The 123,521-nt window shown below is 44.6% G+C and overlaps 3 protein-coding genes across 4 annotated transcripts; 2 read left to right on the top strand and 1 right to left on the bottom strand.

Annotated features, from left to right (window-relative positions):
- Positions 1-30,411: 30,411 nt before the first annotated feature.
- Positions 30,412-64,672, top strand: Rarres1 (retinoic acid receptor responder 1). The gene is made up of 6 exons (NM_001014790.2): positions 30,412-30,706; positions 47,833-47,898; positions 52,447-52,630; positions 58,483-58,619; positions 63,942-64,004; positions 64,086-64,672. The coding sequence occupies exons 1-6, from the start codon at positions 30,452-30,454 to the stop codon at positions 64,233-64,235; spliced, it is 855 nt and encodes a 284-aa protein (NP_001014790.1). The 5' UTR covers positions 30,412-30,451; the 3' UTR covers positions 64,236-64,672.
- A 4,237-nt stretch (positions 64,673-68,909) lies between these two features.
- On the bottom strand, positions 68,910-113,832 carry Gfm1 (G elongation factor, mitochondrial 1). Of its 2 annotated transcripts, none has more exons than XM_063281134.1 (18): positions 113,599-113,832; positions 112,076-112,228; positions 110,381-110,513; positions 107,934-108,138; positions 104,962-105,078; positions 103,807-103,961; positions 100,486-100,636; positions 99,322-99,406; positions 94,503-94,640; positions 92,931-93,032; positions 90,695-90,751; positions 88,068-88,205; positions 86,855-86,937; positions 76,875-77,037; positions 75,141-75,285; positions 70,406-70,566; positions 69,416-69,469; positions 68,910-69,264 (listed from the first exon to the last, which is right to left on the bottom strand). In XM_063281134.1, exons 1-18 carry the CDS (start codon positions 113,680-113,682, stop codon positions 69,133-69,135), a joined length of 2,256 nt encoding a protein of 751 aa, XP_063137204.1. In that variant the 5' UTR covers positions 113,683-113,832; the 3' UTR covers positions 68,910-69,132. The 2 variants fall into 2 exon arrangements, with proteins under 2 accessions (XP_063137204.1, NP_446077.2); NM_053625.2 differs by having other exon boundaries at positions 100,486-100,640; positions 103,811-103,961; positions 113,599-113,810.
- Positions 80,960-86,829, top strand: Lxn (latexin). Its single transcript, NM_031655.1, is given in 6 exon segments — positions 80,960-81,260; positions 82,565-82,627; positions 83,457-83,634; positions 83,920-84,056; positions 86,181-86,243; positions 86,499-86,829. Coding segments are annotated over 6 exon segments (672 nt in total). The 5' UTR covers positions 80,960-81,128; the 3' UTR covers positions 86,598-86,829.
- Positions 113,833-123,521: the final 9,689 nt, after the last annotated feature.

The following is a 123,521-nucleotide window of genomic DNA, read 5'->3' as shown; positions in this document are numbered from 1 at the left end:
CAAGGGTTGTGTGTAAATTAAATCATAGCCTTAATTTTTAGCTCCAGTGAGAAAAAGAAAATGTTAGATGACAAAGAAACTATCAGCTTTCACTTCAGGACTTGGCTAGGGAAATATTTATAGTAACCCCAATCGTGTCAATTTGGAAGGTTCATTTAAGAAACAAAGGACAAATACTGGAAGAAAGGAGAGAACCAAAGTGTTAAATCTCACCTTTCAGATGAGGAAGCAAAGAGTTCATACTAAATCTGAAGAATCAACACGAGGGTTGGGGAGTTGGGTGGAAGGAGGGGTGAACCCATGGAGCTGCCAAAAGCCAGAGCTGTTGAAACTGGGTTTTGTTTCTCTGAAGTCGATGAAAAGTGGTCATCTTTCAGCCCAGGGGAGTTGTGTTTTTTGTTTTGTTTTGTTTTGTTTTGTTTTTTGTTCAACAAACCCCACACATCTGATTCTTTCCCTCAGATTCACCTTCATCAGTCAAAGTCCTCCCTTAAGGATCTCCATGTGCAAACTCTGGGGATTTCACAACACAGCACAGTAAACTCCAGATGAACTCTGGTGATCCTTTTTTCCTAATCCAACAGTCAAGACAGACAGGAAGGAGACACTGCAGTGGGGAAGGAGTACAAAGTTCTCTTCCATGAGGCCTTTGTTACCAATCTGATGAACTGTGAGCAGCTTCCCTGCTGACAGAGGACTCCCTAAATTGGAGTAAGTGTAATGAGGATGGATGGACAACCACCTGATCATCTTCCCCGCTCTATGAGTGCTTAGCTGCTGGGAAGCACCACACTCTGGCTCCAGCCATTCTTTCTGAATCTCTCTGAAAAGCTCTAACCAATTGACGGCTCTAGTAGGCCAAGCACAGCAAACATTGTTCTGACAGGCCCCACCCTTCCCCCTTCCCTTTGTCCTGCTAAACTGTTAGATTACATTCCAATAGCCACCAGGATCTATTCCCTCCTTTGGCCACTTCCTCTGTCTGAGGCTGGCCACCAAGGTCCAGCTCTCAAAGTATGAAGCCCAGTCAGAAGCCCCCTATTGGCTCACCTATTTACCATACCCAATCAAAACAAACCAACTTGTCCTTACACAGGGGTTTCCTTTCTCCCTTTATAAACCACAACTCTCTTCTCTTTATCCAGAACAGTCCTTTGTCCCTACAGGGCAAATATTCCTCCCCTACCCTGTCTCCCTTTTTCCTCCCTTATCTTCTAACTCCTGTCTTTGTCTCTTGTTCTCTGCCCTTAGATCTTCTGGGGCAAATGAATCTCCTTGGTGCTGAGAACTTGGTCTTGGTGTCTTGTGCCAATGTAGGGCCTTTTGCCTATTATACAACATGAGATATATATATATCATCCCTAATGCTCACTCCTGCTTTCAAAGATGTGAAAACCCAATGACATGTACTGTATAAAATATAAATGAAGTACAATATAAACTTATGACCAAGCAGTTGTGGGTCAACTGTGGGCCTTGACCTTACCCCCTCAGTGAGGATTGGAAAAGGTGTGGATTTCCCACAACCAGCTTCAGAAATCTGTCATCTTTCTCCTGGGTTATGTTCATGCTGAGGGTGGGAACATGGTGTTCCACTAAGGGACACTGTTGTTGACAAGTCAACAAAGCACAAATTTAGTTGGCATCCCGGAAGTTTTCTCATGTTTACTTTTGTGCTTGGATTAAGGCAGAGAAATGACTGTTCTTTCCTTCCCAGCATAAGGACAGCAGGGGAAGCCCCTGCTTGGTACCTGTGTCCTGTCCACTCCTTATTGGCTGCTGATGTTGATTATTTTTGTCCCCACGAAGATAATGCCTACACTCAACTTTCATTTTGTATAGCTCCATTTGGTGATTTCTAGCTTTGGAATGTTGTACATCCATTCTCCCAATCCCTACACACACCCAAGTACCCCACCACCAACAACCCACAAACACCAACATCCCTTTCCCCTGTCTCCAGAAATCTCCAAGACTCCGTACTGGGCCCATCAGGTCATGTTTGTCCAGCTCTTCAGGAGAACTCTTGGTCTTGAAGGCCACTTGTTTGGCCTCTCACGTGTGGACCCTTCACCTCACCCATTTCTTTGCTCTGGTACTTTGCTTTTCGTTTACATTTGTAAGAAGTCAGGAGCAATGACATTCTCACTGTTCTATAAATATTTCTCTTTAGCAAGTATGACCCCAGTAATGAACTCTGGGAAATAATACAATTGCAAGAACAGCACAGTCTCTCCAATGCTCTTAAAGTCTAGAACATGATTCCTTAGGAGTGCGTGTGTGTGTGTGTGTGTGTGTGTGTGTGTGTGTGTGTGTGTGTGTGTGTGTGCTGGCACTTGCACAAGTATATTCTGAAATGCATTGTTCTTTACTACATGCATTCTAAACAAAGATCTTGGCATGCATCAGACTCACCAGTAGACTCACCAGAGGCAATTTAGAATGAAGAAACTTTTTAAAATTTCCCTCTGGTCATCAATAGTTTATCCTATCCCAGTCAGAGAGTGTAGGAATCTTCACATCGAGTTCTGTTCTAAGTGGGTTTGTCCTTTGCTTGCACCTGCCCTGAGAACTGCTAGTGTAGTGTCTCTGAGTCTCAGGTCTGGGGGGTTGTGAAGCTTGTTCTTTCTGATCTCCTTTAGGAGATACCCAACAAGAGGGTGAGGCTCCAGCTTCGATTTTTCACAGTTCTCCCACACTCTATAGTATGATTTGATGTGTAGAAATGTTTTTACGTGGTCTCAACTCACAGCAAAATGGTCTCCATTACCCCTGCTCCAATCAGCCTCCGTATTGAAGCAACTGACATACAGAATTCCTGCATTCAGGAAGAATAGTCCTGTGGAGAAGCTGGGCGTTGCAGGGTTCTATAGAGACACAAAGAGAGGCCAATGGTCCAGACTGCCACAAAGTAACCCATGAGAGCTGAAACCTTAGAGGAGGAGTGTGGTGGTTTGTATATGCTTGGCCTAGGGAGTGGCATTATTAAGAGGTGTGGCCTTGTTGTAGTAGGTATGGCCTTGGAGGAAGTTGTGTCACTAAGGGGGTGGGCTTTGAGACCCTCCTTCTAGCTGTCTGGAAGACAATCTGCTCCTGGTTTCCTTTGGATGAAGACACAGAACTTTCAGCTCCCCCAGCCCCAGGCCTTCCTGGACACTGCCATGCTTCCACCTTGATGATAATGGACTGAACCTCTGAACCTGTAAACCAGTCGCAATTAAATGTTGTCCTTATAAGAGTTGCCTTGGTCATGGCGTCTGGTCATGGCTGTTAGAGTTCTAACTAAGACAAGGAGTCATAGAGCCACAGTGAGCAGAATGCAGCAGGCATCAAGGACCCTCACGGACATAACTGAAGTGAAACTGGAAGAGAGAGCACAAGGGGAGGAAGCTGCTGCCGTTAGTGTAAGGCACAAAGACTGAGGGCAGATCACTGCAGGTCGTGTTAAGAGGCTTTGCATCATGCGAGGCAATAAAGCAATCTAAACATAGGAAGCAAGCAAAACAGATTCTCTGAACCCCCTGAGCTGTGCCGACTCAGTGTGGCAGTGCTGAAGAGAAGCATCAGCAGAAGGAGCATTTTTCAGGAGATGGTGGGAAAGGCTATGGGAGGTGACAGCAGGCTCCAGTCGAACCAGACACTTGGAGAAGGAGCAGTCGGAGCACGTGGGTGCTGTTCCCTGAGCAAGAGCTCCCAGAAGAGCAGCTCCAGAGAAAGCTGTGAAGAGGGCTGTAGACTGATCCTGTTGTCTTCACGTTACCTGAGGAGACCCAGTTCTGTTAATGATTATTGAAAACAAAATGAATAAACAAAAAACACCAACTGGGCATTCACTTCACTGCCATGGCCTCAAGCAGCTAGTGACTTAGCATTTTCACCTGATAAATTTCCATTCTGAAGATGGGTCTCACCTCTTCTAGAACCATCGGCTTAAAGAGATCTGATGAAGGACCACTTAGATCAAAGAAGCTCATAGGCGACCCACTGGGGAGGCGAGCAGGTGACCTGGGGACAGACCGTTCCCAGGATCTGAAGAACAGACCAGAAGGAGGAGCTTAGTGTCACGCCCTGACCTTACAGGTCCACTGTCCCTGTTTGTTCTTTTCAACACAGATATCGGATACCTTCCTAGGAAAACAGGGAGTTTACACGTTTGTTTGTTTTTACCATGAATTTGAGGCCTCCATGTGTACAGGACGCATGGGTTCTGTGCCCAGTGGCCTTGGCAGGAAGGCAGCGTAGGGGTTTAGCATGAGTCTGTTGTTCTTTCCATCTGTACTCAGAATCTTCTCCACTCACTCTGGTTCAGTTGCCACTGGGAGTCCATGTTTTTTTTTTTTTTTTGTTGTTGTTGTTGTTGTTTTTTTGTTTTGTTTTTTGTTTTGTTTTTTGTGACTACACATTTATGTTTTCCCAAGACAGAATTTACTTTCATCTCCATCCCAAAAAGAGACACTTGCTCATGTTTTCCCTCTATTCCCTGCCCTCTCTGTTTCCAGAGCCCCCACTAAAAGCAGAAATAGCCTCAGACTATGGCCTTCAAGATATATTTGCCGTTTCCAAGTCCTACTCCAGGAAGTCTCCATTAGTTGCAAGATGGTGGAAAGAGTAAAAGAGACGTACGTCTTCAATTAGCGAGCAGCAAAGTGCTTTTCAGTATAATTTGTCTCCATGTAAGATGCTTGGTCGCTGAATCCAACACATAGTCATCATAATTTCTTTACATTTAAAAACAAGTTCCTGGGGCTGGAGTAGAGAGATGGCTCTGTGGTTGAGAGCACTGACTGCTCTTCCAGAGGTCCTGAGTTCAAATCCCAGCAACCACATGGTGGCTCACAACCATCTGTAATGGGATACGATGCCCTCTTCTGGTGTGTCTGAAGACAGCTACAGTGTACTTATATATAATAAATATTAAATCTTAAAAAAAACAAAACAATTTCCAAGAACAAGCTTTACTGTTGTAGAAGGTTGATACCATACCAATAGTGATTAAAAGATAACACTACAAAAATAATAACTCGACCACTCCATTAGGTAAAATAACTGCATTTTCCACCATTAAAATGTCAAAGACAGATAGAAGTTTTCTTGGAAGTCTCCAGAAAATTCATAATTAATTTCCAAAGATGTAAGAAGTCCTGGAGGTCAACGAGAGAGACATAGGAATGGACTTCATGGGAAGCACTAAGGTTTTTGGACATGTGGTCTTAGGTCAGGCACCTTTAGGCTATAGGTGGAATTCAAGCAAAGTAGAATTAGAGATGCAGAAATCTCAAACAAGCCCCTTCCACAAAAGCACTTGGGCTCTAGCACTTGGTTTTGGAAGGCTCATTTCCACATGTCATTAACAATACTTAGGACTTCTTGGAGCTTTTGAAACCTTGGAAGACCCTCAAAACCTTTCTACAAACCCACAACAAGTTGCTGAGGAAGATGACTTCTCCAAACATCCCGTAGCTTGATGCCATCTACACTGGTGAGCATACGAAGGAGGAAGCCCCCTAGCCCCCCACCCTCCCACCCATGCAACTGAGTGTCCTAAGTGTCACATTCTTACTGAGCCTCAAGCAGCCTCTGCCTTTGGGAGCGTGCTCACTGCAGGCCAACCCACGTGATGCCTTCAAGATATGGGTTGATCTTAGCCCATGTCACATCCTAACAGGATCCTCCAAGCTTCATGTCTGGCCATCCATTCATTCTGCTCTAACAGCATTAGATCACTTACCCATACCGGGCACTTTTACATGCAGCTGTGGATGCTAGAAAGCCCAGTATGGACTGCCAGCAGAACCGCTGTCTGATGAAGGCTTCCTTCTAGATAGAAGCATCTTCATTAATCTCATACAGGCAAATAAGCTCCCTTAGGTCTCTTTCATAGACCACTAATTGCATTCATGAAAGTCCCAGCCTAATCACCCAACTCTATGGAGCAGAGGGAAAAGAGATGTGGTTGACGAACATTCAGCCTGCAGTCAGATGTGACTCTTTTTTTTTTTTTTGGTTCTTTTTTTCAGAGCTGGGGACCGAACCCAGGGCCTTGCGCTTCCTAGGTAAGTGCTCTACCACTGAGCTAAATCCCCAGCCCCCAGATGTGACTCTTACTCATTCAATTTACTGGGTCCTTCCATGTCCGGTCCCTGCTACATCAGCCTTCTGTGAGCTCTTCTAGTATTCCAATGGCCACTTGATGTGAAGCCAGACTGCTCCTCTACCTGTAACACTCTCCCTTCCCCACCCCCTTGGCCTAGTCTCAGAAGCACACTTCACTTCTCTTCAGTAAACTCCTTGCCCTAGGTTAGTTTGTCTTTCCTAGAACCAATGGCCTTTCCTTCATGGATTTATCATAGCATAGAATTGTATGTGACTGTTAACATCATCCTCCCCAACTAAGCTGTGATTTCTACCTTATCTGTTTTGACTACTGTCTTATTTCCTAATGCCTGGCCCAAGTACATCAGAATCTCTCAGTAAATGCTTGTTGTGTGGATAAATATTTCTGTGATGAACCACCCTTTATAAATAGAATATCTGAGTTCACTCTCTACCACTCCAGACACGATAGAATCATACAAATCTCTGTCCTAAATACAGTTGGGCTTTTCTCTTGCATCATATTCTCTAAAATATATTAATAAATTTTAATCATCTTAACCCATGCAGACTTACATACAAAAGGGTTATCTCATCTATATAGTTTGCGTATTGGCTAAATGTTAAGCGATCCAGTTAGTGTGGCTGAGCTTTCTCAAGTTTTCTCCTGTTAGAGCCTTGATCGTTGTCTTTACTCAGAGGATGAAATGTCCATCGCCGTCTAGCTGGGAGTAAAAGACAAAAAGGAAGCTTGCTTGAGCTGTGAGCTAGGAAGATTTATATCAACGTGACACAAGCTAGTGTCCCTGGAGAGAATGAAGCCTCAATTGAGAAAATGACTCATTAAGATCGGGCTGTAGCAAGCTTGTAGAGAATTTTCTTAACTAGTGATTGATGTGGGAGGGCTCAGACCATTGTAGGTGAGGTCACCCCTGAGCATAGGTCCTGGGTTCTATAAGGGCGCAGGCTAAGCAATCCACGGAGAGCAAGCCGGTAAGCAGCACTCCCCATGGTCTTTGCATCAACTCCTGCCTCCAGGTTTCTGCCCTGTCTGAGTTCCTATCCTGATCTCCTTCAGTGATGAAAAGTGATGTGAAAGTGTAAGCCAAATAAACCTTTTCCTCCCCAACCTGCTTTTTGGTCATGGTGTTTCATCTCGGCGATAGAAAATGGGTTGTCTCTATGTCAGACCAGCATTGATTTAGAGGGAACAGAAGTCTATGGTTTCCCTGTGATAGAGGCTGGGAGTTCACCATGTTCACATCTGATGAGATGCTGTGGTGGGTATTCTTTGTTGTCGACTACATATGGAATTAACTAAAATCCTAGGGGTCTGCTTGCCCTCATGCTTGCTGGCAAGTCCATTCCTTCACTAGCATTAGAGTGTACTTCTTCAGAATTCTGACATTACTGAACAAGGGCTGGCTGCATCATGGACTGAACAACTACTAGATTCTTGGATTTCTGTTGGTAGACAGCCATTGTTGGGATATAAGCCATATATATATATATATATATATATATATGTGTGTGTATATATATATATATATATATATATGTATGAATGATAGCAGAATACCGGCTTTCAGGAAGCTAGGATGAGAGTCTTAAAGCCCCCACCCACAGTGACACACCTACTCCAACAAGGCCACACCTACTCCAACAAGGCCACACCTACTCCAACAAGGCCACACCTACTCCAACAAGGCCACACCTACTCCAACAAGGCCACACCTACTCCAACAAGGCCACACCTACTCCAACAAGGCCACACCTACTCCAACAGGACCACACCTTCTGATAGTGCCACTCCCTGGGCTGAGCACATACAAACCATAACAAGAACCCTGTCTAATATAGGGTTTTATTTATTTGGTCCTGTTGTTGCTGCTGCTGCTGCTGCTGAAGGCGCCATATGGATGAGAGAGAACAAGAGTGGAGAAGACCGATTACTCAACTGTATACCAAATTCACTTCCTAGTTTATTCATGAAGAGAGTCTTCAGGATGTAACATCTCCCACTAGAATCAACTTTTAACACTGTTGCATTTGAGAATTAAATAATTCTCAATGAGTCTCCCAAACTACAAAACATTCTCAGGTCAAGGTTGTGGAACAGAGCATGATGAGTATGTGAGGAAACTGTTTGTATTGGGTGAACAAGCAAAACAGTTCACAGGATCTTGGGCCTTGCCAAGCTCCAAATGTAGGCTAAAATGCCCTGCTCCCAGCTCACACAGAAGGCACGAGGAGAACATAGACTCTAGCTGAAAGTTCTTAGTCTGGTGTCTGGCACAGATGCTTGGAAAATGTTAGCTCTCTCTGGTGAGGTGTCTTCTCTCTGCTCCAGCTGTTGGGGTACTCGCCTCGTGAAGAATATTGTCTGAAGCTACAGGTCAGGATAAGCAAACAATCTTGCCAATCAAGCAGAAAAATTCATTCATTTAAGGATTAATTTGATTGACGGGAATAATGTTGACAAAAATAACAAGGTGCAGTTGCAAGTTAGGGGGAGGAGGAAGAGCTGGCAGCAATAGGAGTGAGGCAGATTAGAGACGGAACACCCTTGACCTACCTTGGGGAGAGCTTCCACCCATCTTTAGAAGGATAAGTGAGTCAACAGGCAAGTGGAGTTCAGGGCTACGGTAGATTTAACTAAAGCAAGTGTAAGGATGAATCAAATGCTTTCGGCTCTCAAAACGATTGTTTTCATCAAGAAGTCAAAGGGAAATCCTGTGTTTCTGTGTTTTCAAAAGAATCACCTAGCTCATCTCCTCTTCCCCCAAATGCAGCACATCATGGCTACTTTGTTTCTTTGTTCAAAGTGATTAGAATCCTGAACTGGGACCTGCGACTGTTCCCATCCACCTAGGAGGATGCCAGGAGGTCAACTAAACTGCGATCTGCTCAGTAGGTTGTAATGTGTAATGGCACCGTAGAGAAAATTGTACAACCCTGTTTCATAGATTATATTGTTTGTGTTGTTTTGTTTGTTTGTTTGTTTGAATCAGGAGGAAGACCTTCAGTCTGCCTAATTCACAACCAGTCTGTCTTAATTAAAGCCGGTATCTGTTTCTGTGACTACAAATCAATGATAAACAGTTCCTTTCAGTTCCTCAAGGACAGAATAAGTTTTCCAGGATAGGGTAGCTCTGGGTGAGTAAGTTAATGACAGAAGCCAATTGGGAGAAGTTTTAAAATATATCATGAATGATTCTGTCAAGTTCAAAAGGAGAAATTGAAATGGACTAGTCGTGCGCTACAGAGAGAACTGAAGCCTGTGGTTGGGTGGAGCGTGATTCTTAGGTCTCCATGACCCAACCAGGTATCCACGGGACATCGGCCAGTCTGATCATCTAATAAATGCAGCATAAGCCCTAGGAACGATACACACGTCTCACACGTCCCTGATGGTGTCAGGGAGTTTGTCACATGTCTGTGGGTCTTGAATAAAGCAGAGTAAATCCTGTGCTTCTTGGCGTTTGTTTTGCAGCACTGGAAAAGAAAGATGGTTTTCTAGGGTTTGATGGTGAACTCAAACCCCAAGCCTATCCTGCTTATGAGGACAGAGCTCACGCTTACAATTTTGCTGGAGCATAGGAATCTTGATCCAAAAATATAAAAGAAGTGCTGGTTTGGGAAAATGGGAGGATATCATGAAGGAATTAAGACTTTTAGACAAGCGAACCATGTAACTAACATTATAGATTATTTTCTGTCACACCTAAAACTTTTAAAAAATGTGCTTCCCAAATCAACCACGAACTAAGCAACAAAAGTTACCTCCTAAACACCTAAATAGAAGGCCAGATGCAGTGGAGTACAGCTAAAATTAGAGCACCTAGGAGGGCAGCAGGAAAGTCATGAGTTCAAGACTGTCCTCAGCTACATGAGAGGTTTAAAGCCATCTGAGTTATATGAGACCCAGTCTCACAAAAAAAACAAATTTCAGTATTATTCAGGCCACGGTCTCTAACTGTAACAAAATAAAAAATAAACAAGAAGATCCAATGTACTTGACAATTTTCTAAATATTCATGAGTTAGGGAATAAATAAATTAAAGTTTATAAATATACAAAAAAAACACTGTCATGATTGTGGCTAACGACGATCACAGATGAAAACGGACATTCTCAAAGGGGAAAAAAAACAATTAATGACAGCTTTCAGTTCAAGAAATTATAATGCTAATAAAAAAATCAGAATGAACTAATAAATGGAAAAATGGAGTAAAGGAAGCAAGACAAAACCAAAGAACTAAAAAGAGACTTAATGAAACCCAAGGCTAATAAACCCAAGTTTCTTTTCTGATTGCTGAGATAAAATAGTAGGGCAAAGGCAACCTAGAGGAGAAAGGGTTTGTTCTGGATTCAAGTTCCAGCAAACAGCCCATCTGTGGGCGAGTCACAGAGGCAGGAGCTCCAGACAGACGCTGGTCACAATGCACCGTGAGCAAGAAGCATACAGCAACAAAAGCCTGTGGTCAGCTAGTGTTCTCCTTTACATTCAGTCCAGGACCCAACCCGTGAAAGAGTCTCACCACAATTAAGGTGTTTCATCCCACTGGGGTTGAGGGATGGCTCAGCAGTGAAGAGTAGCCCGCTACCCTGTCAGAGAATCCAGGTTCCATTCCAAGCACCACCTCACAACCTGACTGCAACTCCAATTTCATGGGATCCATTGCCCTCTTCTGGCTGCTACAGGAACTGCAGGAATGTGTTGCACAGACATACACACTGGCAAAACACCCATACGCACGAAATAAAAATAAAATAAATTTGGTTAAATTCATTTCCAATCCTCTGATGCACATATGTTACCAATGAGCCCGACCTCTGGTTCACTTGGTCCAATCAGGTCTATGTTGTCAATATAGTGAACAAATGTGATGTTTCAGGAAAGAGATAGATTCTCAAAATCCCTTTGAACTAGATTATGACACAGGGCTGGGTAATTAATATATCTTTGAGGTAAAACTGTAAAGGTATACTTCTGGCCTTGCCAACTGAACGCAAATTCCTTACAGACAGGTACCAAGAAAAAGGCATTTGTTAGATCAAGAGTTGTCAGAGGTTGTGAGAGATGCGTGACTTTGCTCAAGTAACGTCACTCCATCTGTCACAGCACCTGCAATTGGAGCTGCTACCTGGTTTAGTTTTCGATAGTCAACTGTCGTTCTCCAGGGTCCACATGGCTTCTGCACTGTCCAGATGGGAGGGTTAAATGGAGATGTGGTGGAAGCACAGTCCCTGCGTCTTCCAAGCCCTCGATGGTGGAACTAATTCCTGCGGTCCCTCCGGGGTGTGGCACTGCTAGTGAGTCACTGTCCTTCTTGGCAGAGACAACTCCAAGGGCTTCCAATTAGCCTTTCCAACCATAATAGCCTTCACTCCACAGTTCGAGAATCCTGACAACTTCCAAGTATAACTATCCCAATTATACATTCTGGGACTGGGGGAAACCAAGGATGTGTTTGGGGAGCTACTGGACCTCCTGTGAGTTTGACCTCAGCTAGAACTCCATTAAGCACCCTGCCTCTATAAGCCCCTACTTTAAGTGGAGAACCACAATGGTTCCTGCAACTTCCTCAGTGTCTCCCATCCTAAGGTTTGGCAAAAGGAGCACAAAGCTCTTCAAAAGTGCTGGTGCCCATCTCACCATTTTGTGTCTTATAGCATTAGTGAAAGTAAGTGTTCTGGGCCTTCTTACTGTGCAGGATTAGGTCTTCCACAGGGGAGCCACTCTAGCAATTTCCATTAGCCTTAAAATCCCTTCACCGACACTAAGCCAAGGGATATCAGGCATCTCTGATTCTTTTCCAATAGGCCACCCTTTGACAAATGTTTCAACTAAGCATTTAAGCAAAAATGTAATGCCTTTTTAACTGTGTTAGCTTTCATATTAAATCAAGAGCCTCTATTCAGTGGCCCATATCCATAAACTCAGCCTGATCCTTTTCGTATTTCTTACACCGTGACCCCACAACCGTGAAATTCATCCCCACACATACTCCCCAGACCTGTGCTTGAATGAATTAGCAAACTCAGTATGCTCTTGGGTATGCACCTCTGCATGGACTACACTTTGTATCTCCCCTCTGGAAGTGTCTTGGACTTAAATCTAATTATAGGTTTAGAGGCAACTGTTACTGGGCCTGGAGGGACATCCTGGCCTTCAGAAAACGTCAGTTCTGGTTTAGCAGACAATGAAGGATTGTGGAAAAGTCAGTATTTCAGGGGTTGGGGTGGGAGTACACCTTCTGCTGAGGGTAGAGCGATGACTTCCTCAGGTGAGAGAAAGCCTTGAAAATCTGTGGGTTCTCAACTCCTCCCACACATCTCCATCTCAAGATACAGGATCCCATTCTTTACCAACTCATGCCCTTACTTTAAGCACCAACATCTTTGGAGGCTGGGACTTGAATTTTTTATATAATCCTGCCATATAAAATGAGTACTTTAGTTTGATTTTCTGAAACTTGAGTTCTGTGGAGAGCACTCTTAGGAACCTTGAGACTGTCCATGCATATCTGAAGCAGGTCGGTGCTACCACTGAGCTCACCGTCCTTCACTGTGCTCTGGGGTTCTAGAAGCTCTTAATTTTGTCAAGGCCCTCATTCTTCTCCTTTGTCAATTTATCCAGAGATGCTAAAGGCAACCAATTTATACCATCATTTTCCTTATTTTTCAACAAATTTTTAAAAATGTTATTATATACAGTCACCAAATCTTGCCTTCTTTCACATATTTTATTCGTGAATTAGAGTTTTCAATGCATTTATGTAGGTTGATGTCTTTATGCAGGAAGGACAGAATGAGGTCTGTTACTGGACAGAAAGGAAGGATGGGCGGGACAAAAGTTTTAAAAAGAGAAGGCCAGAGCAAGAGGAAGAGGAGCTTGGAGAACACAGCAGCAGAAGATTCTTCTCTGCACATAGACACAGGTCGTTATGACTATTCTTAAGGGATGGGTGTGTACAGGATTTTGTGGTGTCTAGATGGGCAAATTATATCTTACCAGTTGGGTCAGAAGTTATTGTGTGCTGTGTTGTTTCATGTGGCGACTTAACTGAGTCCACAGTAAGAGAGCCTCGAGATAGGGGGTCTCTGTATGAAACTGGCGTGGCAGCAGCCCGCCTTGGGAGCTAGATGGGTAGAGAGATGGCTGCCAGGCTCAGAGAGTAGCTGTCAGCAGTGTGAGATAGGATGGAGCTCAGCGGGTGAAACGCTTTGCTGACTGAGATGAAAATATCCCACAGATGCCACGTGGCTCTACAGTGCTGGCATTAGCGCAGGATAAAAGAAACTGTTATTTTTATATTTACCACAACACATATATCTCACATTTGTAAAATAGCTCACACCATGAGCTCTCTCCAGGCTTCCAGTAGAGGCATCAGTCACTACAGAGGCTTCAGTACCTACAGTTTTTGGCAAATGGAAAACCTACTCTGGATACTTAAAAATTCATCCTTACACTCCTGTTGCTCTAGGCTTACTCCTGGTACCAAATCTGTATTAGTCAAAGACCTTATAGAATCAATCTATGTACACATAGGATATTTATTAGAATTCCTTATAGGCTGTTGTCTAGCTAGTCCAACAATGGTTGACTACCAACAAAATGTTCAAGAATGCAGTAGTTGTTAAGTCCACAAGGTTAGATCTCTCAGCTGGTCTTTAGTATATGCCAGAATCCTGAAGAAATAGGCTCTAATGCCCATGGAGGGGGGGGGAGAAGATGGGAGAGAGAGAATATAGGGGGGGAAGGGGGAGAGAGAGAGAGAGAGAGAGAGAGAGAGAGAGAGAGAGAGAGAGAGGGAGAGGGAGAGGGAGAGGGAGAGGGAGAGGGAGAGGGAGAGAGAGAGAGATCTTTCTCACTTCTCTTCCTGGGGCTGGAGAGATGGCTCAGTGGTTAAGGGCACTGACTGCTCTTCCAGAGGTCCTGAGTTCAATTCCCAGCAACCACATGGTGGCTCACAACCATCTGTAATGAGATCCAATAGCCTCTTCTGATGTGTCTGAAGACAGCTACAGAGTTCTCATATTTCATTTTATAAATAAATAGTTTAAAAATTATATGATCTTATTTAAAAATGGGTCTTCCTGCTTCATGTGACTAATTAAGCAAAACTTCCTCACAGGCATACTCAGTCATTTGTGTTTTAGTTCATTCCAGATGTGGCAAAGTGACATCCGAGAATAGCCATCGCAGAAAGGAATATTATCTCCAGATCAGCAGTCTCTATTGCAAATATTAACCCTGCTAGAGTTCTTGCTTTTTCGCAGGTGAGAGGATCCAATAAGGCTTGGGCGAGCAGCTGCTTTTCTTGCTCATTCCCCAAATTTGCCTGTCTTCCTATCTTGTCTCATTCCCAGAGTTTTCTTCGCATTACCAGCAGAGTGGTAAACATGGAATGGACATGGAATGGTCCTTACAAGGTGACAGTATGTAGCCTTGTCTTCTGCACACCTGAATGGGCCTGTCCATTTCATTCCCCTCCCCAAGAGCAGCCACACCTATCTGCAAGGCCAGGCCTCAGCAATTTCTCTTATTCCACAAACACAACAGGTGTAGCAGCTATGGCATAGTCAGAGATGTGCTAGCAATGTGGTCTCCCTTAACCGTGGCCAAGACAACCAATCCAACAGGAGGACTCCACAATGTGGTCTCCACGAACTGTGGCCAACACAGCCAATTCAACAGGCGGACTCCACAATGTGGTCTCCACAATCCGTGGACAAGACAGCCAATTCAACAGGCGGACTCCACTCTCGCATCTCTGAAGGCTTCTGTGGCTGGAGGCCTCGTGGAACAAGTTTGCCAGCCCAAGGTTGTGAGCATTGGTTCTACCCACCCAATGGCATCCATGTCCAGGCAGAATGGTCCATTGCAGGCCTATGTTAGTTTTACGATAGTACATGTACAGAATGAGTGTTTCTTCGTGTATGACTGAATAATTCATAGTATCTGCCTTGGGAAGTGTGGGGAAACCAGGTAGTAGTACCGGGTCACCTGTGCCATGTACAAAAGCAGGACAGTTACAATTTTTATTTATTTTTATCTTATGTGTTTTTGCCTGCACACATGCCTGTGCACCATGTGCACACCAGCTGTTCACAGAGGTTGTAAGAGGGTATTGCATCCTTTGGAACTGAAGCTACATATGACTGTGCCAGGCCACGTGGGTGCTGGGAACTAAACTCAGGTCCTCTGCAAATGCAGGAAGTGCTGCTCATAACTGCTGAGCCATCTGGCCAACCCCTCAGTGTTGTTCCTGAAATAGCACCAGAGGCCAGTGAAGGACACACAGCTACAGCCAACAGTGTGTGAACACACGTGATAATTTGAATAGTCACAAAAGTTCTGTGTAATGCCATTCTGGGTTTTCCCTTTAGTTGCAGATGATACATGCTAAGAATAACTGACAATACAGACCCTGAGAGGGGCATCCAAATGGTAGATGCAGACACCTTGACTATCTACAAACATTCAGGAGGTCGCATTATTTAGCATGAAAACAAAACGAAAACAAACTGTGATGGTTCATCTATACTTGGCCCAGGGAGTGGCACTATTTGGAGGTGTGGCCTTTATGGAGTATGCTTGGCTTTGTTGGAGTAGGTGTGTCACTGTGGGTGTGGGCTTTAAGACTCTACTCCTAGCTGCCTGGAAGCCAGTCTTCTGTTAGCAGCCTTCAGATGAAGACGTAGAACTCTCAGCATCTCCAGTGCCATGCCTGCCTTGTTCCCGCCTTGATGACAATGGACTGAACCTCTGAACCTGTAGGCTAGCCTCAATTAAATGTCCTTTATAAGACCTGCATTGGTCATGGTGTCTGTTCACAGCAGTAAAACCCTAACTAGGACACAAACCAAAGCAACCAACCAAACAAACAAACAAAAAACTAAACCAGAAAAACAGGTCTCTAACCAATCTTCCTGGTTTGGACTGAGTTTCTGGACTCACTCAGAACTTTCCGTTTAAAACCTAGCCTAGACTCTGGCAAGCCAAGGTGAGCTGCTGTCTGAGGTCAGAGTGAAAGCAGGGTACCGGCTAGCAGGGTCCAAGGCTCCAGGGGCTTTCCTGATCAAGGTGCAGGAAAATGTCTGTGTGAGCATGAGCTCCGGACTCCCTCCATGAGGCCTGTAAATACATTCACCTACTAGAAAACTCAATGTGGTCAAAACCTACAAGTTCATTAATGCCTTATAAAAAAAGCCACATGATACTGATCATGGTGTTACAGTCCAGAGGTCTCTTCTTTTCTCTGCCAACTAAAGGATTGGAATGTGGGAAGAATCTAGAGTTCAACAGGCATCAGCAGAGAAATCTCAAACATGGCTAACAGAAGCACGCAGAATCATCAGTTGAAGAAAGGGTTTTATTGTGCATGAGGAAACATAGACACGCAGCAGGCACATAGAACGACCCTCCACAAAGCAGAGGGAACACTTGGGAAGGCAAACATCCTGTCTCTTCTCAAGAGATGTTTGTTTATTTGTTTATTTGTTTAAGTCTCTGAAGGATCTTCTTCCCCTAACTTAGTTTGAAGTTAGTTAGCTGGTCAGTTTGAAGAAACAGGGTGGTTGATCAGCCCACAACTGTTCCATAAATGTGCCCTGATTCCACCTGGCCTTGAACTTGTACAGTCCCTCAGAAGAGGACCTACTGGCAGGGCTTCGTGTCTCTGGCCAGGAGGATGAGGAAGCTCCCCACCTTTGTTACCTAGCTATGGCCCCTTTCCCTATCTTTTTACCTACTGAGAATCTAACTCCTAGTCCCTCAGTGGTTGTGTCTTGATACATTGATGCATTCGGAACATACCTGAGCATGTATGTGTAAGGCATGATTTAGTGCAGGCCCCTTCCCTCACAGCCCTCCTTTAATGCGCAGTTATCAGGGCACAGAGTGACCCTGAGTGTTGTCCAATACCTTTCAACTCCATGGATCTATACTTTATAGATGACACACCTATCTTCCTTTGTAACACACACAGCCTCCATTTGCTGCTTCATTTGACATAACACTCTTGAGAGTTCTGGAAGGTGACATTAAACAGAACAGGGACGGAACGAGTTAAAGATCAAGCATGCTGGTAACACCAAAGAATTACAATTCTAAGGGACTCAGATCTTACCAGGCACTCAGGTCCACAGTACAACGGTCATTTCCCTGAATCCCCAAAGCTACAAGGAAACAGAAATTGGTAAAGAAAGCAGATTTATTTACACTTTAGCCAAACAGAGAGAAAAATCTATTTCCTCTCCAATGTGCAGGTGGCTGTTTTAAAATTGATGGAAAACCATGAGACAAAAGCCAGAAAACTAGTAGCTTTAACTGTGAGGTGGTTGAACCCATCCTGTCCTCTCAGAAGGAGACGGGTCTCCATTGTCTCCTGTCCGGAGCAACCCGGCCTGCTTACGCCTTTCTTTCCCTGAGCTGGGTGCTTTCCACTGCATGGGCCCTTGTTTCCAAGTAGCATACGTGGGGGTTACCACCAGCAAGAATACTGGAGACTTCCTGGTAGCTTGCTTCTATACAAGAATGAGTTTCACTCTATTGTTAGGTAGAGACCAGGAAATTGAAACTTATTGTAGGTAAGAAGTTTTTGGGAAATCAAAACTTATGCCATTGGTTTCTGATGTGACGTATGTTTATTGTTACCCTGACAACCAGTTTATGTTGTGTGATTTTTCTGCTTATAAGCAAGTACTTTTTGCTTGATTAAATGAGACTTGATCAGAATACTGTCTTCTTTTTTTTTTTTTTTAAGATTTATTTTATATACCCGAGTACACTGTAGCTATCCTCAGACACACCAGAAGAGGGCATCGGATCCCATTACAGATGATTGTGAGTCACCATGTGGTTGCTGGGAATTGAACTCAGGACCTCTGGAAGAGCAGTCAGGACTCTTAACTGCTGCGCCATCTCTCCAGCCCCCCAGAATACTGTCTTGTCTTCATTTCTCGTGCCTCTTGTCCCATCCATCCCACTCCCCTCTTCAGGGTCTCCGTTGACGTTCCCGAGGGCCGGGACAGTCTCCCTTTTGAGGGGACTACTTCCGGTCTCTGAAGCACAGCATCTCCTTTTAGAATTTAGAATATCTTGGTGTCTTGGCTGGGTTCCATGACGTTCTCAGCATGGGAGCTTGGTCCTGAGCTTTACTTGTTCTCGGTCCTAATGGGGAGGTAGGGAAGCAGACAAGGGAAGAGATGGTGAATAGGATCCTCCAGGAATACTCGAAGCGAAAGGGGGACATCATGGACAGACAAACAGATCGCAGGAGCATGGTGGGGCTCTAAGGAGAGTTCAGGCCCCAGAACCTGAGGCAAACAGCATATCCAGGGCTCTGAAGAGAGAAAATCAGGGCCCATGGGGCAGAAGTGGGAGTCTCCTCTCATAGGTTCTGAGATGAGATGGAGATGAGATGGAGATGGTTCTACAGCAAGCCTCTCGGGTACTCAGGAGACAAGCAGGGAAGGAGTGGGTAATGGGATTGCATGGTCACCAATACCCACTTGGGTGTAAATTCACTTCCTCAGTTAAGAACCCTGGCCCCTGGAAGTCTACCAGCTTGAGATTCACAGACAATGTCTTGGAAGACTGCTTGTCAGTACCTGTGAGAGAGAACAGCTGATGCTTGTTGATACTGTGGCTTGAACAGAGCTGGATTCTAACATTACATTCTCAAAGAGAGTATACCCCAGCCCAGCCCTGGAGGAGAGCTGTTATGCTAATGAAGGGGATCAGGAGAGTGTACTGTTATCTGGATGGGGTACACACAATGTGAAAGGCACAGCTGGGCGTCTATGACATAATAGACACCAAAGACAGAGCCCAGGGATTGAACCTGCAAAGTCTGGAGTGCTGATGTATGGGTTAGAGGGATGTCAGAGGGATGCCTACCTTAGCAGCTGTGAGACTCAGAGATCAAAACTCTCAGCCTTAGAATCCCTCTTTGGAGGCTGGCCTGTCAAGGGCTGGGCATCCAGCTCGACCAGAAAGTGTTGGTTAGCATTGCTGTGGCTCTGGTGTTTATCATAGTCATCAGAGGTAGGGACACTTACCTGATACTCCAACCCCTTCTCTTCCTTCTCAGACGTCATGCTGCCAACAGAGCCTGCAAGCAACTTTCTGTGGCCCCTGTAGGAAAGACATTCTAGAGAGAAGTGCTTGGGCTCTTCTCTCTCACTCGCTCACTATTAGAAAAACAATGGACCCTAAAGACTTAAAATCCCCTCTAGGATTCCATGCTGGATTAAAAGAAAGGCTGAGGCCTTCATGCTGAAAAGAGGGGAGACTTATCTCCCAGGGAGGGGTTTCACATTTATGATAAACTAATGTATGAATATTTCCTAGCTTTGGTTCGTTTTTAGTCTACAAAATTAAGCTATAACTAACACACAAGAAGACAGAAAGAACCTAGGGTCCCTCCCTCTGCTTTGGGAAAACTACAAATAAATCTATTTTCCCTTATTAATTCTCCTCCTAGTTCCTTTTAAGATGTGCAGGATTTGTGGCTCTTGAGAACATTTTTGTAATACCACAGTGTTGTGCTTCACAAAAAACTCCAAAACTTCCAAAGAAGGGAGGCCAGCTAACCCTTACCCTGAGGCCCAATTATGAGAAGCTCTGGAACTTCTCATAAAAAAAGAATTAAGTCTTTTTTTTCCCTCAAGACTTTGGTGGAATCTGCATAATGTTTAAAAAGAATGTTCTACCAAAACCCTCTGTCCTGTGTGAAGAACAAAGCAACTGGAGGGAGAGCCGAGAGGAAGCGGCCTTGTGAGGAGGGGTATCACCTGGTCTGTGAAGAGACCAGGGCCCTTTCTAGCTCACAGCTCTGACTCCCTGCTTGCTTTTGTCCCTTTGCCTGTGACATCTCCCATGCACCGAAACACCCAGAGTTGGGGAAACATAGGAAGATGGCTTTCCAGAATTTCCTGCATGTCACTCCTGTAATACTTGTGGCCAGATGGGGACCAACAGCACTACTATGTCCTGACGCCTCACCAGAAATGCAGTATTTTAGCCCATTAGAGACCCACTGACCTGGAGGGCCCAGGAACAGGTCCACCAATTCATATTTTGCTCAACAGAGGATTCTGGTACACACTCACAGAAATTATAATATATTTAATTATAAATATTTAACGAAAATAACCAGACTATGATTTTCTAATATACAACACAAAATAAATATTAAATTCAGTTAAAAAAAAAACTATTGTTGGGTATCCACCCAGTGTAAAATCACCCTGCCACCGGCCTACCCGGTGCTCCAAGACTTGAACATCCCTGTCCCTGTATCTCAGTGTTAAAGGCCAGACACTGTTCCAATTGCCAACCAAGCAATATTTCAGTCCTGCTTTACTTTTCCACAAGTTCACTGCACATGCTCAATAAAAGACAAGAGTACAGCTCCTGACAGGTCTCCTAGAGCATTAGAAAGAGCTCAATGCCTCTGGCCACTGGATCGTTGACAGTCCAGTATGGAATTGGACTTTCTTAACTCCCTTCTCCTTCTCTTCCTAATCCTATGAATTGCACCCTGTCTCCTAAACTTCTTGTCTCTTCAACAGCTGAGCCAAGAGACTTCTAACCAGACATTTAATCTATTGTTATTACAAGATTATCAGCCCCGAACTATAGGACCAGCGGCCTTCAACCCCTGACTGTACCCTGAGGGTGAAGATCAAACATGCCCCAAGGACTTCATTGTCCCATATAACAGAAGTAATCTGACGATGACATTGCCCTCTTTTCTGACCTGATGAGTTATCGACAGTAAACAAAAAGGGAAGGACCATAAGGGAACTCACCAGTGTAAAACCCCCTGTCCCTGGCCTGCCCCCAAGTGTCTTAATGACCAAACTGTTTGAGTTAATGGCCAAGCAATACTTCTGCCCACACTGTACTTTTCTACTATCTCACTGCACATGTTCCAAAAGCCCTATAAAGCCTGCCCCTCTGCCCAGCCCACTGCCATCTCTGTTCCTGGTCAGAAGCAGCTACCATTCTGGTCTTCTCTCAATAAATCTCTTGTGTGAGGTTTGTTGCATGGTGTAACCTAGTGGTATTCCTAGGTTCCCAGCAGCCAGGATGCTCTTGCACTGGAAAAACCTTTATTAGCATACAAGCAATTCCACACCTGCCCCCAGAGACCTAGCTATTGTTTACGTCATCACTAACCGCCATTTGGGCGTGTCAAGTACTTTCAGCTGGACAAAAGGACCCACTGAGCACTCAGAAGCTCTTTCTGTCCTGCCCCCCGCCCCCTCTGCCCCCTTTTCTGGTCCTTCATGGCTCTCCTGTCTGTCTGCCTCTACCCCTTCTCCAGGTCCTCACTCTTCTCCCTGCCCCCAATAAATCTCTTTCACACCAGGTCTGCTGCATGGCATCATTACTAGGGGCACACCTTGGCATGGGCTCGCCAAAAGTATTCACTCTCACAACGTTATATTTAATAATAATTACAGCAATCTTTTGAATTTCTTTTGTGTCTGCTATATTTAGAGATAGTTTCGGGTGTGAGACAATTAGAGAAATCTTCATACCTGCAATTAGATTATGTTTTTTCATTTCAATCATAGCATGTCTTCACAACCACCATGAAGGATGTTGTGGAAAATTGTACAACTCCACCTTACTGTGTTCTGCTCCGTAGATAGCACTGCACACGTGAGAGCCAGGCAGAGGCCCCTGGAGAGTCTGCAGAGCCCCCATGGGGTACGCGGTGTGTCCACATGTATGTGTAACTTGTGCGAGAGGAATCTAAGACTATTTCTGTTCCGTTCTCACAGTTTCTGAAATCTCTGTAAAGAAAAGAAGTGCTCAGAAAGAAGAAAGGCCACGCCAAGTAGAGAAAAGGAAGTTTGAAGACATCATAAGGAGATGTGAAAACCAGTATCTCTTCTAAAGGGTTCCTGGAAGTCAACAATCCCTGTGTACCCAGCAGGCCTCTGTTGACCCCCTTCTTGCTCTATTCTCTTTAGGATTTCTTCCAGGATGCTTATGACAATGTCTAAGTTCTCCCAGAAACCGTTATGTTTTCCAGAGATGAAAAACTAATAGTATTTCGAATAACACAAATGTTTACCTGTGGTGACTGGAGGTGTGGCCAGCCATCTCAAGAGCTGAGCTTTTCCTCACATCAGCCATAGCAACCTATATCTTTGGCATGGGACTATTGATTCAACTGTGTCTGAGAAATCAGAAAGCCCCTTGGAATCTTATGCTGGAGAAGGAAAGGCCAAAGTCTGCTGCCTGCCAGAAAAAAAAAGGTTGTGTCTGGGAAGAGATTTCCCATAGTCTGACAAGTTGTTGGACCCCTCACGGGAGAGACTGGGTATGATATGATGTTAGGTCAGTGATGGGCAGGAGATATATATATATATCTTACCCCTATCTTATGTCTGGACTCCCACAACTGGACATAGGTCGTCATTAGATGTCCTTGTTTGTTCCTCTTCCCAATGTATCTACATTTACTGATTGATTCTGCTTTCCAATATTACTTCTCTATTTAATTGGCTCACTGGAGGCAGGTGACTGTTAGGACTGTGTAAGCCCAGGATCTGACTCCAACAACTTCTGTAACGTGACATGCTTTAAAAAGAAAACTTATTTTTTGTGTTCATGTTGGCAACATGTATACTAAAACATGAGCGATACAGAGGACAGCATGGGGCCTGTGAGAGTGACGTGAAGATTCTTATTCCCTTTTTTCTTTAGAAAGGTCTCAGTAATTAAGATCACTTTCTGCTTTTCCAGAGGACTTGGGTTCAGTTTCCAGCTCCACAATTCCAGTTCCAGGGGATCTAACACCCTCTTCTGGCCTCCTCGGGCACTACATGAATGTCACACACTTCACATATGTGTAGGCAAAGCTCATACATGTAAAATAAAGATAACTTTTAAAATCTTAAACATTTTGCATTATCTGCCAGTCATTTTTTTAAACCTGGTTTTGTACTGTATTTATATTTATTTCGATGTGTTTATGTGCACACATTCATGTGACACAGGACACAGGTGGAAGTCAGAAGACAAGGGAGTTGATTCTCTGCTTCCACCTTGTCGGTCTTGTGGAGTGAACTCAGACTATCACGCTTGGCCGCAAGCACCTTTGCCCACTGAGCCTTATTGCTGACCCTGTGTAATAAAAGGTGAGCTGGAGCGACATTGTCACTACTAGTCAGGAGCACTACGAACCTAACCACGCTTTACTCTGCTTTCCTTGGCATTTGTCAGCGATGCTTGATGCTGCTCCACCAGCCTGGCTCATAAAATTAAAACAATGAAGTCACAGCGAGCCTTAGTAACTAAGCCTTCACATAAGGTGCCATGTTACCGAGGCATAGCCTAGCTTGTCTGGACTGCATGGTCACCATTCCCACAACTTAAAATGAGTTGTATAATTTATCAAATTTCCAACAGTCAATAGCTGTATTTGATTTAAACAACAGATGTTTCAAAACGATTCATCTTTTGGGGTTTGAATTTCTAAAACCTTAAAATGTCTTACACTAAGGCACTTGCATGGTGGACAGAGGATTCTTGCAGAAGGTAGGACATGTTACTTAGTCCAAAGACAAGACAATTTAACTAAGTTCTCTCTCTCTCTCTTTTTTTTTTTTTTTTTTTTTTTTTTTTTTTTTTTTTGGAGCTGGGGACCGAACCCAGGGCCTTGTGCTTCCTAGTTAAGCGCTCTACCACTGAGCTAAATCCCCAGCCCCTAACTAAGTTCTCTTTAGAGAGTAGGTGCAGTTCAACAAAGATGCTTACAGTAGACATTCGCTCCGAATTCACATAATCCACTCTGCCTCCCTTTTGCACAGGAGAGGCCGAGCAGCCCCTCGGGTCAACTGTGTTGGAGCCCAGACCTCACTCTGCTGTGCTATGCTTCTCAGTACTTTCTTTTCCAAAGAACGTGTTGTCTTGTTGTTCATGTAGGGTAGGTGAGGTGCACATGAGTGCAAGGGGCCTTAGAGGCAAAAAGAGGACATCAGATGCCCTGGAACTGGAGGTCACAGTACCCAGAATCAGACTCACTTTGTGTAAGCCCTTTGCAGCCCAGAAGGTTCTAAGATGTGTGCCAGACAGGCGCTCTCCGTTTCCTCTCCCTCAGGAAGTTACTGGCCCTGTTCCAGCCGAGCTCACTGTTACCCTTCCCGATGTCCCTACAACTAGTTCTCTCGGGCACCTCCCTCATGTCTGGAACAGCTGCCCTGAGCAATTCTGAAAACCTACAAATCCAGATTTTCTCGATTAGCTTCTTAACATGAAGATCCACCCACGGTATCATTGCATTCAAAGGAACTCAGGCAACTGGAGTCTTTGCATCCTAAGTCACCAAGGTGATTGTGTCACATCCCCATTAGCCAGATGGTTTCCTTATCAATTCACACGTGTTCATCTTCACCGTCACCAGCATGCCCTGCAATGCACGCTGTGGAAAGAATGCCAGGGAGGAGAAACACTCACCACACACACTCACCCACTGCTGTTATCTAGGCCATGGCGCGTGCGCAGTTCACGTCCTCAGTGCTATGAAGGACTGGCTCTGGTTTGCCTTAATGACATACTCCATGCAAACTTAGCTTATAAGCATTAATGTCTTGCATACAAATACTCATCAAAGGGAACAAAGGGAAGGGTCCTTTGTATTTATGTGTTTCTCTCTGTGATGAATACATCAGCTTCTTAACCAGGAAATAGTACAATTTACTATTTCAAACTTTATTTCAATGTTCTTTGCTTGGAAAAAAAAAAGTAGTTCCAATGTGTACCATATTTGATATCTCAGTTTATAGATGACAGATATGGTGTCAATTCATTCTTAAAGTGGCAAAATGTCCCTGCCTTAAGTGACTGATGGAAAATAAAACCATGCCAAATTCAGCAGAACCATAGGACTTAGCTTTACAGACACCATCTTCTTAACTAGCACGACACGCCAAAATTGATGGCTCGCTTTGGAAAATTGCAAAATCTAACAGAGGTTAGTAATTGTTTCCATTTCGTTATATTAAAAAACAAAACAAAACCATCTGTTGGCAATTTCATGTCAGAATGGATCTATAAAGTCTCTGCGAGAGAAGCAATTTTCCCGAAATCCGTCTAAATTACCCTTAGCTTCTAACATGAATGCATGAGGCTTTTAAAAGAATTGTCTCCTGACCAGTTAAGTGGAGTTCAACACTGAATAGCAAGTCTATTTATTAATGACCAGAGCAGAGACACATACAGTTTCTTCCACTATAAACTTCCATGGACAGGCAATAGCGAGATCACCAAATAATTTGAGGACAGGAAACTTGATACTTAACCTTCAATAGGAACTGTACGAGTTTCTATAAAGTTTCTGGTTAGCCTAGCTGCTACTCATGGGTCCTAAGCTAGGCTGTGAGCTTCTCCTAGACTGTGTATTAGACTTAAGAAGACCTGATTCCAGGCAGACTTCTTACGAGACACCTGGGTGCATAAACCACCACCTCGGTTTCCCTGTATTTTAAGCAAAACCAGGAAAGATTTTTTTTTAAGTCAAAATAAAGTAAGAAATGGGAATTGGTAAAATGAAATTAATTTATTCATGGTTTTGCCAGAACTGGGGGAGCTCTTCACTTGCACCTCTGCTGTAGCAGTGTATAAGTGTGTGTGTGTGTGTGTGTGTGTGTGTGTGTGTGTCTGTCTGTCTGTCTGTCTGTCTGTGTGTCTGTCTATCTGTCTGCCTGCCTATCTGCCTTTATATATCTTTATATATGCATATTTATATATATATATGTATATCTACAAAACAAATATATATGTGAAACATATATATGAAACACACACACAGGACATGTGCATTTATGAGACCTGCCAGGACTCTAGGGCTCTCCCCAGCCTGCCACACTAGATAGATGAGATTCTTGGGGAAACTTAATTTATGTCCCTTGTAGGACACTTCTTATACCATGTCAAGTGACCCCACATAATGCTTTTCAGCAGTTGGAGACAGGCAGAAAGACATTCTCTTAAAAAACAAAAAACAAAGCCCTGCCTTTCAGTTGAAGGTCTCCACGAGAATTCTTCTTTTGAAATAATATTATCCCAACTTGCCTCAGTTCATTTTGCTTCCACAGTCCAAACACTCCAGCCCTCCCTTGGTCTCCTTCCTGTTTGGGCAAGAGTAAGATGCTCTAAGGAGAGACGCTGTGCCCTACTTTTGTTTTTGAAGGAAAGGCTGGCACCTGGTACCAACTCAAGGAGTTTACCTCTTGAAAATATATGTCACCCAGTTGTGACACTCCAAGACCACCCTTCAGGACAGACTGAGCAGATGGCCTGATGGGAAGTCATGGGCATCGGCATGAAGACAGCTTGGTTGCACACATCTCTTGCCCTCCCTCTCTCAAGCCTAACTCTTGCATCAGGACCGTGAAAGCTCTCTGTCCTCTGCCCAGTGAAACTCTCTGCTTTTCACTATTAACTCTCTGTCAGTGGCCACATCAGCTCAGCAGGACTGTCAGAGCCCAAATTTTGACCCAAACAACCCTGGTAACACTTGAGGCCGTGGAAGAGACAAGAAGCACCTGGAGTGAACCTGGCCTCACTCCCTGTCTTTAGGATGATGGAACCTGAGAGAGCAACTTAACCTCTTTAGTTCCCAGTGCCCTCCACTAGATTGTGGAGACTCAGAAGCTCATCCCGTGAGAAGAAACATCTAGCACCACGTCTAAAGTATGGCTTCCCAAAATATCACCTGCTGTTTCATAAAATGAGTGTCACAGACAAGAGTCAGTCCAAGTATGCTCTCAAATATGTCCCCAGCCACAAATAGCTAAGATAAAGTTAGTTTAAATTAGGCTTTCAGGTCTTCATCTACATGTGGCCTATCTGATGAATACCTGCAGTTACATATGCCTAGGGCAGATAAGACATTTTCATCAGAAAGTTCTACTGGACAGCCCTGTCCACTTGGGTTCTGAAGTGCAAACATCAAGTATTAGTTTCTTTGAAATCTGTCCTTGGCGGCAGAAGAAAAACGAGGACCCTGTTTCCTACAGCATCTCTTTGGGAAGGATTTGCTTCTTCAGGGAAGCCTCAGCTCTTAACCTCCTGGATTTAGAAAATTCTAGCTAGTGGCTCGATAGCAGCCATTCTCCCTTTGCCCTGCAGCCTTTGACTGCCTTGTAGCGTGTGAGATAATGTGGTTAGGTGCTGGAGTCCCTAAACTCGGGGTCTTGCTCCTAAGCAAGGACCCCTAGGGTCTTACTACAGCCACCGTGAGCCTCAGGTGGGACAGTGACACCATGAAGTCTCCTGTGAACCCGAAGCAAGTCCCTGGCAGAAACCAGAGAGGCCGTGTCTACTAGGAAAGCAGTTGGCACTATCAAGTGGGGCTCCTGCTTTTCTGTAGACAGCCAAGAGCCCTGCTCCAGGGGTTTTGAGAGATATTACAGGTTAGGGGCACAATATAGCGAATGTGTAAGTTCACAAGGTCCAACCTTAACAAAAGCCAAGGCCTCCCAGAACATAAAATGAAGGCCGAAGGGATCAGATGAGCTACATTTTCTCCCCTAGTGTCACTGATTCCATGGCTCAGGATTAAACATCTTTCCCAGCCTGTCTGGACTTCACTGGACCTCAGCAATATGCCATCAAGGTGGAGTTAGCCCTGTCCATCGGCCAAACCCGTGTAACTTTATCTTTGCCAGGGAGAAGAAATGAACAAAGGAATGTAGATTTATAGACAGCCTGACTGTAATAGTACTTATGAAAATGAGGTTGCAGTGGTTGGAGGAGATATCTAAGCCTTTATTGAAAAGCCCAGCAGGTTGTTGTTTTTTAAGATTTATTATTTATTTATGTATGTGAGTACACTGTCGCTGTCTTCAGACACACCAGAAAAGGGCATTGGATCCCATTACACATGGCTGTGAGCCACCATGTGGTTGCTGGGGATTGAACTCAGAACCTCTGGAAGAGCAGTCAGTGCTCTTAACCTCTGAGCCACCTCTCCAGCCCCAGTTTTATTGTTTTTTTAATCACAACCCCTTTTTCATCTATAAAAAGGAAGTTACAGCTGGATTTATTCTTTGTCAGGATTCTATCCTCCTTTTAATTTGTCATCAAGATTTGTTTTGATTTGTTAGCAGCAACAGCGATGGTGGCTTTACATAGCCATTACTCTGCTCAGCACATACGTGTGGATATTCGCGCACGTGAACCTCACAGTCACCCAGTAAGGCAGGAGGTGCCACCCAAGCACAAACGGGGAACTCAGCTGAACCCAAGCATCCTGGCTGCAAGTGGGGACTCAGCCTCTGGATAACCTGGGAGTGATAGCACAGGTCAAAGGTCAACATTGTAAGCCCACCCACCTCCATTATCCAAAAGCGACCACTGTAGCTGTTTCTGGTTGGTTCTTCCAGAGGTATTCTGTACATACATGACTACCATGCAGGCACTGGGAAGTCTTGGCAGGGGATAGAAGTGAATTTTGAATGTCGAAAAGAATCTGCATGTATATGTTAACAGCTTAGCACATACATAGTGTGAATGAGCGTCCTTGTTCTGAGTTGAGCCCTGGACAAAGGCAGGGTAAGACATCAACTAGATTTCACATCCCAGGATACCTCCTGAGCCCAGATGTTTAAAGAATGAAGGAAGCTTTCAGAGAAGATGCTGAGAGGGACACACCATCTCCAATTGCCCGTCTTTCTGCATGAAGTGCAACATCAGACTCAATCCATATCTGCGCATTGGCATTTGTAGTAGGAGGAGCAACAGGTGTCCTGGCCACTCACATACACTGGGAGATACATGTTCTCTGACAGGGGATGTCCACTTTACTCTCCAAGTGACTATGTGGGTAGTGACCATGGTTAGTCTAGGGACAGGCTGTGAGAGAGGAAAAGAAAAGGGAAACTAACAGGCCCAAGCCACAAGCCCATGGGCCTTTTTGCAACACTCCATCAACCCCAATAATTCTGCTGTCCCCTCTGGATTTGCCCACCAGCTCCGAGCTGGGTTAAGTAACTATCTTACGGCTTCCTGCTCCCTCCTCAATTGTCTGCAGAGCATGCTATTGCAAACAGCACAGGACACATTCCCTGGCCTCGTCGACTGTAGGTGTGCTCCAGATGTTTAGCTGGTTGCTCATCCCCATCTCTCCATGAGCCCGGTGTTTGATAAACCCACAGAAGGAGCAGCAGTCCGCAGATGAGCAAAGGGCACAGCATTGTTTGGACAGGTGCCCTCTATCCACGGGCTGGTGGCTTGGCGATCACAGGATGGCTCCTTCCAGAATCCCATCTTCCAGTGCTGGAGTCTAAAGCAATGGCAGGCAGTGGGCTGCAGGTTGGAATGACAGGGAAGATACCCAACCGACTGCTCCCTTTCTTCTTCAGGCATCTCCCAGCATCACAGACAGTATTTAACAAACTGGGTCTCAACCATTCTTTGGTCCTTCAGTATGGTGACGGCTGATGATGAGGTGGGCTAGACCCCTGAGTAACTCCGGTTGTTCTGTGGATTCTCATTTTCTGACTCTCTTACATTTCATTTCGTTTCGTTTCGTTTACTATTTAATTTTTGTGTCGTAGGTGGGTGGGTGGTGGTCAAGGGATTTGGTAGCAAGCACCTTTATTCGCTGAGCCATCTCGCAGGTCTCCCAAGGGTTTTCTCTCTTACCAGTGGTTTAAAAAACAGCAGCCACCTACTGCCTTCAAGGACGCCTTGATTCCACACCTCACTCCGCTGGAATCTGGCTTCAACCCAAGTCCCCTCTCTAGTATTAATTAATTTACTTGATTCTCAAAACTTCTGTCCTGTCGCCCACCGCCCTTCCTCCCTGCCTCACCCGCAGGTGCTCACTCCCTGCTCCCGCACACTTTCCCTGTTCCCAGCGTCTCTTCTGAAATTACCCATCAAGGCCCGAGGCCGCCGGTCCCTTTCACCACCTGCCTCCTCTCTCACCCGCAGGTAACCTTTGGAGTGGGTTCACTCTAAAACTCGAGGGTTGCGAAATCGGCCCAGCCGCAGGCGACAAGGCAAGTTCCCAGAGCGGGAGTCGGGGTGTGCCCTCAAGGAGGCGCCCCACTGTCCCAAGTCCCCCTCTCACTGCGTCATCGGGGACTCGCTCTCTGACCAGCTCTCCCTGAGGCGCCTTCTGGTCCTTCTGCTTGGACAGGGGAGGCGAGGAAGGGCGGCGACCCGGGGAGGCAACGAAGGGCGGCGACCCGGGGGGCGGAGAGGAGTGGCCGCCGTGGCCTATTTCCGCGAGCATCGCGAACCGGGTTCAGGGAGCTCCGCGTCAGCTTTCCGCATCCACGCAGCCCCGTGGGCCCCCGGTCGCCCGCGTCCATGCCGCCCAGTCGACCCCCGCCGCCGGCGCTGCTACTGAGCCTCTGGCTACTGCCGAGCCTCGCACTGGCCGCTGCTGCCGCAGCGCCGGTGAAGCCGGAGTACACCGTCGTCTCCGGGCAGCCCCCGGCCGTGGGGCTGCCACGCGGGATCCTGCAGCTGGCGGCGCGCGCTGCGCTGCACTTCCTCAACTTCCGCGCCGGCTCGCCCAGCGCGCTACGGGTGCTGGCCGCCGTGCAGGAGGGCCGCGCGTGGGTGAGTGAGTAAGCCGCGATGCGACGGGACACGCTCGGGGATCACAGCGCTCCTGGCCCGAGCTTGTGTTGCCCGAGAGGCACGGAGTCCTCCAACGCTGCCTCAGCCTTTCTGGTATTGCGGAGGCCAGAAATACTTAGCATGTTTGGGAACATGAGGAAAGAAAGGGTCCCACGAATAACAGCTCGTGGTCCGGGTACCCAGCGTGGGTTGCCGTTGGCATGAGCACTGTGTAACCCAATCGACCCATGGCTTAGACTCTATGGCTCCTACCAAAGTAGGGGAGGTGTGTCCAAGAGCTAAGCCAGCTCTCTGCTTCGCAGACAAGTTTCAGAGTTAGGTCTGTTCCGTTGTTCATGACAGGCCACTGTCATGAACAAGGCAAGGCTTCGGGAAAAAGTGGTAAAGGTTACTCAGGGGTCTGTGGCGGGACCATTTAGCTTTGGCGTTCTCCTGATCTAACCAGGGAGTGACAGGACAGCAGTCTTCTGCACAACTGAAAGCGTGATCGAAAACTTGAAAACTTTTCAGCTCATGGATTGCTTGCTGGTTTCCAGGCAGTGGCTGTAGATGTCGAGTTGTAAGAATGAAGTCACGTTGTTCTCTTCATCAAACATTTTTAAAGTTACACAACAGAGTCCCGGAGCAACGAGGCTCCCCAGATGTTCCACAAAGCCACAGCCCCACAGCCTAGGTGGAGTCAAGCACAGGCTTTAAATCATCGGTAGGATGATAAAGACTATCCTCCGTCTAGCATCAGATGATGGGAATCACCTTTTCGACTCTTAGCCTTCTTTCCTTATTTCTAGAAAAAGGCAAACTATCTGATTGTTAAAAAAACAAACAGCAACAACAAAACAATCTTTACTGCCTCGGGGACATTCCCCATTCCAAGCTCCAGTCTTCATTAGTTCACCAGAGAAATGAAGTCACAACTTAAGAACGTGTCTTCTTAGAGGAAAGAGGAGCCCTGAAGACAGCTCGATATTTGGGGGAGAATTACCCTATCAGAACAAAAACAAAGAAACAGAAGGCCCAGACTGACCAAGTATACCAATTTTCAAATGCCAGAGATTATTTTCCTTCAATCCAATATGATTTTTAAGAATTATAAAATAGGACTAGTGAGACAGTCATTGGGTAAAGGTGCCTGCTGGCGAGCCTGAAGGTGGAAGAACCCAGGTTGTCCCCTGACTCCCCAGGCCTGCTATGGCATGCATATACACACGTGATAAATAAGTATAATTTAAAAACCCTCCCTATAATACCTTGTATTTCTGTGCCTTTTAGCTGCCCCTTGCAAAAGGAGTCCTTGGCATCCTTACAAAAGAAGCTGGCTCTCAAATCCTGTTCATCATCTGTAGGGTGTGATGCTCCTGAACTCCAAGGTGGCGCTACCTCATCCTAAGGGGTGTGTGCGTGAACGCAGATAAACTTGGGATTCAAGGCCCTGAGAAACAATGTTACACTTCCCCTTAACCTCCCTGACAATTGAACACTTATGTGATTGTGGGGCCAAGGAAAAGAGGCCAGCGTGCCGGGAATCAGTTTCTTCCACAAATCGAGTGAAATTGTTTTCCTTCAAAGGTTACTAAAGGCCTACCCTTAAAGATGATGAAGCAGGCAGGTGACAGTCATCTGGCAAGGGCATGCAAGGCTCTGTGAGAGTGGCAGAAACCAGGAGGACTGACTTCCTAGGATCTGTAGCAGGTGCTGTTTACTTTGGGGGTGGGGAGGATGGCAGCCTTAGGAACGGCTTTTGGTTTTGTTTGTTTGTTTTGTATTCTTGTGGTTTTGAGGTGTTTAGCCAGCCGAGTGAGAACACAAACTCAGCCTGGTGGGGACAGGTTCCAGAAAGATGGTTGTAGGAACTTCTGCTCCAATGACAAGAGCAGCCACACAGCATTCGCTACAAAAAGGAAGGGTTGGTAGACCGCCACCCTTCGTTTTCAGTCTTTATCCCATGGGCACTTTGGTAGAACAAAGTACTAGGTTGCCACACTGCATCTGTCCTTCACCTGGGCCTGGGCCAGGGGGAGCAAGTGGATGCCTGAGAGAGAAAAGTACAAGGGGTAGGGGGTGAGTACTTCTTATCAGCATGAGGGGCTGGGATTAGCTGAGGTTTTTCAGCAGCAACTTATTAAATCAATTTAAGTGAGTTCAGTTGTTTTAATTTTGGGTTCTATGAATTAAGTCTACAGCCCCATACAGGCCAGGCATATGTTCTACCACTGAGCTATACATATCCCAAGTTCTATGTAATGAAATGATGTGGGCTACAGACCATGAGAAAACACGATAAAACCAAGAGTGGTGTTTCAAATACATGTGAATAAACTAGGTCCTGATGAGGGATGCAATTCTTGCTGTATAGCGTATCCCGTCTTAAAACAAAACAAAAGCATCAAAGCCAGGTCCCCAAATAATTCCAGCTCTAAGATTTTCTCCATTCTCCTTTTAGTATTTCGAGTCCTCATTCTAGAAACACTGTTGCCCTCTGCTGGTCAGATGGAGTAGTCACTGCAGATTATGGTTTTAAAAAGACCAAGGAAGCGTCTCCAGTTTCCTAACTGCAGAGTAGACCTTACAGCGGCCTGTGTTGTTCCTGGTCCTACACTACCTTTTCATGACCAAATTTTCCAACCTTCCTGCTACTGAATGGTATAGCCTCAGGAGCACAGATTCCAGGCGGTAGTGGAAGTTCTTAGGTACTGGTGGTCCTGAATCAGGCCCAGGGGGTTTCTCTGTTACTGGCTACATTGCTTTCACTGAGTTTTTGGGATTTGAGGACAGTTTCCTAGGCATATACTTCCTAAAAAAAAAAAGCCAACTCATTCTGGAATCAGCTGTTGTCTGGGAATTGATAAACGTCCCATTTCTTATCCCAGACCAGACACAATGCAAACAGCCAGGCAAGGTGCAGTGGGAGAAGGGGATGGCCCATGCTCTATTCCAATGAAATAGTAAGTATGCATAGATCCCTCTAAGTGGAACTCCACGGGTTTTCTCTAGCAAGAAAACATGCCCATAACACATCATTTCAGTTCCTGTTTGGGTCACTGCCAGCAGGGTGTGTGCTTGCACAGTCCTCCAGTGTGTAAAGTGAATAGCGCACAGTCCTCCAGTGTGTAAAGTGCATAATGCACAGTCCTCCAGTGTGTAAAGTGAATAGCGCAGTCCTCCAGTGTGTAAAGTGCATAATGCACAGTCCTCCAGTGTGTAAAGTGAATAGCGCACAGTCCTCCAGTGTGTAAAGTGAATAGCGCACAGTCCTCCAGTGTGTAAAGTGAATAGCGCACAGTCCTCCAGTGTGTAAAGTGAATAGCGCACGGTCCTCCAGTGTGTAAAGCGAATAGCGCACGGTCCTCCAGTGTGTAAAGCGAATAGCGCACGGTCCTCCAGTGTGTAAAGCGAATAGCGCACGGTCCTCCAGTGTGTAAAGCGAATAGCGCACGGTCCTCCAGTGTGTAAAGCGAATAGCGCACGGTCCTCCAGTGTGTAAAGTGAATAGCGCACGGTCCTCCAGTGTGTAAAGTGAATAGCGCACGGTCCTCCAGTGTGTAAAGTGTATAGTGCACAGTCCTCCAGTGTGTAAAGTGAATAGCGCACAGTCCTCCAGTGTGTAAAGTGAATAGCGCACAGTCCTCCAGTGTGTAAAGTGTATAGTGCACAGTCCTCCAGTGTATAAAGTGAATAGTGCACAGTCCTCCAGTGTGTAAAGTGTACTCCAACCTTACTTCCCTTTCTTCCACAATCCTGGCTCACTCAAAACAGCAAGAGTTGAAGAGACAACCGCATGGATTCTTTCTGGAGCATTTAACTTGGATTTTGTGAGTGTGCTTGCTGGTTTGTTGGTGGTGGTGGTGATGGTGGTTTTGGTTTGTTTGTTTGCTATTCTTGTCATCTTGACAAAAACAAAGTAAGAAGTAACCTCAACTGAGAAAAATGTCTTCATCAGATTGGCCTAGCTAAGTCTATGGGGTGTTTTGTTGGTTAATGATGGATGTGAAAAGGTCCGGCCCACTGTGAGCAGCACCACCTTGGCCTTACCTTGGTCTCAGGTTAGAGTCCTTTTTTAGAGCAACCCATAGGAAGACAGTGAAGCTGCGTGGCCTTGGCTGGAGTTCCTGCCTCAGCTTCCCTCAATGATAGACTGTGCTGGGGAAGTGTAAACCGAAGAAACCCTTTCCTCCCCAAGTTGCGTCTGGCCATGGTCTCTATCGTAGGAAGCAAATACGGTCAGTGGCCTTGACACAACTTTAAGCCTATTCCTCACCCAACATAAGTGAATCTCCAGTAGCCAGCCCATAGGCAAATCCTCTGGTTCTCAGTAAGCATCAGGCCACCCTGGTCAGGCCAGAAGGTAGAGAGAGCAGTGGCTTTTCTTCCAGGATTCAAATACCGTGGGTCTGAAGCAAGAGCAAAAGTTGTCCCCTGGGCCATACAGATCCAAGTGCACATACTCCACTAAGAAAGAACCTCATCTCTTCCGATCTACGGAGCACTTTAGTCCAACATTAGACACCTAATTACGGCTCGTCTTGAAGGCGTGCCTCCATTAATGTCAATAATTCAGAGTCTGTCTTGAGAGTAGGGAAGCAGTGCATTATGCAGCCCACATTGCACGGAAGCGAACAGTGGCGACCTCAAGAGGCTGCAGTGCAGATGCAGGAGGAAAGACAATAAAAGAGGAAAGTGAAGGCGTGTTTTCTTTCACGGAAAGAAAGCTCTTAACTGTTTTGGGGGCCTTCGCAAGACAACAGCCTAATCAGAGACACCCCTCTGTGGACCATGCTATCTCTAGACCAGCACCCTGCCTAATGGGGGAGACACCACAGCACAAAGCAGAGAGGTGGAGCGCTCCTGCCTGGCATGAAACTGCCCAGGCACACTTCAGGCTTCGCCCCATCATTCCAGCTCCCAGAGGGCAGAGTCTGGGTCTGCATCTTGGCAACTTGCACCAGATCGCCTAAGCTAACTGTACCCTGATGAGCTAGTAAGCAGGCACCCCCTCCACCATTCTGCAGCAAATTGGCTTTGTCATATTCCCCACTCCCAAACCCTGTTCAAAACACTTTAATTTGGTTTTCTACATGTAAGACCAGGACGTTTGCAACCACGGGGTATTGGATGTGCTCCAAATCAAGACTACTGGTGGTGGGGTAATTGCTCTGCGCAGGATTCTGCCCTAGAGTCTTCCTTTAAGGTTCACCATGGTGCTCCTGGAAACCGAATGCAAATGCTCAATACCCCAAAGAGTAATTGTTAATATTAAATAACACACAGTTCCAATGACTGCTAAGCAGTGAGTCACTCCGTGCTTAGCTATGCACACGTGCCGCCAGGGCAGTGGTAACTCATCTGCAGGATGTTTTATTAAGTGAGAGAGCCAAGGGCACGCTGGTTAAGGATAGTAGGCAGAACAAGTGTCCAGCTCGGGTTACTTGTTGTGACTGTTCAAGGTATCACCTGCCCCTAAAATCCAGGTATAAAAGAGAAGCTGCGTGCACTTGCAAAGAAGATGTGTGTGAATCCACAGGCTTACCCAAGGCACGCGCCCACAGCAGAGATCACACTGGGGATTACAGCTGGTTCTCTCTATCCCTTCTTATCACCATATAGCAAGTGCAATAATGCTAGTGGGTTCAAAACATGGCATATATTTGCTTGCAGTTCTGGAAGTCAGAGGTTGGACTGAAAGCAAAGTGTCCCGGGGCCTCATTACCCCGGGGGCCTAGGGGATGCCCCTTGCCTTGCCTCTTCTGGGTGCCAGCTGTGCTCTTGGTTCATGGTTCTGTCTCTTATCCTCAAAGTCAACTGTGTCACATCTTGTGTCTTGAAAATAAACTAGGATAGTCCGATAGGTCCATATGATTAATGAGTGACCCTGGGGAGATCCCATTTTGTAACACAACATCTGTAGAGTCACCGTTTGCCCAACCACACCAGTCCTGAGGCCCTTGAAAATACTTCCCACATTATCAGGCATATGGAAATGGCTACCCTTGCTCCTGTTGCTTCACTCTTGAAACCGTGGCTGTATTTTATTGGAACCGTCTGTCATCTGCCCTACTTCCTGGGAGGGACCAGGTGCCGCTCTGACCAGACTTTTGAACAGTCAGCCTTGTTTGCTCTTTGTGGTCCTGTCTCCCTCTTGGATTATACTGTAAGCTTCTACAGGTCAGGAGGTGTCACATGACTTGTCCTGCCCTATACTCGAACCTGGCCTTGCTGGAAACAAGATTCAGATAACTGTTAAATGACATCACAATAACAGCGAGGGTGCTGGGACCACTGGGAAACTTCCGGTCCCTCCTCACTGGAGAGAGGAGACTTGGAATCTGTGCACCTCTTATACCTAGTCTTTCTTTCCACCATGGGCCCAGAGATGAACCAAGCTGCGGACAGGTCCTGGCAATTCCCTTCTAGTTTTCTACCCCAGGTCAAGAACTCATGTCCAGATTTTGACAAATGGAAGTGACAAACCTTCTATCTTGGCTGGCTGAGCTGGGCTGCTAATGCATGGTGTCCACAGGAAAAGCTTTCCTTGTGCTCCACTGGCTACGGCTGACAGTAACCGACCTTTGTAATATAAACTCAGTTTGTTTTATCAACCCTTGCCTGGAAGGAGAAAATGAAATAATATAATTCCGGGGTATAATGTAATATGCAGTCTGTCCAGAACCTAAGAATGGTACAGCAATTTTTTGTCACAAATGAGTTATTTTCCTCCAACTGAGCCTGACTCATATAAGCAACCTTATAAGGTGGGGAGGTTTGCCTTTCTTGGAACAGCGTGGCATTTGTGTTTTCTCACCAAAGATGAAGCCAGGGGGGACATTTAGAAGCAGAATGTGGGTCCCAGTGTGTTGCGGGGGAAGACTAGAAGCCTCTGAGCTCTTGACAGTGCAACCGGTTTCTTCCCATTTGCCCACATTCCCATCTCGAAAACACAGAAAGTCCCCAGATGTGGCCCTAAGGTAAAAGGAGCAGTGGATAGATAGTAGTGGCAGGGAGGAGAACGGGCACAGGAATTCCTTTCATGTGAGCTTCAGGTGTCTCATTACTCAAGTCCTTGTGTTGTAAATGAGCTTAAAGGGTTAAATTTGTGACTGCTCCTAAGATGGGTACACACCTTCAGTCTATCTTTCGGTCCCTCGGTTTCTAGACTCTCTTACTTTTATACTCACTCCTCACATACCAATGATTTATAAATAGAAACATAGCAAAAATGGAGAAGCCAGTACCATTGGTTAGAGCCTAGAAGATTCTCTCCAGATTCAGACAGAACCATCTTTGATCCATTAGTATGGAAAAAAACTTTGTGGTTGATGATGAACAGCTTTTACTGAAAATAAGACCTGAATCAGTAGAACCTTAGAGCCCGTGCTCTTTGCTTCTTGGAGCCTACACAAACGCCATATATAGCAGCTGACACTGCCATAATGGTTTTTGCTTTCTGTGGTTTGTTACTGATGGTCAATAGCAGAAATACTAAGTGGGAGTTTTCAGAAATAAATAATTGCTAAGTTTTAAATTCCTTTTCACCCTGACAGTGTGAAATCTCATGCTAGCCCACTCTGTCCCACCCTGTATGTGAATCACCCAATTTTCTACTGTGCCCACACTGTAAATGCTACCCACCTGCCAGTCACTGGGTGGCTACCCTAGTTATTACATCACCTGGCACAGCATCATGGCGCTTCATTTGTTGAAGCAATTTTATCTGCTAAGGACCCTAGAGCTAACATTAACAAAATGTTAAATGTTATTATTGACTATTATAATGTTCTATTTTATTATTGTTTATCTCGCTGTATTAGTCAGGTTTCTCTCATGGAACAGAACCAATACAATGTACATATAATTTAAGTATGGATTTACTAGCTTGGCTTACAGAGTGAGAGGCAGATAGTCCCAAGGCAGCCATCTGCAGAATGGAAAGCCAGTGAAACCAGTGGCTGCTCATTTCCAGAACTTGTAATTCTAAGAAGAAAGCAAGCCAATGACTCGGTCCTAATGTGAGGCCCAGAGAGTAACTGTGCAGTGTATATCAAAGGCTGACCAATCTCGAGTCCTCAGATAATGGCCACAGTAAGAATGCCTGCCCGGGATGTCGAATGCACCAGAACACAGTGTGCACGTGTGGAATTATGAGAGAATACAATTTACTCTTAACAGTAGTCACTCAGCTTCTTTCAATTTTTAAAATAAATTCTGAAGTGCTGCAGAGGTCGGAGGAAGAGAAGTCCTGAGTGTGTAAGCTTCCTCCTCCTTCCATCTCTCTGCTCCGTCTGCACCCCAGCTTGTGTGTCCGCCCTTCTCCGTCCCACTCAGCATCTGGCAATCATCTCAGGAACTCTCAGACACACCCAGAAGTGTGCTCTACTAATTTTCTAGGCATTTCTCAATCCAGTAAAAGTTAACAACTGGGATTAACCTGCTAATCCCTTACTGTGCCTAAGTTATTGACGGCGTCATACACGTGCATTTATAGGACAAACACCACATATTGGGCTAGTTATTGCCTGTGTTTCCGGCTATCCACTGTGTCTTAGGACACAGCCCTGCTGTGAGGTCCAATATCGGTTGTCAACTTGACTGCATCTGGAATTAACTAAAACCCAAGCAGCTGGGTACCCCTGTGAGAGACTTTTCTTGATTGACTCATTGAGGTGGGAAGTCAGAAGACTCCCCTTAAATCTGGGCCACACCTTCTGGTGGCAGCTCACCTGAAAGGACATGGGTGGACAGAGCTTTATCTGCCTGTTTCCCTCACTCTCACTGACAAGGTTATCTACCCCGATGCCGAGGTATCTCTTCACTGGTGTTAGAACGAGTCCTTTGGGACTCTAACACAGATGGAAGACTGGCCAAGATATCCAGCCCCAAGGACTGAATATCCACTGGACTTTTGGCCTTTCTGTTAGGAGACAGCCATTGTTGGACTAGCTGGACCACAGCCTGTAAGCCATTCTAAGAACCCCAAACTTCTTTTGGAGACAGTGTGTCCTCATAGTCCAGTTTCCCTGGAACTAGCCTGTGTACACCAGGCTGGCTTCAAGCTCACAGGGATCACCTGCCTCTGTCACTGAAACCGTACACCACCATGTCTGACCTAAATCTCATTCTTAAGGATCTGGTACAGGCTGATGTCTACAGTTCTTGAAGCCTTTCTGGAAAGCATGGAAAACACCAAGAACCCAGGTGTGAATCGTTTAACAAACTGTGATAAATGTATTTGATTATCTGGATCCGCTTATTGTGAGAAGCAAAGAATTTAGTGACTCCATACAAAAAACTTGAAAACTGAAGAAAATGATGGTTCTGGCTCGTTGCTCCTAGTATCTCTGGATAAACTAACAAAGGAAAAAGAATGAACTCAGTAATACAATTGCCCTGCCCCAGATGTGTGTAAACAGTCTAAAGTTTTTCTCAGTGTCCTGTGGAAAAGTATTTCCAGCAACCACAGAGTTGTAGAAAACCAAACCAAAGCCCTAACTATGAGATTGGCTGAATTATAACAAAAATGCAAATCCCAGCCTCAGAGGGTGGTCAGAGTTTAACTACTAATTAGTAAGGCATGGGAAAATGTAACTTGGGATAGAGATGGGTGGGAGGACCCTACTGAGCAGGGAACTTTGACCCCTAAGATTCTTAAGGGTTTATGAATGTGGATCAGATGGAAGTTGCTCAGCACCATGCCTGCCTGCCCACTCGCTTGCCTGCTTACCTGCCTGCTACCTGCCTGCTGCCTGCTGCCTGCTGCCTGTTGCCTGCTGCCTGCCTGCTTACCTGCCTGCTACCTGCCTGCTGCCTGCCTGCTGCCTGCTGCCTGCTGCCTGCTGCCTGCTGACTGCTGACTGCTGACTGCTGCCTGCTGACTGCTGACTGCTGCCTGCCTGCTTACCTGCCTGCTGCCTGCTGCCTGCTGACTGCTGACTGCTGACTGCTGCCTGCTGCCTGCTGACTGCTGACTGCTGCCTGCCTGCTTACCTGCCTGCTGCCTGCTGCCTGCTGCCTGCTGACTGCTGACTGCTGACTGCTGACTGCTGCCTGCCTGCTTACCTGCCTGCTGCCTGCTGCCTGCTGCCTGCTGCCTGCTGCCTGCCTGCTTACCTGCCTGCTGCCTGCTGCCTGCCTGCTTACCTGCCTGCTGCCTGCTGCCTGCTGCCTGCTGCCTGCTGCCTGCTGCCTGCTGCCTGCTGCCTGCTGCCTGCTGCCTGCTGCCTGCTGACTGCTGACTGCTGACTGCTGCCTGCTGCCTGCCTGCTTACCTGCCTGCTGCCTGCTGCCTGCTGCCTGCTGCCTGCTGCCTGCCTGCTTACCTGCCTGCTGCCTGCTGCCTGCCTGCCTGCTGACTGCTGACTGCTGACTGCTGACTGCTGACTGCTGACTGCCTGCTTCAATGCTCCCCAACATGATGGCCATGGACTCTAACCCTCTGGAACCATGAGCCTGAAATAAAATGCTTTCCTTTATAAACTGCCTTGGTCGCACTGTTTAAGACACCTGCCCTTGAGAGGGAATACTATACAGCAAAGTACTTATTCATGTAACAGGAGGTGATGAGTGAATTTTCTTCAAAAATTGGAAATCTGCCCAGACTGGATTGATAGTGTGTCAGTTGCTGCAGAAGCAGGTGGACTTGCCACCTCGATTTCTGAAGTGTCATAGCTTGATTCTCCAGAGACTCCAGGTGTTCACACTGACCACGCTTTGAAGGAACTCCCCTATTTCCCTGACTCTAATGATGTCATCACTTTACTACTGAATGTGAACACTGCTTGCTGGACTTACTGGTCACTCCCTGTCCCTCAGAACTTCAGCAGTCCCACCCCACAACTAGAAAGAACTTCTCCTAGTGTGGTCCTGAGATCTGTGATTTGTTGAAATGCAAATTCTCAGACTCCACCCCAGACTAACTGAATTAATCCTTGGTGGGTGGGCCCATTATGCAGGGTTTAGCAGGCCCCCTGGGGCATTTTGGTGAACACCCACAACAAAAGGATAAAGTCACTAGAAGAGACCTCCTCTAACCTGGCCCCAGCTCCGTACTGTCCTCAACCCCAAGTCTACCCCATGTCAATGTGTTAACTCCCCAGCTGGGCTGCTCCCGAGTACTGGGTCACACTCCTGTCTGGAGCAGTCTTTCTTTCACTTGCTTCTGTTGGTCCTAATCTTCTCTAGTACTTTCCACAGCTATCCTGAGCCAGGATTCCATTCACAATTTGTCCAAAAGGGTCTATCCTTAGGGCTCCTACAATCTTGGATCATCTTTATTGTCCAAGCTGTTAAGGGTTGTATCACATCTTCCCAAAGGGATCTGTGGAAGTCCAAACCCAGCTGGTGAGCGCTCCCTTACTGTAAAGAGTCTCCTGAGATGTAAACAAGGGACAGTGAGGTCATACTGTGTTACTGAGCCTTAAATCCGGTGACTTCTGTCCTTATAAAAGGGCCACGAGAGGATACAGACAGGCAGAGGGAAGAAGAGTCTGGATGATGCAGTTGTGAGCCAGGGATGCCAGGGAGTGGAGCCCACTCCCTAGAGCCAGGAAGAGGGAAGGTGGATTCCACCCGCAGTCTCAGATGGAGCTAGTCCTGCTGACGCCTTGACACTGGACTTCTAGTCTTCAGAACTGTGAGAGGAAACTGTTGTTTTTAGCCACCCAGTGTGTGGTCCTTTGCTATGAAACTCTAGCAGTCAAGCACACAGACCCTTCCTGGCCACGCCCTCCCAGAGAAAGGTTCTCATCTACAGGAGGTGCTTTGCAGGCACAACACAAGGTCCACCTCCATCCAGCCAAGCCTTCATCCCAGCACTTCCTCACGCACACACAGCAGCAGCCAGCTTGCAGGCTCCCTTTCCTTAGAAGGGACTGCTGAGACCTGCTTCTGTAACCTCTGTGCTTGCAGTCTGGGGATAGGCCACATGTGACAACTGACAGCTCTTGAACTAGGCAATGCCTTGTTCCTGGGACAAGCTGCCTTGTCTGTTCATGTATACAATGGCAATAGTGAGAATACCCTACCTCAAGGCATGATGATGTGAGTTCCTGCCCAGGAGCCATGTGAAGTCGGGGAGGGCAGACAGTGAGAGTGGCAGATGTACATGGATGGATGGGTGGCAAGATAGACTGATGGATGGATGGACGGACGGACAGACAGACAGACCAATGGATGGGCTTGACTGATGGTAATAGGTACAGACACAGAAATAAACCATCCATTCCCTGTAACTTGCAGGGCAGTTTTATATATAAACACTAAATAAAGACATGATATGGATTTGATAAGGATCTGAGGAGCGTTTCTCTTAACAAAAAAGAAAGGTCGATGGACAGTGAATCTAGGTCTTTGAAGGCACCTCATCATATGCTTCTCAAACAGGACTTTGAGAGTAGCCTCCACGCTGCCAAACAACTACAAGTCAAGCACAAGAAGCCAGAAGGACAGTACAGCCAGGAGAGGCAGACACAGCTCTTCCCATGGCCATGGGAGCAGGCACTAAGGAACCCGCAAACAAGAGCACAAAGCCCAGGTTCAGAGCTAACCTACACACCGCTGATGGGCGAGGTTGTGAGGCGCTATGTTCTAGGCTGGAGCACAGAAGCTTTGTGCCCACCCAGAATTAAAAAGCAGTCTGCAGTAAGGAACTGCTAATCCCACTGTGGTAGTCACGTGGGCAGTTGCTTTGTTTGCTTTTTCTTAGCAAAGAACCTTCCTTATTCTGGAAAACATGACAATGGTGCACTCTGCCTCTGGCTAGGTTTAAGAAAAGTGGGGTGGCCTCATCTGTTTTGCAGATGGTCAGTTTGGGTGGCATGAGATGCCGGGCATTGGAGACTCTGATCTTCAGTGCAGCCTGCTCCCTGTGGTGGAAAAGCTAGGGCTGGCTCCCCTCTGCAGTGTGGATTCAGCTCCTTTAAAACGAACTGCATGGTCCCGCTTTTCACAGCACAGACTGCTCGAGATGCAGACAGAGATCGTGTGGTGGGCAAGAGGAGCTCACTGATCATGAGTCGCTGTCACAGGAACTAGATTTAAAACTTTGCATTGTGTTTCCCACATCCTTGGACCTAATCGCTCTAACAGTGAGAAAGCTATGAAAACATTAGGCTAAGCTATGAGGTGGGGCACCTAAGCCAAGTCACTTTGGGTTGGACTAGTGCTTTTAAGTGCTTTGTGGTGTTTTTGTTTTAAGATTTATTTATTAATCTTATGTATATGAGTATGCTGTCTTGATGCACACCAGAAGAGGGCATCAGATCCTATTACAGATGGCTGTGAACCACCATATAATTACTGGGATTTGAACTCAAACCTCTTGAAGAGCAGTCAGTGCTCTTAACTGCTGAGCCATCTCTCCAGCCTAGCTTTTATTTTTGTTTTTTTTTTTTAAAGGCCTGTTTGTTAATTTGATTTTAGAAAGGTACAGGGCTGGGGTGGGGGTCTGGGGTGCTGAGGAAGCAACTTCCGGTTCAAGGTCCGTACTTAACTTTCCTTAGTGGCGAGGGGAGCGGGGAGATCATTTTTATGCTTGTCCCCACACCCAGCACCCTCCCAGTGACAAACATTTCCAAATGTCAGCTGCATATTTTATTTGCAACCATTTTACGAAAGATATGATGAAATCAAGGTTTTTAGGATTTGTCCTTGTTGCTGGACACAAGCCTGCTTTGTTCCCTAGGTTTGCTGTATACTCTTCCATGCAGGTACTGCCGTGTTAGCTCTAGAAGTCAGCCTCTAACAGTGGCATACCTCAGTGAACACCAGTGTGAATCAGCCCATCACCAGTCTGCTCACAGCTTCTCTGAAGCAGGCTCTCCAGGTTGGAGAATGCTCATACAGATTTGTTTGGTCACTTATGAAGATTGCTGACCACCAGGCTGTACCAGGCTAACCTCCCAGCAACCAGGGAAGGCATTTGCAACCCCAAGGCACGACCTACAGCAGATCCCATGGCTAGTGTCTAGGAGCTGCACAGTGACAACCCAGTTTCTTTACTTTGACTTTCCTTCTGGTGAGCTCAGAGCCTTCAGTGCTTGCTGTCTTAGAATTCATAGCTCATGGAGAGGTTCGGGAAGAACCCAGCGCTGGCCCCGTCTGATATCTGCTGTTGTTTTGCAAACAGGGGCATTTCAAATGACCCTTGATGCTAGCATGTTGTCTCAACATAAAATGTGTTTCAGGCATTGAATCATGGTCACTTGTCACTAAACAGTGGGGATAGAACTGAGAATTGCAGTTAGGCCGTTTGTCCTTGTATGACCATCATAGTGTGTCATCACCCGAAGGTAGACGGAGTAGGTCACTCAGAGAGGCTCATTAAGGTGACCAAGAGACAGATAAAGACAAACTGTGTGCAGCTGCTGCCAACGTAGCACGTCACAAACTTTTCTTTTGTATGTAGGTTCTATCCCAAATGTTAAAAGCACACCACAGTAAGCACGTGACCAAGTGTTGTACATTATATGTAATTCGAGAGGCCACACTTTTAAGATTATTTTAGTGTGTCTGTGTGTTACTTGTGCGTATGTCTATGCACATTGCCTGAGGCACACGCATCATAAGAGATCAGAGCCCCTGGAACTAGAGTTAAGGATGAACCACCCACTTCTCCAGCCTCTCCCTTGTACCTCTGGAAGGGCAGTCAGTGCTCTTAACCACTGAGCCATCTCTCCAGCCCTCTTTTGTACCGTCTAAGGGACTTGTGTCAGCACACCATGCACTTCTGACCACATGCACTTCATAGTCCCCACCTTGGCTCAAGCCCCTCTGTACTGCTTCCTGTTCCTACCTGCTCGCTGTGGGTATCCCTTTTCTGCTCTCACTCTTTTCTTAAAGCCCCACTCTGTAAGTTGTGCTCACTATAACCTGCTAGGCAACCCTTGCCCACCTAGTCAGCTGCTTCCTGCACTGATTTTAGCCTGTTTGTCCTTCAGTTCCCCAGGCTGCTCCTCGGGCCCTTCAACACTCCCTTCTCCTTGTGTGAGATGACTCACCTGCTCCCCTCACCCCTTTCCCCAAGCCAGCTCCTCCCTAGTCTTCAGAGTTGAACTCAAATGTCACCTCTAGACCCTTAGATTGGATCAGTCATCTTTTCAAAGCTCATAAGTCAACTCTAATCAGATCACCATTGTCCACAGTGGCAGCATATAAATGAGTCCTTTCTGCTCTAGGCTGCCCAGGGGCAGGCAATGGTATTGTTTTGCCTCCTTTCCCCTCACTTAGCCTAGGGTTGGGTAAGGCAGACACTCTGTCATCCTAAAGTGAGTACTGCTGGATGAGAAGGCTGCCAATCAAGGAGAGTGAGAGTCAAAGCTCGGGCCCCACCCCAGATGAAGGGGGACCCCCACCTTGTGCTGACTGCAGTGACTTATCTCAACAGACCAGCTAAGTAACTTGTGACTCCATAAGGAAGAGGGGAGAGGGAGGCTTTGGGGAGATTAGATAAAGAATGAGTCTTGATGCACGATAAAGGACAACTGAAAATACTAAAATCCTATTAAGGATCCTGTGTCAAAGCTTTCAAGGGTGTCCAGTTAAAATAAGCAAATCAAATAGCAAAGAAAGTAACACTTCAGAGAGGCTGACTCAGCTGGGAGCCTTGATGAACATGGCCCCATTCTCTGCTTCCCCCTCCTACCAAAGAATAGTCTATTGGGACCTCACTTAGCTTCATGTGTTTCTAAAAACCTGGTCATCAAAATACTCTTAAGCTCCCTACTTCCTTTAATTCCAGTGCTCCAAGGCAGAAACAGGTGAATCTCTCTGAGTTTTAAACAGTGATTTTCAGACTAGCCAAGGCTACAAGGGAGACCCTATCTCAAACAAACAACAACAAGAGTAAATAAATATGCGGAATTATTTTAAGAATAAGGAAGCGCCCCTACCCTGGGGAGTGCGAATCAGCACTGTCTGGCAAATCAGCAGCCCTGATCTATTATTGTCATGGAGGTTGATGCTCCTCTTGACTCTTCTTTCTCTCTTATCCCTGGAGGATCATGTCCACTTCTCTGCTTTGGCCACCTCTGCTAATTCCTTCTGCACACCTCAGATGCTTCCCATCTGGCTTGGCTCCTTCCTCCCTCTCTTCTCTTACAGTGCTCCCCTCCACCCCTGCCCTTCTCATCTGAAAATCTGAGGGCCGGTCTGGCTCCTACAGAGAAGACAGCACTTGGGGGTTATGACACCCTAGAGAACGTGCCAGCCAGGTCCTCAGAGTCACATGTAGAGGACTGGGGTCCAGAGCCAGGGTAGCAAACCTTTAAAAGCCTAGAACCTGTGGGCAAGGAAAGTTGCCTTCTTTGGGCTCTGACCATTGCCCCTGATATGCCAACTTCTACCCTTCATTTCTTCATTTTTGTCGTGCTAACAATGGCTTAAGAGTTAGTGCAGGGGGTTGGGGATTTAGCTCAGTGGTAGAGCGCTTGCCTAACAAGCGCAAGGCCCTGGGTTCGGTGCTCAGCTCCGAAAAATAAATAAATAAATAAATAAATAAATAAATAAATAAATAGTTAGTGCAGGAACCGGTAAGATGGTTTAGTGGGGATAAATGCTTGCACTGTTAATCCCACCAGGCAAGAATGCGATCACTACCACAATTTTTTTGAGCCAAATTCAAGAATCTCCAGATTTACTGAGGTATACAGATGGCAACCGCACTGACACACCACAGTGCCCGTGAACATAATGCTTTTACTATTTTTATAAAGTGTATATGTATGAGTATGTATCTACATGTATGTAAGTGCATTATATGTATGTCTGGTGTCCTTGATGTCCAGAAGAGGACACTGACTCCCTTGGTCCTGGAGTTACACACAGCTGTGAGACACGATTCGGGTGCTGGGAATTGAACCTGGGTTGCCTGGAAGGGGAGAAAGTGCTCTTAACCACCACCGAGTCACCTCTCCAACCCCAAGGACATGATTTGCTTTATTTGTGCCCCTAGATGTCCTAGAACTCACTATGTAGAGTGGGTTGGCCTCAAACTCACAGAAATCTGCCAGCTTCCCACGTGTTAGGGTTAAAGGCACCAGCATAACCCATCAGGAATACTCTTGATAGTGAAAACACTTGTATTGCTCCCACTGTGTTAAGACGAAGTTTCTGTATTCCAGGTTGACCCTCAGGAGGGCTGCGAGGTGGACCTGGTGTTTAGCACAGAGCACTACAACCCCGAGCAGGTAAGCCTCCCCACCTAGCGGTGCAGTCTGTTGGCAACTGTCTTGTCTTTAGAGGAAGAGGTGAGAATCTGAACAAAGAAAGCCTGGAGATTCTCTCTTTTCATCCTATTTGTTCTCAAGAATGAAAGAACACAGCATAGGAGACTGCGTGCTCACCGCAGCAGTGGGGCGGACTGGCAGGTGGCAAGTGTACTTACCCTTCACAGTGACAGGGAGATAGCGTATTGAGCGTGCGCAAGAGGGCAGCGGGATGGGCAGTAACTAGAAAGGAGACTGCAGGCAAGGTAGGACTTCTGGGGAGACTCCACTGAGTTTTACAATTATTTAAGTAAATTCTTAAATCCATATGCTCAATTTTCATTTAAAAATATTTTAATTTATTCTTTGAAAAGTTCATACACATATACAATGTATTTGAACTTCTCCACCTCCTGGTGCCCTTCTCCAATCCCCTGCCATACCCACCAACCTACCTTCTTCCTTCAAGCCAATTATTATTGTGATTATTAGGAGTTGAGGCTAATTAGTATTGACCACATTCGGATGTATTGGGGTCTATCCACTGAGGCACAGGCAACCTATGAGTGGCCACATCACCAAGGAAAAGCAAGCCTTCCTTCCCCAGCAGTCATCAATTGCCAATAGTTCCTCTTTCTGCACACTTTTCGTTGACGTTCCCCGAGCCTTGGATGGGTGAAGTCGCTGTAGATATTCCGTCTGCTCATCTATGGCTGAGAACTCATTTATCCTCAGCATTGACCAGTCATGAGTCTTAGCATTGACTGCTACTCACTGCGAAAAGAAACTTCTCTGACCAAGGTCCAAACGTAAACCTATGGGAATAAACATAAATACTTACGGCAGAGTAACAATGTGACCATTTATTGAAACAGCACCTCTGGGACATATGATTTCCCAAGATCAGGCTTTTGCAGTACCAGACGTGAAGTCGCTCCTTCACGTTCAGAGACTGACTGGTTACCTCCATAAGCCTCTTGTCAATGGCGCTTCCCTGGCAGGCCGTGCTGAGCTGAGACAGACTCTAGATCACCTCTCTCCTCCAGCGGCCTGCAAAGCACTAACCAGCTCTAGGAGAACCAGTCAGCAGGGAGCCTTTCTTGGTCAGTTTGAGACTGCAAACATGGTTACTGGTAACTCTTTAGTTGTGATGTTCTGAGCACCTCCAGGGCTCCCCTGACCAAATGACTTGTAGCGAGGTCTCCTGTGCCCAGCACTTGTATTTCTTTGAGTGTCATCTCATGATGTACAAGTCCTGTCCCATGAAAGCAGACTGTTGTGATTGGCGGGTGCGCTGTTCTAGAAGTTAGCACGAGTCACTTCCCACATAATTTCCAGGTGTGCAGTCTCAGCCACGAAAGCAGGGGCCATGCAAATGAGAGGCATTCCGGACGATCACATATCTGTCCTGGCCAAAGGCTCGGATTCCAGACGTTAGGCTGCAGTTCTGTGGGTAGAGCACTCTGTGGCCGCAGCACGAATTCCTGGACTAGCTCCTTTTCTGATCTTTTCTGATCTCTTATGATGCTTCAATACATACATCTTCATACATCTGCATTTAAAATGTCCACATACCTGTCGTTTACCCCTTCCTTGCCGCCCCTGGGAGAGGATTTCACAGCTTTCCTGGGTGTCCCTCCTCACACTTCATAGTCCTTAAAAGTGACTCACTCTGAAATGCCCATATGTTCTTTTTCCTGTCAGATGGTGACATTTCTAGTTGGCAGGCTGGCATAGCACGAGGCCAATCCAATCTCGGGTTAAAGAATCACATACGTAGAAGCTTGCGTAGGACACCAAGCAGGGCCCATGCTGCAGGCATTACCTGCCTCACTGCGGTCCCCACCACACAGCCCATGATTTGCTAAGTTGCTGTCACCCCATTCTCAGGAGAGAGAAAGCGGAAAACCGGTGTGGAAATCGGAGGCCGATGAACATCCCTGGGAGGATCTGAGAGGCCAGCCCAGATTGTCACAGCGGTGGTCTGAGTCTAGGCCCGGGAATTGCAGGCCGTGCCGCACATCAAAGGATCACAGGGAGGCAGAGCGTCAGGGGGATGGGGCGCACCACCCCTAACCCGGTGGCTCTGGAAGGAGGCTCACCAGAATCCACAAACAATAAACCCAGACTTGGCGCATTAACCTTAGAGTTATTTTTTTCCCCTAAGGATTAGGAAGATGGCTTTGATTTCTAGTTTTGCAAACTGAAAGCATGAGAGTAAAGCTAAAGGGATAATAATTTCAGGCGTTTTTCTGATCAACCATGGGTTCCTCTGGACTTGGAACAGAGTAAGTACACTAAGAGTGCTATAATGCCTGGCAGGAGTGGAGGTCACAGCACTGCTTCAGTGGAGATGTCTGTGGATTAGACAGAGGACACATTGTACTCCTTTCCTCATCCTTGGGGATGGCAGACACCAAAGGAGCAGAAAGACTGCTCGGATGGGAGCCTTTCAGTTCTACGCTGCACCAGCGATTAGCATGCTAATGTGCCCCAGAAGCCCCTCCTTCCACCCAGAGCAGGCACTGTAAGAGAAAAAGAAGCAAGCTTATTTCGTCCTTTGAACTAGTTCTAGAAGCAGGCTTATGTTGAAGACCCAACTTGATTATAATTTCCTTCACTGTGGGCCTTTCAAGTTTATTTCTGGTTCTTGCCTTAACCGCGATGCTGTTTGAATAACACAGAAAAGAAATGAAGGTTGCTGCTTCGGCTGTTCCAGCAGTCACATTTGGATAGGACACCCAGACACCCAGACGCCCAAAGCGTGGCTTGGCCGGGGTGGGGCCGAGGCTAGTGACAGTGAACCCCTCATCCCAAGGCTAATGTTGATGGCATGAACACGTACATTTTCCCGGGGATAGGTCCTCGGCTTTAATGGTCAAGTTAAAGAACCTTGACCAAAATGAGCAGACAGCCTAGGAGAATCTCAGATGTTTTTGGATTTGAAATAAGAGAAGGTGTTTGTTGCAGTAATTATTTTAAAAAATGGAATCTTTTATCCCACCCGAACTGGAGGGCCACATGGCATCTGCCGGATATTTCCATCTCAGTCAGCAAAGCGTCTCACCTATGCTCTATCCCATGTCGCACTGCTCTCTGAGCCCGGCAGAGATCTCTCTCTATCCATCTAGTTCCCAAGGCTGGTCGCTGCCATGGCAGTTACTCGCAGAGACGGCCTATCGCGTGGCTCCCCTACTGTGGACTCTGCTCACATTCCCAGCATCCACCCCCTAATAGTTATGGTATAAAATCCCGGCAACCCAGTAAAATCAAGACTCAATAAGCTATAATTTAGTAATCAGATTTATATGTTAAATTCTCAATCCACAAAACTCCACACAATAAACTTATAACCAATTGATAATGATATAAACCGCTCACCAAGATAAGATAAATTGACCTATAGCGATCCATCCCTTAAGAAATATTCTTAATTACCTATGGCCATTTAAGGCCACATGGATCTGGGTCGTCTTTCTCTGCCTCCGTCTTGTTTCTCCTTTCATCTTTTCCTCTTCCCTCCCACCTTACAAAAACTTTGCCTTGTCTTACTTTTACTGTCCAATCATGAGCCTTGACCTCACTTGTGCCAGCCCTCACCTGCACATAGTCAGCAACCTACGGGTGCTCACAGAACCCACAGTGTGAGGATGGTTGGGGTGCCTGACTTGGACTAGATGTCAGATGAGGTAGGCAGACAGCAGGGGTTAGCAGCTGAGCTCAGATAGGAACCAATTCAAGTACCGAGAGCTTAAGATACAGAGTGGGTTCCTTTTTAAACTTTAGCAATTTGGTCTTTAAACATGGAGTGAAAGCAGTAAATCCATGCAAAGTAATGCTGGTGTCTTCATTAGTAACCAGCTTTGTCTTCCAATTCAAGTTAGCACACTTAATACCCAAGGACCCAAGGCACCAACCAATGGTTGGTTCTAGATAGCACAAAGGAGCCCCTATCCTAGACATTTGAGCCAAGAAGGGTTATTTCTCTCCAAGATGCCGGGCACTGTTATGTCCAAAGCAATCAGTAAGTGAATGCTAAAAGGACAGCAAACATCAAAGAGTACCATTCTGCCACTGGTGTCTCGGTGCCCTTTCTGTTGCTGTGATAAAATCCTAAGAAAGCAGCAGAGAAAGAGGATTTGTCTGGCTCTTAGTCCACCACAGCAGGGAAGCGACTGCACCTCCCACGGGAGAGCAGGAAGTCATGGATCTAAGGTGGCTCAGCCTATTGTCTCCATGTAAGAATCCAGGATCACAGACACCCACAGCGGACAGGCTGATTAACACAACCAACATAATCCCTCAGCCATTCCTATAGGCCCATCTCCCAGGTGATTCTGGTTCAAGCCAGTTTACAGCTCACATTAACCACAAGCCACGAGCATGAAAAGCCACCTTCCATAAAGTGAAGCTCCACTTGTTGCCCAAGGCCTGCCAAATTCACTGACTCCTTGGTCTGTGTTTGCATGAATTGCAGTGAGCACAGTTGGTAAGGAACCATCCCGGGTAACTTTGAAACCTTTCTTTCAGGAAGGAGAGGAACGTTTGGGCAAATGTTCTGCGAGGGTGTTTTTCAAGAATGAAAAGCCCAGACCGGCCGTTAACGTAACCTGCACACGGCTCTTTGAGAAATCGAAGAGACAAGAAAAGGATTATCTGCTTTACAAGCAGATGAAGCAACTGAAGACCCGTCTGGACGTCGTCAGCATACCTGGTACGAACCATTAACTGGGTTTCCTGTATCGGGGAATACATATATATCACTGAATCTTAAAGAGAATGATTATTTACATTTGCACGTCCAGAGACATGCTCACTTTCAGCTATAGATTGCGACATGTCTCATTATTTAAGCAAGGCACATGTTCTGTTCATCTCTACAATATCCTAAAGCTACCCAAAGCTGAGTGAGTCCCTTTAGCCGACCGTTTTGCATCTCAGAATGAGGACCCAAGAGCTGACTCTACAAATAAGAGACAGAAACTTTTGAAAAATAAAAAAAGTGTGCAGATTTCGGGGGAGTGTAGAACCTGAGGTGACATTTCTAGTGTTTCGTTGTTAGCCTCCAGGGGGTTTAGCTGACGAGATACTCCCAGCCTGTGCTCAGCCCCTCTTCCCAGGGCTGGCGGAGTGGCTGTCTGGGCTGTTCTGGGCTGCTGCCACGGGGGCCAGATTTATCTTGCTTCAGGTCAGCGGCTAATGGACAGTGGAGCCGGCTCCTAGAGATGTGTCCTGCCCTCTGCAGTGACTCAGCTGGAGTGTGGCACAGATCATTTATCTTGGCACTCAGCTGAGTCTGTGGGCAGCAGGAGACATTCAGCACTTACTGGCAAATCCAATTTCCCAAACCGCAAAAGTTATCTCTGGACTTGCATTTGGATAGGAGCTTGACCTCTGACCACTGCGGCACTCCCCATCCCACACTCTCTGCTCCTCTGCCCAGGCCCCCCCTCAATTCCTCATCAACACCCTGAGAGCCTCAGGCTCCCTTCCTGACTGCATCTGCCCCCCACTCACTGACACTGACTAAACACCAGCCATAAAGCCTGCTGCCTGCGTTTCTAATATCAGCCTCTAATGAGTCTCACCCAACACTTCATTGACAGCAAGGACCAAATCTTGAGCCAAAGAACTATGAGGGTTCAGAATATATTGCTGAAGACATTCGTGCTGCTTGGAATAAGTGAACTAATGACCAATATTTAGAAATCAATAGTTACATGGGGGCCTTATTTCCCCTTTTAGTTTGGGAAATTGGGCTCATTTGCTCTTTTAAAGGACTTTTAATTACGCATATATATGTGAGTGCATGTGTGGGAATGTGCACACACATGTGCGTGAACATGCCCATGGGGCTCAGAAGAGGACAGCAGATCCCCAGAGCTGAGTTACAGGTGGGCGTGGGCTGTTTGATGTGGGTCTTTCTTCTGCAAGAGCAGTACAGGCTCTTAACCGCCGACATGGTACAAGACTTTTTCTAGAAATATTCGCCACCCTCCCATTAGCTTTGGGATACTTTTCAGCAGAACCATTCATTTTGACCTTGTTCACTTACTGAGTCCTGTGTCCTCAGAGGGGCCATTCTACAGTCTACCTAGATTTGGCTACTATAAAATGTCAAAAAAAAAAATCGTGGGGCTGGAAAGATAGTTCAGTGAAGAAGAACATTTTCTGCACAAGCAGGGGAACAGAGTTTGGATTCGGTCAACCATGAGGAAGCCAGATATCCCACAGACACCCTCTTCTGACCTCCATGCATGGACCAGGACACACACATATACAAGCACAGATACACGTGTTCACATGCAAAAATACATAGTTCAGTCATAGCTGAGGGTACTTCTCATCAACAAAATGCGAGTTCTGTGACTGTAAATGTAGTTGCTGCATGCTGCTGAGTGTCCGTGCATGAAAATTATCTACTGAGGATCAAGGGTTGGTTTACTAAATGGATATACCCAAGTCGGTGTGAAGGCTGAACAGACCAGGGGCACTGTGCTGAAAGTTCATGGATCTAAGGTGAGCTGTGTACCACAGACTCATAGTCCTGTGTCACTGAGTGAGTGCAGGATAAACCTTATTGAGGCAATGACCCTAGATTCTTAGAAGATACAAATTATCAATATCTCGTTTAAAAGACATGAACTTTCATTTAATGTTATCATTTAACAAATCACACATTATATTCCTACTTTGAGCTCCTAAAATTTATTTCTATTATTCGTTGAAAAAAATACTTTTGTTCAGTGTTATTACTCCTTTAATCTACTCATCCGGTTTTAAATGGAAAATGATTTTTTTTTTATATATACTCAGTAGCTGCAACCAAGTAACAGCAGATGCTTGTAATCAATTGAATTTATAATCATTTCTAGGAAAAAAAAAACCAAAAAGGTTGGTTTTAGATTGAATCCGACTATGGAGACAAGCCTGGGGTAACCAGTTCAAGTCTTAATTCAAGCAATTAATGAGCAGGATGACGGAATGCTGGCTCCACACTGTTTCCCCTTCTGCTCTTAGGATAGTTTCACTTTCTCTAGTCCATTCCCCAGCTTCCCACACATGAACACAATCTGTGAGCAGAAGAGACCTGAGGAGGACTCTGAGCCACACAGACCCTCCTGCCTCTGTCTGGAGCACTCACCCCATCATGTGTCCTCGCTGCTGACAGCATTTAGTTAGTGTCGATCTCTCGTCTCCCAGGGTAACACATTTGCCTATCACAGATCTAAAGCCACAGCAAGATAGAGTAAGTGTTGGTGGGCCCCATGAAGAAAGTTTCAGTTACTAGAAAAGACAGGGAAAAGGTTGCCAAGGCCCTGAGAGAGTGAACCACGACAGAGGTGTTCTGTCACTCCACTGGCTTTGCACTCCTGCAGGACATATCCTGGAACCCTAACGGTTCAACGCCAAGGAGAAAATACTAGTAATTCTGCTAGACAGCAGAGGGCTGAGGCATCTCTACGGTAACAGCTTCAAGCTCGCAGCTCCCTGTTGACTAGCATGTCCTGGCAGGGTGACTGGTTAGTCACCTCGAGGAGTTGACAGAGCACAGCAGTGCACAAGGCTGAGTGTGGGGCACTCAGGTGTTCACGGAAGAGCGTGATGAGACCAAGCCCTTAAAGCAATCGTGTAACAGTGGAAAATGCCCGAGGAAGAAACCAAGGCTTTCAACTTTGCTCTCAACAGGCTTTCTTCTAAAAGCACTCACCAAGTGCCAGGCCCCCAGAGCACTCGTTACCTTTGTCTTCATGCTCTCTTCCAAACAGCTATGTGCGAGCTTTTGCCTTTCTACGGGCAGAGCAATGCCTGCCTCTTGCACAGACAATTTCCTGTCTGCTCCACTGAGCATGAGACTGTCGCTTCATCAAATTCTAGTTTTTACTTATTCTGAGTTCTGTGGGTGGTGAGGGGGTATAGGGTGGAGGCTAGATTTATGGAGTCGGTTCTCTCGTTCGGCCTTCTGGCTTGTGTGGCAATTTCTTTCCCTGACCCCCACACCCAACCCACTCCTTCCACAACTTTATACCCCACCAACTCTTGGCTTCCCAAGCTCTCTCATCCAAGAATCTTTAAGTTTTTATTGTTATGGGTGTGGGTGTTTTTGCCTGAATGCATGTCTGTCTATTCACCACACATGTAGAACGCCCATGGAGGCCAGACGGCACCGGATCCCAGAGGACACAGAGTTGTAAAGCTAGCATGTGGGTGCTGGGAAGTGAACCCAGGACCTCTGGAAGGACAGACAATCCCTTAACTGCTGAGCCATTTCTCCAGCCCAGGATCTTTCCCCTTATATCCTGGATTCTGATTTCTCTAGCTTCTGCCATGGTTTTGACCATCGGTATCCTTCTCATCTCTGAAGTCCTGCCTGAGATGGTTCTGTTGACGGAGTGCTTCACAGAGCCACTGTCCCTTTTCTTCCTCTCTCTGTTCACTCTTCAGAAGGAAGCTCTCCTCACATTGCTCAGCCATTCCTGAAGCTATTCCATCATCCACTTCTGTAGTTTTTCTTAACCTCGGACTTCATACATCTAATACCCAACCTCTACACTCCCTCCCCCCACAGGTCTGCATATGCTGGGGTTTAATTGTATTACTGTTCAAGGGTTTACTAGAGAATTTGGTCACTGCCACCCCCATCTCTTAACATTTAACAATTTGCCACTTCCTGTGAAGCTGTCCTCCAGAAAACATCTGGGACCCAGACTGCTGTCTTCAAACTCAGTCAGCCTCTCTTTCCATGGCACTACTCCAACAGTTCTCTCAGGCCTTAGATTTCAGTCTCCTCCTGTCTGTCCTGTACAAACTTAATATGGACAGAGTCCGTGCACACGAGACCATTCATAGTGTGATGCCAGGATGTTCCCTCAAGACCAGATCGAGCAGCCTCCTCAGTTCACCCATCCCTCACTGAACCCCCGCTTACAAGACCAGGATCAAAACTCATTCCTTTGGAGCCTTTCTCCAGACTCTTCAGCCCAAAGAAACCTTGCCCTGCCTGTTTGTCCTTCTGCTGCCTCTAAGACTGCATCTGTTGTGCCTCTGTGCCACTCAGAGGCACCAAAGGCATCAGGGAATAACCTGACTGGTGTGTCAGCACAGACCAGGCAGCTCTGTTTTACCAACCGATAGGCTTTAGGCTAAGATTACTTCACCTCGGTTTCTGATTGTGGACTGAGCTGCTGACAGGCCATACCAGGGGCTGTCTCCACCAGCCTGTGACAGTGTCCTAGAAATTAATCACTCAAGTTTGACTTCCTACAACTAATCGTTCATTGTATCCTTACCTCTTGAAGCCTGATATTGAGTGGATTTTTAGTGTTTGCTGAATTAGAAAAAAAAGGTTCAAAGACAAACGGCACAGGAAAAATCCATCTAATTTTTTCATGCGTTCAAAAAGTGACTGGAAAGCTGCTGATTCATCGGTTAGCTTTAAAGCCAGGAAGTAAAGGACACGACGGCACCCACTTTCAGACCAAGCCAGCAAGGAACAAGATGGCGGTGGGCTTTTTCACCAAGTTAAAGTCGTCTCAACTAGCATATGTCTACATTAATGTTTAATGTCACTGAAGTATTGGTTTGTATGTGCACAGGGCTACAAATTGCCATCAATTAAGTTTATACTATTGGCCTAGCAAACTGAGCATGGGAGTCATCTTTTAATATTATTTTTTCTTTTATTGGATATCTTTTTATTTACATTTTAAATGTTATCTCCTTTCCCAGTTTCCTCTCCAGGAATCTGCTATCCCATTCCTCCTCCCCCTGATTCTATGAGCCCCCCAACTCCCTCCCACCTTCCTGCCCTGACATTCCCCTACCCTGGGGCATGGAGCCTTCACAGGACCAAGGCTTCTCCTCCCATTGATGCCCTACAAGGCCATCCTCTGCTACATGTGCAGCTGAAGCCATAGGTCCATCTCTGTGTACTCTTGGGATGGTGGTTGAGTCCCTGGGAGCTCTGGGGGCTCTTGTTGGTTGATATTGTTGTTCTTCCTATGGGGTTGCAAACCCCTTCAGCTCCTTTAGTTCTTTAACTCCTCCACTAAGGATCCTGTGCTCAGTTCAATGATTGGCTGCAAGCATCTCTCAGGAGACAGCTGTATCAGGCTCCTGTGAGCATGCACTTCTTGGCATCTGCAATAGTGTCTGAGTTTGGTGTCTGTATATGGGATGGATCCCCAGGTGGGGCAGTCTCTGGATGGCCTTTCCTTCAGTCTCTGCTCAAACCTTTGTCGCTGTATTTCCTCCTGTGAGTATCTTTGTTCCCCCTTCTAAGAAGGACTGAAGCATCCTCTCTTTGGTCTTCCTTCTACTTGAGCTTCATGTGGTTTGTGAATTGTCTCTGGTATTCTAGCTTTTGGGCTAATATCCGCTCATTAGTGAGTGCATACCATGTGTGCTCTTTTGTGATTGGGTTACTTCACTCGGCAGCCCCCTTGACCACATGTCTCCATCAGGACACTGCTGTGATGATCCAATGCCACGCCCTGACTTCATTCTTCAGGTCCCTGAGATTTTTGTCTTCAAAGTGTCTTAGTACAAATGTGCTTCTTCTCTCAGATAATCAAGGTCACATTGACCCTTCACTGAGACCCCTGTGGGACTTGGCTTTCCTCGGCAGCTCGTACGTGATGTGGGAGAAGACAAGCCAGTTTCTGCACTACTACCTGATCCAGCTCAGCAGCGTGAAGCAGTTGGTAAGAGCCTGCCATTAGCGGGGCCAGCAGAGCCACCGTGCAGACGGCGCCCTGCACGGAACCCATGGGAATGGTGACCTTCGTGGCGAGAGTTTTAATTACATTTCATTCAGCAGATGTCTGAGTGAATGCAGTGGCCCAGGTACTTACTGTTTTAGGGACTGAGGAGGCAGCATGAACAAAACCACATTTGCTGACTTGAAGAAGACCATTCTAGGAAAAGGCCAAAGAAAGAGTTAATAGGCCAATGAATATGTATCAAATGGTGATCGGAAGTGCTGTGGCAAAAAAAGAAGTGGGGAGAAGGAAACACAGGATCTTGAAAGGCAACTTATATAGTAAAGTAAGGCTAATGGAACCAGAGCTGGCACTGGGGCAGAAGCCAAAGACACAAAGAGCAGGAGAAGGAAACCTCTGCAGCAGGGTGGCTGATGGGTTGAAGGAGCGGTGAAGCTTGTGTGGCTATAGAATGAGCAGAGAGCCTGCAGGAAATGAAATGGGATGACAGGAAGGGGGCAGCAGGGGTATCTGTCTTTGTGAGTCTGGGGACATCATTGGTCCGGGCTTGCCTTTGTCCTATTAGCAGACATGATTTCCCCAGGATCTTTCTGGCTCCATTCTGAAAACAGACTACCATGAAACAAAGGAGGAAGCAGGAAGGCTTGGTGGTGGCCTGGACGAGGGGCAGCAATGGGGGCCGTGGAGGATCTGGATTCAGGCAGACTAGCAATCTTGGTTCTAGGCTATATAAGAACATCAGAGTGGCAAGAGGTAAAGGATGAGTCTTAGGCTTGAACCTGGAAGGAGGGTTTCTAGTCATTGACTGGAAAAGACATCAAGAACAGTTTTAGAGGAAGCTGTCTTGATTTCTGACAAGAAGACAACCTGTACAGTCATCTAACCATAGAGGTTTGTGTCTAAGAGACAGGGATGGAAGGCCGTCATCATGCCCATGTAGATGGTGTTTAAAACCACTGACTGGGAGAGATCACAAGTGGTGGTATACATAGAGTTACTTCAGATTGAGTCTGGACCACCTGAGATCCGGCAGCACAGAATCCACCTGGAGGGAAAGTAGACAGAGGAGGCCAAACACTAGTCACAGATGACACTAACACAGGTGGGAGCCAGTCTCAGTTCTCTGGTGTCCATGATGTCCTCTCAGAGAAGGAAGAGTCCTGAGCTGAGGGTGAGGAAGGGAGGAATGCTGGGACCCCGCAGGTTAATGTGGTGATCTGGCAAGGGTTTGCTCTTAGCAGGGGTAAGTAGGCAAACAGTTGCCTTTAACCAGGGTTGGGAATTTTCTCAAGTAAATGTGATATAGGGAGAGAGGTTTTTTCCCAGAGTAAAAGCCAAATTGGTTCTAAGAAGTACTTACAGGGAACATTTTCAGGATTTAGCCATGGATGATGGGTCATCAGAATTTTCTGAGGAACTTGCCAAACATTTGGCATTTTTAATATTAATAATAATTTTGTCTACTTTCCAAAGACCACTGTAAAACAGGCATCAAATAGAAGTTAAGTTTTTTCTTCTTTACTGATCTTTCCCAAGAGTGCTTTTTAATAGCAATTATTCTCTAATTGATTATTGCTAGGTAACAAGGCAGGTATGGCCTTACTCATGTTAAGTCTGTCTCCCTCCCTCCCTCTCTGACAGGGAGATGGAGCTGATAACGCCAAGACAGCTCAGGGGCAGGAAGCGTGTGTGTGTGTGTGTGTGTGTGTGTGTGTGTGTGTGTGTGTGTGTGTGTGAGGTGGGGTGGCTATCACTTTCCCTAAAGCTTTCTGGGTGAGAATTATTACCGGAATTCTCAGGGTTAAACTTATAGGCTAGTGCAATGGTATAAGGGAAGACAAACTTCTAAACTTATAGCCGTATATGAACAGGACCACCATTATTTCCTTAGTTCTGAAGGACGGATGGCATTCCCAATACCAGGGACTTTGCCTAGGATAGGGGAGTATATCAGCGAAGAGAAAATGGGGATAAGACTTTCACTCCACTCCCAGCCTTCATTATGACTTGATGAAAGGAAAACTACATTATTCTGATTCCAACCCACCAGTTCCAAATCTTGTAACTTTAGTCTTTCCAAAACCTATTTTTAATGATGGCAGTGGGGAAGAAAGGAAAGGGGGAAGTGGACCTGTTTAGAAAGGTTCTTTGGAGCAACTCCCGTCTGTGTTGTCTGGAAATCGGCAGTGAACTGTTAGCCGCAGCAGCTCGATCCACTCGCAAACACTCCAGGGATACACAAGCAGTCCAGTTCGGTAGAGTCAGGATAGCAAACACAAGTCAGCAGTGGTGGCACTGCCTAACAGAGACAGGCAGGCCTCCATCTTGGCCAGAGTCATCAGGAAGGACCCAGAGGGATGCCAGGCGAAGTTCTTGGCTGTGCCTTTCTCAGTGAAGTGACGATCAGCAAAGATTCGAGACCCACAAGCACTGTACAGCTAGGTCTATAAGCAAGCCCAGCTCAGCCTTGTCACTGCCCATCAAGTCCTACTTATACCCTCCAGACATCACGTGTCCTCCACGGGCCTTGCCTCAGCATGCACGTTTGTCTCAGCTGACGTCACTCTGCCAATCAGCCAAGTCCTCAGAAGCAGCAAGCAGCTGCAGCACAGCACCAGGAGCTTTTTGGTGTGTTTCTCTCCACAGAACACACCAATGACAATTGCAGCTCAACTACGCAATGTAAGGCAGACCAGTACACGTGTGTCATTGGCGAAGAATTTTTCATCACGTGTTCTTTCCCGTGCTTGTTATAGCAGAACTTCCTTTTACCTGTGTCCGCTTTAAAGAAACGTTCCTTCACATGTTTGTCCTAGCAAAACACCATCAGACCGATTTTCCAAAGAACCTAAGTTTCTACTTCACACCCAAAAATATCTAACCCTAATCCTAAACACCTACCAGGTCGCCACTCACTGTAGTCAGTTGCAGACTTCATTCCAGCTATGGCCTCCCTCCACTAGCCCAAGATACATAACAGAAATTACCTCACCAGCCATAACTGTTCTGCTGAGAAATCTCTTTTCGATAACGGGTATTAATAGCATAAGCCTACTTACTCTACTAAAACCACATTGATTCTATTAGGGCTTAGTCTCTCCCTTTGGTGGACATGGAAGGGGGCTGCAAAAATGGGGTCAAACGAGTCTTCCTCATGGTTTCCAGGAAGACAAAAGTGCTAAGTTACAGAAACAAAAAATAATAAATCACTGTCAATCTGGAATATAAGCACTTGGCATTGTGATAATTTGAATAAAAGCCAAAGCTGTTATTTCTGAATAATATTAAAAATAATGACTTCTTGGCAGGGCTTGATGTGGTGAGGGCAGACTGTGAGGTATACGGTTTACCTCTGCAGGTCTGTAACAAGCTGTGCTTCAGGCTTGGTTTCAAGGGTCCTTCCTTCTGAAAGAAGGGTGCAGACAGGCATGCAGTGCAAGAGTTGCTTTAAGAGCTTTAGTGAGGAGCTTTAGTCAGGAGCTTTAGTAGGCACAGCGGACTATAACCTTACACATTTTACCTGGGTAACACCTTTTTTTTTCTCATTGCTGGGGAATGAGCCTATAGCTTCACCCATGTCAGGCAGGCTCTCTGATTTCCACAGTCTAGGCAGTACTCCATGGTAAGGGCAAAACAGATTACTAAGTAAAACTGGAGTTGCTATGTTTTAACCTAAAACTTGAAGACTACCATAATTTCATTTAAAAATGCTGCTTTTAAAGCCAGGCGTGGTAGCACTTGCCTTGAATCTCAGTATTTCGGAGGCAGAAGCAGGAAGGTTAGGAGTTCAAGACCTGTCTCAGCTACAGAGTGCCAGGCCAGATAAGACTGTATCTCAAAGAAACCCACATTAAAAAAAATGTCATTTTCAAAAGCAGAATAAGAATGCACTGCCTTGAAAAGGTGTCTGTAAGTAAAGGATCTGTTTTAAAGGCTTAAGAACACCCGGGAAAGCCGAGCCTTGAGAAACTACAGGAAGCAGCTGTCTGTGGCAGGGGCCCACTGATGGACAACTTGAGAAAGATCAGCTTTGTCTTCCAAAGAAAAGATAGTCATCAAATGAGGGCCAGGCAAGGCCAAGTGCACACCTCCAAGTGATGCAAACTGATGCTGTTAGCCCGTTGCATCTGCGGGCCTGGCTCAGGCCCGCCACAGTATTCGTTCATAAGCCTCACGAGTCCTCTGACACGCTTTATCTTTAGTTTGCCCAAGTAAAGGCTCTATCAATTGTTATTTCATTCTATTTAGGGAACAGCAACAAAAACATGCCTGCACATGTTTAGAATTCAGATTTTCTATTCTTGGTTGCACAGCTGACAGATACAGAAGGGTAACTGTAAGAAGTGCTGGTAACTTACTCTCTAATGAAAGACGTTTTCCCTGGTGAATTCTGATTGTGTGGCTTGTGCCTTGGTGTTTGAACACCCCTGTGTATACTATACTTCCAGGCCAGAGAGAAACCTACCCAATAATACAAGAAAAGTCACTATACAGTATCCGGCTCTGAAGCATTCCCCCCTCTTGCATCAAACTCTATAGCTCTCTCCTCCCCTAGTACAGAGGCTTGTGAAAATCTCCACCGATAAGAAAAACAAAGACAGAGCCCAACATCAAGTCCTTTTCCATCGTCACCCCTCCATATTCTTTAGCTGTTTCATTAAAAACCCGGTAGAAGACTGAAGCTCTATTCTAAAGACTGAAGGTTTTTAAAATAATCCTATCTTCACTAGTAAAGAGAAATACCCTTGATCTATAAAAGTAAGGAGTACAAAACCATTACTAGGAAATTGACTATTAAACTTTATAAAAAACCAAAATACCTAACATTTCGGTTTTAACAACAATATGGGAGGGCTTCAGGCAGCACATCTGAAGGACATGGAGGCTGCAGTCAGACCTAGATTGGAATTCTGTGAGGGCATCTGGCCTGTGGCAGGCACAGTAGAAAGTGTGCTTTTCTCCAGTCTCTCAGAGGAGAGCACGGCCAACAAACACATCAGAGGTTCACATACAGTACCTAGATCACTAAGATTGCCAGAGATTCTCCTTATTCTCAGAGTTCAGCCAAACCCATAAATACCAGAGAGAAAAAGCTTTAAGGACTTTTAACTAGACTTCCATGGGACTGAGTGACAAAACCTGAACAGAACCTGTGACTTCTAGAACTTGACTGGGAGTACCACCTCTGTTTCAGCAGAAGCTCGAAGACACCGCCCACAGGAGTCACATGACACAGCCTCACAAATCCTGAGCTTACAGAATCCCACGGTGTGGGTTATACTAATTCTGTTTTCCTTTCTCTAGAAAACAGATGATGACAGCATTGATTTTGACTTCACTGTTCTACTTCATGAATTCTCAACACAGGTAAGATGCAAAGTTTGTGTACTGAATTGTTTTTATAAGTTTATAATAAAGTTTTTCAAGTTTATAATATTTACTTTGTAGGAAATCATTCCCTGCCGTATTCATATGGTCTGGTACCCTGGCAAGCCCCTAAAAGTCAATTACCATTGTCAAGAGCTACAGAACCCAGAAGAAACCTCTGGAACTGCGGAAGCATCAGCTATGGAGCCAGCCGAGTTCAGTACTTTCTAAAAAGAAGAAATGGTCTGCTTCTACTATTCTCTAAAAAAACCCCACTCCACTAGCCCACGTCCACTCCTGTGTAAACGCGAAGGTCCAGGTATTCTAGCACCCAGGCAAGCCTGCAGTTCGAAGTAGGTGCTCGGAGCGCTGCCTTGCTTTTCACCTGTGCGAGCTTGTGCGCGCCCACCTGACTGGGCGTGGCAGTCGCAGCTCATCCACCACACAGCAGGTGGATCAGCATTGCCTTGGGGAAAGGTTTCATCTCTATGTTTTCATTACTCTGGGCATAGTGTAGTTATTTTATGTTGCTAAATTGTTCTTATTATGTCAACTTTTTTTTTTTCAGGGAAATACTGCTAATCTCAGGCAAATATTCCCTTTTAACGTGATGCCCACTTTCAATAAATGTTTCTATTTCTAAATAATAAAATGTGCTTGTAAACTTTGGTATGTGTGGAAAATTTAGGCTAACCTGGAATTAAATCAAATCCCAATGCCGATTCAAATTTTACAAATCTTTAGAACAACACACTATCTCACACGATAAAAGCTGCAAACACACAAAAGAAACACTGATGTAGTTCAGAAAGTGCCAGATAATTATGTTTTTATTCATCAGGACAACCAGGACCCAGGGTTGGTGTAAATAATCTATGAAAGCCAACATAATATGAAATGGACACACTCAGTGATGCACCTCCTCAGGGCGAGAAGACTCACCCAGGTGACACTGCCACTGCTTGCCTCTCGAAATTATTAAAATTTAATGGGACACTTATGTCACTGTCTAAAAACCCTTAAGCCAGGTTCCTGGGCCACTGACTGACTGGGAAACATCAGTCTCAAAATAAAAAAGCACTCAGAAGCAGCCTTACAATGGATGAGGTCATATCCCAGTCAGCCCACCCAGAGTTGAAAATACCAGAGGCTTGAGATGCAGTTAACACACCTGATGTAAACAGCCCAGTTTAGCAACATCATGGACTGTTAACCCTAATGCTCATGTGGCTGTCAGAGCTGTGGCCTGCTGCTACTGTCCCAAATCCCCAGAGTCGCAAACAACATAAGCCTTAAACAGACTAATTTTTGTAGAGTGTGGAGAGGAACCGTATGCAAAGCCCACAAAGTGGAAGCTGCTAGAACTCTCCGCCATTGCCAGCACATCTTTCCTAACAGACCGATGAGGTTGTGAGCTTGAGTTCATTAACATTGATTCACTGGCTAACAACAGAGCAAGTACTTCATTTGCATTGGATAAAGTAAAAACTGAACTCCCCAAGCCCTCTTCAAGTTAGAAGAGTGAATTCTGAGTCACCGAGCCAGCCACAGTTGCATTTAGCACCACGTTCATTGAACGCCTCCAGAACTTTCAGAATCTCAAGATAGATCAAAAGCAGTACCAGGGTTTTGTCGACAACTCCATTTTATTCTACTCAGTTTCAATTTTTCCTACTTGAATGATAATTTTTTAGATAGTACACGGGGTAGTTTGAATGAGAATGGCCCCTATAGGCTCACAGATTTGAATGTTGGGTCACCAGGGAGTGGCACTAGTTGAAAGGATTAGGAGGTGTGGCCTTGTTATAGGAAGTATGTCACTAGGGTGGGCTTTGAGCTTTCAAAGGCCTGAGCCAAGCCCAGTGTCCCTCTCTTCCTGCTGCCCGTTGATCCGGATGTAGAACTCTCAGCTACTTCTCTAGTACCTTGTCTGCCTGCATGCTGCCATGCTTCTACCATGATGATAATGGATCAAACCTCTGAAACAATGCCAGCCCCAATTAAATGCCTTCTCATATAGGAGCTGCCATGGTCTTAGTGTCTGTTCACAGCACTAGAACACTTAAGTTCATTTGAAGATCAGTTTTAAATGTCTGTACTTGGACTTTGAATGTTAGTCCTTCAAGACACCATACTTTATTACACTGATTTTGCTCAGTTTAGAAATTTCTGGTCAGTTCTGTGACCTCTCCTAACTTTTAACAAGACTCAACCACCACACTCCCTAATCTATGCATGAATTTCTGGGAGCACAAGTTGCTTATTGAAGTGAAATGCTGAAAATTTAGCCGAAGACTTAAAATTCAGATTCAACAATGTATCATTTCAGCAATGAAAGAGCTATCATTTGCAGTGGGATAATTCCAACATGTCACAATTCACTCCTTTCTGGTGGCTGCGCCGAATTTAAGATTCCATATGGTAAAATACTAAAATGCAAAAATTCCTAATTTTCAAAACTGATTACATTTTGTTGATTCACAAGCTACTGTTACTCAGGAAGACAAAGAATAAGAGAAAACTCAACTGTATTTCTTTAATGTCAGTTATCAGCTGAAGGGACAATAGTCCAAATGTGGTATCACACAAAAGAATATTGATTGATATTATACATTAGAATTGCAAAAAAAAACCCCAAAAAACAAAACCTAACTCCATGTCTTGGGTCTATGTGCAAATGACACTGCAGTGGTCTTTAACACCAAATGCATGTTGGAATCAACTGGAAATGTTCTAGGGAGCCTGGATATCTAGAGATGGAACTGGGTCCTCACTTAAACCTCCAGAGAATTTTTAAGTGAGTCAGGAGAGTGCCGCTACACAGCAGTGGCAAGTGCAGCCTCTACTGTGGCCTCTCCCCAACACAAGCTAACACTCTCTTTAAATTAGCTAAAACTATCCTTCATAACTACCACAAAAATTATCATTTATTAACACCCATTTATTACTCATTTATTAATCTTTTCCGTGCTATAGACTTTGGTCTTTACCATCCGTCCATACTAAACTAAGGAGCTAGCAACAGATGTGGGCTCTGTTACTGGAACTGTTCCTCTGGGATCCTGTTCTATTCACACTCCCATGTGGGTCCATGCGGTTGCCTATGAAATGTCACTAATGGATTAGATACCCAGGATACTTATTATAACTTAACTTCTCTTCCCACCACCTCTCTCTCTCCAAGATCTCATCCTATAGCCTTGGCTGGCTTGGAACTCACCTTGTCGACCAGGTTGGCCTTGAACTCACAGAAATCTGCCTGTCTCTACCTTCAGAATATTTAGCAAATTAAAAACATACTCAGTTTTACTCACTTTTCTGATTATTCTCAATATCCAAAGACTGCATTACATTCGGTGAGACCGTTTCCTTACTGAGAGCATACGAGAACATACTCCTAGCACCTAAAGCAAACCACTCCCCAGACCCGATGCCCTGGTAGAGCCACACGTTCACAAGGACACGAAGCCACTGAACGACTGGAAGCACAGTGTCTACTTGAGAACGTCATGACTGCACGGCCTTCAGAGAAGCTGCCATCTCCTCATGTTTGCTTGTCACAAAGACACAGCACGTATAGGGCTATACGAATTAAAACCGGTAATGCTTCTAGCTTAAGAGGAGGCCATCAAATTTATCCTAAAATTATAATGTCTACAAACCAAAAACCCTGTAAAAGGTGGTGCAGACCCATGACACAGCACATCACAGGGGGGCAGAGGAAGATGAGAGTTCAAGGCCATAGGAGTCTGTCAATACCCCACATTTCTCTTATCTAGTTTTATCTATGTTTTAAGTATAACAAACTAGTGTATATTTGTGGCATCAGTGGTTTGGAGGTGAAAAAAATTCTTAAAAGGATACAGAACAGCCTGAGAAAAACCAACTTATTCTGGAAACAAAAGCATAACGTCCTTTCCTTCTCAATCTTAATAAGTACAATACAGACCAAACTCTGATGACTCAGACTGAACTACAATATATCATGGTGTTGAAGCAGCAACTCCTCAAATTCTATTTTATCGGAATCTATGAATACAAATGAAGAGAGCATATGTAAATACCTTGTTCTTGTCTAAACAAGACTACAACCATACTGTAACCCTAACAGAGGTGGTTATACATTTGGAGAAGCACAAACTGAAGCCACTCGCCATCTTTAGTATTTCACAGCCCAATGAGGGCTCTGAAAGAGCTCTAGGAAGAGCGTAATGATTCTCTTTAAACAGGAAGCCGCATTAAACAGTACCCATAAAGTGTCACAACGTACATTTACTTTCATCGCCTTAGGAGAGCAACTTTTAAAATATCAATGCATGCCACAGAGACAATGGATAACTTATTTGAAAAGCAAACCATTGAAAACTGTTGACTCTTGAATAGAGTCAGCAGCTACATGGCTATTCTGTACTGTTTCCCCCACTTTTCTGTATGCTACATCAGATGATTAAAAAAAAAGTTAGGGAGCTGGAGAGTTGTCTCAGTAAAACGCTGCACAGGCAAGCATGAGGACCTGAGTTCAATCCCCCAAGACCCATGTGGAAATAGCTGGGCATGCATGGCACACACCTGTAATCCTAGCACTGGGGAAGTAGAGGCTGGAGGATCCCTGAGGCTTTCTGCTCGGCTTAGTGAGAGAATTTACCTAAAACAACTGAATTGGAGGACAGCTACCAAAGACAACTCTGGCACGCACATTCACACATAGAGCCACAGACGTACAAACATGTGCACAGTGGTGCATGCTCACAATCCTACCACTTGGTGAGAAGACTAAAGTTTCGAGGCCAGCCTGGGCTAAACACATAGCCCTTTTATTAAAAAAAAAAAAAAAAGGGAAGTAAATTTATATATATTCTAAGCTGAAAATTATTCTTTTCTTCTTTTAAATAATATTAAGTATACTTTAGTAATAATATAATTTTATTTAAGATCTTTTACTAAATAATAGAAATACAGTTTAAATACACATAGTTATCTAGTTATCTTGCACGTATATAGAAGCTCCTGAACACGAGATGGCAGGGGCTCCTAAATCTGTTTCAGCCGTCTGAATTCATTCTACCGGCATCCATCATCCTTACGTCTTGTAGTCAAACTGTCAGTACGTTCAAAGTACCACTGAGAGTCAGTTCTTGGCTTTTCCTTTTTTTACGGGAAGTTGACCTGTAGCTTCCAAATACTTATTGACAAGCTCTTCTTGTGTGGATGGGGAACATGGTTGGTATCTGTTGTACTCCATTGTGTACTCTCCTTTTCCCTATGAGGGAGAGACAGAGAGAGAGAGAGAGAGAGAGAGAGAGAGAGAGAGAGAGAGAGAGTTGCTGATGCAAGTCAGGATGGGATCAATGTGCACAGCACTCTTCTGAAGAGCACTGCAGTGAAGTTCAGCTCACTTTAAAGTTGCTTACCTCTGTGCAAGACCTAAGCTCAGTGGAATAACCAAACATATTATTTAGGGGAACCTAAAAACAAACATAAAAAATATTTTAGCACCACTTACTGAAAAATGTTTGAGGAAAATACAGGGATATATCAGTCAATTTAATGCCTTACAATTAGCTTTATATTAACAATTTTAAGTTTAAAAGACTCAAAAGCCAGAGTGACTTTTGTCTTATCCCAGACAGGAAACCCTACTTAAAAATTATTTTGACAGGTATAATTATACCAAATCTTTCCATCCAGACTGTACATCACTGACGGCATTCCCTTCTTATCCTCATGCTACCTCCAGCATTTACATGCGTTTTTTCTGGGAAAATGTTAATGAGTTCCCACTGCCTATGTGTGCGTGCACGTGCACGTGCGTGTGCCAACGTTGGGCACGTAACCCAGAGGCTCGTGAAGCCTGAGCGCGCATTTACCACCGAGAGACACCCAGCCCTCCTCTGGGCACTTGAGGACACACTGACAACAACATCTTTCTAGAGGCTATCTATAAAGTGACCCATACTTTCTCCTCTGTGAGAGTTAAGTTAAGACAGGTTCAGATCAGGAAATTAAATACTAGCCTTATAATACAATAAAGCAGTTATACAAGTAAGGTTAAAAGGGGAAAAATAACTATATACCTATGAAACAAATTTACCAAAATATATATAGCCAAGATATAAAGAATCCTATGTTTAGCTTTTGCACGTAAGAGTTGCTCTCACAGAAAACTACACAAATTGCCACAAAGTAGAAGCCACAAACTGAAAAGCAAATGTTCCAGTTTGCTCCACAATTTCCAAAACCGAAACTAATTGATTACCTTCTATGGCTAATTAAAGTAAGACATATCTGTAACCCAGAGGGGTTGTTAGCTCACGAGGCTGAGGCACCGGGTTACTGTGAGTTCCAGGCTAGCCTGGGCTACAGTGTGAAAGAAACCGTGAGACTATCAGTGATGCACTTACATCAGCGTAGAGCGTGAAATAGTCCTCAATTCCATCTTGCCCTGTAATCACTCCATGGCGCCGGTTAATTCCTGCAAACACTGCTCCCTGAAACTCATTTGGGGCGATGACTTCCACGGACATGATAGGTTCAATAATACACAATGTGGCACTGGCCAAGGCTAGGTTTAAAAAGAAAAGTATATTAGCTATAAAAGTGAAATTCTCCTGTCCAGCTTTACATGAGACAGATGGCATGTCCCTAAAGGCACAGAATGATGATAAGCTTAAATTTCCCCCGGACTCATTTTTCTTTTTATGGTAATAGTTGGCTAGGTGAAAATTCCAGAGATAACATTTCACTCAGGTGTATTTCCATTACCGTGCTTTTGGAAAATTCCTTAAATCTCATTAAACTACAGAGCAACATCAATCATCGAGCCCCACACTATGTAAACTATATGGCTGTGTTAATTCTTCTCTCTGGAGTCATCACGTGTGAAACCAACATAAACCCATTCTTTCTTACTTGTCCTTGCGTGCACGCGCGCGTACACACACACACACACACACACACACACACACACCCCAACAACTCATCACAGTGCAGGAGAGGGTGCTTAGAAGACTCATGTCACTTCTGAGAAGCCTTTTTCTAGGCTGACGAATTCTACTGCCTGACTGAGACTCAGGCTTTTAGTTTCCTCTAACAAGTTGCTTGATTCTTGTGAAAACAGTCTGCCCAGGTCTTAAATTTCTTCACCAATAATTAAAAGATATCAGACTAGATGTTAACAACTACTTTAACGTAAAGGTCATTGTGGGTTTTTTTTTTGTCCCATCTAATACACTACTACTACACTCTAGAGTTACAAATACTGACTAATATTTACGGAAAAAGTAAAATAAACTTCAAATATTTACACTTCAAATATTTACAGAAATTCAGTAGTGGGGGCTAGAGCAGAATACTTAGTTTCTGACTGGCTGCACTGTCCCCAAATAGAAGGTTTGAACAAGCTACAGGAAAGACAGCACAGAAGCTACTGTGTTCTGAAATAACCAGTTTCTCCAGAGGCATCGGTTTGTCCATCAGAGATCAATTAGCAACCATTCCTGTACGATCATATAAGCACCTCTAAAGACACTCAGACTCAAGTGCAGCCACTGTCACAGTAACAATGTCAGCCAGCCTCAGCACCACTGGGATCGGCACCAGGACCCCAACTGGGTACCAAACTCCAGAGATGCTCAGCTTCCTATGCATTTATACTGTCTCTGTATTCGAATACAGCACTCCTAAACTCACCTCCAGAGTCATACCTAATTCACAGTAAGCCTATGCTATGGAAACACTGGTGACTCTCCATTTCAATCCTCTAGTAAAGACAGCAGTATCAGAAGGCCGGGTGATAAGCAGCTGAATGAGGTAGTCAAGGGCTAAAACTAGTCTAGGTTTAACTTTAAGTTCCACCAAACCAGTGTGTCAGCCTGAGTTATAAAACTAATTGCTCTGAATCTCAATTCTCTCGGCTCCAAGCTCACTCGCTGTGGTGGCTTGAATAGGTATGGCTCCCACAGACGCTGTGTTTGAATGCTTGGCTCACAGGGAATGGCACCATTAGGAGGTGTGGCCTTGTTGGAGTGTGATCTTATTAGAGAAAGTGTGTCACTGTGGGGGCAGGCTTTGAGGTCTCCTATGCCCAAGCTCCACCCAGTGTGGAATTCAGTCTCTACCAATCAAGATGTAGAACTCTCAGATCCTCCAGCCCCATGCCTGCCTGCACACTGCCATGCTCCTGCCATGATGATAATGGACTAAACCTCTGAACTGTAAGCCAGCCCCAGTAAAATGTTTTCTTTGTACGAGTCACCATGGTCATTATGTCTCTTCACAGAGCTGAAACCCTCCAGACACTCACATACTCAACATAATGCAGCATACAAGGAATGGATAAATTTGGCGAGCAATAGCTGAAGCAAGCATGTTGGGAAAGAAGTGGCATGACACTACTCTAGGTCAAAGGCAATACAACAGGAAGAACTGTACTCACTGTCCCTGAAGGCAGGTATACGCGTGTGCCCACGCATGCACGCACGCATGCACGCACACACGCATGTGGAACATTTCCAAGGAATATTCCCAGGCGGTCTGGGGACATTCAAGCAAATGACAGGCCTATTTCTTCATAGTAAGGGGAAGACAAAGCCCAAAACCTGGCATGGAATGGCCAGAGCCCCCAGAGAACAGACTGCTGGGTTAGTGAAGTAAAGACAGTCCTGGCTCTGCTTAGCATGTTTGCAAGCCCAGTGTTTGGGAGAATAAGCAAAGTGTTCTCTCTGGAAGTGATGGCAACATTCACATCCACAGAGCCAAGCCAGACATGTAGTTTCACATTTCAGTGTCAAGTTACATCACTGACTGGTATTTGAGGCAAGTTCAAATTTTGGTTTTAATTTATAATACATAAAAATCTAAAGTATCTCCTAATTTTGATGCCACATATTTTAGTATATTTTACTATATATAAGAGACACAATAATCTACGTATAAGCCACTGTTATAGGGAGCTCGGTTAGTAGGAACGTTCTTATCCAGAAGCCCTCAGCTGGCATTCAGTGATACACACAACTCCTTACTGCTTGGGAGGACTTCCTGTACGTGATTACATCAATTACATAAATTAATTAGTATTTATTTGTTTTGTTGTTTTTGAAACAGGGTTTCTCTATGTAGCCCTAGCTTTCCCACTTGCTTTGTAGACCAGGTTGGCCATGAACTTAGACATCTGCCTATCTCTGGTGGGATGAAAGGCACCCACTTTTAACATTTTTAAAACTCCCTCTTTTTTAGGACTTTAAAAATCAATCTTCATTTTTATTTCAATTCTAATGCCTTTTCTTCTTAAAATCACATTCTATTTTTGGCAAATATTTATATTTATTTATGGATAAAAATGTGGTCCCATATATTTTTGCCTTTAAACATAAAGAAATAGCGAGACAAAGAACCCAAATTAGCTGTTTTTCATGCTAATACCTGGCTTGTCTGCACAGCCTGTTACCTCAGCTGCAACCCAGACTTCCCTTTGCAGATCCACTGTGCAGTTATGCTTATCTCACTGAGGTTATATAGAGAGGTTTCCACTAGCATATGTGTGTACTAGGGGCATATACATCTATATTTATTTATATTTAAATATAGGAAGAGTTAGAATGGATGAAGTCATATGTCAATTGATGACCAGATAATCTTATATTTATCTAACCTCTACTCCCATCAAAGTTACAAACTCCTAGTCAAGAACCAGCATAAAACAAATGGTGCTTTCTAATTCAATTGCATTTCTAAAAAGTGTTAACCTATTTGATAATTTTTTTATCTTAAGATGTATTAAAGTAATGAACATTTCAAGGTCAAAAGGTGGGTATTCTAATCTGAGTTATTCTCAATTAATATCATATCAGACCGACCAAATATCTACATCATGACTACAGTACCTGTTTAATACACAGCTGACATAAAGAAAATGGAGGTCACTCTTTCTTTTTACAACAGAAAACTAGATTATAACTACTAAGCTTAAATAAGACAAGGAGTTGGGCTGGAGAGATGGCTCAGTGGTTAAGAGCACTGGCTGCTCTTCCAGAGGTCCTGAGTTCAAATCCCAGCACCCACATGGTGGCTCACAACCATCTGTAATGGGATCTGACGCCCTCTTCTGGTGTGCCCAAGACAGCTACAGTGTGCTCATATATAATAAATACATCTTTAAAAAACAAAAAAGGAGCTATCAACCTAGGGTAGAGAACAGCAGTCCTCCCAGGCACTGCCTACCAGTAACCAGACATGCAGACCCAAGAGTTCGAAGAGCTCAGAGTTCATAGAGAATCAATAGAATTCTGATGTACAGAGTGCTTACGAAATAATGATCAAGAAGGTAGTTCTCTCCCTGTCTAGTTTGACTCCGGTGGAAACACTGTTGGACTGCTATATGACTCAATTTTATTATGTACAGACACTTTGACAGACTCCTAAGGAGCTGACAAGTGCCTGACATGGATGAGGCGGCAAAGGAAATGAAGTCTCTGCCTGCAGGGTAACGGGAAGCTCGCTTCTGGGTAATTCTCATGTCAAATGGCTGTGCTGGCACTTGTTTCCCCCAAATTAAAAGCCAAGAATCAGATAAGCCTGCCCACAACATCTCAGAGTTCTGGTTCACAGTTTTAATAAATGTATGATGTGTGATCAGATATAAGGTTGACAGATTTAGCAGTTTAGCAGGAAGTCTCTATTATGGATAAAGTTTACTCAAGTCTTTCAAAATACTTCCACTCTCATAATAATCCCTAACCGTTTAAAATGTGAGGTGTAAAAAAAAAATTACTTACAAATGTATGAGCTCCTTGACATTTAAATAATTCAGCTAAAATAACATGACTAATTTATCTTTAAAATACTTCTTAAAGTTCTGAGCATTTGTCTTCTCTATTAAAACTAGAACCTTAGGTTATATATGAACTTAAAACACATTAAAAATAAATACCTAGATACTTTAGAACAGGGCAGGCTCTGATTTTTGCAAGAAAGAGAACACAGCCATCTCCTCTCACAATCACATACTACAAGTATTCATCCCCTACCTCCCATGCTCTCCCCAAGCCCTGGAGGGAGGGGAGACAAACAGTACTGCTTTTGAGACTATGATGGTCTCCCAAGGAAGGCAGGTAGAGAGTTCATCGGCACATGACATACCTTGTTTAAGAGCACCTTCTCCAGCTCGGATGAAAGAGATCTCGTTAGAATCCACCATGTGGTGTGCTCCATCTTGCAGAACAAACCGGAGCCCAGAAAGCTTGTGACCAGAAAGAGGCCCTTTTTCGCAGGCATCCAAAAACCCCTAACAATGAATGAATGAAACAGCAGTGAGATCCCACTTGCAGAGTATTACCCAAAATGCCAAGAGAGGTTACTGCTCAGAAGTGTAATGCTCTTAGGATACATGCTGTCTTTCACCTCTTAAATACTTCTAAGTGAGCCTGGCGTTTAGATGGGTGATTCTGTAGAGAAGTACGGAATCTGAAGGTGTGAGCTGGCTGGAACGCGAAGGTTAGGGCACTCAGCATAAGCTCAACCTTGGACGGACCTAATGCTCACACTCCCTTACAGAGGCAGAGGCAGCAGGCCCCTGATTTCAGGATGAGAGAATGGAGGGAAGGCATCCAAGGTCAATGGCCTTACCAAAATCTATGTGTGAGCACTGGCTGTGCTGGGTCCCTACCACTTGTCCATTACGGCTTTGCCTTACTGGCAGACCGCATCATAAAAACCACACCATAGGGGTTGGGGACTTAGGTCAGTGGTAGAGCGCTTGCCTAGGAAGCGCAAGGCCCTGGGTTCGGTCCCCAGCTCCAAAAAAAAGAACAAAAAAAAAAAAAAAAAAAAAAACCACACCATAAAACACTGTTGTTTTAACAACTGTTAGGATTGTTGTTAGAATTAAAGAGAATTTCATTTCCCAAATGCAATCCACCTTTTAAAAGACAGCTTCATTGAGGTATAACTCATATACAAAAAAAAAAAAAAATCACATAGATTTAAAGAGTACAGTTAACAAGTTTGCAACTCATTTTCAGTCACTTAAATACTTACAGGACTCCCCCAGTTCAGTCACACAGCTACATACACAGTGAACTGCATTTCTGACATTTCAAAATTATACATTATGTATGCTGAAAACTATGTAAATTCTTCTCTTGTGTGAATTTGAGTCGTCTGATATTTAGAAGTGTGTGAATGGCAAAGTATTATCTTAAAATAAAAGTATACCAAATAAAATACATTACCAAAAAATGCTCTTATCACTGAAAACAAAATTATAACCTGCTGTTGACAAAATAAACAAGTGCTCAGAGTGTGCAGCAGCCTTAAACGGGTAAGAGGGAGGGCAGAGTGAGCACTGGCCCTTGGTGTGCGCCACTCCTGCGATTCCACCTTGTCTCAGTATATGTGAAGGTAACTAGTTTACTCCCAATTTACAAAGTTAAAAAGGAAGCAGAGACAGATCTCTAAATACGAGGCCATTCAGAGATACATATGGACTTCCTGTCTCAAAGAAACAAACCAGGTCTACGCTCATTTACAAGGAGCCCGCCCAGCCTCAGTAAAGGTGCTGTAGGAACAGGACCGGGGGCTGGGACTCTTAGGAAGGCGCATTCCTGCAGCAGCACGAGCGTCTGTAACCCCTAAGACCACTGCGAGTGGAATGCGTGACTGGAACCAGTGTGGCAGTGTCACGTTATGGAGAGTGTGAATCTGACTGACTGAGCACCTGAGTGAGCTGGAGGTCTACGATGGAAACCCTGGCAGTCAGTCAAGATGGTTAGCTAAAGGAAGCATGGGGGACACGAACATGACAGAACACAGGTGCAATTTAATACAAACAACCTGCTTTCAAACAGACAACGCCAGAGCCTCGCCCAACACTACCTTCTCAACGGCGGGAACAAACTGCTTTGGAACATTGGCCCCAAAGGTCTCATCGGAAAACTCCAACTTCGTGTAGTCCTCCGGGGCCAAGGGCTCCAGCACCCCTATCACTTTTCCATACTGGCCGGCACCACCCGACTGCTTTTTATGTGTAAAATCAAATCTGCAAAAGAACAGGAGAAAATAAATAGCATTAGTAATTAGCACAATGAGATAAACTCCCAGCAATGTATACAAAGATCCACATTGATTGGCTGTTTTTGTTTTTGTTTCTTTATTTTTTCCTTTGTGATGGCCACACTATGAAATTTTATTATAAAAGTTATTTAGAAGAAATTCTTTTCTATTCTTACTCAGAGGTGAGAGTGGACATACCGCCTAAGTAAGTTGTTTTTCTTCTAATAGAAGGCTCAGTCTAGGGTTTCTAATAACCTACATTCCGAAGAGCTCAACCAGTTCTGGAACACTGCCTTTGCACGGTGCACTGTGTAGTAATCAAGGACTGTTTCTTAGAAATAAGAACTGTGGTGGCTATAATTAATCATTTAGGCAGTTCCTATTTGATTTTAATATTTGGTATTGCTGACTCGAGTGATTTAAATTGTGAGCCAGATGCGATAATTAATACCTGAAAATGATTAATGATGAAATCACAGTGATGAACATAAAAACAGACTTTCAAGAAGAAATGAGCATGACTTAGTGTTTACTTCAAGCCATTGCACAGAGTACTTTACACGAGTATTGCACATCAGAGATCCAGTCACAGGAGGCTATTTCCTAGGTAACATGAGGACACAAGCCTGCTGCTTCTTCCTCTAACCTGAACCTTTCAGAGGACAACCACTCTATGTACAAGAGCTGCAGGAGAAGAGAGTAGACATTAATTAAGTCTGTAAGCGACTTGGGAAAAGGTGATGAAAAGAATGGTAGGAGATGTAAGCTTGGAAGGGGCAGATTTCCTAAACAGCCCGAGTGTAGATGTGTCTAACTGCCTTTGAAAGCCTTCCGGTGGCCATGAGCTTCAGGACGGGCTGGGCAACCCCACACAGTGAGGGTGGAATTTTCCTGGGAGGGAAAACCTGCATCCGCCAGAAGCAAGAGAGTAAAGCAGAGGGTGAAAGAAGCACCAGGATCGGATCGGATCGGGTCGGGTCGGGTCGGGTCGGTCAGAAGCACTGAGGAGGGGTCCGAGTACCGCACCCAGGCTCCAGCAGCGTTCCCTGAGGTACTGGGTAGTCAGTCTCAGTCTAACAACAACATAGCGTCCTTATAAAACAGCCTTGGCTGAAGAGAGAGCTCAAAAGGGACAGCAGCTTGCTGCAAGTCTGACGGCTTGAGTTCAATCCCTGGGACTACATGGTAGAAACAGAACCGGGTCCCTCAAGTTTCCCTTTACCTTCACACTCCTGCCTCAGCACACACATACCTCTGTACACAAAATAAAGCATGACAAATTTTAATGATATAGTCTACATCTGTACTATATAGATTAACTAACTATGTGGTTAAAACTAATCACAGCTACTTAAACTTAATTGAAAATTCAACAACATAACAACTCAAATATAGGGCACCTGAGGCAGTGCCCACGGTGCTGGATGGGGCGGGGCGGGGCACTCCAGCACTGCTAATTCTTCAGGCAGCAATGTCCCAAGGACCAGTCCACAGACAATGTCATTTATGAATGAGAGGAAGGCAAGAGAGAGAACACATCAGTGCCAGGGTGTGTTAAAACATTTTGCATAGACTAAACCAAGAAAGCGACTCTGTTTCTAGTCATCATTTTATAGGTCTGGGACCTGAGAAAGGCTAAGTAACCAGAGGACGAGACTGCTACCCACCTCCAAAGCCAGGGTTTGCATCGACAGCAATGCCCTTAACCAAACGTTTTCCCAGACTACTAACAGGGAAACAGAAACCGATCAAACCCGACTGACACATCACTGCGGTGTCACTGACAGGGCCACTGCAGTAGCACTGGTGGCTACTGCGTGAGAACAGGTTGAAAGAGGAGACTGGCAGGCAGGCGGGCATGCTGAAGGGCAAAGACCTAGCCTAGCGTCACACTGCTGGCAACCTGAAAGACAACTAGTCTGTCAAAATACCAAGTCATATCAAATCTAGGGTTCATGAGAATTGTGTTTTTTTCCTTCTCTTTTTTTTTTTCTTTTTCTTTTTTTCGGAGCTGGGAACTGAACCCAGGGCCTTGCGTTTGCTAGGCAAGCGCTCTACCACTGAGCTAAATCCCCAACCCCCGAGAATTGTGTTTTTTTAAATGAATTTGTAGATTAATTTTTACTATTTATTTATTTGTTTGGAGACAGGGTCTCACTATTTCGCCCTGGGTCATCTGAAACTCTCAAAAGACCCCCCCCTCCCACCCTGCCTCTGCCTTCAAGGTTCTCTGATTAAAAGCATGAGCCACCATGACTGGCCATTTTGATTTTATATTCATACTTGTTACAAGCTACAGTATTTTTAACTTGTTTAATGCTCATGTTATAATATAAAATCAGTAGAATAAGTCATCTGATCCTGGGACTTCATTATCTTGAAGACAATCTACATTACTCAAGCCTGAGGATAATGGACTGAGTATCTACCATTGGTGAGATTACGGTGGGTAACTTTAAAGACCCAAGTGGGGCTGGGCAGATGGCTCAGTGGTTGACAACACTTTCTGCTCTTGCACACTGGGGTTTGTTTCCCTGCAACAACATGGTGGCTTACAACCATCCCTAACTCCAGTTCTAGGGGATTTGACATCTGACATCTCCTTGGGCAATGGGCACTCATATATTAACACGCAGGCAAAACACTGTAAAAAACATTTTAAAAGAAGGCGCAAGACTGGGAATGATATTCTTGCAATTCAGCTTATTTAACATATAAATGAAAAGGTAGGTTTCCCTTTTGAGTAATAATTGCAAATTTAAGAAACCCAAGTGCCATCGTGCCAGTCTATACTAATTATTACATGCAGAACCTTTGTCTACTACACTTTAAAATGCTCACTTGGGAAGCCCATACAAGCACACACTCTCACTCTTGCTATGTCTATCTGTCTGTCTGTCTGTCTGTCTCCCCCAAAGGGCTGGTTTACAGATACATGACTTACTTATTGAAAAGACAAACATATTCAATTTCAAGAAAAATCTAAGCTTGTTATCCCCTAGCTGCTCATAGCTCATGGTAACTTAACTAGAAAGGAGGGAAATGCTGTATGGCTTATTGTTTCTTAGTGACCCACCTGCTCCAAAGGAAGTCGTTATTTATAGGAAACTTCAGTAGCGCCTGAGGAAAGGAATGCCTAGCGCACACAGCACCTTCCCCTTCTTTGTAGAGTGTCACTGCATATATAGTCTACCCAAAAAGCCTCCAACAATCTACCTTTTAGGAAAAACACAGTTGGAGTTGGAGAGTTGGCTCGGCAGTGGTCTTGAGTTTGGTTCCCAGCATTTATACTGTGTGGCTCACAAGTGCCCAGAACTCCAACTCCCGGGGAATCCGATGTGCCTGCACACACGTATGCACATACACATAAAAAAAATCATAAAAATGAGATTTAAATAAGATGGGAGTGGTGGTTCACGCCCATTAAGCTTTATACTTCTAAGATCAATGAGATAGGGGAAGCAGGCAGGTCCGTTTCAATTTTTTTCCTCTAATTTTCCCCCTAACGTTTTAATATGGTTGTTCTGCTCCCCCACTCTGGATCTGCCTCTGAAGGAACCTAGGTGAGTAAGCCTGTTCCTGGAGTCTCATAATGGGAAGAGGAAAGGGTGAATCATTCGTGAAGCACTTTGCCCCTTGCCCTATGAGGCCCATTTGAAAAAGGAAAGGTGTACTCTAATCTGAAGCAGACAAGAGGCAGCTGAAGCCCTCCAGAGGTTCAGGGAGGGAGGCGAGGCCAGAAGCCCTTCCCTTTCCTCTTGAATGCCCCCTCCCCCTCCCACACCTGCTCAGAGCCGGAGGGAGCCTGAGGGAATGCCCGGGCTTTTCTCCAGGAGGTGCCCGCCTACCCCAGGGCGGGGCGAGGCTCCCGGCGGAGCCACTGCCCAAACAGTTTCCTGAGCGAAGGAGGAAGAGGGAAGAAGGCGCTGAGGACCGCGCACGCCCAGCCCAGCTGCTGACTTCACCACCTCACCGAGACCCACTCCGCTGGCCAGCACGCTACACTGACAGGATCCTGGCTGCACCCACTGTGATCTCTTTGAACTAGGATAGCCCGCGCTCACTGTTTCCCTGAAGATGGAAGAAATCCCACCCACCCACTACGCTGCGTCCAGGGCTGCCTCGGTGGCAGAGAACTGTATAAATTATCAGCAAGGGACCCCCAACAAGGTATTCAAGGTGCAGACGGTCCAGCAGGCAAGCAAGGAGGTGAGTCTGCGAGATGGGGAAGCCCAGAGGATCGGCTTGCCCTGCTACTCTCACCCCGATCCGGGCTGGGCTGGGCGGGGCTGGGGGGGGGGGCTGCTCCGCCTCCGAATAGCATTCCTTCTCGGTCCTCTATATGGTACTCACCCCAGAACTGTTTGCTTTCACAGTAAGGCAGAGAACCTATGCAGGCAGATTTTGTGCATATTAGCTTAAGGAATTGGGAAATCCATGGGGTGGGAGTCTCACCTTTTCCTGTGGTGAGAAGAGGTCTAAAGAAAACACATCGGAACAATCTGGAAACTGTTAACTGTGTCTCAATCTGCTGGTAGCATTGGCCAACAAAAGCTCATGGCCTCCAGACAACTCCATAAACTTTTAAGAGTAACTCTTGGGGTTGGGGATTTAGCTCAGTGGTAGAGCGCTTGCCTAGCAAGCGCAAGGCCCTGGGTTCGGTCCCCAGCTCCGAAAAAAAGAACAAAAAAAAAAAAAAAAAAAAAAGAGTAACTCTTAAGCCCTTTGCCTAAAACGATGGGAAACCGTGAGAAATTAACCCCGAGTAAGAAGACAAAAGCAGTGTGGGCTGCTGCCAGACTCTAGCCGCCCACATCCTGCCTTAGATGATGCCTTTCTCTCTGCTGAAGCTAGGTTAGGCTTTAAGGGCCTCACCTACTGAGTGTCCCTTATTTTCTTTTTCCTTACAGCTCAAGTTTTTTTGACTGACAAAGGAATAATTTTTATTTTTGAAACTGTACCAGATATTATACTTAGATATACACTTCAAAGTTGTCTTAAATTTAAAAGGGAAATATCTAAATTATCTATCTATTCATAAGGTTTTTAAAAGTATTGTTTGACAGGACAGAGTATAAACGGCACTTACACACAGCGTCTCTGAGCACTTGGCAGTAATCCACCTCAAATCCTTTACTCACTGACACTCTGGTACCCTTGGCTTTAAGGCAAAGATGTTTCCTACTGTCACTGCATCTGTGTACTCTGTATGATTCAATCCCTCTTCTACACTAACCTAAATAAACTTGCTAGACACTGCCAAGATTGATGCTACACTCTGATGACGGCCTCCTTGAGAGGCCAGGCTTGGGGAAGGGATGGTGAAGGATAGTTAAGTCATACATTCGTGAGGAATGTCTGAACGAAACCCCTTGCCTGTTTAAAAAGATGCAAAGTTTTAGTGTACTTCTTCCCACCAGCCACCCTCCCAGGCATGTAATAAGAACGTTCTAACTAAAAAGATTTGATAGATTACAATATTCTTTTCTCCAGCGTATTTTTCTTAATTTTAGGATATCCCAGGAAGAGGCCACAAGTACCATCTGAAGTTTTCTGTGGAAGAAATTATCCAAAAAGTAAGTGAGATGTCTTTTCTAGAACACACTGATTCTCAGTGTCCTGGCGCACTCTTGCTGAGGGTTTGGCCCTGGGCTTCTGCTGCTGCTGCTGGGAGATTCTAAGCGTGAGCAGCCACAGCTCGGCAGAGCCCCATGAGCCTCGGACTGCCTGAGCTTTCTGTTCATGATTTAGAAAAGTCTGTACTTCAGGTCAAATAAATTACCATTAAGTAAATTCCGAACAGTCTGAACTCATGCCTTATATGATTGAAAGAAGTAATTTACTCTCCGATCACGACTGCTTCTCATGCCTGCCTCTTACTTTGTTTTTTAATTGGGTATTCAAATTAAGTACATTTAGAAATTCAGGAACAATAGATTCCACTCATCTTCCAATAATGGGACAGGAAAGTTTTAAAATTTTGCATGTGTGTCAAATTATTAATGAAATAAATGTAAAAGAAGGAACTGTAATTTACACCGCAGTCATCTTGAAGCTGTGGGAAGGTCGCCCTCTCCCTGAGGAGATAACCAGAGGAAATCCCCTAAAAGGCACTGAGTTGCTAGACAACCGCTGCGATCCCACACTTTTACATTAGGGAGAGACTGCTATGTCTACATTTGGAAGAAACAGTGGTTTCACGAGCAGGGAGAAAGAGCAAAGAGCAAACTTAGAAGGAACCAGTCCTCCTTTGGTAGGCAATCTGACTAAAATTTGTAAACCAACATCCCACTAGCAGGGTTGAAATCCTAAGAGTTTCTAGTTTTGGCACCTAGACACATATTCTAACGAACGGCCCTCTGTGAGGCTGACCTTTGCATGACTTTTGTAAAAATCTCCAAACAGCAAGTTACAGTGAGCTGCACGGCTGAAGTTCTTTACCCTCGAATGGGACAAGGCTCTGCACCGGAAGTCAACTTCACATTTGAAGGAGAAATCGGCAAGAACCCAGATGAGGAAGACAACACGTTTTATCAAAGACTCATGTCCATGAAGGAACCACTACAAGCACAAAATATTCCAGGTACATACATAAAGCATGGAAAAGTATGTTCTGAAAACTTGAGATGTATTTCTATTACCCACCCTTAAAACTGATGTTACTTACATTGGAAATAACTTGACTTTTGCAAAAATACTTATTTCTAATAATACAGCAATAAAGAGGCTTTGGAATTTTATACATTCGTGGCTTAATTTAGTGTTTACCCATGTTAGATTGAACACTAGAAAGCATAACTATGGCTTTTGATTTTTAATCTAAAACGGTTAATAATTAAATTTAACATATAAGTGTTTCCTCTACCAGACAATTTTGGAAATGTGTCTCCACAAATGAAGCCGGTCCACCACTTAGCCTGGGTCGCCTGTGGTTATGTAATGTGGCAGAACTCGACTGAAGACACATGGTATAAAATGGCAAAGATTCAAACGGTCAAGCAAGTGGTACGTAGTCTCCACACAGTACGCTATTAATACTGACAAGAACTGGAACTCACGGTTGGATATGTTCCTCTTGCCATTCAGTACTGAATCAGTGGGGCTGTAGTCTGAAGGCACTGAAGTCAGTCAGGTTAGACGAGGCACAGAAAGCAACAGCACTGGCCCCAAGGTCACGTGGCTTTTAGAGAGCGCAGACGTGGACATCTGCCTTCTCAAGCGATACGGGAAGTGAGTGTGGGCAAGGCTAAGGACTTTCTCTGAACATCTAATAATCAGCTCTAGCTGCATTTTCACCGCTTATGATTCGTCGTCTTTCATGCCAGGCTATTCAGACTTAGTTCTCTGTGATGCTTTACTTAGATCCGCTTGCAGAGCAAAATGGCTGTAGCTTTATTACTGTGTGTAACATAAACACTCAGGTACACTATACACTTTCAATGAATCATCTGGTCCTGAACTTGGTTCCCAAAGCTCCTGAGGGCCACTATTTATAGCACTCACAAGTAAAGCTGCAGTTCTAAAACTATGCAGTTGTGACAGAATCTGACAGGTTTTTATATGTATATACTTTACTCAGTCTAAAACAGAGGAGTTTCCTCAGCAGCCGGCAGCGTATCTGAGTTGCTGTTGCCAAGTGCTGCAGACTAACTGCATTTTTCTCCACTGAATGATGGTTCCACGGCTGCCCAGAGACAGGACTGGCATTTCCCCTAGAGAGAATCGTGGCACTGTGGTCTCTGGAAGCTTGGAGTAGTTCTAGCCATTCCTTGGCTTATTTGGGATTCTTTTCTTTACTCCCTTTAGTCAGTTTATGACCTCACATTTTGTTACTAGCCTTATGATTTCTTAAGCCTGACACCATGGTTATGGAGAAATGCATTTTCATAGGACAGAAACATACAGGAATACATGCTTTAGTTTTTATCTTTTTGAGGTTAAAGGGAAATTCAACTAGTAGCTATTAGAAAACAAGAATGAGTTTTGGGAAGCGTAAAAGATAGTTTCTAAACTCTGAGAGAAAAGGGCTTCCTGCTGCCCCCTTCAGCTTCCAGACAACCAACTGCCCACCAGCACACTCGGGCCTCTGCACATTCACCAGACACAGCCGTTACAGCCCCTGGAGACAGAGGCCACACCACTGCAGCATTTTGAGAAATGAGTGAGTCTACTTTCTAAATGCATTCAGAGAGCAACATGGCCACAGCACTCCTTTAAAGGTCCTGAACTATCAACCTGGACCAGGTACACCCAACACAACCATAACCAAGAATTCTTAAGCTATATCCACCAGCATACAAGCCAGTGGTTTTACGCTTATAAAAATAAACCTATGAATATTCACTGAATTTGAACAGTAGTAATGAAAGCCCCAGCAGAGGGCTGAAGTACTGCTTAGTTCCTAATTCATATAAATTGTACATCTCTACCTATTAAAATCCAACACGTAGGATGTCATCCCTGTAGACAATGACGTTAAGGGGACTCTCTGCTGATATAGTCAAGGGAGAGCTTACTTCGAGATGGGGTAGAGAACGGTGGTGGTGGGCTACACTTAGAAGCACTGTTAGCTGGAGGGGCTCAGGTGCTTGTGCTGCCTGCCCATTGGAGTCTCAGCACAGCAAGGAGACGCCTTCAGAAAGCCTCAGCCTCACGGCGCACAGTAATTTCTGATGATGTCTATAGCTGCACAGATGCAGGAGCTCTGTGGAGCTCACTGCATGAATGCTTTTTATTCCCGAGTGACAATCAGTGTAAAATCAGATAACTCAGTCATTACATTTTACCATTGTCAGTTTCCTAAAGAATGTTACATAATTGGTTTCTTTACTATCAGTTCCCATTGCCATTATTGACACTAGGCTTCATAAATAAAAACTACATATAGTAATGCTTTTAAATAGCTGCCACAAATTGGAGGGTGAAAACCACCTAAGCGATTTTTAGAGCAACAAATGCAAAGTAATGATTTTTAAAAAATGGTTTGAAAGAATATCTGTTTATTCTAATATAAGAAAATAGTTTTCTGTCAGGCTAAATTGAAGTGAATAGAGCAATATTAATGCAAAAAACTTAAGATGTCATCTTTGCCATGATATTGCTTAAACATTTTTGTTGTTGTTGTTGTAGCAAAGAAACGATGACTTCATTGAGTTAGACTACACCGTCCTACTCCACGACGTTGCATCGCAGGTAACATATACGACTTTATTTGATGCCACTTTCAAAGGCAAGAATTGTTTTCTAGCCACACAGTCACTTTATTCCCTTTGACACTAAGTAAAAGTCAATGGCACTTAAGACAGGCAAGAGGTTGAAGTGTGTCAACTTTGTAGCAAGTGAATTTGTATGGTGCTATTTGGGCTGAAGACACTTTAAATAGTGCCGTCCACAAAATATAAACTCAATTATGCTTTCTAGTTCCATAACGACATTCTCTACTTGCAGGAGATTATCCCCTGGCAAATGCAAGTTCTGTGGCACCCACAATACGGCACAAAAGTAAAGCACAACAGCCGCCTCCCAAAGGAAGCACCAGCGGAGTAAACAAGACCCCAACTCGGAGACAGCCGTCAACATGCCCCTTAACCATGAGTATGACTGTCCTCACTGGCACCTAGCTAACAGGCCAAGTGAATCCCACAGTGTCGCTCTGTATGTCTTGGCTACAGGACCGAGCTGCATAGATTCCACAATAAAGAGTAGACTACATGAAAGTGTCTTTCCAATAGTAATGGTACTATGGCTATCCACTAATAAAGTCAACTTCAGCCTCACAGAGTCGGATTGCAGTGTATACTTACGGCACAGGGGCAGTAACGGTTTCTCTAAACGCCACTTTGGGCTTTCCTGTGATACAAGGACAGCCATATTCTCTCTCCATTCTCTAAAATGAAAGAAAAAAAATACCATAGTAACATTCAGTGAAATATAAGGAATAACTGAACGGTAAATTTTAAATTATTTTAATAAGTAGCAAAAATCAGATGTGATATTCTGATAACACAAACTACCTTTACATATCTTATATAAGTGAATTCTAATTTTGATTCATTAATTTATACTTAGTACCAATTGCTCTATCTGCTAGCACTTACAAAGTTTCATATTTGTACACAGTCATTAAAATAACATAAGATCTGTCGTCTGGACTTGTAATACATAACAATCTTGTATCTTTTGTATACAGTTGGTCACATTTACATTTGCTCTTGGGAGACTTTTTCCTTTTTAAATCTATATTGAACTGGCTTCCATGTTTTAAATTTAATTAATACATTATTTTCTGAGATAGGGCTTCTCTGTGTAACTGTTTGGAACTCATTATATATACCAGCCTCTCCCTCCTGAGTTCCCGGACTAAAGGCCACCTTACACTGCCCTTAATTTTTAAGTGCTCAATTGTGTCTGTGTATGTATGTGGGCAGAGGGACTGATCCACTGGAGTTACAGGAGTTGTGAACTGTTCAACCTGAATACTAGCAAAGGAATTTAAGTCCCTGGAAGAGTGGAAGGTGAATTTAGCCACTGAACCATCTGTCCAGTCCTCATGATACAATGTCCTGGGAGATAGGTAAAAAACATGCTACCTCCTTAAGGCTCACTTTACTTGATCCAACTATGGACTGGGAACGAATAGGGGTCTTGTTACAAGCCCCAGAGTTTTGGTTCCTAGAGTCTACAATGTTTAACAAATAAGCACCTAGATAACAAAACAAAACAAAACTGATCTGTAGCACAACGGGGAGGCAGTGCAGTAAGCCATGCCGGGACGTGAAGCAGAGTCGAGCCTGCAGAGGCCCTATCAGTGCACAGTCACTGAGAATTAGGGCTTTCTGCCTTTTCTTTCCGCTAGCTATGCACCTGAGGATGACCTTGTATTCCTATTAATCCTCCTGCCTCCTCTCCCAGAGTAGTTTTACAGATGTAAGTCACCTTGCCAGGGCCCATGACTGACTTTTAACGAAGCACCCGCAGTAACAAATGCAGCTGCAGGAGCTCCTTTGTGACCCATACCTGAGCATAGATCTCCAGGTGCAATTCTCCCATTCCAGACACAATCGTCTCCTTGCTCTCTGTGTCAAAGTGGACTTTAAATGTTGGGTCTTCCCGTGTAAACCTGGCAATACCTTTGGAAAATTTTTCCAGATCATTCTTTAAAGAGGAAGAAAAGTAGAAGAAGATTGATTAAGCATGAAAAACAGCTGCATTTGAGCTGTTACTGAATCCACCCATGTACACTGGCAAGTCAGAAATGAAGAGGATCCATATCTAGTTCTACTTACACCCTCCTTGAAAAAATGCAAGCTTGGCCACCACAGCCAAGAGACCAGGGCCCAGGCAGCTGAACAGGATTTTCTCTCCAGATGAAGAAAGAAAACAAGGGTCTAGGACTTAACCCTGTCCCCTCCTACCACAATAACCAAACTATCCATTTGTGGATGAGGAAACTGCCTTTGTGGAAGGAAGAGCCTGGAATTTTCAGAAGTCCTCAAATAATACAGTCCGCATGCTCACCAAGAGCCTTCTGCAAACTCAAGAGGATAAACCACTCTGTTAAGACCAACAGCAAAGGAAAATATGACATCAAGACGTTTCTGTTTGGAATCAATCTCCTTGGTTGTCGTCTGATCTACCTTTGATCGCTGCTGTAATCTCACACAGCAAGCAACAGGATGATATAGGTCCACGTCTCGTGGTGGGTGGCAGTGAGGAAGGAAAGGCAGGAGAGAAGGAGGAAGGCCTACCCCATTGCTGCCCAGATTAAACATGTCGGGGAGGGGAGGGAGAACTGGAGAGATGTCTCAGTGGTTAAGAGAATATTCATACTTTCCCTAGAACTTCCAGAAAAGAATCCAACCTGAGCTGGGGAGATGGCTCAGTTGGTAAAGCGTTTGCATCACCAGTCTGAGGAGTTGAGTGGGAATTCCCGACCCCATGTAGCACTGGCTACAGTAGCACACGTCTAATCTCAGAGCTCCTATAACCTGATGAGTGTCAGGGACACACACGGGCCGCTGTGGGGAGCAGGTAAGCAAACCTGGCACACAGCAGTGAGGACAAAGGAGACCCTATCTCAAACTCAGTGGAAGATGCTGGTGAACAGATGAGGTTGCCCTCAGACCGCCATGAACACACGTGCACTCACACTAAAAGCGATGGACACATCCACGCTCACACAAATACAGCCCTTCGTGATTAGACTGTAGTGAGTCATCCGTCCTTGGCCTACAGAACTAGAAAGGAACACTTTTGTGTTGTTTTAAGGTACTATGTTTTTGGTAATTTCTTATGGTAGCAACAGAAAATGAGCACATCCTGTATGATTAATATTAGCAGCCCCATTAACCACATGCTTGGAGCTGTAATGCCTAGTGTGCACGTTATCTCAGATTTAACAGTAGTGTAAATATGTAGACTGAAGTTAGGGCAGGAGCTCAAGGCCACACAGCTAACACACGAGGACAGTCAGTCCCGAGGCTCAGGGCACTCTTGGCTTTTCTCTGCACTACCTGCACTCAGAAGCATCAACCCCTCCACTACCAAAGCTCAAGTCCTTCTGGTGAGGAAGCTTCATCAGCTGATTGAAATTAACATACTTAGGAGAAGACATGTTTTAATGTTCGCATGTATAAGAAGGCAAGGATATCCCCAAACCTTCCTGGTTCACCTTGACTTCTTTCTGTTATCTCAAGTTATTAACTATTACACATCTCCCATAAACTCTGTAGGAGTTAAAGGTATGAAGACAGGGTTCGTGTCTAACCTTGCTAGCAAGCCTTAGCAAAGAGCTTGAAACAAACAAAGGTATCTTTCGGGGGTACAATGGACGGCATCCCCACAAGACTGAAAAGATGGGCTGCTTTCTTGTCTTTTGCTTCCTTGGCTTTCCTTTCTATATTGGAAAATGATCTGAAAAAATCCCAAGGTTCATCAAAACAAAGCAGTAGCTGTTAATAATGTGTGTTACCGGACAGGTTATCCAGATACACTCTGTAAATGATAGTTTTCAGATGGCAATACGTTTTAAAATGTTCACTCAATACACTAATGAATTAACTTCAACAAGGCAACTTAGGAACTACATAATTATGGCTCAAGACTGAACTAATCCAAACAGAGAGCAATAGGAATGCAAGGCACTCCAGCAATTTTGGCTCTGTCCAACGGCAAATGATATCACACCTAATTATGAAGTTAAAGACAAGTCTTCTAATTGACTTGTGATTTATAATCAGACACTTTGTAACAACCACAAATCTAGGAATGCATTATAATCCACAAGCTTTTAATTGATCAACTCTGTAAGGTACTGACAGGGAAGTTTTACTATGACTTCAGACAAACCCCGTCCCCTCCCCTTCTTTTTTAATAATTTAAGGCTCCAAGAAGGCAGACTTACCATTTAGAAGCCAGTGCTATGATAAAGCTATAAAGTACTCCCTACTATTAAATGCTAACTATTTCTTGAACAATAGTGAAGACTGATTATAATTTACTACTAAATTAAAAGAGCAATCTCAATACCAACAGAAGAAGCAGAAGCCAGCCAAAGGCAGCTTTCCACACGATACCCTATACAATACAGAGAATGAAGAGAGAGAGCTCAGTTTAGAGAAATCTGTTGAAGCTTAAACTCCTACCTTGTTAGAAGGCTTCATTGCTACTGAAATGACAGGATCAGGAACATGAATCGATTCCTAGAAAATATTTTTTTAAAAAAAGTAAAATATGTCAAAGGCAGTATCATGAGTCAGTGACAGATTAATGCAGTACATCAACAAGACAGCCAACATCTGAGGCTGGACCATGTGACTCTTAATATGCTTTGTATTAAGTAAAATATGAACATAACATTAATAAACACAGGTGCGTACTTACATGAACTCTTACCTCCCTAAATAAAATGCTTTATCTAATTTATCTACTTAACTGTTTAACATAATCACCATAGTGAAGTTAATTAAATGTGGGCATATGGAATTCTTTTTGTGGGCATATCCTTGTTGCTTGTTCTACATTTCCTGTTGCAATCTTCTAATAAGTTATTGCGTTTTATTTAAAGATTTATTTATTTTATTGATGAGTACACTGTTGCTGTCTTCAGATACACCAGAAGAGGGCATCAGATCCCATTACAGATGGTTGTGAGCCACCGTGTGGGTGCTGGGAATTGAACTCAGGACCTCTGGAAGAGCAGCCAGTGCTCTTATCTACTGAGCCATCTCTCCAGTGCCATGTGTTTTATTTACAATAAACAGAAGGGCACCAGAGTCTTTATACGCACATCTTATTTGATCAATGACAGTTCTAAGAAGCGGAAAGTATCCTCATGTCACAAAGTTACTAAAAAGAACAAAATGTCACCTGGCCAAGGCCCAGGCAGTAATACTGGGCAGAAGTGAGACTAACCAAGACCAACTGCCTTCACTGTCTAAGTGAGCAATTCCCACAACAACCAACCACTTCATAACGCAATGGCACGTGTTAAGTAAACATGGGTATGAATGTTTTGCCTGCAAGTGCTTTTCTGTGCACCCACTGTGTTCAGCAGCCTGTGAGCACAGTAGGGTGGAGATCCCCTGAAACTGGAGTGAGGTAGCTGGGCCATCATATACAGCTGCTGGGAACTCATGCATCCTCTTCAAGAGTAGCAAGAGCTCTTAACCACTGAGCTCACTCTCTAGCCCGGGGCAAGCACTTACATAAGGTCTAATATAAAGTGAGGTCTCAAGACTGTAGACTTATGGGTTTTGTGCAGTCTTATAATAACTTATAAAACCCAGAGATAAAAAAGGCTATAAAATTATGAAATCATCACATGCTAGAGGAAACTATTAAATAGAGTGGTTCTGATATAAGTGAACCACTGTGAGTGACTCCTGTGTACTCCTACTCTTCACTGAACTTCCCCATTGTGCATAAGGTAAAAGACCTTGTTCTGCTATGGAAGAAGTAAGGTAAATGAGTGGTGTGGAAAGAGGCAGGAACTGCTTGAACATGCTTTTCTCTCGTGGCCCTTCAGAAACCTCTGAATTCCAAAGAGCCAGCTGTCTACAGTGTACTACATCTGACTGTCTTCGAGCCCTGTGTTCTGTGGTGGTTTGAATGAGAATGGTCCTCATAGGCTCACAAGTTTGACTGTTTGGTTTGCAGTTACTGGAACTGTTTGGAAGGGATTAGAAGGCATGGCTGTGTTGAATGAGGTAAGCACTAGAAGTAGGCTTTGAGGTTTCAAAAGCCCCACCCCCACAGCCTATAGATCTTGATGTAAAGCTCTCAGCTACTGTTTCAACACCATGTCTATCTGATTCCCTCACCATGGTGATCATGAACTAACCCTCTAAAACCAGAAGTAACTCCTAAATTAAATGCTTTCTTTTATAAGAGTTACCTTTTCATGGTGTTTCTCCACAGCAAGAGAACAGTGACTAAAATACCTTCTAAGGTAGACACATTGTTATCCCCCAAGTCTTTCTAAATATTATAGTCTGGCCTTATATTGGAAGAGATCTCCCAAGCTAGTAAGCAGCACTCCACTAAGATAGCAGCAAGACAGTGACAATATTTACAGGGACACCCACAGGGGGCAGCACATCTCAGGGGAGAAGGGCTGGAGCCACAGTTTCCAAGTGTTATCTAGTAGAGAGTCCCTCCGCATTAAAACTTTGGAGGACTGTGGAATGGTTTGGTAAGCCAAGCCAGGCAAGTAAGCCCACACGAAGTACTTCTGCAGCTGATATTCAAAGAGCTCTAACCAGTGAGGGCTTGACGAACTTGCCGGGCACTCAATGCTGTTTTGCTGCAGTGTGAAATACAGTAAATACAAGTCGACCTCTGAAAATCAAGTGATGAATGGCTTTGCAGTCCACGGCTTACCATAGAAAGGTCACTGTTGTCTTTGTTTGTGAATGTGTCTCCACTTGCACAGTCAATGCCAAACAACGCACAGATGTCTCCGGCATATACTTCTTCAACATCCTAAAGAGAAGCACAGTGCAGTTCATACCCGAACATAAAAATACCCAAGATGCAGTGTGAAGCAACTGCACTGTAAATACACTGCACATAAGCAATCCAGACATTCTAAGGGAATTTTACAGACAAAGAGCAAGTCCAACACCAACAGTCATGCCAAGACATTTCCGTCTTCAACAGGTCTTTACGGCACTGCGTATCTCAACTGATAAATTCCAGGGCTACGGCTTCTTCAATGGTCTGTTTTAAAAGCAGGGCTTACACTGAACTGCATCGGGACAGTGAGAGCATACAGGGCAGGCATACAAGGAAAACTGCAAAGGAAGTTCAATAAACAAAGGTGAATGGGCCATTGTAATAAAGTATTTTTAATTCCTCACAGAGGCAAGGAATACGAAAACACAGGAAAGCCAGAACAAAGCACTGCAGCCTCCAGACTTCCGAGTTATTGTCCTCCCCACTCAGGCTTCATTCATGACTGCGGCAGTGTGAGTGTCTCTCTGGTGACACATATTTGCTTGAGTCTGGCATGAAATATCTGTGTATCTAGTAACTCTCTAGCCTGCTCCGGGCTGCTTACTTTGCAAAGCTGGCAAGTTGTCAGACTACCTATTCATCTTCCAAGAGACAAAGGTACGTCTTCCAAAATCCCCCTATTATTCACTTCAACTAATAGGTCTCCCTGGGTACACAGAGGTAGGCCAGATAGAGGCGTGGCTTCATGCCCTTGGCATTTTTACCAGGGCCTATCTACAAGGACTTCAAAAGGCTACGGCATATTCATATCAAAGACCCAGACTACCTCAACAAGTTCCAGATGCTCAGGTGGATCTGCAAGCTGCATGGCTGAGAGTTTGTATTATGTATTCTGGGCTGGCCCTGTGAGTCTGATTCACATCCTGAACACACGTACCTTCTCTGCCAGCATCTCTGTGCCTCTTGAGAAAAGTACGAAATCTCGTATTGTACAGGAATAAAAGCTCTAATGCTAAACACGAGTTTCTCAGAAAACAAATCCATCAAATCATGTAAAAAACTGTAAATTCATTACTCATTTATCTTTAAGAATTACAGTTCTAAATGCTTCTAAAATTCAACCTCTCTCTCTCTCCCAGACAGGGTGCCCCTATGTATTCCAGGCACGTCTGAGTCTGCCTTCGCTTCCTGAATTCATGTCCCTTCACGGCCAGCATTTTTATAGCTCTTGAGGAAAATACTATATCTTGTGCCAAGTCTCTTCCTGAACCATGGCCTTTGAGGAAGCATAGCTACCTTCTAATGGCATAAACCAAGCTCTTAACAACTTGTTTAACCTCCACAAGGTGCTGGACCAGTTGCAGCACAGCTGAGTGCAAAGGGAGCCAGGAAACTGCATGTTCACAGAGATGCTGCAGTGTAGCGCAGACAGCAGGAAAGCACGGCTGCTCCCTGCCCGGGAAAAGCCTGCCACATCATCGTCTGTGAAATACTCGCCTCCATCATGTCGGCATGCATGCGCACCAGCCGCTGCACGCGCACTTTCTTTCCTGTCCTCGTGTTGTAGATGGTGCTTCCCTTCTTCAGTTCGCCTTGATAATTGCGGACGTAAGTTAACTGTCCGAAACGGCCTGCCTGCAAATCAAGATTGGGTTTTTAGAAGGACAAAAGAAACAAATCGAAAGGAGAGCTTTTCAGCTACCTTCAAACATTCTTTCAGTTTTAGAAATTATCTTCATACATTTCAGTTTACTGTCATACTACAGCCACTGGAATATCAATAGGGTCAGGGGATGATTGTTGCCAATCCACATTTTTGGTACCAGAATACTATTGTACTTCTAATATTATTACATTTTTTATTATTTACATTAAGTTATCTTTTGCTTTCTAATATTTCAAAAATTCAGTTTAATACAATATGGTATGAAAAACATGGTGCAATTATGAAGACAATTCACTCTTATCTGTCTTACCTGTCTAAGGCCACCTCTAACAATTATTTGGAAAGTACACAAGGGTTGTATGAAGAGACCAAATGTTCCATGCTGGATTATTGGATACATACTGAAGAGCCACCATTTATTATCATGTTAACTTACATAGTTAGGACAACAATAAAATCCCAATGGAAGCTCTTGAGATGTATTTCTTACAAGTACAGGTATCAACGTACATTTTGGGGGTAGGGCAGGGGCAGGTTAGGTACCACAATGCATGAGTGGATGTTAGAGAACAGCGTTACAGAATCAGCTCTCCCCTCCCACCACGTGGGTTCTGGGATCAAACTCAGGCTGTCAGGTTTGGTGCTAACAGCCTTAGCTCACATCTCACAGTTCCCAACAGAAATTTTAATTAAGTGATCTTAAGGTTCACTCAGAAGAATGTGTAAAAAGAGATATTTCTCAAAAAATGAGAAAAAAATGATATAAAACATTAAATGCTCATATGTAAAAGTTGACCACTTTAGCCATAAAGAGCAAAGCCCATGCCATTTTCAGAAAAGTAAACAGAACTAGAGACTATATTAAGCAAAAAAAGCACACATTGATCATGAAAGTATTCGGACTATATTGGGGAAGAAAAAGGGGCCAACGGGGAAGCAGGAGCAATAACAGTGTAATGAGAATGGTAGAGAACCAGACACATTATATTTAACAATTTATAAGAATATAATTTGAATATCAAGGGTATAAAATATACTTGCTAATGGATGATAAAGTTAAATAGAAAGAAGAGAATTATTTTCAGAAGGTAACTGACAACTGGGTTTCTATGGAGGTAGCATATACACATCACGGTTCTCCACTAACTCTGACCCAGAAAGACAAACATCTCAGTCTCTCTCCGGTGGACCCTCGCTTCGGCTTTCACATTCTCAGCATTTAATGTGGAGCATTTGTAGAAACATGGGCATAGCAACCAGTAGCTGCCCACACCCACACCTATGCACATGTGGCTAAGCACTAACTACTCTGTGGGCTATTTAAAAGCAAAACAAAACAAAAAATAAATAAAACAAAGAAAGGAGGCTAGAGGGATGGCTCAGTAGTTAGCACTGCTCTTCCTGAGGTAGGTCCTGAGTTTAATTCCAGCACCCACATACCAGATCATAGCCTCTATAACTGCAGTCCCATGGGATCTGGTGCCCTCTTCTGGTGTGCAAATGTACATACAGACAGAATACCCATAAGCATAGGAAAAAAATAAATAAATAATTGGTTTTTAAAAAGGATATTAGCGTACAAGAGGAAAGTACTGAAAGGTTCCAGGGGAACAGGAGGGGGATCTGGGTTATATATACTCAAAATACATCGCAGGCACGAATAAAATTATCAAATAAAAGTGTTCTTTAGAAGTCTATGTTTAAACATATAAAAAGGAACTATCAGGAAATGAAAAGAGTCAAGCTCATAATACACATGCAAACACATTCCAGGTGTATTAACAATGCAAAGACAAAGCCAGGAAAGGAAAAGAACATGTCCACAAAAATATACAGAGTCCCAAGTTACCCGTGAAAAGAAAAATGAAGACTGAGATATTTTACTACAAAGTTTAAGTTGCTAGTTTTTTTAAATATCCAGCTTGTTGTCAAGTTTGTATAAATTAAGTAAAACACCTTGAATTTAATAATAAAAGAATGAAAGTTATTATTTACATTTATAAAAAAAAAAAAGAAATGCGGGGGGAGGGCGGTAACGGGGGAGGATGGGGAGGGGAACACCCATAGAGAAGGGGAGGGGGAGGGGCTTGGGGGATATTGGCCCAGAAACCAGGAAAGGGGATAACAATCAAAATGTAAATAAGAAATACCCAAGTTAGTAAAGATGAAAAAATAAATAAAAAAGAAATGCAGACAGAGAAGTGGTTCCATGGTAAACAGCATGTGTTGCTTCTCCAGGACCCAAGTTTAAGTCCCAATACCCACAGTGGGCAGCTCACACTGCCTGTAACGCTGGGATCTGGTGCCCTCTTCTGGCCTCTGTGGGCTCCTGCACCCATGTGCCTACACCCTCACACACAAACATCATTGAAAAATAAAGCTTAAATACAGCTGCTCTATAAACACACAGACAGCAGCGACTTCCTCCAAACGGAGCCATTTCCTCCCCATCCCCACCTGGAGAGAAGAGCCTGGTTCAGGACACTCAGGAAACTAAGAAACCTTCCAGGGCTAAGGGAGCTCAGAAGGTTAAGATTCAAGAGCCCTCATTGTGGGGAGAAGCAGAAAGGTTCTGGGGAAGAGCAGATGCTGGGTGCAGCGGCCTGCCAACTGGGAGAGGTCTCCATAGACACAGAGCTCTCCGGAGACCTGGACCATGAAGGGCTGGGCTGCTGGGTGCTGGGTGCTGGGTGCATGGGTGCCCACCATGCTCCTGTAGGCTGCCCCAGCGAACTCACTGGTGCACCAAACTCAATGGACTCGGGGTGAATCACTCTGTCACTGGTGCCCTATCTGGGTGGTAGATGCTTGTTTCGTTCCTGAGAAGGCACTTAATAGGCAACCATAATGACTTCTCTTTCAGGAGTGCAGTAAGAAGGGGAGAGAAAACGAAGGGCACGTCTACTACTAGTACTTCTCAAAGAGGTCAAGGATATGAGAAGCAAGGGAGAAAATAAAACCTAAGAAGCAGTCACAGGAGCTGTGGTCGGGTCTCCATTGCAGTAATAAACGCCATGTCAGCGTGACCGAGGAGGAGGCTCCAGCTTCAGGTTCCAGCAACACTGGGGAAGTCAGGACAGGAACTCAAGCAGGGCAGGAACCTGGAGGCAGGAGCTGACACAGTGGCCATGGAGGGGGCCGGTACTGGCCTGCTCCTTCTGGTTTGCTCAGCCTGCCTTCTTCTAGAACCCAGAACCACCAGCCCCGGATGGTGCCGGCCACACCATTATCCAGGAACAAGCATAGCAGGCTAGTCTGGTGGGAGCGATTTCTCAGTGAAGTCCCCTTTACCGGAATGATGCTAGCTTATGTCAAGTGCCATAAAACCAGCTGTGACAGAAGCCGAAGAGGACACGATAACGGAATCTAATGTGTTCGCTGGATGCCATTCAATCACGAAGGGGATATAAGCAATAGCCACGAATACTTGAATAAGTGTGGGTTTTATTAATAATAAATTAATATTGTTCATTCTTGCCATTAGTTGCTACTTACTAAGAGGAAATGGAATGAATTCTCTGTACAATCTTTATAATTTTTCTGCAAATCTAAAAAATGTGTTTTTTTGTTTTTTTTTTTTTAAATTATAACTTCCCATGTCAAAAGAAAGAAAGAAAGAAAAGAAAGTAGGTAAGGTGTTTTGGCTGGTGCGATGGCTCAGCAGTTAAGAACATCTGTTGCTCTTGAGGAAAATCCAAGTTTAGCTCCCAGCACCATATGGTGACTAACAACAGTTTGTAACTCCAGGTCCAGAGGATCAAAACCCTCTTTGGCATCCATGGGCCAAAACAAATACATCATTAAAATAAGTAAGCATCTTAACTGTTGAAGTCTAAATACTACATTGTAAAGTTACACCCCATCCACGTACACAAACTATACATTTCCAACTATCTGATTGCAGGTTTTAAAAATAGAGCTAGTTTGAGTTCCTTCCTAAGTGACTCAGGACAACTTCTCTCCTAAAAGTAGACCCACTGTTATTTATAATAATAAATATTATTCAATATTAGATAATATGAAGTCAATTTACTTAATACTCTGTTTGTTTTTGGTTTTTTGCTTATTTGTTTTACTTTTCTGAGACAGGGTCTCTCTCTGTAGCCCTGGCTGTCCTGTAACTCTATGTAAATCAGGCTGGCCTCAAATTTAGAGATCCGCCTGTCTCTACCTCCCAAGTGCTTGGATTATAAGTGTTTTATCACCACCACCACCCCCCCCCCACAAGCTATTTAATACAATACTAAACTACCATTTAAGATGTTTAAAGTAAGCTGGCCATGGAAGGACATACTTGTAATCCCAGCTCTCAGAGGCTGTAGCAAGAGAATTGCCAATTTGGGCCAGCCTGGGCTACATACAAAACCTGTCCCAGAACACAGAATGAGAAAGTAAATGTTCATGCAGTTTACAGAAACATGGATTATGTCTATATCTATATTAAATTAAAATACCCAGGTCAAATTATGTAGAGTATGATTTCTGAAAACCTTACATTTTAAAACTGCAAAGAGTTATTGCATCCAAAACCAAGGAACAATTCTTCTCTCTCATATGGGCACACGGTCATCTTCTAACAGGGCTAATAGTTCAGCTTATAAAGAAACACACATCTACAGAGAGCAGTAAACAAGTTAGACAGCATCTTACCTCCAATTTAAAAGCCAGGCCTACAAACGGGTGCGAGTCGTCTCTTTTGGGGTTCATTAGGATTTTGTTCTTCTCTTTTGAGTCACTTAAAATAAAAAAAATGTAAAACTATAAAATATAACACTGAATCTTTCTGTGTGTAGTGTCTGTGTGGTGGTGAGCACATGTGTTTGCATGCATGTATGTGTGCATGCGTGAATGGAGACCAGGGGTGTGCTGCAGTCACTTTCCGCCCTACTCCTCTCAGTCAGGGCCTCTCACTGAAACTGCAGCTAGGCTGGCAGCCAGCACATCCCAGCAGACATCCTCCTGTCTCCACACAGGCCCTCCCACACCCCCAGAGCACTAGTATCACAAGCACACAGAAGGACCAAGGCTCCTACTTGAGTCCTCACGCTTCCTCGGCCAGCACGCTTCCCCACTGGGCCGTCTGCGAGCCCTTAATGCTTCTTCCACATCAATTTGTTCTTACAGGGAGAAGAGGGTACGTTTGCTGACAACTGCTGGTTTACACACAAATGAGGCTCACTGAGTCCCAAGGCCTTGGTAACTAAACAGACAGCACCACAGCAGATTAGAACACCTAATAATGCAGGGAAATGATCCACGAGAGCCTTTAAAAGGTCTGTTTCCCTACTGCTGCTTTATGATATCTTGTGTTATTTTGTTTTACACATGTGCGGGGACACGTGTGCGGGGGCACATGTGGGGACGCGTGTGTCGGGACATGTATGAAGAGTCTGAGGACGTTTGTGAGTTGGTCCTCTCCTACGGTCATGTGGGTCCTAGGAGTCAAACTGAGGGCACGAAGGCTTGGAAGCTGACACCTTTATCTGATATGCTATCTCACTGGCCTGATTGCATTTTTTTTAAATTAAAAAGACCCTATAACTGAAAATGAATAATACCAAATTTAAAAAATTAATACTTTAAACCTTGAGAGATAATAAAATAAATCATACTTCTATGTCACAAATGATATGGGAACCTACCTGTACAGTAAGTATTTTCCTGTACACCCAAACTGATATCCACTAAAAGGTGATTTTTGTGAACGAGGAAGGAAAATCATAAATAAATGAAAGAATAATCCTTAAACGTTTTCATAGTGTGTTAGTATTACAGGACCTTTTCATAAACCAAGATTCAGGTGGTAACACTTACTTCTGATTGAGTAGAGCGTAATTCTGGACTTCAGATGGATTGGGGAGGAATTCTAAGACAGCATCCAGGAGAGGCTGAACTCCTTTGTTCTTCAGAGCACTTCCCAAGAACACAGGAGTAAAGGATCTACTCAGAGTAGCTCTCCGGATCGCTAACTACAGAATAAGAGAAAGTGATTCATGCTATCAATTTATGCTCCAAGTCAATTATGAACAAACGAACAAACTGAACTGATGCTCCGGAGTGCTGGTACCAGGGAAGGGACAAAAACAACATTCCAATAACTCAGTCAGCATATTGACAAGCGGGAAGAATTGTTTCTCTTATAAAAGGGCCAATAGCTGATTTATGGGACAATTACTTGATACTCTGAAAATCATTTTTTTATTTGGTATCAAAAGAGGTACATACATATATAATAGACACATTGAATATTGTAAACTGTATGCCAGTAATTTTATAAGGGGGAGAACACACACACACGCACACACACACGCACACACAGGCTGGGTGTGGAAGCACATACCATCAACCCCAGCACTCGGAGGCAGAGGCAGTTGAATCTCTAGGAGTACAGGGCCAGCCAGTTACGGTTGCATAGTAAGACCTTGTCTCAAAAATAAAACAAAAACCAGAACCAAATCTCTGGGAAAATTTATCAGAAATTAACATGGTTTAGAATGGGCAGAGAAATGGTTTTATGGGATAGGAGCAGTTTTCCTGTAAGCTTTTGTGAAGATTAGTTTTAATGCACAGTTCGGAACCCCAGGGGAGGGTGGGCTGGGGTGTTGTGAACCTCCGCAAATGTCTTGGTGGGTAACATCTGTTAAGGTGGAAGTGCCAGTCGCACTGCACTGCCCGTGGGAGGCACCGCACCGCACCGCACCGCACCGCACCGCACCGCACCGCACCGCACCGCACCGCACCGTACCGCTTCACGGCTGGGCGCCGGACTGAAGGGAAGACTCGGACAACTGAGCACTAGCGAACACTGACTGATCCCTGTGGCTGCCTAGAATTACCTCAGAACACTTGTGCTATTTTGGGGACTCAGAAATGGCGGTGGGAAAAGAAATGAGGCGATCACAAGCCATTTCACCATAATGGCTTCCCACTGCTCCCTAACATACAGATAGGGAAGCACTGTACCATTACCAAACTTAGTCTACATTTATAAAACACAGAACCATAGAAGGGCAGAAGGCAGGATAAATTAAAACCATCCTTAAAATAGTCCAACAAAGTCTCCACTTTCCAAAACGTTCCTTTTCGTAACATACATTTTCACACTTAAGTTACTATTTTCCACATGTCAATAAGCATCCAACCGCAGCACAGGCGCTAACACACACCCACCCAACCTGCAGAGACCAAGGCCTGTGCTCTCCACGAAGGCCTGTACAGAGTCCTGGGTATCCAGGAAGACCTTCATCTTCTGAACTGGCAACAACAGTTTGCTCTGCTGACGCTCCATACCATGTAGTGTATGTTAGACCTTCTGTGCCACATTCTAGGTAGACCCTAACAATCTTGTACACTGAGTTTTGCTTGGTTTTGCTTTGTTCAGTTTGGTTTGGATTTTTTGAGACATGGTCTCCCTATGTAGCCCAGGCTGACCTCAAACTCAGCATCCACACCACAGATAGCCTAGGCTCCACAGTGGTGCTTCTGCTGAAGGAATTGGGCCTGTGAGGCTCCTCTGGAGACACAATGACGCCCTCAGACTGTGTCATGTGCTTTGTTCTGTGAATTCCAGCGACTTACTAAACCTTTGGGAGTAATCTTAAAATGACACATTTTAATAACAGACACACCCCTATCTACCATGGTTTCTAATATGTACTTGTCTTTATTTAGGGTTAGCCCAACTCACCAAGGCTAAGGCGCTAGCTCCTTTCAGGATGTCAAAGAACGCACATTACAAGACAGGGCTCCAGTGAAGAACCAACAAGGACCCTCAGCTGCAGCAGGGTTCTTTCTTGTGTCTGAGTGCGATTGAATTTACACTTACATGTAACATCTTATGTACGATAATTACCTATCTGATCTCTGCTTCACATAACAAGTGACTTAAAAAGTTTAATGTCTTTATAAAAATACATAAAATTACCATTTTTACCATTTTGAAGCATATACCTCAATAACATTCTGTACATTCCTAATGCTACACAGCTCTCTTTATTCGTATTTAAAACTTTCATTTCCTCCAATTAAAACAGTCGTTCCCTGAAATGAAGGCTAACAACTCATGTAATCACCACTTTACTTATTTTTGTCTTTGTGAGAAAAAAATATTCACTCCACAGACCAGGCTACCCACTATGTAGCCCAGGATGACCCTGAATTAGTGGGAACTGTCCATCTCAGTCTTCCAGGTACTGGGATTATAGGTCTGCTGCTTAGATCACTCTATTTTCTATGAATTTGACAAATCTTAGTATATCACATAAACAAAATCATAAAATGACTATCTTAGAGGCTTAGCATTTTCACCAGAATGTCTTCATAGTTCATTTACAGCGTCACATTCCTCAGAATTTTGCTTTATTTTTTAGGGACAAAAAAATCTTTATATGTACAGACTGCATAATGTTAATACATTCATTCATTCATTCAAACAGACACTCATTAAAGTGCTTCTAGACTTGATGGGGTACAAGTAAACTATCAGGGACCGTTCTTCCTCGGGGTGTGTCGCCAGGGAGAGGCTTACTGCCAGACTGGCCCCACAGTGTTTGTTACATTTCCTTGGACCAGGAAGGCCCAAGGGTTCCCACTTCCCCAGATCTTCATCAATACAAGCTCTGGGCTTTGTTTCTTTGGCTAGTTGGTTGGGTTAGTCTTAGATAACATTCATCTTAATGGCATGAATGAGATCTCGCTATGACTCTGATTTGCATTTTTCTAGTGATTATTACTGAAACTTGAATATCTTATTTAGGGGAAATGTTTATTCAAAAGTCTCCTGCAAGAATCTTCACTTTTTGTAGCCGTGAATTGTATTAAATATTTTTACTCAGATTTCATTAATAAAGCCCATTAACAAAGAATCTATGTTCTCCACTCCAAAATTAACCCATTTTTAAACTATATTAAGATTCATTTCGAGGAACTGGAGAGAGCTGATCAGTTAAGAGCACTGGTTGCTCTTCTAGAGGACAGTGGTTCAATGCAAGCACCCACATTGCCGATCACAATCATCTGCAACTCCAGTTCTAGGGAACACAATGCTTTCTTCTGGCCCCCAAAAGCACTGCATGCAGGCAAAACACCAAATACATTAAAAAAAATTTTTTTAAGAAGACCTGTTTTTGAGAGCACTTGCCTTTAAATCAGACACTGAGGGGATTTTTTCTTCCAGAAACAGCTCACCAAGCTGCTCATCTGAATTAGCCACACATTCAATCAGCTCCTGCCGGTGGTCAGCTGCTGCGGCCCTCAGATCAGCCGGAATCTCATCATATCGAACAATCTGACTAAGACAAAGAATGCTTTACTTCTGCAACTCTAGGAATGTTCAGTTAAACATACAAACATCGAAGGTATGGCTAAGTACTAAGGTGATTCACTGATGGTCTGGTGAGCTCTGAGGTATCTGCACTCAAACAGCAAATGAGACAACATGCATGGTTATCATGCAGACAGGACAGTAGCAAAACCACTTCCACGGACCAAGTCATTTGCTCAAGACTGGACTACCAGTGGACAGAAGTGCCTAAACTCAACACTATCCACTAGGAGGGAAACAGCGGTACCCTTGATGTTATACTAGGCATCATAGTCCGTTTTTTACATATCAAGAAAACACCATGCATTCAGTGCCTGAATTACAGCAGCATGAAACTGGAGATCTGCCAACACTTACACATAAGTCTCTACTCCCCGCATTTTTAGATGAGAAAGCTAGTTTAAACAAACTAAGTAAACATCAGCTAATTTACAAGCTGACCTGTCTGAAGCCTGACTAAGCTTTAGAAAAGTCTGTCTGAAGGCTTTAAAACATGACAGCCTTTTGTCCATTCTGAAGCAGGTCACCTATCTTGAAGTGGGTGAGGTAAGCTTTGAGACAGAGTCCTGCCGTGTAGCTAGTGCTGGTTTAAGCTTGCTCTTGACTCAACCCCTAAGTGCTAGCAGGGTAAGCTTGTACCACCAGGTCTGGCTTTCCATTTTAATGTGAGTGGCTTACAGTACATTCGGACTGACATTGTTAACTATCAGTTCTATTACAGTTGGTATATTTTATTTCCTGGCCAGCCCCTAGAGCAGTGGTTCTTAACCTGTGGATCTTGACCCCTTTGCAGGTCACAAATCAGATTTCCAGCATATCAGACATTTACATTACAATTCAGTCATTAAAGTCACCTGAAAGAACAGCATTCAGGTACATTTCAAAAAGATAATTAATCTATGTTTAACTTATGTCTTCCTTTTCTTTGATGTTTTTCAAAATATAAGATTTAGTACTTTAGGACTTACCCAAAGTCTCCATCAAAGTAAATGGCTCGTTCTTCAATGAGGTCTATAATTCCCTTAAAATCCCCCTCTAAACCAATGGGTATTTGCACAAATGCAGCATTGTGATTTAGTTTGGATCTGAAAAACAAAAAACATTTATTTGCTTCTTCTCTCAAAATTATTTTGAAATGACAGAAGGCAACAAGGAAACAAAAGAACAATGGCAGACATTGGGGCTGAGAGGTCTAGCAGAAGAGGAGACCATATACAGCAAATGAAACAGACACCCAAACTCCAGGAGCTAAAAAAGCCAGTCCGTCTGAACACAGAACACAGAGTCATCTTTCACACCACACTCCCTGAACATGCTCATCCAGAAGCAGAAGGGAAAGACAGAAAAACGAACTGCAGATGACCAAGACATTAAAAGACAATGGGGCAGCAGAGCCTAGCTCTTATTCTTAAACCAAGCGACAGAGAGACCACCATTCAGTGAGAGTTCTCAAAGGAGAACTCACATCAGCCTACACCCGGCCTCACTGAACAGATGGCAGTTACCTTGAGAAGACATATGCTCTAGTTGGCACCATTTAGCACATACTAGGACTCCCTGTGTAACTATGGACAGTGAGCTAAGAACTACTAGGATTTGAAGAAAGCCAAGAACTTACAAAATACTAATATCTGGAGCTGGAAGGGTAGCTTGGTGGTTAAGAGCACTTGCTGCTCTTCTAGGGGACCTGTTAGGGAGTTCACAAATGCTTGTAACTCCAACTCCAGGAGACCTAATGCCTTCTTCCCTTCCTGTATAGCCATACATACAGGTATGCTATACACTTACAGAGACCCACATACACATAAATAGAAGTGTTTCCAGGATATTTAGTTACACAATGAATCCTGAGGTGCTGTTATTTGCTGAAAAGAAAAAAAAAAAAAAAACAAATCTGTTTCTAGTTGTTGTATGGTTTAAACCTTAGCACACATTTTTATTCCCTCTAGCTGGAATACAGACATGCCCTTAGCACACACTTTAATCCCAAACAATGAAGGTAAAGTTAGTTTGTAACAGGAAGCAGCCATGTTTGAAAGTAATGTCTAATTGAGTGGCAGACAAAGTGACAAATCAGAGAAAGATTTGATAGAATAGGATATGTCCAACTCTTGCAAGAAGAGAGGAAAAGAAAGCTACTTAAAAGAGCAGTGCAGAGAAGAGGAAGCAGTTTTACTAGGACAGTTGTAGAGACAGGTTGAAGAGAGAACAAGCCAGACACAGATGAAGACAGAATAAGCCAGAGAATGAGTAAAGCCAGATCAGAACAGATTGCCAAAGTTAGTATGAAGTCAAGCACAGCAATTCAGTCAGAAGACAAGAGTGAAGGCAGTTGAATCAGTCAGCTTGGAGGGGAGTTTGAGGCAGAACAGCTGAGTGAACCAGTCAGAGTTCAGAGAGAATAGAAGGGTGAGCTTATTCTGCAGTAAGTCTCGGAGGATGAGACATTCCAGGACTGGGTTGGACTGTATGGAGGCTAGAAGCTTCCGGGGCTAGGCCTAGGTTAGCAGACTGAGGCAGTGAGCCTTGGAGACAAGTCTAAAAAAATGTGTGTGTGTGTTTTTTTAAATGTATTAATCTAAGGATAGTTACCTAAGGAAAGAAAATGAAATTTAAATTAAGATTCTGTAGTGCTAGGGATTAAACCAAGGCCAGGCATATACTAGGCAAGTGCTCTACCACTGAGCTATATCCCCAGACCAAACTCAGAGATTTGAAAAGTACCTCTATGAAAAATGATATTACAGTAAATGAAAAATTTATGGAATTAGCTATACAACTGCTGAATATTTTTAAAAGACAAAAATAACAAAAAAAGACACAGAAGACTATCAAATTCATGAGCTTTTAAAAACCTCAAGAATTCTGTTTGAGCCAATATAATTGCTCAATTGCTAGTGATATAAAATCTTGATAAAAAGTTTAAAAATTTCAATTACTGGAACCCATGTAAACAAGGAAGATCCAAACCACAAAACCATCCTTTGATTCTCACCTGTGAGTGATATGGTAGCGCTCTTTCTCTCTCTCTCTCTCTCTCTCTCTCTCTCTCTCTCTCTCTCTCTCACACACACACACACACACACACACACACACACACACACACACACACACACAGAGACAATGCATAAATAGGAGCTTTCGGTTGGGGATTTAGCTCAGTGGTAGAGCGTTTGCCTAGCAAGCACAAGGCCCTGGGTTCGGTTCTCAGCTTGGGGGGTGGGGGGAGCTCTCTCATGAGCCACTGCCTAAGAGGAAGATGCAGCATGACAGAAGACGATACACAAAGGATAGATCCAAACGTCCCAAAATCTGCTTCACGAGAGCTCCAAAATGAGAAAAGATACACAAAGAGCCAAAGTAATCAAGTCACAAAGAGAGGTCTCTCGAAATCAGAACAAGAACTCGTAGAAAGAGTTCATCTAGAGAGTGCCACCAATAAGAAGCAAACACGGTGTACTTTTACCAAAAGATATTTTAAACACCCAAAGAAGATAAACATCGCTTTTCAAATACATCCTCCGCCAGATATTCTGTTATCAGATGTGCCACTCTCAGCCACTCACCACCGCAAGGGCTTCAGCCTGTGCCCCTCAGCTCTGGTGGGTAAAATCTGCTAGGGCCACGATGCGACATTTGCTACATCTGTTCAGAACCCCACCTTCCTGCAGTTTAAAGAGGGCACAAGAACGTCCAGCACCTACAGCTTCCCTAAAGCAGCACAGTGCAGTGTTTTTCTGGAATGAACTCTAGTAGAAATAAGAGACACATTTTCTCCATTCCACAGAGAAGGAAGCTAATGAACCACAGGGCAAACTGAACCACTGAGATTGTACCCCATTTACTAAGACTCACAGAAACACAGTTTTGAATCAAGAAAGACACTTTAGAATACAACATAATAATGGGATTAATCGTCCTGAATGTGGAGGCTCAGTACCTCATTTGCTGAAGGGCCCTGGCTGGGTTGGAGCCCATTCGGTCCAGTTTGTTAATGAAGGTTAAAAAGGGAACGTTGTAGCGCTTCATCTGGCGACTGACAGTCATGGTCTGGCACTGCACTCCACCGACTGCACAGAGGACAAGGACCGCACCATCCAGGACTCGCAGGGCCCTTTCCACTTCTATTGTGAAGTCCACGTGGCCTAAAGGAGACAAAGCCTCTTTAATATTCAGTCAGTTTGTATTAGGCCAGGTGAGGCTTCCCGCTGCTGTGATAGAACTCCGACGAAAACAACATGGGGCACAAAGGGTGTATCTGGCAAACCCATTACAGTCCATCCTCAGAAGCCAAGGTCCGCTCACTCACTGGCTCCTAATGACTACCTTAGCACACTCTCTTATGTGATGGACGACCACTTGTCTTGGGGAGGCCTGGGAGGCCCAGCGGCCTGGGCCCTCCTATGCCCCCACAGACTTTCCTACAGGTAATATGGTGTAGGTATGCTCACAAGGCAATATGGTGTGGGTATGTTTACAAGTTGAGCTTTCTGTTCCCACTTGTCTCTAGCTTGTGTCAAGGTGACAAAAAACTAACCAAGACACTTGATCCCCTGTCCACCCCACATACCAATACAACAATCTTAAACAATAATCTCTTCTTTCCTGTTTATCCTCAAGACCTCATGTTAATACTAATATCCCAATATAAAACACAGCGTTGACAGTCGTAGTCTTTAAAAACCCAGTGTCTCTTTTAAAGTCCCAAGTCTCCCTTAAATATCTCATAACTATTGGTTGCTGAAAAATCAAATAACAAGTTAAATACTTTCTTACTCCAGGAGGAGAGAATCAGGGCAGTCACAAAGCAAAGCAAATTCGAATTTCAACAATGGAAAAGTTCCAAACGGCTTGAGCGGCTCCAGCTCTCTGGCTCCCCCACCCACCGCACATACATCTTCTCTCCGAGGTTCAGGCCAGCTCCACTCCACAGCTGCCAACTATCCTTGGTGGTCATCCCACTGTACTGTCACCTCCAAAATGCTGGGGTCTACACTGAACCTGGGCTGCGCCTTTACCCACAGCCTCTCCTTGGATCGCTTCAAAGCTAATCTTATTACGCGATGCCAAGACTCAATTGCTCTCCATGAACCTGTCAATCCTGGGCCTTCTACTTCAACTGAGGCTGCACTCACACCAATGGCCTCCTCTCACGGTGCCAAGCCTCGGCGGATCTCCAAGACCCCTTCAAGCCTTTAGACCCAGTGCTACCTAGGTGACTTACACATTACTGTGTTCAGCTGCCAGCAGGACATGAAATCTTGGCCTCCCCTGAACAGCATAGCATCTCTGTGCTGGCCCTGGGGAAATAATCCCAGAAGACTCATTTCAGTGATGCTGATTTCTTCTTAGTTACAGCTAACTTCTCACCTCCAGCTGCCAAGCATCGATGGTACCAGCAAAGCCAGTGCTTTCTCTGTGGTGCTTACTACCACTGCTGACTCTAGCCTAGCTGGCGAGACACTGTCTATTCTTAGTTCAAACTATCACGGTGGCTCTGGTACAGCCTTTGCTTCTCTCTGAAACTTCAGGAGCCAGGCCTCGCCTGTCCGGCATGTCTACTGTCTAAGCCCACAATAGCCTATTGAGTTCTAAGCACTCACTGACTTTCTCAGTTCAAAATTCCAAAGTCCGTTCACAACCCTCTCCAAAACCAACACAGTCAGCTCTGTCACAGCAGAATCCACAACCTGTACCAAGTTCTGCATTTAGTTTCCTATTTCTTTGATAAAACATCGTGACCAAAAGCCATCTGGAAAGAAAAGGCTTCATTTGGTTCAAAGGTTACAGTCCACCGTGAGGGAAACCACTGAAGGAACTGGAGCAGAGACCACGGGGGCTGCTCGCTGGCTCGCTCAGCGCCACGTTTCATTTCTCTCAGGACCACCTGCATGCAGGCATGGGGGGGGGGGTGAGGGTGTGCACCCAGTGGCTTGGCCCTCTATCAATTAGCAATCAATAAAATGCCCCACAAACTCACCTGCAGACAATTTATGATGAGAGCATGTCAGGTTGGCAAAACCTAGCAAACCAGGACACTGTGGGAAGTCCTTCACCCCAGCTCACTGCACACATCTTTACACTGGGACGTGCATTCCTCATGCCATCAATCTTACCCACCCAGCATTGGGTTCGAGGCTCAACAGGATGACTCCCAAAGGACATTAGGGAGAGCTAGACCATGGTAAAGGGAGAGCCCTTCTAACTTTCTTGTGATATTTTTCAAAGAAGCAACAGACAGATGAAGTGCTGTAAGTCCCAAATCTGGTAGGAATTCAGTGTTGCACTTTTAAAATTTGATCCTCAAAGATGAATTGGGTCATACTAGAGAAAAGAATTACATAGAGTTTTTTTCTCCAAGAACATACAAAGTAAGGGGCAGCTTACCTGGAGTGTCTATGATGTTGATATTGACATCTCTCCACATGGTGTAGGTAGCTGCTGACTGAATAGTGATCCCTCGCTGTCTCTCTAGCTCCATGGAGTCCATGACAGCACCGACTCCATCTTTACCTTTCACCTAAACATGAGCACAAAATTCACATTTTCCTGACTTTCATCCCAAGAAAGAAATCTTGACTGAAATGGAACCAGAAAACAAAGCTAACGTACACATCTGTGAGCTAAGCCTAATCCTGTAACCGTGTCATTTCACAAGACTGTTATCTGACGACGCGTTTCCTGTCTCAGCTACCAAGACTGCTTTTCTTTGTTGGCAGCTGACAAGCATTTGGGGCCACCATCTGTTTCCCCTGAACTGCTGGCTGCTGGCTTTGCAGAGTCTACGAACTACTGATATTCAGGCAGCAGACCTCTCTGCTCTGTTCTGCTCAGCCTATGAGGCAGAGAAGGACAGTGGTTAGCTTTAAAAGGATCTGCTTTAGCGGGTGCTTTTCACCTGAAGAACAGTCTGGGCTAGAGTTCAGGTACCCAGGGCTTGGCGGTATCTTCGAGTGCCAATATTTCACATAGTGCTTCCCTGTTGGGTTTTTGGTAGAGCTTATAATCGGTGTTGCGAATGAAAGTTCCTGAAAAGACGCCGTGCCTGGCTGTGAACGCAGAACTCCTGGAAGGAGTCCATCTGCAGAGACTGCTGGACCCATCAGAATTTCCTCCTGTGGAGAAACTGGAATGGTGCAGGTTCAGGGGTTACTTACCTTGTGCTGGGCCATGCCTACTCTGCATCTGACAAACACCTCTCGAGAATAAGCCAAAACCTCTTAGAAGCTATTAACCTAGCAGGACACTAGCTGCTGCCAACCCTAAAGCTAAGAATGTCACCTTGGGCCTGTAGACCAGTTCCCCAACTCACTGTGTTTCCCTCTCTGGTGTACCCACAAATGCATGTCAAACTCATCTTGATTTCTGACTTCCTTTGTTCTATAAAATTAAAACATCCTGAAAATGCTTGCACATTAGAACATGAAATTTGGGACAACCTAAATCTGTGTTCCTGAGCCATGGTCACTCAAAATGGCTCCAGATAAAAACTCTTATTTCCTTTAAGATGAGAGCTGTGATTTTTTTTTTTTTTAACATCAACAGCACCTTTTGAGACTCACTTTCCATTTGACATTATAAACATGGATCCTTCATAAAATGCTTGAGTATTGTAACAGCTGTGTAAGGTGTGGGATGCCGTATCAACATCTACTCAGGATACTCACAGTGATCACTTCTAGAGAGATCATTCATGGCAACATCTCAAACCCGCTTGACCTCTCCTCTTCGTTCATCTGACTTTAGCTAAGGAGCCTCTGTGACAGTGGTTCTCAACCTGTGGGCTGCGACCCCTCTGAGGTGGAACGCGCATTGGAAAACACAGGTCTGTATATTATGACTCAGTTATGAAGTAGCAACAAATATAATTCTATGGCTGGGGTGGGGGTCACTGCGACATGAGGAGCTATATTCAATGCATATAGAAAGCATTAGGAAGGTAGAAAACCACTGCCCTGGTGACCGCTGTTTTCATCCTAAAACAAGGTTTTGTGAAGCCCATGAAACTGTAACTACAGAACAGTTGAAATCAAGTTCCGAATCGCTCTGGAATGGTTCTAGAATCAACCACTAAGTGCACACCTCGTGCATCGTGGCAATCCTGCCGGTGTAGTACAGCACCCGTTCTGTTAACGTCGTCTTCCCAGAATCAATGTGAGCCGAGATTCCAATGTTCCGGATTTTCTCATTGGGAATTGATCCTGACGAACACCATCGGTAGGTCTTCCAATTAGCCTGAGAAACAGTTGTAAAAGCTCAGTTCGATACACCTATTATAAGAGATCACAATTAAATGTGAACTGTGAGGGTTTTTTCCCCTCAACCACAACTCATGGGTCCTCAACCTCTGTGTTACTTAAGGAGCCCTGGATTTAATTCTGAATAACACTGAAAACTAAAAGTAGTATACACACTATGGCTAAATGTTAGTTTTAAACTTAAAACTTTTAAAATTATGTGTACATGTGTTTTGCTTGCATGTTTATCTCTGCACCATATGCGTGCTTGGTGCTTGAACAGATCAGAAAAGGCCTTTAGGTCCCCTAGAGCTGGAGTTAGAGATGGTTCTGAGCAAAGGCGAGAGTTTTGGGGACTCAACTCTTCCTCAGGAAGTGCAGTCACAGGGTGGTCAAAAGGACAATTTGAAGGACCCTGTTCTCATTCTGCTGTGTGGGTCCCAAGACTGATACTCAGGCTGTCATATTTGACAACTCCCCTATGGCTCAGCCTTGCTGCTAACTTTTAAACACACACTGTCATAACATCAGAACGATACCTCTCGACGACGACCACTTTAACAAGAAATACAAGTTTTAGATTGAATTTTACCATAGGTTTTCAGTTTTCCCTGTCCTAATTTACAGCTAGCAAGAGTATGTAAGGACACACAGGTCTACCCAACTAAGAGCCTACACACACACACACACACACACACACACACACACACACACACCCTCCCCGAAAAGGTTTCCAATTTCAACTGCACGGAAACAATGAAGTGCCTTTTGGGGTGGTAGTTGTTCCTGTGAGCTTTACAATGGGGAGAGGGAATGTATTTACTGAATCAAAACAAAACTGCACACCCAAACACTTGGCAAACACTGCTCGGAAGAGGGAAAGTGACAACATGTCAAAGCAGACAGTTGGCAAGTGCTTGGGTGGCAAAACAAACCAGGGCCCCATGACAGGTAGGGGGCCACATCTACCAATAGCTTCCCTGCTCTGAGTATATCACTCCAAAGACTTACAAAGTTTAATCTATACACCTTACTAGGAAACATGACCTGTGATGAGCACCAGGAAGTTGAATAGAACCCATTCGTTCAGAGAGCATCCAACCATACCCAGTAGTAAGAGGAGCACTGGATAACGAGTCAGAAATCCGGGGCTTGAGTCCGGGAGCCGCTAACTTTCATCTGACCTTCACTCGGGGCACTCCTCTTTAAGGTAGATCATACCCATCAGGAGGCGGGGGACCCCAGCGCAGAGCTGGCATACGGATAACCAGGAGGTTACAGGGCTCGGGAAGACGCCGCTCAAGACCCAGGGTAAAGAAGGGGTGTCGCCACCTGCTCGGCTCTGGAAGGCTCGCTGGCACCAGTTACCTGCTTCCCCTGCCAACCCAGGATGGCAGGGACCCGAGGGAGCGGCCCACGCCCCAGGCCTGCAGTGATCCGCAGCAGCCGCATGACAAGTCTGGAACAGCCACTTCCAGGGTTCCTGCTCCGCTGTGCTCTGTTGTGCTCAGCGCCGGCAGCAGAGCGGGAAGCGCTCAAAGTCACGCCTGCAACTCCAGCCACAGGAGCACTTCCGGGAGGAAGGTCAGGAGGTCGGCCAGAGGAAAGCAAAGGAGAGGCACCTCTGTCTGAGTTCTATATAGCGTGCGTCCTCTGCTGGTCAGGAGGAGAAAGTGCAGTTTATGCAGAGGGTTGTCATAGGGAGGTGGCTCTACTACTGAGGCAGGTAGTCTGGTCCCTTTGTCTTTAAAGGAAAAAATAAAAAATAAAAACCATCGCTGTATAAAAAATGTTCTGGGCATGGCGGCACACTCCTCTAATACGAACACTTCGGAGTTAGAGCTAGGTGGATGTCTTGTAAGTTCTAAGACAGCCTGGTCTACACAGAATTCCAGGCCAGTCAAGTCTAGACAGAGAGAACCTTTTCAACAAAACGAAACAAAAGCAGCAAATTTTAAACATAGTTGTTTTACCTATATGACAATGAGAAAATGTTTATAATAATTTAAATGGAAGGAGTACACAAAATTCTTCATGAGTACAGCATCATCGAATATGGGGGAAATTGAGAATATATAAATGTTGAATTACAAAAAAATTTTCTTCTTTATTGTTCATGAGTAATGCTAGCTATGCATCCTCACATCTGGAAAACCGCATCCGTGAAACTCACTTCTACTTGGACATCTTAAAGGCATCTAAAACTTTGACTTCTGGTCTTCCTCAAACCTCCTCGTGTAGTCTCCGTCTTGGGAAAAGAGTCTCGGTTCTTTGAGTTGACCTAGCCAAAGATGGCAGTCGCTTTGGGACCACTTGCTGACTCCTGTAATCTAAATCTCTCAGCATATGCAAACCTCCCACTTCCTTCCTCCTCTTCTCGGGGCTATTTCTTCCTGGAGTTACTGTGATGTGACCTGGGTTGATTTCACTGCTTTTGTCTCTGCTGTTTTTCAGTGAACTCTCAACACACAGACGGAAAGGATCCTTTCAAGCCAGACCATATCCCCTCTGCTGAAAATGGTACTGTGAGTCAATATCTCTCTACTTTGGTGCTATTAGGCTGGAACCATTGCTCATCACACACACACCACCCCACAGCTACAGGACCCTCCCCTCTTTTGCATCTGCCCTCCTTCCCCCAACCCCTACTACACAGAACATGCTCTCCCACACCTCAAACAAAACTACTGCCTAACAGGTCATTACTCTTCATCTCCCTGTTTCCGGCTGCCCACCCATGAGTGCTTGCCTGGGGTCTCAGCTCTTTTACCTTATATGGGCATAATCCCAGCTCTGAGCTCATGCACCACCACCATTTGACTCAAAACCATAAAACCTCCTTGCTTTAGCCTGGGCCAGTGACTTTACTGACCTCCACCTGTGAGATTGGTGAACTCGCCAGACTGCTGCCTTTCAATAGACCTGCCTTTATGCTGTTTCATAAACCCGCAGCAGTGATGTGGCGGAAGAGAGGACCTCAGCAGGCCCATGGTGAGCTCCCCCTCCTCCAAGCAATCAACTTATTAAAAAAGGAAGTTTGTTGGGGGAAGGGTAGGGGACCTGGAAAAGAGGCATAGGCAGAAAAAATAGGGGACAAAGAAGAACAGAAAAAGGAGCAAGCAAGGAAGAAAGAGTCCAGCTGGCCAGCAGGGGACAAGTGGGAAAGAGGGGTGAGAGGGGAGAGGTCTTATATGCCTAGCTCCTGGTATGTCTCGTGGGCATAGATTGCAAGCTAATAATTTATACTTTTGATTTGGCTTGGAGTGGTCCATTTTGTTGGCAAAGAAATCTTTTATGTGTAAGTTCAATGTTTCTCATAATGCTCTTTGGGAAGGAAGTTTAGCTCTCCTTCCAGGATACTTCAGCCCTGTGCAGGTAGAGGCATTGTTGGAAGAGAACAGAGCTTGGGGGTCACCGCACAGTGACACTTCTTTCTGTACTTTCTTGTAGAGGAGGAACATGAGAGGGCTGTGTGTCTGCAGTGTCCTTCTATCTTCAACTGGAAACCCAGATAGAGAAGAACATCTGAAGACTGAACACTGGTTCCAAATTCTCAAGTCACCAATGTCTACCCAACGTTCTTGTTCCTTTTCATTTTTCCTCAAAGTCATTTGTCTTCTCAATTTGTACACCTCTGCCAGGCAAGTTTCAAAGTTCCCTGATCCCTTTCTACATCTGCACATATCCTACACTTTCTCCTGTAGTTCCTCATATTTTATATCTTTCATGATACTGCATGATACATCACTGCGATGTCTTTCATAACTCCATTCTTGTTTTTTTTTTAATGTCAGAACCATTCTTTAATAACATCAGCCCAACTCACAGATTTAGCATTGGAAATGCTCTGTACACTTGCTGGCTAGTATTACCTAGATTGGGAACAGGCAATGGTAACCTTTGATTATACCTGTGAATTGTACAAGTGCACAGACTTGCACAGCCATTTTGGAAAGCAGTATGGTAGTTCCTCAAGAAGATGGGAATTGATGTACCTCACGATCCAGCCGTATCACTCTTGGGCATATACCCAAAGGATGCTTCATTCTACCATAGAGACACTTGCTCAACCATGTTCACAATAGCCAGAAACTGGAAAGAACCTTAGATGTGCCTCACCAGAAGAATGGATAACAAAATGTACATTTACACCATGAAATCATGGATGCTAAATGATGGAACTAGGTAAAATCATCCTGAGTGAAGTAACCCAGAAAGAGAAATATGGTACGTATTCAGATACATGGAAAGTAGCTGTCAAATCAATGACAATAAAGCTACAATCTATATAATATCACAGAAGTTGGATGTAGAGTAAGGAACTAGAGGGAAAAAATAGATCTCAGAGTAGAAGGAGAAAGCTACAAATGGATGGGGGCAGGAATGGGAATGCCAAGTATGGAGGGAAAGGAGAGAGGGAGATGAGGGACTATGGAGAGAGACAGCTAAACTTAAGTGCCATTTGATGGGTATTCTGGAAACCTAATACAATAGAACCCTAATATAGAAGTATGTAAGAAAGTGAGCTAAATAAAAGCTCCAAATAATGGGGAAGACAGGGCCCCAAACTGGCTATTTGTTGATATCAAATAAAATTTCCAGTTCATCTAATTGAGTTATTGGCCAAAGGGTTTCCTTGGAAGTCACCAAATAACCCAAGCTTGTGGTCAAGGTTATAGACTGTTCTTCACACATCGACAGCAAGGCCCATTGCCAAAGACAACACAAACTCACTGAACACGGACAGAGTAAGCTGGTGCCTACAGAGCCTTCACCCCTGTGTTCTAGTCTCTTTGTCCAGGAGGGCCCTCTGCATGCTACCAAAAGAAAGGTAAACACCAACCCAGCCACCAAGCCCTTTGACTTACAATGGTGGCCTGCCTGGCAGACATGCTTGTGTCGTGGTGCACAGAACTTATGGGAATAACTAACCAATGGCAGATTGATTTACGGCCCACTCCACAAGATAGAACCATACCCCACACTGCTAGGGTGACCAAGAGCCTGATACTACACAGTCCAGGGACCTAGAGTAAAACCATTTAATTATCCTTTCATTTTACTGAAAGGATGTGGCAGTCAAATGACTCCTAATGACATTCTACTATAATCAAAGATTAGAGCACTGCTCTTCCATAGGCAGAGAAGCTTCTTCCTACTGGAGAGGGGAACAGAGAGCCACAGACGGGCATCGTGCAGAGAGAGATGTAGGATGTCATACAGACGAGGGCGGGTGCAGGATAGAACCAGGCCTGTCTGGACAAGGAAGGAAGGATGGGCAGGAGAAAAGTTTGAGGGCAGAGGAGAAGACTGGAGGAGACGGCAGAGTGGCCACGGAGAGAACATGGAGGCTGACATTAAGATTCTACTCTGAGTATTTACAGGTCATTATGGGTGGTTTTTTTTTTTTTTTGAGGATAAGCATATTTGTTTATTTATATTTATTTTTAATTCACTTTGCATCCCGATAACAGCCCTCCCCTTCCAAGTCCCATTCTTCCAAATTCCTTCACCCATTGTCCTCGCCCCTTCTCCTCAAAGATCCAACCTGAGACATCTAGTTCCAGTAGGACTAGGCACATCCGCTCCCACTGAGGACCAACCAAGCAGTCCAGGTAGGGTGAAGGGGATCCAACAGCAGGCCACAGAGACTGAGATAGACCCTGCTCCACTTGTTAGGGAACCCACATGAAAACCAAGCTGCACATTTGCTCCTGCATGCCCCACGGTTGTAGGCCTAGGTTCTGTGAGCTCCCATGGTCCCTCAGCTCCATGGGTCTTTTTGCGGTGTCCTTGACATCCCTGGCTTGCTCGTTTCTATCCCTCTACTCTTCTATAAGACTCCCCAGGCTACACCTGATGTTTGGCTGTAGGTCTCTGCATCTGCCTTCATCCCATGCTAGATGAAGCCTCTCAGGAGACAGTTATGCTAGCTTCCTGTCTGCAAGCATAGCAGAGTATCATTAATAATGTCCAGGGTTCATTCTCTCACATGGGATGAGTCTCAAGTTGGGGAAGTCATTGGTTGGCTGTTCCCTCAGCTTGTTATGGATGTTCTTAAGGGATGGGTGTGCACAGGACTTTGTATGTTTAGGTGGACAATTATATCTTATCTATTGGATCAGAGGTTATTGTGTTGTGTGTTTTTTCTTGTGGAGAATTTGAGTGTGTGGTGGCAGAGACACTGGGCTGACACAGAGTTGGGATGTGTGTTTCTGGTAAGATATCTAACAGATATCTTGAAGCACTACAGTGCTAGATCTAGTGCGGGATTAAAAATACTCAATCATTTATATAAATTTAGATCTAGTGCGGGATTAAAAATACTCAATCATTTATATAAATTTACAACAACAGAGAGATACCTTGGAACACTAAGCCCTAAATGGGATATCTGTTACTGGATATTTGATCACACTATGAACTCTGAGATTGTGTCATTTACTAAACAAAACAAAACAAAACAAAACAAAACAAAACAAAAAACCCCAAAACCTTTCTAGTTGTAGTGTGGTCTCTGATTCTTGTACCTTCTCTTGGGTTCTTTTCCTTCTGTTTGTTTGGTCCAATTCTGATGTGTTGTTTCTTGTTTTATATTGTATTTTATATTTTATTATTATCCCTTAGAAGCCTGTTTATTTTGTATTGAAAGACAGAAGATGTAGGTTCAGAGGGAAGGGAGGTGAAGAGGAACTGGGAATAAAGGGGAAACTAATCAGGATATATGAGAAAAGTATTTTCAATAAAAGCGGGGAAAAGCTAGCTACTCCATATGAAGTTCTAATAATGGAATCAAACTAGCAAAGAGATAACAAAAGCTAAAAGATATTAAATACTCCTAACATGAAATATTTTATGGAGAACAAGGCACTTAGATGGGAAACACTAGTTAAAAAAACAGATTTTAGCTAGTTAAAATGTACTTTCCTCACCTAATACATTTATGTTTTAGGTCATTGTTACTGCTTCTTTTAACTTGTGGTATAATAGTCCTATTAGATATCAGAAATGTTAGATATAGAAGACAGGGGAAAATCAGACTCAGTTCACAATGGCTGGATTTGATGTGACCTAGGAATTTCTTCTTTAATGGCTTCACCAATTCTTTGTCCTTACTCTTACTGGTTTCTTTATAAAAACTAGAGAGAATGAGCCTTCCTGGTGCCATGGGACACACCATATGGTATCTTGTAAGCTATTTAGTAGGTTCTAAGGGGAAAAACTGCTGTGTTTAATATTTTACATGTCTATTAAAGCTTCTGTGATCGTGTTACAGGTCTGGAGCTAAATAGCCATTCATCACCCACCTTTGTGGTTTATGTATATATAGTGCAACAATTTCATAGATGTATATTGTGAGCATAAGTTCTCAGAAAGAAACTATTGTCAAATTTGAAGGTGGCTGTGTGTCACTATCAAGTCCCAAAGAAAGTAGGGACAAGTCTCATTTAAAACCTGTGGCTTCTCCCAGCACTTCTCACCCTGCTCTCTACCCCAAACCTCTCCAGCCCAAGGGCTGGGCTTTGCTTCCTCCCCAGCTTCTGTTTCCTTTATAATTCAGCTGTTTCCCATATGTTTTCTTGGTCTGTTCTCTCCCTCTCTTCTTCTCCCTCTCTCCTCCAATGACCTGGTCTATTCTGCTGGCCATGTTCAGTCTGGACCCTTCCAGATGTCTCTGACTGTGCTCTCCTTCATATTGACAATTAAAACTCTTCTCAACTATATGTAGTATCAGCCATGTCTTCAAAGTCCTCACAAACCTAGTCCTATGCCTAGTCATCTGTCCTCAACAAGCAAATTACAGGAGCCAAATTAAATGTGAAATGCAGAAAAAACGTTTTATTCAACGTGGCCACATTGGGAGGAGGAACAGAGAAACCCAGTGTCTTAAGGTTTTAATGGTTTAAATTGAGACACTATGGCCAAGGCAACTCTTATAAAGGACAACATTTAATTGGGGCTGGCTTACACTTTCAGAGGTTCAGTTCATTATCATCCAGGCAGACACAGGGCTGGAGGAACTGAGAGTTCTACCTCTTCATCCAAAGGCAGACAGGAGAGGACTTACCCTCAAGCAGTTAGGAGGAGGGTCTCATTGCACACCCCACAGTGACACACTTCCTCGAACAAGGCCACACCTACTCCAAAAAGGCCACACCTCCTAATAGGGTTGTCCCCTGAGTCAAGCAGATTCAAACCACCACATCCAGTGAACTCCCTCCCCCCAAGTTCACGTTCAAGGTACTGGAGTGAGGTTGAGGTTTAAATAGAGCACTAAGGATACACACATCTCAACAGTCCTGGCTAAGGTATGGTCCTGCCAACAACTGAACCATCCTCCTGTTTCATTTTCATCCTATAAGGCAGTTTGATAAGTTGTGAGAATGGTATAAAATCTCTTTCTGGAAGAGAAGTTCCTCTTGTGGATAGCATGAGAATCCTAGGACAATTCCCATTTCTTTGGGATCCATATTTCAATAGTTTGGTAGATCGTGGGGCACATGTCTTCAGACTATCTTCACTTAAGCCTGGTTACAAAAACACACCTTAAACAGAACCTTTTGTAAGTCTGACTAACTAATAAGAACTTCAGAGCCTAATCATAACTTATCCTAGGATACCTTTACCCCTTAGCCACTCCTTGCCGGACTCTGAATCTGACTTACCATCTTTGTGGCTATCTGGTGAAAATAAATAAGTAAATAAATCTACAGGGAACTATTACCATGTTAAAATATAGTATTGAAGGAAACCTAATCTGTGTTCCCAAATCTCTTATTTGGCTCCAGAAAAATCATATCATTTGAGAGTTTTTTGCATCAACTATTATATCATAATCAAATTAATCCCCACCCCCTGCCAACCATTGGATTGAGCCCAGGGACCCCAATGTAAGAGTTAAGGGAAGGACTGTAGGAGCTGAAGGTGATTACAACCCCATAGGAAGAGCAATATCAACTAACTGGACCACCCAGAGCTTCCAGGAATTAAACCACCAACCAAAGAGAACATACAGAGGGACCCATGGCTCCAGCTACATATGTAGCAGAGGATGGCCTTATCTAGCATTAATGGGAGGGAGGCCCTTGGTCCTGTGGAGGCTCAATACCCGAGCCTAAGGGGATGCTAGAGCGGTGAGGCAGGAATGGGTGGGTGGGTAGGGGAGCACACTGATAAGAATAAAAAGAGAGGGGGGATGGAAGGGGGAGTTTGCAGAGGGGAAACCAGAAAATGGTACATTTGAAATGTAAATAAATAAAATAAGTAATAAAAAGATGTTCATCTAAAATAATCAATTAACCCCCCCCCTTACCATCTCTGGTTCCTCTTATCTCCCTGATACCCTTCTTTTTCAAAGCTAACCCCCTTTGCTTTTATGCTTCTCCCATTTTTGTCACTATTAAACAAAAATCTTTTCACAATTTCAAGAATATCATCAGAGCACATTTGAAGCACATACCACAGACTTGGCCAGCTCTGCTATACCTTGAACTAATCAACATATTTGGAAAGCACCTTGATTTATGACTTCATATGTTTGTTTATTATAAAACTTCAGAAAACAGTGCCATGTTAGTAAAGTAATCTGAATTTGTACTCTTGGTCATGCCCATTGAGATTAGCTCCACAATAAACTTTCTCTTATTCCTTTAGAGTAAAAACAGTTTTTGTACCAACAAAGAAAATCTCATTGCATTAAAGCTGAACATTTAACCCACAAAGCCTAATTACCTGTTTTACTGTATTTCCAACATGCATTTTAAGGCTATGCCAGCACTTACTATTAATCAAGGGACAGGGCCTTTTGCTTATTACTAGAAATGAAGGGCGATGATTTACTTTTAAAGCGAAATTCTGTCTCAATTACTCTCAGCAATTTAAAGCTGGATTTCAACACATTTAAATCCTAGGTAAAATGTTGTGGTTTGTCCTGAAGTTATTTGTATTTTGATGCTAATTCCACTGCCCCAAGGACAGCTGCTTAGTCAAGGACTCAGAACTCAGGTGACTTCACCAGAACCACCTCTCCATTGAATTTGTAAAGTACAGGTGAGGGGCAGGTACAGGATAGAAGGAGGCCTGTCATTGGAGGAGAAGGAAGGATGGGCTGGAGAGAAGTTTGAAGGAAGAGGAGGAGACTGGAGGAAGGAGGAGAGACAGGACAGAGACAGAGAGAGGGGAGAAGCCAGGCAGGTGATGTTAAGATTCTGCTCTGTGTATTTAGAGGTTGTTATCAATGTTCCTAAGGGATGGATGGTACCAGGCTTTGTATGTTTAAGTGGGCAATTATATCTTACCAATTGGGTCAAAGATTATTGTGTTGTGTGTTCTTTTATGTGGGGGTTTGAGTGTAGGAAAGTGCAGCTGGGATGTGTTTCCACCAAGATATCTAGCAGATGTCTTGGGACACCGAGGTGTAGACCCAGTGGGGTAAAAGAAAACTATACTTTTTTATTTATATTGTAGAACTAGAGTTTCATAAAGGTTACTCATTGTCAGAGCCTGAATGTGCAGAACTAGAGTTTCATAAAGGTTGCTCATTGTCAGAGTCCGGATGTGCAGGGTCGGACATGCCTGAGGGAGAGCCAGAGATAGGACTTGCCAAACCAGCTATCAGCCCCAAGGACATTGACCATCTGTAGCCACCCCCTCCCCTTCCTTCACCCCCCTGAGTGAGATGAGCCACCCTACCTGCCTGCTGAGCTGCTAGAGAGCACGTACTCCTTGCTGATGTAATTTCGAGCCGAAAGTAACTGTGCACCATTTGAATTGACCAATCATGTGTACCCGCGAGAATGCCCCTAACCTCCCCTATATAAACCCCCGAGTTTGGAAGCTCGGGGTCGATTCCTCTGTCTCCTGTGTGAGATACGTGTCGACCCGGGATCCCGCTAAGACCCGGGATCTCTTTAATAAAAGCTACCTCACCGGAAGTCCCACACCCGCGGATCCCGGCCCGCAGCAGCTCTCTGCTCCAGACACCGTGGGACAGAGACCCGACCGCCTGGTCAGGTGGGCACTCCTGAGGCTGCAGAGCGGAAGAGACCACCAACACTGCCCACCCCTGCCCACATCCCTGGCCCAAGAGGAAACTGTATAAGGCCTCTGGGTTCCCGTGGGGGAGGGCCCAGGAGCGACAGGACCGCTGCCTCTGAGACACCGCCGGAACCTGAAGGAAACAGACCAGATAAACAGTTCTCTGCACCCAAATCCCGTGGGAGGGAGAGCTAAACCCTCAGAGAGGCAGACACGCCTGGGAAACCAGAAGAGACTGCACTCTGCATACACAT

This window comes from Rattus norvegicus, chromosome 2 (assembly GCF_036323735.1).
Source record: "Rattus norvegicus strain BN/NHsdMcwi chromosome 2, GRCr8, whole genome shotgun sequence".
Lineage (NCBI taxonomy): Eukaryota > Metazoa > Chordata > Mammalia > Rodentia > Muridae > Rattus > Rattus norvegicus.
This window is presented reverse-complemented; position numbering and strand designations above follow the sequence as displayed.

Excerpts from the sequence above, each read along its gene's own strand:
- Rarres1 (NM_001014790.2), top strand. The coding sequence starts at position 30,452 with ATGCCGCCCAGTCGACCCCCGCCGCCGGCGCTGCTACTGAGCCTCTGG. Across the intron at positions 47,899-52,446 it reads AGCACTACAACCCCGAGCAG|GAAGGAGAGGAACGTTTGGG; the intron begins GTAAGCCTCCCC and ends CCTTTCTTTCAG. Across the intron at positions 52,631-58,482 it reads GGACGTCGTCAGCATACCTG|ATAATCAAGGTCACATTGAC; the intron begins GTACGAACCATT and ends TTCTTCTCTCAG.
- Gfm1 (XM_063281134.1), bottom strand. The coding sequence starts at position 113,682 with ATGCGGCTGCTGCGGATCACTGCAGGCCTGGGGCGTGGGCCGCTCCCT. Across the intron at positions 94,641-99,321 it reads GCCTGGCTTTTAAATTGGAG|GCAGGCCGTTTCGGACAGTT; the intron begins GTAAGATGCTGT and ends CTTGATTTGCAG. Across the intron at positions 69,470-70,405 it reads ATTTCACGCTCTACGCTGAT|GTTCCCCTAAATAATATGTT; the intron begins GTAAGTGCATCA and ends GTTTGTTTTTAG.